This window comes from Rhinolophus sinicus, linkage group LG16 (assembly GCF_036562045.2).
Source record: "Rhinolophus sinicus isolate RSC01 linkage group LG16, ASM3656204v1, whole genome shotgun sequence".
NCBI classification, from domain to species: domain Eukaryota; kingdom Metazoa; phylum Chordata; class Mammalia; order Chiroptera; family Rhinolophidae; genus Rhinolophus; species Rhinolophus sinicus.
The window spans coordinates 20,255,082-20,391,434 of NC_133765.1; the positions used below are offsets into that span (position 1 = coordinate 20,255,082).

Below are 136,353 nucleotides of genomic sequence, written 5' to 3' on the forward strand. Positions count from 1 at the left end.
GAGTAAAATATCTGCCCTCGTGGAACTTAGTGTATGGGGGGTCGGGGGCATGCCCAGAGTGTGGAGAGGTGAGGGGGCCAGATAAGAAGCAGGGCTTGGGGGTATGTGGATGTAGGAGGGGCAGACATCAGCAAGGGTCTCTGAGCGGAAGGGTAGGGGGAGGTATTCTGAGATCCTTGAGCTCGGGATGCTCCGTGGGAACTTGGAAGGGGGCATCTTTCTCCTTTTGGGGCCTCGGCACCCTTAGTGTTGAACAAGTCTAGAACATCTGCCAGGGTAAGGTCAGACTGTGGACGAAAAGTACCTCTGAAGGTTGAAGAGCCACAAGTGAGGGTTATGGGAAGGAGGTGGATAAGAAGCCCTCTTTTCAGGCCCCTCTGGTTCCAGCCGCAGCCCTGCTCCGCTGCCCAGAATACAGGATGGCAACCCCTCTGTTCCCTCACTCTTTGTTCTCCCCGCTGCCTTCCCGTCCTCCCCCACCCCAGTGAGGAGACCAGGGGTCTTTAGGGACTTCGGTCTAGTAGGTGGCAGCCTGAGTTTCCCATGACTTCTGTTGTAGCTTCTTGGCACCCACCCCCCACTGCTCCCCCTGCACTAACACTGTGAGAGCAGCGGAAGCAGTCCTGGGCCAGGAATGGGGGTGGGGGTGGGAGACCTGGAGCCAAACCCCAGTTCCTTCGGGGGGGGGGGGGGGAAGTCACCTGCTTTCTCTGGGTGCCAGTAACCTGGGGACAAATGTAATCTTTGCCTCTTTCCCAAGGCTGCTGTGAGAATTCCAAGTGGAAAAATGGCTGGTAAAGCTATGGGTGCACAAATGTGAGGGATTATTCATACTATTATGTGTTATTTCTGAAGACACAACAGAATGTGAGAAACTGAGCCCCGTTGGGCTCCTCCTTAGGAGCCGGTTTCCTCCTCACTTCCGCAGTCCACCCTGGCTTTGTGAAGACATAAATCCTCTCCCCACCCCACTTCCCACACCTAACCCCCCCTAATTAAGTCCCTTACCTTCCCAGATATCATTGCCTAATCCCTAAGCCCTTTCTCACAAGTCTCTAGTTGTCTCCCGGAGTCAAATCCCTTTAGAATGAGGTGGCCCAGTTAGCAGTGAACCCAGAGGCTGGGGGCAGGGAGCTGGGACTTCAGGACTCCCCCGGAGGGGAAGGGAGGAGAGGGTAGGGGGGTGCTGGAGACCATGCCCTGGCTCTGGCACTAGCTGACACGAGCCTTCCCTTGGAAAGAGAGAGGGGGTTGTCATTTCTAACCCCTACCCCCTGCATTCAAGATAGAATCCAGATTTTATAGCCAGACTTTTTCATTCTGTGCCAGTGCCTTTGAGAAGCAGAATGGCATGGGGTGAGCCCACCGACTCTGCAGCAAACTACCTGGGTTCTCTCACCTACCAAGGTTACTTGACCCCTGTACCTCAGTTTCCCTTCTGTAAAATGGCAATGAAAATTTTACTACCTCACAAGGTTGTGATGAGGTTAAATGAGCCAATTCATGCAAAGGACCTAGACCAGTGCTTGGAACATAGTAAATGTATCAGCTGTTTTTACCTGAACTGTCTGATTTCTTCCGCAATATTCTTGCCAGCCAAGTCTCCACACCAGCTCTCCGAGTGGCCTTCCTTCTCTTGGTACTGGAGCTGAAGCAGCCCCCGGCCCCCAGTCATTCTCTAAAGTCATTTTATCTCCTTCACATGGCACTTACCATGGTCTGAAATGGTCTTGCTTATGGATGTGGTTATCGTTGACTATTCTAAAGTGCAGGGGCCGTTGCTTGTCATGGTCACGGTTCCATGCCAAGTGCCTGGAACCCTGCAGACAATCAACATCCATTTGTGGGCATGACCCAACATTTGCTCTGCCCCCTCAGGGCTGAACCCAGGGAAGGAGCAGGCCTCTGGCTGCCCGGCCACTCTGCAGCCTTTCCTTTCCCACACACGGCAAACCTCTGCTACTACTCTGCACCTAGTCTGTGGGATCTTGGGCAAGTCATTGTCCCTCTCTGGCTTCTGGGTGAGTGGAGGGAGGTGATGATGGAACTAGGCAACCAAGGGACGGTCTATGATGTTTTTTAAGACGTGTTCTATATCCTGGGGCTCATGCCTATACAATGAAGGGATCTCAAGATCCCAAGTTCTGTAAATACAGCCCTCCAGCCTAGCCCTCTCTTGTTGTCACTGGGCCTGAAGTTCTGGGGGTAGCGGGGTGTACATTCTTGTGAGCTAGGCATTGCCTTCCTCAAGTCCCTTTGTAAAACCAGAAACTACTGCTGGGCTCCTATGTGGACTAGCCTGCCACCTGGTGGCCACTTAATTGTATATATTGGCCCCTCCCGTCACAGAGGGGACCAAGGTTCAATCACTACAGCAGACATCTAGTCTGAATATGGATTTGCCTACCTTTACATCCTACTGCCAGCACCGCCATCCGTGTACTCATGGAACGCCTCATCCACGTTTATGGCACCACACTGAAGAACTCATGTCACAGCAGAGAAAGAGCAGCTGTGGGCTGTGTCCAGGGAATTCACCGGCCTTATCATGCATCCCGTTCTTGGTACTGAGTCTAAAACATTTCACCACCCCTATCGTGTTCCCACTTGGGATAATACACCCCATACCTCACACTTTTGTTAACAGCTTCATTTTTTTCCTAGGTTGCCCTACAACTTCAGGGTGTGAAGAGAGATGGGGGCAGTTCACACACAGTTCACAGTCCAGCTCAGGGCCAGAAAACCTTGTATTTCAAGACACAAGCCACCTGGAATCACAGTATGTCTATTGAAAGTCTTTTTGTCCAACTCCCATTTTACAGTTGGGGACACAGGCCAAGAAAAGGGAGTGGCTTGCCTGGAGGCACATGGTGAGAGAGTGACAGCCCTGTCCCTGACAGCTCCCTACTCAGCCCCAGGCGTGAAGTAAGCTGGGACCTGGCTCAGTGTTCTGTCTGTCCATCCCTGAGAGCTGGGTGGCCAAAGGGTCAGCACCACGCCCGATAGCCTCCCTCCTCTCCCAGCTAGGATCCCTTCCCTCCCTCTGGGTCCTCCAGTCTCCTCCTCTTCAGATGCTCTCCTCCCAAACAGGGCTTTGCCCAGCACTCATCTCCCTGCAGTCAATCTCTGGTCCTTTGCTGCTCTGTTCCTGGGCTTATACTCCCTCCAGTGGCAACTCCGACCTTTACTGCTCCTCCACCCACACCCACTCCCACTCCAGCAACAGCAGAAGGCCCCGGGCTGGGCTGGGCTGGGCTACACCCTCCCACATTGTCTCTTCCAGGATAACCAAGGGTTACCCCACGGGAGGTAATCACAGGGTAACTCTTCTTACTCACCAAATTCACAGGGCGCTCCAGCTCCCGCTGATGGAAGGCTAGGATGTGGATATTTGTGGGGAAGCAGAAATGTGTTCTAGGTTGGGGACAGGTGTGAGTAAGGATCTGTGTCTGGTGGGTGCAGTGAGGACCCCCTGCCTGGGTGAGTGGGGTGGCGGGCAGGGAGTAATTAGTAGGATTAGGTATAGGCAGAAGTGAAGCCAACAGCCTGGCTAATTACAGGGTGTGTCCTTGCAACCTTGTCATTGGGGCTGACAGATGGGCTGAGACATTCACCGAATCGGAAAACCAAGGGGTCTCAAGAATGATTTCATACCTACAAAGGAATGTTAGTAACCTACAAGAATAAAGATACCACAATTTATCCCTTCCAGTGATGGAGAGTTGGGCTGTTTTCAATTTTTTACTATTTAAATAGGGCTGTTCAACACATGCCCGGGAAATGGTTCTCAGCCAGGTCTGCACATTAGAGTTACTTGGTGTGCACATTTTTAACCATTATCAGCAACAAATTCTCACCTCCAGAAACAACAATTCAGTTGATTTAGAATAGGGGATGCACATCAGTATTTTATAGACGATCCTTAGATGATTCTAATATTATCTGTATCAAGAACCACTGTTCTAGAGTATAGACCCAGGAGTGGAATGCCTGAGAACGTGCATATGGTTTTATTTGATATAAAATAGTTTCCAACGTGGCTGTGCTGTACCAGTACAACCAGGCTGGTCAGCCATTAGCGGTGTGTAGATTCCATTGTGCCACACCCCTACCAACACTCGGTATTATCAGACGCTTACATTTTTACCGGTTGATCTCTCAAATGATTTTAATTTGTATTTCACTGGTTAATGATGAGATTGAGCATCTTTTCATATTTATTGACCATTCTTGTTTCCTCTTTGGCCAAATGCCTATTTGCATCTTGTAGCCCATATTTAGGTATTTGTATATTCTGCAGATGAATCATTTAGTTACATATACCTTCTCCCAGTTTGTAGCTTTCCCTGCCACTTTCCTCTAATGTTTTCATTAACAATCGTTTCATTGTGGATGAATTTTTTTCAATCTTTTCTTTTACAATCTGCTTTTACACATTAAGAAATCTCTCTCGATCTTGAAATAATCAAGATATTGTTTCTTTCTAAGAATGTTTAAGGTATGACTTTTCATATTTAGGAATTTAATCCACAGGGAATTGATAGTTTGTGTATGATGTCCAATTTTGTTTCTTTTCCCTATTGCTAACTCATTTTCTTAGCACAGTTTATCAAACAGTCCATCATACTTCCTCCTCCCCTCCCCCAACTGTATTGTTTCCTCGGGCATAGCCATGTTTATGTGTGTGGGTCTGTTTCTGGCTTCTCTGTTTGATGTCCCATTTGTCTGTCTCTGGGCTGATATCAGGCTGTCTTATTTTTTCCATCTTTTTCTTCTGGAGCATCTTGATAATTCAGTGTTGGTGGTTATACGGGTGTTCACTGTAAAAGTCTTTCCATTTTTCTGTATGTTTGATATTTTTCATAATAAAATATTAGGGAAATGAGTGTCATGACTCATCTGGCCTTTTATCACAGTGTAATTTTTAAAAGGCTTTCAGACTGAGCCGGCTCCCAGTAGCTGCAACCCTTGGAGAAAGGATGAGTTTGAGGACAGTTCGTGGAACTTGGACTTTCCGGCAGGCATCAGAGATTACTTGTTGGGGACTCGGCAGGGCTGGTCTCATATTGTGCCCACTTCACATCACAGAGAATTGACTTCCCTGAGGACCCGGCCTCTCCACCCCACTGCGGAGTTGTGTCTGGCCTGCTCCATTGAACCAAGCATCCCCAGACCCTCTCTGTCACTCCAGGACCCTTGCCTCAATCTCCCCCAGCTGACTCCCACACCAATCTCTGGTTCTCTGCCTCCTGGAGTTTGGTCCAGGGGAGAAATTGAGGCCCAAGGAAGAGAGGGGTGCAATCTGACCCAGGCCACACCGTGGGACCATCAGGCCACTCCAGCCTCCAGGCCCCCAGATATCCCTCGTTCCTACCCTTCTGTGTCCCTCATCGTGTCTCCGCCTCCCCAAGTCGTCCTTTCCAACAATGTCTCTCTCTCTCTCTCTGCCCCAGTCTCCGCTTCTGACAACCCAGCAAGCTGTGAGCACCTTCTCTCTGACTTCCCGCCTCTACACGGTGATGTATCTAGGTTCCGCTCTAGCCTCCCCGGCCGTCGGCGCCAGAGCTCTCCATGGCCACCAGGGGGCGCGCGCGGCCTGGCCTGGGCGCCCGAGCCGCGGAGAGCCCACCCCCCTCGCGGCTCCCCGCCCCGTCCGGCCACAGCCCCGCCCTCTCCCGGCGCCCCGCCCCGTCCGGCCGCGGCCTCCCTCGCTCCGCTACTCCGGCGCCCGCGACCCCCGGTGTTCCTGTCTCATCTGTTTGCTGGGTCCGACCATGGGCCCCACCGCTCGCCCCGCGCTGAGGTCGCCGCCGTCGCCGCCGCCTCCTCCGCCGCCATCGCCGCTGTTGCTGCTGCTGCCCCTGCTGCCGCTTTGGCTGGGCCTGGCGGGACCCGGGGCCGCTGCCGACGGCAGCGAGCCCGTGGCAGTGGCAGGGGCGGGGCGGGGCGGGGCCCGTGCGGTGCGGGTGGACGTGAGGCTACCGCGGCAGGACGCTCTGGTCCTGGAGGGCGTCAGGATTGGCCCTGAGGCCGCCCCGGCGCCGCGGCTGGGCGGCCGCCTGCTGCTGGTGAGCGCTGCGGAGCCATCTGTTTCTGGCCCTGGCCCCAGTGTAGACCCCGCACCCGGATCCGGCCTTCACCTGGACCACCCCCTGGCAGTCCAGCATCTCCTCCCAGGCCCCCAGCATTCCGGTTTCCAGAACCTGAGGCCCAGATGCCCTCTGCTCCAATTTCGTTCCTAAGCTCTGGCCTTGCACCCCCTGTGTGCCTGATCGCCTCCTCCCCTAACTCTGCCTATGGCCCCTCGCCCCACAGATGGATCTCGTGGATGCTGAGCAGGAGGTGCCCACGGAAGGCTGGATTGCAGTGGCGTATGTGGGCAGGGAGCAGTTCCACCAGGAGAGCCAGGGCAATGGGCCGCAGGCTTATCCCAAGGCCCTGATCCAGCAGGTGCAGGGGGTGTATGTGGGGAAGGGGCTGGAGGAGGGGTTTTCAAGGCATTTTCTAGAGCCAGACTATTAGGGGGGGACCTTAAGGAGCTTCCAGAAAATTCCTGGGCCTGGGTGGGGTTTAATGGTGGTGTGGAAGCAGAGATGGGGGAGGCCTGTGAGGGTCAGTGAGAATATCCAGTGGGGAGTTCCTGCTGGGGGTCAGTGGGCAGGCCTGCCCTGCTAGGACCAGGGAAAGCAGAGCATTGTTTGAGTCCCACAAGCATCTCAGGGGAAGGCAGGAGGAATAAGGGTTTCTGTCCTTGACCTCAAGGAGCCTATAGCCAGTCTGTCCAGAGGAAACGCTCACTGCAGTGCCAGGAGCTAAGAACAACTCTGGCAACAGGTGTGTGAGCAGGGCCTGGGTAGGATGTGGGCTAGCTTCTCCCTCTGTCCTGCAGATGCGGAGGGCGCTCTTCCTGGGAGCCTCTGCCCTGCTCCTCCTCATCTTGAACCACAACGTGGTCCGAGAGGTAAACTTGTTCAGGTTTTGGGGGCACACAGACTGGGTAATGGGGGAACAAAGCCAGCTGACCCTCTCTTTCCCTACAGCTAGACATATCCCAGCTTCTGCTCAGGCCGGTGATCGTCCTCCATTATTCTTCAAATGTCACCAAGCTATTGGAGGCACTGCTACAGTGAGTTGGAGTTTGGGCTCCACAGGGCTGGGCCTGGGACCCTGGGTGCTGTGGGTCCTTGACTCTGCCATGGGTTCAGGACCAGGTCTCGGGACCAGAACCTTTCCTCTTAGCCTTAAGGCTGTAGTCTCCTGGTCTGAAAAACGGGTGAGGAAACTGGAAGGATGTGCCAGGGCCTGGAGTAAGGACGTGGCTCTGTAGGCAGAGGGGATTGGTGCCAGCAATGAGGAAGCCAGATTCCTGATTGACAGGCTCTTCCCTGAGCTTTTGGGCCTCCCTGGCCTGGCTGGTATGAGAACTGGAAAAACCAACAGCCGGGAAAGGCCTGAGGGCCAAAGCAGAAGGGCTGCAGGGTGATAGTTGGGGGTATCCTCTTCCCACAAGGCTGGGGTGGAGGGGTGTGGACCTCCCCTCCCAAGAGCCCTTCTGCCTGGCTCCTTGGTTCCTTTCTCTCCCAGGAGGACCCAGGCCACAGCTGAGATCACCAGCGGAGAGTCCCTGTCAGCCAACATCGAGTGGAAGCTGACCCTGTGGACCACCTGTGGCCTCTCCAAGGATGGCTACGGAGGATGGCAGGACCTGGTGTGCCTGGGAGGCAGTCGGGCCCAGGAGCAGGTGGGTGCCCTGGGAGAGGAGGCTCAGGTGGGACCACACACATGCCTTGTCTCAAATCCTGTGGCCTCTCCCCACCTGGGTGGCAAGGACCACCACTTCCATCTCTCAGGGCTATTGTGAGTGTTCAGTGACTTGGGTCAATACACAATGAGTGTTAGCTGCTGTTATCATGTCATTGTCTTGCTCAAAAGCTTTCTTTGGCTCCCCATTGCCTGCAGAGTAAAATTCAGACTCCTTAACCCGGCTTTCACAGCTTTCCTGATCACTCACTTACCCCACTTGTCCTGTTTTTTTCCTAGTCTTCTTATACTCTGCCATCCTGTGCCATTTACTGGCCTTCACACATGCCCTGGTCTCCTGCCATTAAGCCTTAGCCATGCTTGGCTGCAGGTATGGACACCACTTTCTCTGTCTCTGTATGTTCCAGTCCAGCCAGCGCCCTCACAGCTCATCCTGCCTGCCTTCTTTGGAAAGCCTCCCTCATACCCTCAGCTCCCAGGCCTCCGTCTCTCAGGCCCTTCATGGGCCCTTAGGACAGCCCATCCTACTATGTAAGTGTTGGAGAGCATGACTTTGTCTCTGAAGGTCAGGGCTGTGTCTTACTTGTCTCTGGATTTCCCAGTGCTCAACATTGAGAGGGTTCAAAGGTGTCCTGTCTGCAAACATTTCTCAAAGTACCTACTCTGTGCAAGGCGGGCGTGCCCCAGTCTCCTGGTATGCAGCCTCCAGCACATGTCGGAGGACGTGGGCTGTGCGAGGCAGCTTCGTGCAGGCAGACTTGGGGTCAAAATCTGGCTCTGAAACCTTAGCTGAGTGATCTCAGGCCGGGTGCTTCACCTTTCTGGTCTTATAGTTCTCATTTGTGAACAGGGACAGCACATGGCCATAGGGATTGTGTATATAAGCTCATGGCGGGCACTGAGCAAATGGGCAGCTGCTACTACTCTGAATATCTTTATTGATGTAAGTGCTTGAATAAGCGGTCACCAAATAACTTTTGAGATCCTAGGACATTTGAGGCTATGGCTGGTACAAAAGGCTATGAGACCTGGACTCTGCCCTCGAAAGGTTCAAAGACAAGCAGGGAAGAGGAACTCTTGGCAGTTCAGCCTAGACAGCATGTGCTAAGTCCTATGAGCAACACAAGCCACAGTGCAGTGGAGGGAGCAGGCACTGAGGCTGGGGGATTGGAAGGGCTTTCTGGAAGAGAAGAGAGCCTCACTGTCTCTCCCCCTGGAGGGCAGCCCACACAGACCTGGGTGGGACAGGAATTTGGTGAGGGGGCTGTCAGATGAGAGGCTGGGAGCAGGTGCGGGCAGAAAGGCTTGAGCTAGGAGAGGAGCAGGCTGGGAGAGGGCCTGACAGGCTTTGAGGCGGGAATAACAGTCTGTAGGCCGGTCTGGCTGGTACAGAGGGCAAAGCTGAACAACCATACTGCTGGCCGGGGTGGGCCGTGCACGTGTTGGGTGGCCATCGTACCTGAAGTGTCTGAAGGATGGCCGAGGCCAGCACTCAGCCCTGACCCCAGGGCTCGGTCATCACCCCTCAGCCTCTGGTAATCCAGAGTAGCAGCACTGGTGTACCAGAAAGATCCAATGAACCACGGCCTTACTGTTCTGATGGACAAGTCCCAACCCTGCCTTCCCTCCTCACCTGGGGGTCCCCAAGATGCACTGAGCCTGGGAAGGCTGGGTCTCAGGCCTACAGGAGAGCTTCAGGCTGGCCACGCCCTCAGCCTACCCAGTGGTCACTGGTCCCTCCAGCGCACAGAACTCCAGGTTCTGCCCTGCAGAGCTTACGCTGTAAAGGCCACTCTGAGTCCAGCCAGGTGTCAGCCAACTCAGCATGGCAGGGGTCACAAAGACAGGGCAACTCCAGCCCTGGGCTCACGGAGCCCCATCTGGAGAGGAGATAGGCCAGAGAGACACTGTCACTGCTGGGGTGAGCGCTGAGCTGGCGGTGGGCATGGCCCTCGGGGGCAGAGTAGAGTGAAGGCACCTGAGCTTAGGGGTGCGCAGAGCTTCCTGGAGCAGGTGCCACCATCCTACCAGGAATGAAGGGATGATGGGGACACAGAAAGCAGCGGAGGGAGGGTGGGAAGGAGTGGGGAGCTGGAACTCACAGACATCTCTCAGTAGTGGCCCCCAGAGTACCTCTGCCCTGAGCAGAAGCAGTATCATGACACTAGCAGCACCCAACTTTGTCCCGAGTGGCGGCCTCGGTTAACATCAAATAATTTCTCGGCCCCTCTCCCCTCACATGATGGCAGTTGAACTCAGCATTGGCAGGGGAAGAACATGATGACAAAAAGCTACTAGGAATGCAGAAAGCTTTGAAGTGGATGTGTTTATTAGTCATAAAACACCCACGGACCCTGTGAAACAGGCCTGTGTGGGTGAGGTGTGCCTATGCTGGAGCGGGCCGGGTTTTGCTTTCAGTGCCACGTCATTTCCTCAGCCAGCTGTTTAGTAGTCACAGCCTAGCTGCCACACTGCGTATGGTGGGAGTTAAGTCAGTGCAGCCCCTCAGGGGTCTCTCCAAGACTAAGTGAGGCACGTCAGACAGAGCTTCCTCCCTCTAATGGGACCAGCAAGGGCAGCAGCAAGGAAACGCAGGTTTAGAGTAGGTGTGAGGAGGGCTGAGCATGGGAGGCAAGGGCGGAGCATGTGCCCAGCACTCGGGGTCAGGGAGAGCTTCCAGAGCAAGGGGCATCCAAAGGCATGAGCCAAGGGAAGGGGCGAGGAAGAAGAGAGTTCCCAATAGGGGAACAGTGTGTGGGAAGGCACAGACGTGGGAGGGGGTAAGGAACAAGGGAGGCTGAGAGGAAGGCAGGCAGGCTGGAGTTTGGGTATTCTCCCGAAGGTGGGGGCAGGTGTGGGGGAGGAAGTGTCACAGGGAAGGATGTCAGGCAGGGGCGCTGCCTGATAAAGTCTGCGAGGTGAGATGCCGGGGGCTGTGGTGGGTGAGTTTAGAGCAGGGGCCCAAAAAACGGTAGAGGAGTGGGCTGGAGAGGAGGGACATGAGACCCCAGGAAAGCGAGGCAACAGGGTCTGGGCACTGGCGCCCTCAGCCTGGATGGAGGTGGGTGGGTGATGGGGACTGGGAAGCAGACCGGAAGTACAGGTTAGGGATGGGGTGGGAGGTGGCAGGGTCCTGGGCTGGGGAGTGTGTAAGGCTGCCAGATAGACACTTCCATGGGTGCCAAGACAACGGGTCGGTTGCCTAGGAGAGGCCTGGGCTGGGGACAGATGTGGGCTGCCTCACTGTGTAGGGTGGAGTGAAGACAGCTATGCAGCCCCTGGGACGGAGGCTTCAGAAGAGGAAGCTGGGAGCCTCGTGCCGATGGACCTGCCCTGCCTGGTCCTTAGAGTAGATTTACTGGGGGAGGAGAATGGGGTGGCCCAGCATCCCTGACGCCCTGCTCCCCTCCCCAGAAGCCCCTGCAGCAGCTGTGGAACGCCATCCTGCTGGTGGCCATGCTTCTGTGCACCGGCCTCATGGTCCAAGCCCAGCGGCAGGCATCAAGACAGAGCCAGCGGGAGCCAGGAGGCCAGGTGGGAGCCAGCCCGAGGGAGTCCGGTGCCGTCAGCCCTCAGGCCTGCCAAACTGTCCCTGTCCTCCCCCCACAGGTGGACCTGCTCAAGCGCCGTGTGGTGCGGAGACTGGCATCCCTTAAGACCCGGCGCTGCCGGCTGGGCAGAGCGGCACAGGGTCCCCCGGAGCCTGGTGCCGAGACCTGTGCTGTGTGTCTGGACTACTTCTGCAACAAGCAGGTGAGTGCCCTGGGCAGAGGCCAGGTATTGGCTGCCATGTGATGAACCACGCCCCCTCCTGAAAAAGCTCGGAACCACCCCCAACCAGCACTACAGAAAGCAGAATGGCGGGGCGTGGGGGCAGGTCACAGTGGTTTTAGTTTCCCAGCTCAGATGAGGACATGGGGCCAGGCACCCCCACCTGGAGGCCTGCCACTGTGGCCTGAGTCCTTCCTCCCTGCCCCGCAGTGGCTCCGGGTGCTGCCCTGTAAGCATGAGTTTCACCGAGACTGCGTGGACCCCTGGCTGATGCTCCAGCAAACCTGCCCGTTATGCAAATTCAATGTCCTAGGTGAGCACCAAGGGTGGGGGCCGTTGGCTGGCTCTACCTGGTCCCCACCTGATGCCTCCCTCCCTGTTCTTTTTCCTCCTCCCCGCAGGGAACCGCTACTCAGATGATTAGCTGCCCCATCTGGATCTCTGCACACGTGATGGGACCCCTCCCGCCTGCACCCTGGCCTTGGCCTGGGCTCTTGGAGGGACAGCGGATGGTCAGGAGAGAAAGCCCTGTGGGTGAGGAGTAAAGTGCCCCACCCACCACATCCACACTGGGAAGGAGGGGTGACAACTCCCCGGCTGAGGATGCAGGACCTGGACCTGCTGGGATGAGAGGAAGACAGGCCCCTTTGGGGCCCTTCTGTGCAATCGTGGGGTGTCTGTGTCTGCCCTCCTCGCAGGCAGCTCCCAGGACCTGGGGCAGGGGCCTGGGGAAAGAGGGTGTGCGGCAGTGCAGCTGTTCCCAGGTCTCTGTGAGCTCTCTGGCCTGCTTGTCAGGACATTCCAGGAGCTGAGGCTGCAGTGGCCAGATTTTGTGCTTATTTATTAGGGGGGTGGGTCAGGTGAGGAACTGTTTGGCCTCGGGGCACCTTGGCCTGACCATCTTTCAGGACATGTCTTGGTCGGGCAGTGATGTTAAACCCAGAGGCCTGCTGCCCTCGGTGTTTGGGCACTGGGAGCCACGGGTCCCACTGTCTGTCTAGCTGGGCTCCCTTCCTGGGCCTGGCTGGGACCAGAGGCCTTAGAAACCATCCAGTCCTGTGCTTGGTGGGGCTCTGGATCGCTGACCAGGATACTTGAAGCCACAGGATAAATGTTATGCATCTTCCAGGGACAATTTTTTTTTTTTTAAAGATTTGGGGCAGAGGAGGTTTAATATTAAAATAAACATGGATATATTTTAACATAAGTAAAATTTGTGTGGATGTTTTAAGATTCCAAAGACAAGTCACCTTGGTCTCTACTGTCTGTGGGAAGTGGATTCTACAACGGCCCTCAAGATTTCCCCCAGACCCCATGAACGTGCCTTGTATAATACTGGAATTGTGACTCTAATGGATTTGACTCCCGTGATTACGTTATGTTATATAACACAGTGGACCTTGAAAGGGAAAGTATTCAAGTGGACCTAACCAAACCACATGAGAAATTCTGAGGATGGAGGACTTGAGGATGGAGGTGGCAAGGAAGGTGGACAGTCTGAGAGCTAAGAGTGACCCCTGGCTGACAGCGGCCAGCGAGGAAACAGACAACCTACAGCACCAAGAATCAGAATTCTGCCAACAACCAGAATGAGCCTGGGTTCTTCCACAGAGCCATCAGAACGGAAGGCAACCTGGCAGATACTATGATGTCAGCTTTCTAAGACTCTGAGCAGGGAGTCCAGCCACACAGGGCCTGGACTTCTGACCTAACTGTGAGATAATAAAAGGATGCAGAGAGGAGCTGAGCGGTGACAGGTCCTTCCCCTGCTTTTGGGCCCTGGCCTCTTGCCTCAGGGAGCCCCCAGCCTCAGGCTGCCTCTCACCTGTGAGGGGCAGGGCCAGAGCATCGCAGCCTTCCTCAGGAACCCCTGGCTCCACAGGAGCGAGAGTTGGGCCGATGCTGGCCGTGCCGGTTCAGCTGCACACCTGGCCCCTCCTGACCTTTCTCTCTAAACTGGGGCACTCTACCTGGCCTCCTCACCAGGGGAAAATGTCATAGGAAGCTGGGAGCGCCCACCCTGAGAAGTCCTCAACAAGGTCTTAGGGCTGTCCCTCACAGGCAAGGTGACTCAGGGCAGGCTGGAACCTTCCTGAGGAAACGACTGCTATGGGTCTGGTGTGGCAGGTGGCATCAGGGCCTGGGCCCCAAGGAACAGGCCTGGGAAAGCCAAGGCTAGCTAGGGTGTCCCGCCCTCTGGTTGGGTGAGGCCTTGCCCTGCCTTCAGTGGTCTCCTGGAGATCCAACCTCCTGGAGTTAGAGAAATCCTTCATGACTCACATTTTCTGAAGGTGAAGAGTTCCTCAGTGAAAGGAAAGCTGACTTCCTTGGGTCCTTAATGTCCCCATCCCCAGGTTCAGAGCCAGGGTGGGAGGCCCCAGCTTTGGACCTGGGGCTGGGGACGGTACTGCTGCCCTCTGCCTGTCTCCAGGAGCCCAGAGCCAGGACCTGTCTCTGACTCCTTTCTTGCCTTAGATACCCTCACGGGGCCTACCTTGAGCTGCCCTCATTCTGCTGCACACCCCCTACACCGACCCTACCCTTTGTTGGTGGGGTGTCGGAGTCCGTGCTACCCTTTGGCCCTTGCTATGGGGATTGAAAGGCTGCCTTTTACCTGGCCCAGGTGTTAGGAGCTTCTTTCTGCCCTCGGTGTGTGCCCTCTTCTCCCATTGCCCCTGTCAGGAAGCTTCCATTTACTGAGGATGCACCATGTGCCAGGCCTCTGCTGCTGTATAACCTGCATGGCTGGGGACTCAGTGGTCCCTGCCCAGGACAGGGAAGGAAGGACTCTGCCCCGGGCTCAGCCAGTGCTGTGAGGCCAAGGTCACTGTAGGCAGACGGCCAGGGCTTTATTACATTGGGTGGGTTGCCAGCCACCTGCCCCCCAGCCCCACCCCACTACAGGCTACATGGGCCGTTCCTGGGGCTGGTGTGTAGGTCCGGCCTGGCCCCGGCTTGGTGACAGTCTCCTCCTCAGCCTGGCCAAGGCCCGCATGGGGTTCTGGGCACAGGTGGTCGACTGGGTCACATCCTCTAGGGAGGACTTGCTGGGCCGGCCACAGGGCTGCCGAGGTGGGGATGTCCGGGGCTGGCCAGGCAGGGTCCTGCCTGCACTGGCCATCCTGCTGCCAGGTAGGTACCGCCTACCCAGGGGCCTGTGGGAAGACCAGATGACAAGAGCCCCTGTAAGTGAGGGAACCAGCCCAGCCCCTGTCTGCCCCACCTCTGGCAAAGCCTCACTTACCCTGGGGATGCTCTCTGGGCCTGGGCTGGGGGCACTGCTCCCTGGATTCCCTGGCCGGGAGGGGTGCAGAGCTGGTCCTGCGGGATCAGCTGCAAAGAAACCCAAGCTCAGGGGCGGCCGGTTGGCTCAGTGGTTAGAGCGCAGTGCTCATAACACCAAGGTCGCCAGTTCAATTCCCACGTGGGCCAGTGAGCTGCGCCCTCCACAACTAGATTGAAAACGACCTGACTTGGGGCTGATGGGTCCTGGAAAAACACAGTGTTCCCAGTATTCCCCAATAAAAATTAAAAAAAAAAAAAAAACAAGCTCCGAAAGTCCCAGGAATCCCCTTCCCACTGTTCAGAGAGGGTGTCACAGCCAGGGAGGGGGAGGGAGGGCCTGAACCTGTCCCAATGGCCCCTTCTTCTAAGAGGCAGGGTTTGGGAAGCCTTCCAGGGCCGCCTCAGCTGCAGTAAGTGTGGGAAGGTTTGCTTTCTGACAAGGCTCCTGGTTGCACTGGGAATGAAAGTACAAAGGGCCAGAGCTAGGGTTGGAGCTAGGAGGTACTGTACCATCTTCACACCTTTTTAACAGGGAAGATGTTTCAGGACAGCGCAGCCTAAAGCCACATCCCACGAGGCAGGCTCTTAATAGGTTCCCACAGTGGGGTCTGAAGACCTCTGCTGGGTCAGGGGCCTCCTCCAAGTCCCCACCAGCAGAGGCCTCCTCCAAGTCCCCAAGGGCCAGCCACCTCAGGTGAGGGAGCCAGGCTGCCTACCTTGAGGCCCCCCTGCTGGGCTACCTCCTGAATTTTGGATAGCATCGACCGGAGCCGCCCATTCTCCTCCTGCAGGACCCGGATGCGGATGTCGTTGGCCTGTACCTGCCTCTCCATGTCATCCGTGACATTGCCGGAGCCTGTGAGGACACACTATTTGGCACCTCACCCCACCAGGCCTGCCTCTTGTGCCCAATGGGACAAGACCTGAGGGCAAGCATGACAGCTGGGGAGTGCTTTGGGTTGGTGGCCCAGCAGGCACAGGGGAGCTGGCAGCGTCCTTGCACCGGGCCTCGCCTCTCATCTTCCTTCTCCTGAGGCCTGTCCCACTCCCAGTCCCCCTACCTGCTGGAAGGTGACCACAGCATTATAGAATTTGAGAGCTGGGAGGGACCTAGAGCTCAGTGAAGACTTAGCAAATAGGCAAGAGAGTGACTCTCTTCCAAGGCCAGCTGTTTTCAGAGGGCCAGAGAGACAGCGAGTTGTCCAGTCCCGCTGCCACTCTTGGGTAGGAGTCAGGAATATAGCAAGGACGTTCTTTCTCACCACTCGGGGGATGGATGCTTCCTTCCTGCCCTGATCCTGTTTCCGGGTTTGTAAAAAGAGGCTGCTACCTGCCTAGCAGGGCAGTTGAGAGGGCAACAGAAGTGCCTGGCACATAGTCAGCCCTCAGGAGTGATGACTTATCATGACCAGTTACATTGCGGGGGATCTTCCTGACGGCTCCACGGATGGATGAGTGCTTTAGAGGACGGGGGGCTGAGATGAGAACCTAGGTGGCTTGGCCTCCAGTCCTCTGTCGAGACTGGTCCCTAGCGCTCCAGTGCCATGTGGTCCAGGACACTGGATAGTTGGGGTTGTGCCCCTAGAGCTGGCCGCATGGTGTGGTTTGGAGAGACACCAGGATGGGATAGAGGGAAGGCGAGCAAGGACTGGCATGTGACGTGGTGATGAGTACGAGCTGCAGAGGCAGCCAGACCTGTCTGGATTCAGCTACGTGACGGTGCGCAGTCACCTTACGGCTGGGCTTCCGTGTCTCCCTCCACACAGAGGAGTGGGTAACACATGAAGTCCCTGCCTGTTGTAGGGAACCTATAGGGGCCACACTGCCATCTGGCCTGGCTCCACCACTCCCACTGCAGGCTGGGGAGCTGCAGACGCTAGTGTCCTGCCTGGCCCAGGCCCCAGCATTTCCTCTGTACCAACCCAGGGCCCTTACTTTGGATCTGGGCCTCGACAGGTCTGTGCAGGTCTGGGAAGGTCACCAGCAGCCGCTCCCGCTCCTTCAGCTCCACGAGCTCCAGTTCCAGCTCCGAGATGGTCAACCGCAGATCTGTCGTCGCCTGCTCCAGGCCTTGCTTTTCCCCCTGCAGGCTCTGCAGCAGCTCCTGGGACGGAGAGAGGCTCAGACCTGGCCCAAGGAACAGCTCCTGGCTCCCCTGAGGACACCCCACCCCTCCACTCCTCAGACATGGGACAGGCCCGCAGGCACTCAGCTGGCTGGAGGCTCCTCTGGTGAAAAGGAAGTCTCCCTTGCACCCTCCCACTGCCCCCTCCTACCTGCTGGGCCCGGAGCTGGCACTGCCCCTGCTCCCTCTCACTCTGCACACTCTGCAGCTGCTCCTCCACGTGGGCCCGCTGGGCCTCGGCCTCATCCAGACTGCCCCGAAGCTCCTCGCGCTCCTGGTCCAGGCTGTCCAGCTGCTGTAGCAGGGCTCGCTGTTTGGCCTGCAGGGACTGAGCCGGGATGGGCAGGCAGGGAGGCCATGAGGCCCACGGGGCTAGGCCCAGCCACCTGGGACTAAGGAGGCTATAGTATCTGTAACCCCGCCCTCCCTTTTGTGCTGCATCTGTCTGTGTAGGGGGAGGCTGTACTATACACATGTGGAGGGCAAGGGGCAGAGGGAAGAAGGCAGCAGGGAGACACACACCCCATCCTGGTCAAGTCCAGGCCCCCCAGCTTGCAGACTCTGCCCCCTTAGAAAGCAGTTAGCTGACTCTATCAGCCTCACCCCCACTTCTCCACTCGGAGAGGAATTCTAGGAAATGTGCTTTTCATCTCTTCCTTAGGTCTCCAGTGTCCCATGAGCCGCTGTCACTTGGAACACACCACTCCTGACACTCACTGAGCGCAAAGCAAAAAGAACCAGCCCAGGTCATCTCTGGGTCCTGGATCCACCTCTGGCTAGCTGTGTGGCCTTGGGCAATTTCCTTAATCTCACTGAGTCTCAGTTTCCTTATCCATAAAGTGGGGATGACAAGAGTATCTGCCTCCTACTGTAGTGGTGAGGAGGAATGAGAGGGTTGCAGAGGCTGAGCCCAGTGCCTGGCTCACAGAAGCCACCTGATGTGTGCTGATTGTGACTATTTGCAGGGCACTGAGAAAAGCACCCACTTGGGGTTGATAGACTTTCCCATCCTGGGCCATGCCTGACCCTGAGGGCTTCTACCTGGGGTCGTGGCCCCCCGCCCAGCCGGGATAGCCTGCAGACCTGCCCCCTCTCTAGGTGACAGGTGTGACAGGTCATTCACTCCCTCAGCCCCATTGGGGACTCCTGCAAGGCCCCATTGCCCAGGACACAACTGTATCCTGGGTCCCTGCTCACCCTCTGCCCTTTCTATCCTTCCTCTTTCTGATGGAGTAATCACCAGCCATTGGCCACCTCCTCCCAGAAGCCTTCGTGGATTCCCACAAGCAGATGTGACTGTCCCTCCCTGGACCCCTGCAGCATTTTCCCTGCCTCTCTTAGCCATCCGGCAGGAGAGATGTGGTTGGCACAACTGCTTGCCCTTGCCAGGTGGGGAGCTCCTCCAGCACAAGGCCTCATTTGGCCCTATCTGTCCCTGGGTCCCCATGCCCTCAGTGTCTGGATCAGAGGAGGGCTCAGACCCTCCACAAAGGTGAATCAAAACAAAACCTGGGTGTGTGTTGGGGAGCAGGTGCCTTACACAGATAATCCCCCCCCCCCCCCGCCAGAGCCATCTTTCCCTGCAGCCTACGTTGCAGGTGCCTGGGACAGTGGCAAGGCCCCGGGTCTCACCTCCTGATGGCGGACCATGCTGTCAACGCGGGCCTTCTCCTTGTCCAGCTCCGTGCTGGCCCAGCGGATCTGCTGGCTGGCCCCGTCCAGCCGCCCTGCCAGCAGCTGCACCTGCTCCTCTAGCTGCTGCACCTGCCTCTCGGCCTCTGCCCTGCGCTCAGCCTCCTCCTGCAGCTGCTGGGCCTTTGTCTCTGCAGGATTGAGCAGGCGCGGGAAGGAATAAGGCAGGGGAGCCCTGGAGGCGAGTCCCTGCACTGCCTCTGACCCAGGGTGGGACGGGGTGGGAGGAGGGTGTCACAGCACGTCTCTGGACCTCAGTGTCATCAGCCACAAAACGGGGCTCGGAACCCCACCCCAGGTGGGTTCTGAAAATAGAAGGTGGTAGCCCAACTCGGGTCATTACCCAACAATGTGGCTGCTTACCCTCCTTTGTGGTTCCCTTTGTCTTTGCCCCCGAAGCCCAGGGCACAGAGATAGAGGGCACTCGTCTGGCCATACCACCGAATACAGGGCACGTGGTATGGGGCTGTATGACAGGGCTCCTCACCCACGGCCTGCGTGGTCTCCTGCTGTTGCTTCAGCTCCCTCTCCAGGGTGGCCACCTTCATCTTGAGGTCACTTGTTTCTGTGCAGCCAAGAGAAAGTCCCTTCAGAGGTTTCCTTGGGCCTGGCCGGTGGCCTTTCTGCCCAGTGGTGGCAGCCATCACCATGTGGAGGGGCCACCTGTGCTTGTGGGTAAACTCTGCAGCGGTGTCAGGAAGCCTAGGCCCCCATCCACCTTGCTTCCTGTTGGCTGGCTGCCATGTCTGTATACCTCTGTGGGCCTCAGTGTCCGCCACAGAAGTGACAGTGAGGCTCAGAAGGGCAGGGACTTGCCCAAAGCCCTCCGACCTCACATCAGTGGGCACTGGCTGACTTCTACGTAGTGCCAGTGGCTGCATCTCTTTGTCTAACGGCTTTCACCAAAGCCAAAGAGGCCACTCTACTGGCTGGAGGTACCAGGGGAGCGGACTCCCCCAGGAGTCACCTTTAGCGACTGACAGGAACGAGTGGATGAATCCCCCGGCTCTCTCGCCCCTCTAAGGAGATAACAGAGGCTCGTGTTCTACACCGGCTCGTCTTCCCGATGGGCTGAAGCTCCAGTTGCTGGATGGCTAGATAAGTGTACCCCTTTTTGCTGCCTTCCTTTCCCTGCGTCTCTGGCCCACTCCCCAGCCCTGGTTTCTTCCACACCAACTACTTGTACTGCAGCCTGCCGTGGGGCCTGCTTGTGGGAGAGCCCACACTAAAGCTGTCGCGGAGCCCCGGGCACTAAGGGCCCGGCTTCCGGGGCACAGACCTGTGAGCAGCTGCTGCTTGTCGTGCTCCCATTTGGCCCGGCGCTGCTGGGTCTCATCCGCCTGCCGCTGCCGCTCCCCCTGCTCCTGCTGCAGTATCTGCTCCAGCTCGCTCACCTGCTTCCTCAGTGCATCCTTCTGCCCATCGGCCTCCTCCAGCTGGGCCCTGAGGGGCCCAACAAGCTGAGTGAGGGCCCCCACATGCTTACTGAGGCGTGTCAGGTCTTTGCTCTGCTCTGCTGCCCAGTGGCCCACAGTGGCGGCTGGCAGTGGCCTGAGCCCCATGCTGTCCTGCACCAGCTGCTGAAACTGGCCCAAGGATGAGGGCAAGTTCTGGCTCTGACACAGGCTAATGACTACCTTGCCCACTTCCCGCAGGCTGCCCTGGACACTGGTGCATGCATCACAGGGCACCAGGGCTGTCTCCACAGTCTGGGATTGGATACTCCTGGTGTTCTCAGTGGTCCTGGCTCGAGACTGCAGGGAGACGATGATGGGGACGCTGTCCGGCTCTTGGCAGGGCTGGGCCAAGCCTGGCCGTGGGGAGGGGGACTTGAACTTGGCAGTCAGAACTTCAGGGCTCCTGGCTGGCTCGCCTTTGGCTGTGGGCTTGGAGGTGGGGCTCTCCCCTTGGGTTGCCCTTTTCTGTGGTCAGGAAAAGAAAGGGAAAGCAGGTGAGGGAGATGGGCCTTGGAGGTGACCACTTCCCTGGGGAGTTCTGTGACAGCCTTCCCTGATGCTCAGTCTTTCAGATGTTATCTAACACCCATAGCAATGAGAGCGAACCCTCTCTTTTCTTTCCACTGCCTCCAGTTACCAAACCCAGGCCTCCTCTCTGCTGCCCCTGCCCCACCCCCCACCCCCAGCTCAATGCATTCACATACATGGGTGGGAAAGTAACAGTGACAGACCCAGTTGCCGGTTACTGGGCTCTTGTTTAGTGGACTTGCCTGCTCTCGTGTCACTGTGGTCACTCTCAGTTTTAGTTTGCTCCCCATCATGGTGATGGCGGTCCTTCCCACTAGGTGGTTGTGAGGATTATGGGCTAACACATAACAAATGATGCTCATACTAACACTATTACCTAACAATGCCCTGAGAGGTAAGGACTGGCATTACTCCCATTGTACAGATGAACACACTGAGGTTCAGAGTAGGTAGGATTTTTCCAAAGTCCCACAGTGCAAACAGCAGAGCCCAGTAGCCCAGACCTATGTGCCGTGGCCTAGGTGGCTAACTGCCAAGCTGCACGGGCCTTGACTGGGAGGCTCTAGCATTGACACCTTCCTGGGGGGGGGTGGTGGATGCGGTGCACACCTGGTGCGCTAGGAAGCTGGGGTGGGGAGGGGGGACTGGTGTGAGGGTGATCACAGCTGGGAAACAGGGGTTAGATGACCCACCTGAGGGGGAGCCTGCTGGTACAGCATGCCCAGCTTCAGCAGGCTATTCCAGAAGCGCCGTACTGTGAGCCCCACAGACATGCAGGGCCCTGCAACCTGGGCAAGGGGCACTGTCTGCTCCGAACCGAGGTTCTCCAAGTAGCTCCCACAGCTCTGAAGCAGCAGCAGGAGCCTGCGGGCAGAAACAGCAGGGTCAGCTGGAGCAGAGCCCAGTGCCAGTGTGCCCGCATGCCCTAGAACCGGCGGCCTCTGGCTCTGGGGAACTGGCCCAGGCATCAGGGACTTGGAGCATCTTAGAATATGCTCTGCCAGGCCAGCTTCAAACCCAACCTAAGAGCCACTTCTTCCAGGAAGCCCTCCCTCAGAGCTGAGCTTGGGGGCCTCTTCTGGGTGACAGCACTCCGGCCTGGCTGTTCCCCAGCAGACCAGGGTGCTCTGGGAGGCTTGACCTTGCCTCATTGCACCCTGAGTGCTCAGAAAGTGCTGGGTGAGTGGCTGCCTTACGTCATGTGGCTCAGAGCCTTCACCTTACCGAAGACAGAGCCGAGACCCAAGACGGGAGGAGCTTGCCCACAGCCTCAGGGTGCGTGTGCAGGGCAGGGGCGCCCTGCAGTTTCCTGATTCTAGTCAGGGGCTTCTCCTGCAGGGTGCTTCTGTGGCATCGGACACGTGGAGTGACTCTTCACTAGGTCTCTATCCTGACCGTGGAGTTCCAAATGAGAGTCAGGGCCTAATTCTAAGGCAATGGGCTGTTGAAAAGGTAAGTTTACATTTGCATGGGAACCAGGCTATTTGAAAGGAAGAAATACTGTGTTTATAAAACAACCCCGGCAGATAAGTGACCTCTTGTTTCACGTGCAGGGGGGTCATCCTAAAACCACTGGGTCTTAGGCAGAGAGGTCCTGGGGGAAAAAGTGCCAACCACCTCCAGGACCTGCCCCTCTCTGGGCCATACTGTCCTCCTCCGTAAATGGAGACAGCTGAGCAACACTGGGGGGCGGAAAAGCACCTGGAAAAAGGACAAAGCGTGGCCTTGACAGAGCAGTCTGTATGCTCATACAGTGGGAGACTGCTGTGCTGCCTGCGTTACTTTCATCCTTAGTCATACGTGTATAATCCTGTCCCTGACATGAACTGAGCACCTCCTCCAAATGCTTCATCCTGAGCCGGTGACCATGGCCCTGCCCTCCAGGGTTTCCAGGCTGCTCTAGGTCTCAGACCCAGCGGTCTCTGGGGAGGCTCCAACAAACTCAGCCACAGGTGGGCAGAGGGGGCCAGCGAGGGGGGGAGAATATATGTCAGCAACAGCTTCAGAGAAGGGGGATGGGTAAACTGGGCCTTGACACATGAATGGGGCTTGGCCAGACCAGGAAGGGGTGGGCAGGGCACTCCTAGCAAAGGGCACGGCATGTGCAAAGCCAGGAGGAAGGAAGCGGTATTCTGTGCTTACATGTTCGGCCCCTCATGGGTTCCAAATGGTGCTTTTACACCGAGGGCTCCTCTAGGCCTCTAAGTGGTTACCCTGGCTTCTCTGTCCCCAAGCAGGTCATCCCCAAGCTGCTGGGGTCCCTGTCTGTCAGGTCCCCACGACTTCATTAGTGTGTAAGGTTTTGGAGCACAGGAAACCTGGGTTGGGGTCCCAGGAAGTGGAAGGCTAACGGCTATGTCAACATTAATGATAACGTAGAAATAGTGGGGGTGCAGGGGCATCCACTGGCCTCTTCCCAGCAGGACCAGGATCTGGAAAAACACATCCCGTGTCTGGCCCCATGACATGCAGTGGGAACAGCACAGCCCACAAGACGCCAGGAAAAAAAGCCTGGGATGGAAACTCTGAACAGCAGCTGTGGTGTCTCCAACACACAGAAACCCTGAGGAGAAGCTGGCAGCAGCCGGAGAGGCAGCAGTCAGAGCTGGGGTGCCACAGGAGTAATATGGTGGCCAGCAACTCCCTGAGGGAGGAGAGCAGAGGAGAGGAGAGGAGAGGATAGCGCAGCACACACACAAGGTGAGATCCTGTGAGGGCCCTGAGCTGACCTGGCCCCCGACAGTACTCAGTCAAAGGTGATAATTGTTACCAAAATCATCACCACTGCTGGAGGGGGATCCCGAGGCTGCTCCTGGGCTAAGGGGTGGGGGCCGGTCTCTCCAGATCACCAGATTTGGTCAAGGCCCTTACCTGTCGATGACCAGTTCCAACAGCACAGCATGGGACAGCTGTGTGAACTCGGGGTCACCTGGCACATGGTCATAGCGTTCTAGCAGGGCCACCATGTCCAGGTCACAGGCCACGCGGTCAGGAAACTTCCAGGAGGGAAAGCGCACGGGTCCGGCACGGGAAAAGACATCTACGATGGTGCCCTGCAGGTCGGTGAGGTCCTTGCGCAGGCTGTCCATGCAGGCCTGGCTGCCCAGCAGGTGAGCCATCCTCAAGGCTCCTAGGTGGGCAGAGAGGACCCCCGTTAGCCAGAGCCCTGTGGCGGCTGCTGGAGGAAACTTCCCAGGACCCCTACCTTCCCAGATGCTCCTAGGCTCAAGTCCATCTGAGACGCTGGGGAGAAGTCTGCTTATCGGCCCCAGGTCACCAGGCTCTTTGGAAGCTGGTTGTGGTGACTTTGCCAGCCTCCCTCTCACCCACCCTGCCCCACACCTACACTGCTGATTCCATTGTCCCACAGGTACTTCCAGGCACTTGTGTATGCCAGGCCCCTGCTAAATGCTGGGTGGATACATCCGAATAAGACTGTACCTACCATCCTTCCCTCTCAGAGCAAACCATTGAACAGGCAACTGACAACGAAAAGAGTTATAACTACAGCGTGTCTGGGAGTGCTGGGGCTGTACCAGGCCACCGTCATCTGTCTACATCACTGCAGCAGCTTCAGCTGGGCCACAGGACTGCCTGCTCCAATCTCATCCACTTCAGCTCCACAGGTCTGGGCCAAACCTTACCTGATCACTTCACACTGGCCAACAACCCCTCAGGACTCCCTGTGGCGCTTGGGAGAAAGACCTCCTCTGACTACGTCCCTCCCCCTCTTTGCCCCATACTCACCACTCCAACCACCGTCAGCTACAGAGCAGCTCATTCATAGACCCTCATTTCCGAATCTATTCCCGCCTGTCCTCTCTATCTGAATTATGCTTCCCCCATCCAATTCCCATCACCTAGTTAACTCCTCTTCTCCTTCAGGGTTCCGGAATATCACCTTCTACAGGGAGCTTTTCCTGAGCACCCTTCAGGCTGGGTTAGATCACCCCTCTGGGCTTCCCCATTTCGGCCCTGGTCACTCGGCTGGAACAGCCTCCCCTCTCCAGGCCAGGTCCTCAGTCCACCTGAGTCACTGTGGTAGGCCCAGTATGGCCAGCCTGGGACCTGGCTCACGGTACCTGCTCACTGGCAAGTGCGTGACTGAGTAATTGAATGGAGAAAAGAAAAAAATGCACAAAGAAATTTAAAAATACATGGATTTGGGGGAGGGGGGAACAAGTCGTAAGGTACAAGAGAGGAAAACCTGAAACTCTGTAATGACATCTATCCTACAGGGGGCCCGTTATACATTGATACAGAGAGCCCAGTCCTGCCCTTCCTGGCTCTGTGGCCTTGGGCAAGTCAGTGCACCCCTCTGAGCCCCAGCTGCCTCAGTTGTAAGATGGAGACATCCTTCCCAACCAGGCTGGGTGGTTGTGAGGCCTTGAAAGTGTCCCCAAGTCAAGTGCTTGGTCCAGGGCAAGGCATCAGTCAAAGTTCTCCAGCAGGAGTGACTATTATTATTGTGACGACTATTACTAGCAGCTACGACAGCAAAGGTCACCCTTGTCTGGAGCCACGGCTTTCTGTACTTCCCCTTTTCCCCTGCGGGCCATGCAGCCTGTTTCTTGTCCATCTTTAGAGTCTATGGACATCTGAAGACAGTGATTTGGATGAACCATCCATGGCCCCTGACTCAGAAGGTGGAGAAGTGACACTGTCCCAGCCCGTCCTATGGCTCATTGCACGCCTCAGGGGTTCTGCTCTCCGGCACCTGCCGTCAGAGCCAGCACTCTCTTCAGAGCTGGGCAGCCCTGTGCACGCTGAGTACTGGTCCCTCCCCACCCTGTGCATTTCTCAGCATCAGAAAGTGCTTCCTTGCACCACAGCCCCTCCCGGCAAGGGCTATCGGGCAATATTTAGACCATGGCCCCTTGGGCCCACAGGAAGTCCAGGCCTAACCATGACACCTCTCTTCCTCCAACCTGTTTCTACCCCCCAATCTCTCTCATCTCAGAAAATGGCACCCCCACTGAGCACACCTGGGCACTTCCTTGACTCCCCTTCCTTTACTTCCACATCCAGTACCAAGTGCTACCAATCCTATGTCCAAACCATGCTGAGAACCCAGCACTTCTGTCCATCAACACTGCTCCACACTCACCATCTCCCCAGACCACTACCACAGCCTCCGAGGGGTCACCCTCTTCCCTTTGCCCAGCACCACCTCTCCCATTCTATATATGACAGCCAGAGTGATTATTTTAAAAGGCAACTCCTACCCCAGCTAGAACCCCTGAATGGCTTCCTACAACATAAAGATTGGACTACTTCCCTAGGCTCTAGCCCTGGATGGCCTGCCCTGACCTCAGCTTCTCCCCACCTACAATGTGCCCCCCCCCATACTTCCTCTAGATAAGATACCTCCCTCAGGTCCCCAGGCCAGGTAAAGTCCCCTGTTACACATTCTCAGAGTATCCTGTTCTTTTCCATCCCAGCACTCACCACACCAGCACTGAATCATTATTTGAGTAATTATTTGTGAGTAGCAGTCTGTCTCCTTGCAAGCGCATGAACTGTCTTTTGAGTTCACTGGGGTATCACCTGGCCACCTGGGCCAAGGGGCCCGAGGGCCAGCCTGTGCCCACAGGTGCTGGGACGCTCGGAGGTACCCAGGGGTAGTTCCTGAGGGCTAAGCTGGCCTCTCTGGCCTCCCAGAGTACTGTGCCCTGTTCTCACCTCTGTGCAGGTGACTGCCTATGGAGCTGGATTCCTGCACGGGCGCCTGCCCAACTCTCGGACCAGCCTAAGGCTCAGGGTCAGAGGCTCCTCCAGGTACCTGGCTTCCTGTCTCCAGTGCAGGGCTGGCCCCAAACAGCTCTTCAGTCCCTGGGAATGGATGAAGGCAAAAGTGAGTGAGCAGTCACTCAGGGAGAGCTTATCGGAGGACAGGGAGGAGGCTGTCCCAGAAGAAGGAGAGTGTTCCAGGCTGGATGAATGAGGGGAGGGAAAAGGCAGGTGGGGTCACCTGAGTTGAAACTGCTCATAGACAGCATGCTTCAACCGTGCTAGTTCTGACCACAGGACCTACTGTGTACCACTTCCCTACTGTGTACCACTGTCTTTATACAGATGAGGAAACTGAGGCTCTGGAAAGTTAGGAGGTTAGCCTAAGTTCACTCAGGGAGCTGGGATTCTTGAGTCCAACATCTCTGTTGTCCTCAGGCCATGCTGCTGCTGGAGCAGCACTGGCCAAAGGAAATATAATGAAGCCACATATGGGATTTCCAGTTTTCTCCTGGCCACATTAAAAAAGTAAAAAAGAAAAAACCAGCTAAATTAATTTTAATATTTTATTTAAATATTATCATTTCAACATGAAATCAATATAAAGTCATTAAGGGGATTAAAAAAAATTTTTTTAACTTTTTATTTTGTTTTGCATTGAGTCTCAAAATTCAGTGTCCATTTGACACTTACAGCACATCTGAGTTTGGATCAGCCACCGTTTTCAAATGTCCCACCACATGAGCTGGTGGCCACGGTATTGCACAGTGCAGGTGTAGAGGGCCAGATCCTGTGTGTTCATTCAGCAAACGGTGACTGAGTACCTACTATATGCTGGGCACTGTGTCAAGAATAGGGACAGAGCAAGGCACACGGAGCCCTGTCCACAAGGAACCACCATCTATATCTGAGGGTCTCTTCAGAGAGCGAGTCTTGGGTGTGTCAGCTCTATCAGTCTCACCCACAGGGCCCTGAGTATCTACTCCACAACACACACACACACACGCACACACACAGGCCCATATCCCATACATATATGTTGCCTTGGTGACTGCCTCTAGTGAGATATTGCCACCCATGAGATTTTATGTCCCCAAGAAATGAGGCAGAAACAGACAGAAAAAAAAACAGACGGAAACATCCTGGTTTTCCTTTTTGGAAAGGGAGGATGGGAATAAATAAAGCAAGCAAGAAACCCTGCCCTGGAAGGAGGCGCTGGAACTCAGGAGCTCGCTTATGAAGACACCAAGAAACACTGACCTGTTCACCCTCAAATAACTATAGCTGCCATCTGGGGCCATCTAAGATACCAGCTCCTGTTAGATTCCAGTTCTGATAAGCACCAGCAAATGCCAAAGAAGCACGAGTATACAAGACGAAACTGCGACATTGAAAAATAGCCAAGTTTACCTATGTCAATTCTTCTGAACTTTGGGGGTTTGCAGATATCAGCATGGTTTGAGAACCACTTAGGTGTGTGTCAAGTGTAGGGGCATTTGACATCGGCTTTCTAATTCCTGGGTCTTGAGTGAAACTCTCAGTCTGAAGCTGCCAGCCCTGCACAGTTCCTGAGGTCACATAGGTGATGGTACTAATTGAGCTGACACTGCCCTGCGGTAGGAGGGGCAGCTAACTTTGCCTCTCCTCAGTTCCCTTAAGCTCAAGGTGGGCTTCTCATTCACAGAGAAGGGAGGGAGCCTTTCCTCCATTCCCATTCAGCATTCGAGCCTCTTCCCTCTCTGAGCCCTAGGACCCTACCCCTCTGGTAAAGATTATGCCTACCTCTCCCCAAGTGCGCCTGCTGAGATTCAAGGTCACCACCATGAAAACACTCTGGCAACTCTAAAACCATGTATATGGCAATTGTCAGTCTCTGACTCAGGACTGTGAATTGCCTGGATCCCTGGGGAGACTGAAAAAATCGTGTGAAGACAAAGGAATAAGTAACTGTACTAGTAAAGGAGTAAGAATGGCCTGGGTTTGGGTTCCCGCTCCACCAACTGAGATTCATTGTCCTCCTCTGCAAAGAAGTTGCTATAAGAAATAACTGTTGTAATGCGTGCAGTGTTTGGCACAGGGTTTGGCTCATGGTAAATGTTCAATACATTCTAGATATCATTACGATTCTACATGAATAATAAACAACAATGACATAAAACAGCTATGGGGTGTGTGTGAGAGACAGAGCGTGAGAGACAGGAAGGAGACTTGGGAGGGCATCTCTTCCTATCATGCCCCCATTTCACAGGTGAGGTAACTGAAGTCCAGACAAGGCCTCAGAGCTGGCCCGCATTCAGGAGTTGGAAAGGAGGGGCGAGGGTACAGGGAGGAGAGAAAGCAAAAAGGGCGGGATTCAAGTAGTGCCTCAGGGAAGGGAGGAAAGTAGCCTGCAGGGAGGTATAAGTGGGAGCGAGGGGGTGAAATCTGAAGCAGCTGCCCCGATTTGAGACAGTCCATGGGACTTGAGGGCCGGAAGGCAGGGAGTGAATCTAGAAAAGGCAGATCCACGGGAAAAGGGACCAGAGATAGTTACAGCTTGGGACGTGGGAAGGCGCCCTGGGGGAGGTGGGCCTGAAGCGAAAGAAGGGGATAAGGCAGAAAGGAGCTGGGGCTTTGAAGAGGAGGGCCCGAGGGGGTTGTCCAAAGTGAGAGACCAATTGGAGGGAGCTGGGGCGGAGGAAGCGAGGAAATGGCCAGTGGAGTAAATGGGGAGGCGTCCAGCAGGTGATGTAGATAGAACATCTCACCAGTCTCCGGCGTCGCAGCCTCAGCCCCTGTGTCTGGTCGGCTCATGGAACTGACTGGCACGCCAGCCGCTCCTGTGAAGCCCAGCAAACCCTAGCCAGGTGCCCCGACCGCTGCCATGGCAACGGCGTCTCGCGGGGCGGCTCCCATGGAAATTACGTCACGGCGAGGGGGCGTGTCCGGACGTGCGTCAGCCTTGTCTCCTCGGCGGCGACTCTCTCGGCCGCCGCCATCTTGCGGGGTCGTCTTCCTAGCGCTGCGGGCAAACTGTTTTGACGCAGCGCTGCTCACCTACACCGAGGCGGACTGGCAGCCCTGAGCGTCGCAGTCATGCCGGCTGGACCTGTGCAGGCGGTGCCCCCGCCGCCGCCTGTGGTCACCGAGCCCAAACAGGTACGGTGCCCCCTTCACCTCAACCGCCAGCCCGAGCCTAGGCCTGGGCGCTCCTCACTTTTGCAGGAAGAAGCGGCCGCCTAGGAGGGCTTCGAGGGACTGCAAGTCCCAGGAGGCAACGCGCTGCCCTCCAGTAGCGAGCCCAGCTCTGGAACAGTGATTCTCAAAGTGTGGTCCGCGGACCAGCAGCGTCAGCGTCACCTGGGAGTTTATTAGAAATGCGGAGTCTCCACCCCGGGTCTTTTAATAGGAATCTTCATTTTAACAAGATCCCAAGGCGATTCATTAAAAGTTGAGAAACATTGTTCCAGCCCATCCACCGGTTTTCTGTGGCAATTGGACCCACCGGCTCCCAGCCTTTGCCCAGTTATCCCCGATTTCCCAGCCTGCAGGGTACAGCTTTGAATGTTAATTCTCAGCATCTACTCGGTGCTTCGCCTAAACCAGACACCGTGCCAGGCTCCCAGTTACGGGAATGAATGAGGCACAACTCCTCCCTTAGGGAGCTCACAGGCTGGTGGGGATACAGATGTACTTAATTAACTCAACAAACGGTTATTGCCCCATCACTGTAAATAACAGAGTGGAACTTAAAAAAGATCTCAGCCAAGGAAGAAAGACGTACATAAACAATTGCATTATGTTGTGATTTGCCCTATAACAAATTTCAGGTACAAAAGAGACAGTAATCTAGTCACCATTGCTTTGATGGGGTGGAGGGGCGATGAAAGTAGGTGAAGCCCACAGGAGTGAGAGGTAAATTGCTTTTAGAAGAACGAATAGGAGTTCAGCAGGTAGGTGATTGGGGAAGGGAAGTGGCATTATTTATTCATTCAGCAAACATTTGTTGAGCACGTATTGTATGCTGACCACTGCTTTGGGTTCAGACTACAGTGGGGAACATGACAGAAGAGGTCCATACCCTTTTTTTTTTTTCACATTTAATTTTTTAAAATTAAAGTTTATTGGGGTGACAATGGTTAGTAAAATTACATAGGTTTCAAGTGTAAAATTCTGTAATTAATACATCATCTCTATATCACTTTGTGTGTTCACCACCCAGAGTCAGTTCTCCTTCCATCACCATATATTTGATAGGTCCATACCCTTTCCCCAAATATTTAGGCACCTGTGTGCCCTGGCATTTTCCCAGTCGCTGGGGAAAAATAAACAAAGTAATACCAGATAAGTGCAAAGACAGCAAGATAGGAATTAGATGGTGCCTCTGGTGAAAGGTAAATAAGTGTGGTTGAAGCACAGTGTTGGGGAAGTGGTGGCAGGAGATGCGGTTCTGAGGATTTGAACTTCAAGTAGACAGTGGGGAGAAAAGGATTTTAAGCAGGATAATGACACATTCATGTTTCAGAAATTCAGGTATATAAGCAGTGATACGAAGAACTTCGCAAGGAGGATGGAGGATTCGTCATTTTAATTAAAAAAATGCTGAGGGCCTGGCTACATTGGGGGTGAGCGGAGGGCCTGGCAAGCTCATGTCACAAAATGGCTGGGAGCACAGGGTCTCCAGCCGAAGTGGTATGTTGGAAATATGGTTCTGCTGCCATTTGGGCCAGTTAAGCTCTCCATTCCTCAGTTTTGTCATCTGTAAAATGGAGATAATTAAAGTATTTACTTCATAGGGTTCTCATAAGGGTTATAAGAGTTAATATAGCTAAAGTGCTTAGCAAAGTATATGGCACCTACTCTGCTCGATAAATGTTACTGTCACTGAAGGTGGAGGTTGAAGAAGGGGTAGGAGGCCCAAGTTTCTGGCCTGGTTGACCAGGCGCCTGCTTGGCCATTCATGAGGAAGGAGGATAGAGTTGAAAGTACCTAGGAGCCAACTGGATCTAAAGCTCTAGCACACAAAGTGATTCGGGACATTCATTTGGGCGGGATTGTTCAGCCTAGAGGTGGTAGGGGAAATGGAGGATGTGGTTGTGAGTTCTGGCCTGAGGACAGTGTGAATACTGTGAAGAGAATCAAGAACAGAATTTTGGGGGTGCCCATTATAGCGCAGGAGGTGAATCAGAAACCAGGGAGGACTGGGATGGAATGCTGAGTGAGCAAGAAGGACAGACAGGTGAGAACAGGGCTTGGGAGTTGAGTGGAGAGTTTTGTGAAGGAGTGGTCATTGATCACGTGGTGGGGATCAAATGGGAGGTGAGGAAGTGGGAACAGCAAGGCTGAGAAAACTCAGGATGTTTAGCTAGCAGAGGAAGGGGGGGAGAAGGCCGCAGCAGAAAGGAACATGAGGTCAGGGGAGAAACTATTTTTCTGAGAGACTTGACACTTTGTTTACTAAAGGAAGACTGGTGAGGAAAGAATATTAGAATGTATTGATAGTGAATGTTGAGCATTCCAGTGGAGTTTCACAAAACATTTGAGCATTGAGTGGTGAAGACTATGGGTGGATACAGAGGAGAGGGCATTCAGTGCAGAAGGAGCAGCCAGCAAGGAGTGTCCTGTTTCTTTATTGGGCAAACAATCACTATATAGCCGTCCCTTGGTGTGGGACTGTCTAGATTCTGGAACATGGTTTCTCAGAATGTGGTCAGAGCCCTCTGCACCTGAACCACCTGGGCTCTTGGTAATAATCCAGATTCCCAGTGTTACTGAGATGGTCTAGCTAGGGGAGCCAGGGAAGCTGCTTTTTATTACTAGTTCCCCAGGAGGGTCCCATGTAAGCACAATGCAGTTAAGAGAACCACTCTTCTGAAGAAGAGGGTTCTAACCCAAAGGAAGTCTGCAGGAGAAGGTCTCATGCTCTCAGAAATATGCTAGAAGGGTTTAACCTGGGGGGAGGGAGAAGGGAGGGGGTGGTCCAGCCTCAAATCATGAACTTTGAGACCTCATTTCCTTTTTTGTTTTTCACAGCCCACGGAGGAAGAAGCATCTTCAAAGGAGGATTCTACCCCTTCCAAGCCAGTGGTGGGGATTATTTACCCTCCTCCAGAAGTCAGGAATATCGTTGACAAGACTGCTAGCTTTGTGGCCAGGTAACATAGCTACTTCTGCTCATGTGGCTCACGCGTGGATTTTAGCACCAAGAGCTCCTGAATTCGTACAGGGCAACACTGGGTTTTTAGAGAGCCATTGTTGGCATAGACCCATTAGCTCATCCAAAACCGCAACATGGAGCTGAGGTAGGCAGCTGGCAAGCCTGACATCTCTAACACAGGGCAGCAGTGGCACATTGTGAGTCACACCCAGTCCCAGAGTCATCTGGAACCTGTGCTTCCAAAATGGGCCGGAGGAAATGCCTGGAAAGCTGCTTTGTCATGGATAGTATGTGTATCTATTTCTGAACCGCCGGCCTGAGGAAGACAAAAAAGAAAGGTGATCATTCTCATTGTGCAAGGACTGTTCCTCAGAGCCTCGAATGACCCATGTGTGAAAGGGAACAAAATACCACCTCTGGGTGATTGTGAGGCAGGAGTGAGGTAATGGGACTGAACATAATTCAGGTATATTATGCAGGTGTTAGCTATCTTCTCAAATGGTGTGGAAATCAGTTCGAGTTCCCCTTGTCCCTCCCCATCATACTTACACTCACTCAGATGTCCTCAGATGGAAGCTTCTTGATGGCCGCTTGACTCCTAGGGTCAGCACATCACATCCCCTCGTTTAGGATATTTATTTCTTTGGCAGCCAGAAGGCCACATCCAACCTACACATTTTTTGTTTGTACTCGCAATATTTTTTTTTTTTAACTCATTTCCCACTTTTTCAAAATGAGGAGATTATGCAATGTGTCTGGATCTCTGGCTTCTCTTGATGAACTGGACAGCTCCTTGCATGGAAGCAGTAGCTGCCCTGAGCAGACTGCTGCTCTCAGGGAGCGTTTGCTCTCCAGGGGGCCACGCTTTGACCCCTGAGGCAGCATCACCATCATCATATGTTATTTAATAGATGCTCCTGCCTTTCCCAACCTAATAAAATGAAACAGAGAAAGAGATTCCTCTGGTTGATGTCTTTCACTGTGTCAGGTGCCAGGCAGATTCATCTCATCACATTTCAAGGGCTTTGATTAACCTGGGTATTGGGTTAAAACTGTCCTGTGCTTGCTTGAACAGTACAAGCCCATGTCAGATTGAGGGCAGCAGGTGTTGTATTAAATGCTTAATGTCTCATAGCAACGTTCACACTTCTCCTTTTCCCCTGATATTTTAAAAACCGAATAAATAGGAAAAGGGTGTTGGAGGAAGAATCCCCATGATCTCACTACCGGAATAGTTTTGGCCGGCTGTTTTCACTTTTTCCTGTTTCCTTCTGGCCCTCGGCATCCTTTTTAAGTCCTTGTAATCCTAGCAGAGATACTTTCACATCCTGCTTTTCCCTTTTGCGCTGTGTTGTAAGCATTTCCCCGTGTTTCTTTGTGGTCTAATGCTGTACTGTCCTCGCTGGAGAGGCTGTACCATATTGAGGCGATGGGCATTAACTTGGGCCATCTCCTCTATCTTTTCATTGAGGTTTCCAGCTTTTCAGTTTGGCAAATGATGCTGTGGGGAAGTTTCTGAGCAGTTGCTTTCCCTTTTAGATCATTTCTTTAGAAGAAAATTCTTTGTGGCACATTACTGGCTGACAGAGCATTTTCAAAGATTTCTTAAATTTTGCCAAGTAGCTTTCCAATAATTTTGTGCCAACCTCTGCTGCCACAGAAATAGGAGTTTATCCAAGTTCCCTTAAAAATAAATCTATACATCCACATCTTTAGATCTGTTTTTGGCGATGATGATTGCCTTGTAGGCGTTTCTAAAATCTGTGAACTTGCTTTTGTTTACCTTGCAATAAAGGGACAGATCAGCATCTCACTCTGGGATAAAACAAACGTGCAGGACCCTCTGCTTCATTTCTGCTGGGTTTACACATTAATGGAGCATACAGTAAAAATCACCGAGTATGGTTTTCCAAAAGAAGTTTTTTTCTCTGTAGGTTAGGTTTTCCTTTCACTGCATTTTCCTGTCAAGAAACCGAAGTGGAAATTACCCTTAAAAGTCCCACCAGCTGGGTTGAGTCAGAGTCTTGTCTTTTCCTGTTGAGATCTATGCCTTGTGTTAGAGAATACAATTCTAAAATTAACTTTAAGCTAATTTAAAGCAACAGAAGAACTGGGAATGAACATGGCTGCCTTCTTGTTGTTTTAATTTCTCAGATTGTTCCCAGATGTGGTGAGGTTATGGCTTAGGCAGCAGAGATAGAGGAGACAACCAGAGCCCCTCTTTCTAGTAACCCTTTCCCCTGGGCATTTGCTGGGTATGGTGGCCGAATTTAGCAGTATTTAACTGTGCATTCACTCTCCTCCTTGTATGTGGTTTGCATTGTTTAAGAAGGGGGACGAATGATTCTTCCCCAAGCGTGAGGTTCCAGTCCTAATGCATTGTCACATTGAGACCTTATGGTGTTAGTCACATGACAGAGTGTAACCAGAATTTGTGGAGTAGCTAGCCTGGGTGTTGATGACCCACCACGATGGCCCAGGTTGTTACAGTGGTTAATCTGGGCCACAGCGTTGCCTGCCCCTGTCTCCCACTCTCTCTTCAACTGACAGGGCCAGGTGGTGAAAGTCTAGAGAGAGTGGAGCAGCCTTGCTGCCCGCCAGCCCCTGGAGCTGTCCCTTGGTGTGTTTGGGGCGCCTCTGAGTGCTGGATTCTGACTGGAGGGGCGCTGGAAGGCCCACAGTCATCTCCTAATACCCAGATCATCTCTAATGTTTATGAATTGATCCCTTCTAACTTTTATAGGAGTGACAGCCCTCACTTTTGCAGGCCACTGTAAGAATCAAAAAGACTTTGGCATCTCCTTAACTAATTTGATCTTCTCAGTACTTCAAGGTAGAGAGAGATGGTGGTGTTAGCACATTTTACACATGGGAGACCGAGTCACAGAGAAATTCGGTACCTTGGTGAGTAGGTAGTGAACCCAAGACTTGAACGTGTCCATATCTTGTGTCTTTAAGTTTAGTGCACTTTCTGACTGACACAGGTTATATATGTGTGACTCCTTGAAATATTACTATTGGGACTCTTAAAAAATTAGGGGTTCCCTAAACCTTATGAGAGATACTTTTTTTTCATACTGAGGTTTTAAAGGCATGTGAACTGGGCACATGGGGTTTCTATGGGAAACTGTCCCAGATACCGAGAGACAGTGGAGACCTCCTCGCCGATTTTACTGCTCCCCTGTTGTCTGAACGTGCCTTACACAGCACCACAAGTCCAGGTCCCTGAGCAGTGTTTCCTGCGGGGCTCACCCGTAGTAAGTTAGGTGATTTTAGGCAGCACTTGGACAAGGCATTAAATCTCATTGTCTACATTTTCATGTTTTTTTCCAATCCTTTTCGTTACCCAAAGGACAAAGTCTCAGTTTGGTGCTAGTATATCTGTAACATCTCTCCAGCTCTCAGTAAGCCCCCTTTTAACTATGAGAACTGGTCTTAGGTGCAGTGAACTTCAAGCTAAACTTTTAACAATGTTACTTTGTTTTCATTGTATTTAATTTTAGGGCTGTCTTTTGTTAGTAAAGCCCTGCTGACTTTTACTTGAAGTAGTAATATATGCCTTCCTTTGTAAGTACATTTTTTTTTTAGAAGTAAATACATCTCATAAATAGAAAAAAGCAATAGTCCAGATAGTTTTTGGAAATGGCCAGACTGGCTGAGGAACTGCAGGAAAGTGAAGGTCGGGGAGACCCCGTGGGAGAGGAGGGGCCAGGCTGAAGGAGGCAGGAGGCCGCCGGCCTGGCCGCAGGGGTCTCGAGGAGGACCTCTGCTCTGCTGAGAGACCGGCGAGTTTGAGTGATACGTGGGGGCAGGAAGAGGGCTCGAACGGGTGGCATTCTGCGTCTCAGCCGTTGCAAGGGTTGTGGTGGTGAATCTTTTTCTCTCCTTCTAGAAATGGACCTGAATTTGAAGCTAGGATACGACAGAACGAGATCAACAACCCCAAGTTCAACTTTCTGAACCCCAATGATCCTTACCATGCTTACTACCGCCACAAGGTCAGCGAGTTCAAGGAGGGGAAGGCTCAGGAGCCCTCGGCCGCCATCCCCAAGGTCATGCAGCAGCAGCAGCAGGCCACCCAGCAGCAGCTGCCCCAGAAGGTTAGAGCCAGCCCCTGCCCTCACTTCCCCAGGGCTGAGAGGGACCAGGACGGGGAGGGGAGGACAATGAACTCTGCTGTCCAAACCGCACAGCCACCCAGGGAGAGACGTGAGCTTTTTTATCCTCCTCTTACACCGGCAGATGCTGAGGCTCAGACAGCAAAGTCCTACTGACAGTTGGCATTTCCTCAGCGCTGCTTGTCAAGCTCTGTGCTCTGCTTTAGGGGCCTTGTCTCATTGGCACCTCACAGGGACTGCATGAGGAGGCCAGCAAAGGGACCATTTTACAGATGAGGAATCTGAGGCGTGGGGAGGTGTGAATTACCCAAGGCCACAGAGTCAGGACTCCATATATAAAGTCCATGCACTCAGCTACTTGTCTTTGCCGTGACCGTGGCATGGTGGCAGTGCTGCGATGTGGCTTATGGGCCCCTTCTTGTGCCATCTTCTCGTGTGTCTCACCTTCCAGGGCCTCTCTGTCTGGCCTTCCCTAGTACCCCCCTCAACACTAGGCCCAGCAGTAGGCACAATTACAGTTACCAATGAGGACAGGAAGGGCTGGCGCATTTTGCCTCCTTGGTAGACCTGGAGTCGTCCCTTCTCTTCGTCCCACTCCTGAACCATGGTGGCAAAGGCTGTTCCCTTTTTTTTTTTTTTTAGTGAAAAATCAGTTTATTAGAAGAGATCAAAGAAATACTAGTGGTCCCAAGCAGGAAGCTGTGGCTCAAGGGCCATTATGGAAAGGGATAGTATACTCCAAAAGAGTATGGAGCGGGCTGAAGAGGCTCAAAACGCAAAAAGGTACAAAGGGCCAAGGGTGTTCCTTGTTTTACAGTGGGAAGTAAGGGTTGGAGTAGGTTGTGAGACCTTGCATTGCACTTTACTAGTCTTAGAGCCACAGGCTACCTCAGTTTCCTCATCTATAAAAAGGATTCATGGTACCTGTTCTCTGTCCTCATGGTTCGTGTGGAAGCCAGATGAGGTAGCAAACTTGGATGAAATCCTTTGTCCAGTGGGGTCCTCTGCACACATGTAGGGCCTATTGCGTCCTCTGTCTGCCTCGCTTGGGATTTATGAGCCATGTTCTTGTCGGATCTTCTGCCCCCCAGTTTTGGCCTTCAATTTCAGGGCAGCAGCAGACGTACTGAGGGTCATGGATCTCACTCAAAGCCATTCAGGTTGTTGAGGCCACAGTTGGCCAAGAAATTGGTGCTTTTGTGAGTTAGGATCGTCTCACACCATGTGCCAGTGGTGTGCACATCATTAATACAAGTGTAGAGCCCCCTCTCTCGAGCCAGTTCACCCCTGTGCCTCTTGCCTCACACTCCCTCTGCATCTTAGGTCCAAGCCCAGGTGATCCAAGAGACCATCGTGCCCAAAGAACCCCCTCCCGAGTTTGAGTTCATTGCGGACCCCCCGTCCATCTCAGCCTTCGACCTGGACGTCGTGAAGCTGACGGCTCAGTTTGTGGCCAGGAACGGGCGCCAGTTTCTGACCCAGCTGATGCAAAAGGAGCAGCGCAACTACCAGTTCGACTTCCTCCGCCCACAGCACAGCCTCTTCAACTACTTCACAAAGCTGGTGGAACAGTATACCAAGGTACCTGGGCAGGGCGGGGCCAGGGTGCTGGGCCCAGGGAAGGAGGGCATTTACCATTAGGAGGACTCTCTCCACTGCCTGTCTGTGGCGACAGTGCTCCTTTGTGGGGCACCTGGGCAGATGTTAAAAACTCCAGGTCATTGGGAGGAAATTCTGATTTCTATTTCGTTTTTCCTCTTAAATGCGATATCTCTAAAGTGAAATGAAACACATGCTTGGTAACTGTCATTAGGTGAGTGCCGGCTGTGTGACAAGGCCGAGTGGTACTAGCTGCTTTTAAGGACCTTTACATTTTCAGGGGCCTAGCACAGGGCCTGAGAAAGAAACAAGTCCTTAATAAATGTCTATTACCTTATTTAATCCTCATAAGAACCCATGAGGTAAGCATTTTTCCGAAAAAGCAGAAACAGGCTCAGAGAGGGGAAGTCACTTACTTATGGTTCCTCTGTAAATAAGTATCTACAATGAGATTTAATCCAACATTTGACTCTAAAACCTATGTTTTCACTCTAAAAAGTACTTGAATTAGAAATATCATTTAAATAGGCATAGGGAAACAGTTAAACGTAAATATAGTTAGTATTTGAGTACTTACATGTGCAGTGTCATCTTATTTAACCCCTGATGACCGACAAGGTAGCTAGTGTTATACTCACTTTACAGAAGAGGAAACTGAGGCACAGAGAAGTTAACTTGGCCAGGGTCACATAGCCATGGGGTTGAAGAGCTGGGACTTCAGCTCTGGCATTTTTACTCCAGACCCTAGGATCTTAGTTATGCTACATTATTGCAATCAAGAATTTGAGCAAGTCATTACTGGTATTTAAAATAATCCAATCATTAACTTATTGCAAAGTATACATATAGATGTGCCTGTGGTACGTTTTTCTTGCTACATGTGTAGTGGAGATTGTCTTCCTCTTAGTGGCATGATCTACACATCTATTCTTGATATGTAGAAACAGTACGTTAAAGTTCTGACTTGAGGGGTGGCCGGTTAGCTCATTTGGGGAGAGCATGGTGCTAATAATATCAAGGTTGCTGGTTCGATACCCTCATGGGCCACTGTGAGCTGCACCCTCCTTAAAAAAAAGGGGGGGGAGGTTCTGACTTAAAAGGACTCATAAGTATATAAGTAGAAAGAATTATAAAAATATGTGTATTTAAAAAATGACCAAATTCAGCAGAAGCCCATAGCTGAAATAACAATCATTGAAGGCCCAACGCCAAAGGGTTACTGTAAGTACACAGTATCAATTTTAAGTGAGTCCTAGGTTAATTTCTCCCAGTGGACTGCTTCTGGGGTTAAAGGTGCCCAGGTTTCTTTCTGTTCTGTTACTTGCCTGGTCCTCTCCCTCAGAACTTGGGTGTTGATATTTAGTACTCTAACTTGAGAGCGCTGGTGTCTGTCTCTAGCCATGGCAACTCTAGGAGCAGGTGGATTCCAGGGATAGAAGTACAGGGAGGATGTGGTGGCGCTGGGCCTCTTTGCTTGTGACTTAGATACTGGGGGACAGTTGCAGTGACTGGCTGTTTTGAACAAAGCCAGCATTCGTTCTTTCAGCAAATATACATTGAGTGTCAGACACTATTCCAGGTGCTGGAATACAGTGCAAAAAAAAAGATAAATCCCTGTTTTTGTGGAGTTTCTGGCCTTGTGAGAGGATGGCAAACAAATGCAATGTCAATATATGTCAGGTGGTGATAAATATTATGGAGAAAAAGAGAGACAGAAAGGAGGGAAGTGAGGCCAGTCTTTGTTCTAGAAAATTTTTATAAGTTTATTTGAGTCAAACTGACAACATATGCCAGGTAGCAAGATCTCCAATGCTCCCTCGCTGCAGTCTTAACTAGGATAGTCGGGAGGCCTGGTAGCATGTGCGAAAGGATCGGAGCAGATCCATCCCCTGAAAGCAGCCATCGCGTACTGACCGGGTGCTGGGTAGTCTGCCCGTGGTTCTGCATACCTTCCTGCTAATCCTTGCAGCAATCTTTTTCGTTGATGGCACCAACTTTTAAGTGGTGGTGTCACCATTTTATAGACGGAAACGAAATTACAGAGGTTAAACAACTTGTCCAAAGTCACACAGCCAAGTATAGCTGGGATTGGGATCCAAAATCCCACTCTCCTTTCCATGGACCCAGGAAGGCCACTTCTTTTTCCCACGTTGTCTGCCCTGACAGTTGCTTTAATAATTCTTCTGTGTTTCAGATCTTGATTCCGCCCAAAGGCTTATTTACAAAGCTCAAGAAAGAGGCCGAGAACCCCCGAGAGGTTTTGGACCAGGTAAATTCAAGTTCTTACTAAAAACAGTTACTGATGGGGCAAGTTATATTGTGTGGATTCTCTTTCACGTTTGAAAGTAGTCTCTGAGGCAGTACCTTCTGTTCAGGCACAGGAGTGGTGGGAAGAAAGGCCTTGTGGCTACAAAGGCCAAAGAAACCTAGATTCTGTGTTCCCCAATTTTCTGCTTTGCCTTTGGCTTCACTAGGTCTCCCTGTTTTTACTCTCAGTAGAAGCCCACTCCTAAACAGGTCTCCGGTGACAGATGCCTTATGAAGCCCCAGGTTGTCAGAGTCAAGGGAAGAAGGTATATTGGTGCTGGCTGTTTTGGGTGGCCACATGAAGTCTTTTGTTTCTCAGGCTCGCAGGCTGCCGCTTCTCTCTGGGCACTGGGTTGTCATGCAGATATCCTGTCAGGGAGTCAGCTACTCTCTGAACACAGAGCCCCTCGTTAACTCAAGCAGAAAACTGAGGTTATAAATCATTGCCCTTGGTGTCCAGACAGAAGGTTTCTGTGGCATTTAGGATTTTCATTCTGTGCAAACTCTAGGCCTGGCTGAAACCAGATATAAATACCGTAGTTTGCTGCATGCAGTTCCCCTGGTGGGCAGAGCAGCCTCCTGTTCTGAAGGAGACGTTGGCTTTGGTGAAGGCCCTGGAGGTGACACCCTCGTCGAAAGCAGACCCTGATTCAGCTCAGCACCCTGTTGTTTCCCGTCAATTCAGGTGTGTTACCGAGTGGAGTGGGCCAAGTTCCAGGAGCGTGAGCGGAAGAAGGAGGAGGAGGAGAAGGAGAAGGAGCGGGTGGCCTATGCGCAGATCGACTGGCACGATTTTGTGGTGGTAGAAACGGTGGACTTCCAACCCAATGAGCAAGGTAGGTCTGTGACTCCAGATGGGGAGCCAGAACTCAGAGCCATCCCGGGGCAGCTCATGCAGCTGTTCCCAGAGAGCAGCAGACTCCCTCAGGGGGGCTTTACCAGTGTCTGTTTCATCTCTGCTCCCAGAAGACTTCACTTCTACCACATTGCCCCAGTTAAACCTAATTCAACAAATACTGTATCGGCGTCTGGGTAGGCCTCTGGAGATAGAGAAATCAGACAGCCTTGGAGAGCTCAGGGAGGAGAGAGAGCAGGTAGATGGGCCTTTGATAAGGGACACCTGTGGAGGCCACCCTTTGACTCTGGCTCACCCTCTCCCAGGGAACTTTCCTCCCCCCACCACCCCGGAGGAGCTGGGCGCCAGAATCCTCATTCAGGAGCGTTACGAGAAGTTTGGAGAGAGTGAGGAGGTGGAGATGGAGGTCGAGTCTGATGAAGAGGACGAGAAGCAGGAGAAGACAGAGGAGCCTCCTTCCCAGCTGGACCAGGATACCCAAGTGCAAGACATGGATGAGGTATGCCCCCGGGAAGGCCTGCAGGGTGACCTTTTCCCCTGGAGCCCAAGGGGCGGGGGTGCTCGCCACCACAGTCAGATCCAGCTCCCTGGTGAACCACGAATGGAGGAGTGGGTCCTGAATAAGGCATCCTGGCTGAGCAGCTACCCAAGCCCAGACAGCACAGAGCCTCTTTCCAGCTGGGGCAACAAAGGTTCCTTCACAGGCAAGGATCTGAAGGCCGTGCAGGTCGTGTTCTGGGACCTTCCCCCTTCGCCCAGAGGCCCTGCTCCCCGCCAGCCCCGTGCCAGCTCTCGGAACACTCTACACCATGAGCTTTGATGCATTGGAGCTGACGCCAAATGATCAGCAGTTCCCAGTGCTTTTCTAATTGTAGCCCGTGCTTCCTTTCGGCCACCTCTACCCGCTTTGAACCAGGCCTTCCAAGCAGGCATAGAGACTCTGGTGCCAAGCTGCCCTCCTCCCCTCGGAAAGAATTTGTGTGCAGCCTGAGAAGAAAGGCCCCTGTGTCTGTGGGAATTGACTTTTTCTTTCCCTCCCAGCATTGCTTCATGAGCAGCTACCATTGAGTGCTGACTTGCCCCCCCGCACCCTCCCCGGCATGTTAAGTGCCCTTAGCCTCCTGGGACTGTCTGGTGCCAGCTGCTGGAAATGCCTGGGCGGAGTGTTAGCACCACGGCCCCCAGCGCTCCCATTCATGCTGTGAGGAAGCAGCTTGGCTGCCTGCCGGCTGGCCTCAACTGCCTGGGGAGGCTTAGCACATGGGTGCTGACTGGCAGGGGCCTAGGCTCCTTGCCACCCTGAGAGCCACCAGGCCTCGGCTGCAGAGAGGTATCTTCTCGGTCCCTCTCTTGAGTCCTACCACTGCTTTGCTTTTCAGGGTTCAGATGATGAAGACGAAGGGCAGAAAGTGCCCCCACCGCCAGAGACACCCATGCCACCTCCTCTGCCCCCGACTCCAGACCAGGTCATTGTCCGGAAGGACTACGACCCCAAGGGTAGGGCCTGCTTTCCTGTCCGTGTGTGTTCTGTTTCTAGGATGGCTTGTTTCTACATGGGTGGCTTGTAAAGGCATTGGTAGCCCCTCTGTCCTAGGCCTCGCGGTGGGGAACAGGGCTTAGTCATCTCTAGTGCCCTGGCGACTTGCATTGCTCCAGTACCGTGTGGCACTGAATGGATGTGTCTTGAGTGAATGATGCATGAATGAAACAGCACCCTCTTAACCCAGGCTGCCACCCAGTAGTCTCACTCAAGCACCTCTGTTTCCTTTTAGCTTCTAAGCCCCTGCCTCCAGCCCCTGCTCCAGATGAATACCTTGTGTCCCCCATCACGGGGGAGAAGATCCCTGCCAGTAAAATGCAGGAGCACATGCGCATCGGGCTTCTTGACCCCCGCTGGCTGGAGCAGCGCGATCGCTCCATCCGTGAGAAGCAGAGTGACGACGAGGTGTACGCTCCAGGTGAGGTGGGGGTTCCCCCACCCAGTCCACACCCCTTCTCTGACTCAACCCTGACTCATTTTGATCCCTGGGAATCTCTTAAACAGCTTGTTTTAAGCAAACATAAAAAGCAGCAATTGAAGTAAAAAGCTTTCAAGGATATGTGCAACCTGTGATGCTACAAAAGAACTCCCAATTTTCCAGAATAACTCTCCATAGGACTCCTCCAAAGTCAGGCACCTGACGTGGATGGCATATGCCCATTGACATCCCAGAGCAAGAGCTGACTATAGCTGTGAGGGGTGCTCATTCTTGGGGGTGTCTTAGAATGAGGGCTCTGATGATGGAGTACCCTGAGCACCTGGAAATGAGGCATAGGGTCCCGTGACTACTGTGTACGAAGCAGCTAAGAAGGAAACTGCCCCAAAAGTAGACCAGGCTTTTAGTCCTGACTCTGCTACATGCTACTTGTGTAATCCCGTCCTCTCATTTTCATGCATAAGTCAAGGAGTTGGACAAGTTCTGGTTATAGCCTTATTTAGTGCTGACTGGGCAGCCTTCCCAGGCTCAGAGGGCGGGAGTGCTGGGTTAGGACCCAGAGTCAGCCTCGTCCCATAGGACCAGCCTCCACCCTGTACCAGGAGAGCTGCTGCCTTGTCAGAAGGGCACCTGGTTTAGTTTCCCTTTGTCACATCTCCATACTCTGACTCTCTAGGTCTGGATATCGAGAGCAGCTTGAAACAGTTGGCCGAGCGGCGTACCGACATCTTCGGTGTAGAGGAAACGGCCATTGGTAAGAAGATTGGTGAGGAAGAGATCCAGAAACCAGAGGAAAAGGTACAATTCAGATGGATCCTACTGCCTTCCTCGCCCTCAGACTCCCACATTGGACTCAGTTCTTACAAGCTGTGGCTTTGCTTTCCCTTGCAGGTGACCTGGGACGGCCACTCAGGCAGCATGGCCCGGACCCAGCAGGCTGCCCAGGCCAATATCACCCTGCAGGAGCAGATTGAGGCTATTCACAAGGCCAAGGGCCTGGTGCCAGAAGACGATACCAAAGAGAAGATTGGCCCCAGCAAGCCCAATGAAATCCCCCAGCAGCCACCACCTCCATCTTCAGCCACCAATATCCCCAGTTCGGCCCCACCGATCACCTCAGTGCCCCGGCCACCCGCAGTAAGCCAGCAGCCACCTTGTCACTGATCTTTTAGAGCTGGGTTCTTGGGTTGGACACTACTGGCTGAAAAGGGCAGCTATGGCGCCCGAGCGCCAACTGGGTCAGGTAGAGAGAAAGGACCTTTAATTGGAATTGAGAACCTCTAGCCTGACCTTCTGTCTGTGTGGGAGGATCGGAACAGGAGGGAGGCAAGAGGCAGATGTGAGAAACAGGCTGGGGGTAGAAAAGGGCTGCAGGACTTAATGGGTGTTGAGGACTGCTGGCTCATCTCCAGGAGGCTAAGTTGAGGTCAGCCTCTTCAGTGCTCTCTCAGTGTCTGCCACGAGCAGCTGGTTGAGTCCCAAGTGGAAGGAGTGTTGCCCTGGGCCTCGGCATAGTTCCTGTCAGAGCCTGAGGTGAGGCTGTAATCTCTTAGCCCCAGGGCGCCGAGTCAGCTGTCCAGCCCCAGCCCTAAAGGCTGCAGGTGACCAGTTGCCAGCTGTGTGGACCCTGGGAGTCCAGCCTTGGTTTCCTGTGATGTACGCGTCCCTTCTCCCCCACAGATGCCACCTCCCGTCCGGACCACAGTTGTGTCTGCAGTACCCGTCATGCCCCGGCCCCCGATGGCGTCTGTCGTCCGGCTACCCCCAGGCTCGGTGATTGCTCCCATGCCGCCCATCATCCATGCGCCCAGGATCAACGTGGTGCCCATGCCTCCCTCGGCCCCTCCGATCATGGCACCCCGCCCACCCCCCATGATTGTGCCAACAGGTCAGTGTCTCGGATCGCTTTCCAGGCCATTGACTCAGGACTACAGGCCAAGCACTGTGAGCAGAGCAGTGGCTGATGGCAGTGCCAGCTGTTCTAGCTGGGGGTCTAGCCCAGAGGAGAGCCATGGCTTCCCCATGTGAGAGATCCCTGAGCTGGGAGCTGGGGAGCCACAACTCTTGGGGCAGATAAGCTGAAGTGGCAGAGCTGGGCTTTGTGTACCCAGAGGGAGGGGTCCGGCCCTGGACAGGTGGAGGGCTGACAGTGCCTGCTGCCGGTAGGCACCCACTGCGTCCATCAGTCCTGCCCTTCCTCCAGTCCCCTGCTGCCCAATCTGGGCATCCTCCCAGGTCCCCTTGCCAGGCAACCAGCGGGCTGCCAGACTCAGCAAGGAGTAGCCCTTCACACCTCTGACTGGAAGAAAGAGGAAACCTTTGCAGCCTCTCCTCTCATTTCTCACCAGCCCTGAGTCCTGGGCCCCTTCCCCTTACTCACACAGCTACTTGCTCCTGTCCTTGCAGCCTTTGTACCCGCTCCACCTGTAGCACCCGTCCCAGCTCCAGCCCCAATGCCCCCTGTCCACCCTCCGCCTCCCATGGAAGATGAACCTGCCTCTAAGAAACTGAAGACAGAGGACAGCCTCATGCCCGAGGAGGAATTCCTTCGCAGAAACAAGGTATATGATCCCACAGGGCTGCCTGTGGCCTGGAGTGTCTAGCTGGGGGCGTCTAGTCCCACCCCAGTGACACACTCCCTGGCCCACCCTATTCTGCTCCGATAGTTCGGCTTCCGGCGCCTAGGTTAGCCATTGGCGGCCTGTGAGCGCTTCTGAGCACACACTGTATGTGGGGTCAGCAGTCAGAGGAACAGATACCATCTGTGGTCCCTGGTGTGAACAATTGTAGAGGTCAGCAGGGAGACACAGCTCTACATTAAGTAAGACTCGGGTGTGACAGGGGGCCTGGCCCCGAGAGAAAATCCTGGGTGCAGTTCTTCATTTCTTTATGGCCTGCTCCAGTTTCAGCCCTTAGGAGGCCTGCCTGCTGTGGGGACCCTGTTAGGGCGCCAGAAACAAGGAGCGGTCAGAACCTTGGTGTAGCTGGTCCCTCGGGAAGCTGTTAGGCTCCAGCGAGGAAGCAGAGACAGCCCCAACCCCTCTCCCGATACATTTGACCAGATCTTTTACTTTCTTTCTGGTAGTGTTTCCCATCTCTTGGGTACTTAAGTGCCAAGATAGAGTTACACGTTTTACGGACACTTGTCCTTTAGTGCTCACAACAGTACCGGGCAGTGGGTGTCAGCAGCCGCCTTCCATACCAGACACAGAGGCTCAGGAAGATCTCGTTAGCAGGGTGGCTGAGTTGGGAACCCAGGTCCTCTGACCTCACAGTTCATATTCTTTTCTCTGGTGGTACTTTGTGGGGTTTGAAGAGCATTTCCATGTCACTTTTTCAGCTCCAGACTCCCTAGGAAACAGGGTAGAGATCATTTTAAAGAAGAGAAACCAAATTTTGAAAAGAGCAGTGACTTGTGCCCTGTCACAAGTGGCATCGTTAGTAGTGAACCAGGGGCCAGAGTCCAGGAGCCCAGATGGAGAGGTTACACGATCTCGACTGGCCCAGGAATAGGAGAGCATCGTTCCTGATTGGCTCAGGGCTCCTGGGCATAATGACCACCTTCTATTTGCAGGGTCCAGTATCCATCAAAGTCCAGGTGCCCAACATGCAGGATAAGACCGAATGGAAACTGAACGGACAGGTGCTGGTCTTCACCCTCCCACTCACAGACCAGGTATGAATTGCTGCAGGGGAACCAAGGGCTTGGGGCAGCTTCCTCCAGCTGACCTTAGTAAGGGGATGCATGACCTTTCCTTGGTCCCACAGGTCTCTGTCATCAAGGTGAAGATTCACGAAGCCACGGGCATGCCTGCAGGGAAGCAGAAGCTGCAGTATGAGGTGAGTTGAGTGTCTGGTCCTGCCTCTTGGGACCCAACTCCTGTATTGTCCTAGAAACCAAATCCCCTGTGGAACCAAAGGAGTGGGGAGACACCTGGGTGTGGCCATCTCAGTCCATCCTAGAAGTGATGACGCTGGCTGGGAGTGCCGGGACAGCTTAATCTGACAGGGTGACGCTCTGACAGGGTCACAGTATAGTCTCGTGTGGGGTTTGAAAAAACCCTCTGCCTCAACCACTGGTATAGATATCCGGGTACAAGACTTGGGAGTGCTCTGGTGGCTTTCTGGCCCAGTGGTAGAGCCAACCCAGCCAGTGTGGCCTCAGGTAGCCTGGCTTTGCGCATGGACACAGAAGTGATAGTCCATTTCAGCTTAGTGCCACCAGGTCACACGGAGCTGCTGTGTTCTTCCTCTTTTAGAGTTTAACAAATCCTCGCTGTAGGCCTCAGTTTCCCGCTCTGTGAAGGAGGGCTGTTGGACTAGTTGATCTCTAAAGTTCTTGTGATTTGAGAGTCAAAATTCTGTGGGGTTGGTCAGGGCCAGCTATTTGGGGAGTCGGCTAAAGGGAAGAGCATGGCTTTGTAGGAAGAAGGAAAAGCATTCTGGGAGGAACCAGAGACTTTTAATCCTGCCTTGCGCCTGCACCCCTCCCTTGCCCCCCACCTTCCTTCAAGCCTCTGTATTTGCTAAGTTCAGAGTGTGAACGGACACTGCCATTTGTGAGACTGAGCGATGTGCTCAAGGCCAGATTGCCCCGTGCTAATGCACACTATCTGTTTTCCAGGGCATCTTCATCAAGGATTCCAACTCTCTGGCTTATTACAACATGGCCAATGGCGCCATCATCCACCTGGCCCTCAAGGAGAGAGGAGGGAGGAAGAAGTAGAAGAGAGAAACCTGCTGTCAGGTCCCAGCCACTACCGTTTTGCCTCTCCTGTCCCCCACCCTCTGCCCCACACCCACGAGACCCTGCCTAGTACATTTGTTTCCCTCTTACTAAGTTTGGAAATTCAAATTGTCTGACAGTTTTCTCCCCCAACCCCCTCCCACATTGATAAGAGAGGGTTTTGTGTGCCACTCTTCTCCCCAGTGGTCTTTGGAATTCCTTTGTGTTTGGGTCTTGATTTGAGGGGATTCATTTCTTCAGGCAGCCCATTAGGAAATGTGAACCTAATGTGAACCATGTTTAAGAGTATACATACTAGTATATAGAATTTTTAGAAGTTAACTTTTTTTAAATGCAAGGATGTTCTGTGGAATAGTGTCATAGTGCCAAGTGGCACTTGGCTGATAGAATATGCTTATTGTCATTAATCATTTTGTGTCTTGCTATGAGCTGTCTAATAAACCTCTTGGACCCTTCTTGTGAAATCAGTGTTTTAAGACTTGTCCCTTGGCCACCTGCACCTGTCCAGACTCAAAGCACAGGGAGCATGGTACGGTGCCTTGTGGCTCATGCTGCTCTAAGGAATGCTGGGCTTTTGACTGACTTCTTACCACCGTCAAGTCTTTCATGGGTCTTAAGAAAGTATATTTTAATTGCCCTTTGAAAATGTTTGGACTCTCCCAAGGCATAGCCCCATGTGTTTAGCAGACCAGTACAGATGTCTTCAACGTGTCAGGACCACAGAACAAGGAGGGATGAGATGCAGTTCCTGGGTCAGTGGGCAGCGGAGAGACACACGCAGATGAGACTCAAAGGTAGCGGTTTCCCGCAGGACTGTAATCACTCATCATCTGATTGGCCCTGTGACCTTGGGCAGGTGGCTCACCCTGAGTGAGCATGGGACATGATTAGTTGTTTTGTTTGTTTGTTTGGTTGTTTGTTTGTTTAAGAATACTTAATTATGCCAAGGCCATGAACTATTCTAAGGACTATAAAGTTGAACCAATTTACTTGCCCCTTATTGTCTTAAGCACTTTATCAATTTTAACTCATTTAATCCTGCTGTTGAGTATTCCTATTTTACATGTAAATAAACTGAGGCACAGAGGGTGAGTCCTGTACCCACAGTCACACAGTAAGATGAGGTGAGAATGTGTGCAAAACACTTATCACAGTCCTTGCCCCTTAGTAAGGGCCAGATGCAGGTTGTTATTTTTGGAATTGTGCTAGCACATGGAAGTGGGAGCTGCTGTAGGTGTTTTGAGGGAGGAAAGTGAGAGTCTGTTGATAACCGTTTCCTGGTTTTAAACCTAAAGCTGATTTCATTCTGAAGATTTCATGTTTATTTTCCCCCAGAGTTCCCAGTGCGAGTTCCCAATGCCTTTTCTTTGCAGTTCCTCCATTTGATCCTCCTAGCTGCCCCATGAGGTCATCTCCAAGCCTCAGAGTGGTGTGACCATTCCCAAGGTCACAAAACCAGTATTCTAGTTACCACCCTCCCCTCCCCCAGCCCCTGCCAAGCTCACAGCTTGCAACTCCAGACCCACGGCTCAGGTGGCCCTTCTACAGCACCATTCGTGTGGCTCCATTACACACTGCTGGACCAAGGTTTTTGTGGGGTCTTTTTGTTTTGTTTTTTAAGATTTTTTTTTTATTGGGGGAGGGGAACAGGACTTTATTAGGGAACAGTGTGTACTTCCAGGCCTTTTTTCCAAGTCAAGTTGTTGTCCTTTCAATCTTAGTTGTGGAGGGCGCAGCTCAGCTCCAGGTCCAGTTGCCGTTGTTAGTTGCAGGGGGCACAGCCCACCATCCCTTGCGGGAGTCGAACCGCAACCTTGTGGTTGAAAGGACGCACTCCAACCAACTGAGCCATCTGGGAGCTCAGCGGCAGCTCAGCTCAAGGTGCCATGTTCAATTTTAGTTGCAGGGGGCGCTGCCCACCATCCCTTGCGGGAGTCGAGGAATTGAACTGGCAACCTTGTGGTTGAGAGCCCGCACTCCAGCCAACTGAGCCATCCGGGAGGCAGCTCAGCTCAAGGTGCCGTGTTCAATCTTAGTTGCAGGGGGCAGAGCCCACCATCCCTTGCGGGACTCGAGGGATTGAACTGGCAACCTTGTGGTTGAGAGCCAGCTGGCCCATGTGGGAATCGAACCGGGAGCCTTTGGAGTTAGGAGCATGGAGCTCTAACCGCCTGAGCCACTGGGCCCTGGACCAAGTTTTTAACTTGGTCAGTGAATGTTATTCCTCATCTTTTTTAACATTTGCCCCTTCCTGGTTGCTGGAAGTTTCCTGCAGGGACCAGGGTTGAAATTTGGCTTCCTGAAGTAGGCTCCATGGTTTGGGTGCCAAAAGTTGAGCCACTGCTAATTCTCCATGGCCAACACCAAAAATCCCCCTGAACAGCTCCTGGGTCTCATTCCAAAAGGGGAGGGATCAGGAGACCTGGGAGAGACTCAGTCCCAGCTCTCCTTTCTTCCTGGGATTGGCTCTGGATATGGGAGACAGGGCACTCTGCATAGATTGGCAGATCCTTCAGGCTTTCTGTGACAGGCTGTGACTAGAGGCCAGGAATGCTGCTGGGTGGAATGTGAGTGAATGAGTTCTTTGAGCTGCCCTTTGGGGCCTGAACCCAGTCTCCCAGAGCTCCTGATTGAACATATGTCCTGGCTCGCTCAGTCGCAGAATGCCCATTGACTGCAAGGCGGCCTTGGGACCGTCGGTGGCCACAGGCCCAGCGTGTAGCCCAGCACTCTGCCTTTCTTGTTTGGGGTCTGCCGCATGGAGGCAGCACCTTGCGTGCACAGCTTTTCTGATGCTCACTGCCATCCTCTGAGGATTATCTGCCTCACTGTTTAGATGAGGTGGATGCCCAAGGTCATGTAGCCAGTGAGGGCTCTGGAAGTCAAAGCAGCTCTTCTGTTCTTGGTGACCACACTGTCCTCACCATTTCAGCAGAGCGGGCTATGAAATGGGGAGAAATATTCCTGTTGTGGCACTGCTGGCAAAACGGGGCACAACTTGATGCTTTCAGAGTCCCTATAATTTTAAAGACGTGCTCGAAAGGAGTCGTAGACATTAAGGAATTTCACTTTCAATTCTACCAGCTGCTTGAAATGAGCCCAGAGGAGGCCACTCATGATTAGCCCCATTTCACTTTTTAAAATTATATATTGTATTAGAGAATATATATAAAGATTATATTAGGTTATGTTAGGATATATACTTGAATGGAAATATGTGGTATACTGTAATTATAGCAATCCTTATACGTATTTCATTTATCCCTATAATTCAAAAATCAAAGTACAATATAGTTCATGTTTAAGAGTATACATACTAGTATATACGATTTTTAGAAGTTTACTTTTTTAAAATGAAAGTAAAATGTAAAATCTTGAAGTTAAGATTATTAACTCTGATTTGGGGATTTGCTCTTAACTATTCTACATTGTTACATTAAAAAAAAAAAAAAGTAATTCTAGGTATCTCTGAGCAACACAATCCATGAAGCAAGACAAGATACATTCCTGTTCTTTATCATATCAGAGAAGGTACTATTGTTCTAAGCTGAGTTCAGTTATGTCAGTCTGTTCCTTACCCCTGGGCTATTGTGATTAGATTAGGGCTAGGCACCTGTGTTGTGTAAACAGGTGATACACAAAGGAATGCAGCCTCCTCACCATTACGCAGAAACTACCAGAAGAGTCATTTGTTGTATGGATGTGTGGAGGAAGGGTGTGAGCCTGGAGCTGCTGCCATGACGGGCTCTAGCTTGAGGATGAAGCAACCACAGGAAGGAGTACAAAGAGAAAAGGAGAAAAAAGGAAAATGAGGCTGATATCCCTGGTGATAACCTCTGGATCAAAATGCCCCTGAAGCTTATATACCTTTGAAATTGTTTAAGGTATGGAATCCACTAAATGCAGTTTTGAGTTAAGCCCATTCGAGTTGTGTTCTCTGCCCCTTGGACCAAAACATTCTTAATGGTCATCAGTGTAGGGATAAAGAAGCTTTGTAGTTTGCCTAGTTGGCATGGGCTGGTGGGCACCAGCTGCCTCCCTTCTGAACCAGTGCTCTCATTACGAGCAAAGGCTAAGACATCTGGATATCTGCTCGTGGCCAGTGCTAACAGATTTTCTGAGTATATGCAAGCTCCAAATACCAGGATCCAGGAGGGGACTGAGTGGGGGGGAGTGGCTATGTGAGCACCTCCAGCTAAACTTTCTGGGGAATGACCCCAGTGATGAGACTCCAGGTTATCAATATATTCCTGTAGCGCTGGCCAAGCATCTCATCCTCAAAAGAACATCTGCAACAATCAGCCTACCAGGATGCTTCACAGCATTGCCAAAGGCCTCTCATTTGTATCCCCAGTGAGCTACGTGATTCTGTGGGGCATTCCTTTGGATCATTCATTCATTCACTCCTGCTATCTCACTCCAGTCTAACCACGCCATCTGAACCTGCTTCTCTTTCAAGGGCTCTGCACTTGCTACCCTGCTTCCCACACTCTAATTCTCCCAGGTCCCCACAGAAAGGCTTCCTCATTTCCATCTACTGCCCCTTCCCAGGCCCCATCTTGGCTCCCAGCATTCTCTATCCCTTACCCTGCTTGTTTTCCTTTTCACATTATCTGACAAATGTTCTAAGCTTGTTCATGTTCTCTCTCCTCCCCTGGAATATAAACTTTTCCGGGCCAGGACTTCATCTCTTGTTCACACTCAATATCAAATAAAGAGCTCTGGAGTCATAAGTAAAGAAACCTAACGTTTATTGAGTGTCTACTATGGGCTGGAAGCTTCAGAGACATAGCTTGTTGACTTCACCAAGTAATTTTTGACATTCCTGGTTTTCAGAAGAGGAAATGGGTTCTGAGAAGTTAACAATTTTGCACAAGAACATCCAGTTATTGAGGGGGCACAGACATGAAATGAGGACTCCCAAGCCATTAGTTAAATTAGGTGAACTTCTCTGCTGCAACCACAGGCTGTGGTGGGAAACACACAAGATGATAATGAATTTGCAAGTGCTTTGCAAACTACAAATGCCACCACCCCTGGCTTCTGTTTACTGGGTATCTCCATGTACCAGATGCTTAGCCACATTATCAAACACAAGTCTCAGAACAACTCCTCCAAAGGGGTATTTTTTCAGTATTTCTATTTTGCAGATGAGGGAATGGCCTCAGAGAAAAGTGATTTGTTCACTGTCACACAGTGACAGAGCAGAGATTTGAATCCTGGGTGGTCTTATGTAAGAAAATTAAAAGCCAGGGGGCATCAAGGCCTTAACTTGAGAAACAGCTACCTGGTGTCCCAAAAAAGGTCCCCCTACCCTTCTCCCAACCCCACCCCAAATATCCCGGGGTGAACATCGCTGTACATGTGCCCTTACAGAGTTGAATGTGTTTGGGATATGACCCTATGACCAGAATTATGGAGTCAAAGGATGTGGATACTTTGCCAGGCTTGGGGCTTCATATCTGCTCCAGGTGTGTCTGGCTCCTGGAGCTCCTTTCCTTGGGATAGGCCTACACCTTGATGTGAAGGCCACTCTGCCCTTCCTGGAAGCTGGGACTAAGAGCCCACTACGATGTCTGGAGCCACTAGAGAGGAGGAATGCCCTCCCAGACTGAGAGTTTCCGACCAAAATAGCCTGTGCCCACTCTCATGTCCGTCGTTTGCCCTGTTTATGGAAAACCAGAAGCCAATGGAATGTGAAGACTGCACAGCAAAGTCTTCAAGAATGTCTAGGCCATGTGGCTGGTAAAATCACTGAAATCTTAAAACCAACTTCTTGGGGCTTGCTTTGGGATCCTTAGAAACCTGTCCCAGGCCCTGCAGCTCAGGCCTGGCTTTTTCAGTCCCTTCCCTTCTCTGGGCCTGTCTCCCCCACAGGTCTACAAGAGAGTGTCACATGACAAGATGGTTGTGACTTGTAAACTCTAAAGCACTGGACTTAAGTGAGGAACTATCATATGGCTCCAAGTATTGATCATCTCTGGGGTCAGAAGTAGGCTACTGGGAGCTGAGTCTGTGTAGATGCAATTGGCCTGTGCCTCCCAATATAAGCTGTTGGTAAGAGCTAGATTCAAATCCCGGCTCTGCCATAAGCTAGTTCTGGGATCCTAGGCACCGGACTTCACTTCCCTGTACCTCACTTTCCTTAACTATACAATCAGGCTAGTAATAGTATCTACCTTGTTGTGCTAAAAGGTTACAAGAGATGGTATGACCAATTTGGAAAACAGTTTGCCAGTTCCTCAAAAGGTTTAAAGAGTTACCATATGACCCAGAAATTCCCACTCCTAGGTATTTACACAAGAGAAATGAAAATATATGTCCACACAAATGCTTGTACCTGAACGTTCATAGCAGCATTGGCTGCCATGTGGAAATGGCCCCAAAGTAGAAACAACCCAAAGTGGAAACAACCCAAATGACTATCTCTGACAAATGGATAAATAAAATGTGGTCTATACATACAATGGAATATTATTCAATCATAAAAAGGAATGAAGTATTGATATCTGCTACAACATGAATGAACCTTGAAAACACTGCTAATTGAAATAAGCCAGACACACAAAGGCCACATAGCATATGGTTCCTTTTACATGAAATGTCCAGAAAAGGCAAACTGTAGAGACAGAAAGCAGATTAGTGGTTGCCAGGGACGGGGAGGAATGTTGGTGAGTGACTGCTAATGGACAGGAATTTCTTTTTGGGTGATGAGAATGTTCCAAAATTAGATTATGGTGATGGTTGCACCACTCTATAAATATGCTTAAAACCACTGAATTACAAACTTTAAACGTGTGATTTTTATGGTATGTTGATTATATTTCAAACCTGTTGGGAGGAAAAAGATTACAAAAAGTAGGTAGAACTTGGGGCAGTGCATAGCTCAATAAACGTTGGTTATTATTCTTATTAATTAGGTCTCCCACGAGCTAACTTAAAGCCCCAGAAGCAGTAAGCGGGAGTGGGGGGTGGGGGTAAGGGGGTGAGGGGGAAGGTATGAGGAACTTCTAGGTCAGCCTGCGTCTTTAAGCCTCTGTTCCTGGGCGAATCCCCGAACCATCCGGAGTCTCCTCAGAGCTCCTCATAAGTGAATGGATGAAATAATCCCCACCAACGTTCTTGGGGTCTCGCGAGGAGCGGCTCAGGAGGAAGATGCGGAATCTCCGGCGGACGCCTCCGCCTCTGCCTGCTGGCGTTGCAGGTGACAGGCCCAGCTCGAGGTAACCCGGAAAGGCCAGAGGAGCTCTTTCAGGTGAGCTCTCGTGATTGGCAGCCCTGTGGGGAAGGGCTCCGGGTGACGTTTGCCCCGCCCCCTCACGTCGGGCCAGTTGGCGCCATCCTGAGGAAGGTGGGAGGGCCCCTGGGTCCGCGGCGCCCATTGGGCGTAGGGGGGAGCTCCCGGGAGGGCCTAGGGTCCCGCCCCCAGTCTTGCGGCTGCCAATGGGCACGGCGAGTGGGCGGGGCGTCGGCGGCGTCGGCGGTGGCTGGGCGGCTGAGGCGGCTGAGGTGGCTGAGGTGGCCGCTGAAGCTGAGGCGGCGGGCGCGGCCGGGATGGCGAAGAGCCCTGGAGAGAACGGGCCTCGCGCGCCCGCGGCCGGGGGAAGCCTGTCTGGGACCCGGGAGAGCCTGGCCCCGGGTCCGGACGCCGCAACCGCCGACGAGGTCAGCTCTCTAGGCTCCGACTCAGAGGCCAACGGCTTCGCCGATCGCCGCATCGACAAGTTCGGCTTCATCGTGGGCTCGCAGGGCGCGGAGGGCGCGTGAGTAGCACCGAGGCTCGGGGCCCTGGGCCGGGGCCGGGCGTGGGACCCGCGGGGGGAGGGCTCGACGTGGACAGCGCCCTCAGGACGGACAGACATGCCCCCAGCCCAACCACAGACAACCGACCCCTTCTCTCCCCTGCCCCCCCATCTCCCCCAGACAGACTGACCTGCCCCTCACCCGCGAGCCTACTTCCGAGCAAGGGACAGACAGGCCAAATCCAGCTTCCTTCTGCCCTCACCATCCACCCAGTAGTGGCCCCCCCAGGAAAGGCCGACCGACAATGCCCTCCTCCCAGCTGTGGGACAGACACTTGTTCCAACATCATTGCTGCCACCCTGGCATTAGGGCTGATTGACTTTGCCACCTCCTGACAGGCTCACAGATGGCTGCCCCTCCCCCAACAGACAGATATTCTCTATACCCCCCCCCCCAAGACCCACAGACGCCCTTGTCTTATTAACCCCACTACCCCCACACCAGGGGACACCTTAGGCAGGCTTCAAAGGGACAGACTACCCTGTGCCCACCCCACTCCAGGACAGGCTGACCCTTACCTCAAGACACACCTCTGGATGGACGGATATTGGTCAACTAAAGTATGGACACCCCCCTGGGACACACAGTCCCTTCCCCACATAGAAGGATCAGAGCGTGCTTCCCTCCCCCTTCAAAGGCAGATTTCTCCCTGTCACTGGCAACAGGTGGACAGACACTCCCCCTTCCCAGTGTCCACAAGGCGAGAGTGCCTCACCTCCAGGACAGGCTGTTTCTATGTATATGCTCTGGAAATGTGGACTTCTTCCCAAAACACAGACTGGAGAGGAGGGGCCGGCGGGGAGACAGCAGGGTTGAAATCGCCTACCCCCAGAGCCCCCAGGCACTCAGCAGGCAGAGAAATGTGAGCAGGGGCATGGCACCTTCCCTCCACGCTGGGGAAGCGGGCAGCCATACTCTGAGCCCAGTCCTCGCAGAGATCATATGTGTGGGCTGGTGGTCCCCTCAGGAAAGAGGGACTCCAGACCCCACTCCCACCCCAGCTGTCCTGTCACAGGAGACCAGTGCTCTGCACAGAACCGAATGGGCCTCCACTTCAACAGAGATAGCCCCCCACAGTCACCTGGGGGACCCCACAGTACTCAGCCATGACCCTTCTCCAGAGGGTCCTTCCTCCCCTTCTCTGACCAGTTGTAACTGCCCAAGGCTCCTCCAGCCTCTTCTGACTTAGGGAAGTGTAAGAGTCCCAGCCCACACGAGCAGCCCCATCAAGGTCACTTCCGGGATTTTCCCCAGTCTCAAAGTTTCATATTCACCAGGCCTCCTCCTCCTTTGGAGAAATGCAGGCCCCTTCCTTAAGGAGAGTTCATTCCTACTGGATCTGTGTCCTCTGACCTCTTCCCACTTGCTCACGACCGCTAAGCCTAGTCCAGTCCAGCACTCAGAGAGCACCTCTTACTCTGATCCCTCATCCTGACTTGACGCATTGTCAAATTCCCTAGAGATTAGCTTGTGAGAACCCAAAGGGGATTTAAGGTATATTTGTGAATTGAGGAGTAGTCTCCAGGGACCAGAACCCTGGGAGGGATCGGGTGTTGAGAAGTGGGAAAGGAGTTCCCAGTTGCATTTGTGGGTTCTTGGAAGGAAGAGCTCAGATTTGTTGGTGAATTCTAGGAGGTAAGAATTCCTACTACATGTTTATAAGGCAGTTAACTAGATCTTGGGGTACAGAGCAGTGTGATATAGTGGAAGAAGTCTAGATGTAGGAAGAACTCACACTTGCTGGCTGTGTGACCTTGGGCAAGATGCTGAATCTCTGAGCCTGTTTATTCACTTTAAAGGGAAATAATAACACCTATTCCCAAGATTACTGTGGAGATTACATGAGATCAGGTATGCAAAGATGCCTCACACAGTGCTTGGCACAAGTAGTAGCCCAGAAAACATTAGTTTCCTTTCTTTTCCTTCTAAGGGTCTGAAAATTGAGGAGAAAAATGAGGGCGTACCTCTGGTATTTGTGGACAGAGAGAGGCCCCAGTGGGAGCACCTCCCTTAGGCTGTAGTCCCCAGCCAGGCCGCCAGACATCTGTCTTCCCCACCCTCCAACCACAAAGGCCGTGGACACCCTCTGCATCACTGGTGTCCATAGCGCTGGGGCTGAGGTGGGGTCCCAGGTCCCCTTCTCACTCCCTGCCTCATTTTCTTGACCCTGTTGGTCAACCTAAAATCTCTGGTGTCTGAAAGCATTGTTGTCTCCTGCTTAGTTTATATTGTGGTTCCAAAAAAACCAAAAGTAAGTCCCTGCCCATGACCATGAGAGGGGAAGTTATGGGAAGTTTCAGGGTGACTGCCCTGAACTCAGTCTCGTGGTCGCAGTCTAGGAGTCCATGTGCTAGCCCAGAGAAGTGAAACATTAGCACTGATGGTTGCAGTGGAGATGGCAGGGACTCTGGCTCCAGATGAAAGGTCCATTTCAGCCATACTGGGCCAAAGATTGTCTCAAGACTGTCATTTTTGGCAGTTGCCAAGGGCTGGGGGGATGGGGAACAAAGCAGGACAGAGGCTAACCGCTCAGGTGACTGTTAGGTGCCTGGCATGAGTAGATCGTAAAATCAAAGACTGAGCTGAGCTGGAAGAGATCTTAAGAGATTGATCAGCTTAGCCCTTATGAGGAAACTGAGGCCCAGAGAGGAGAATAACTTGCTTAAGATCACACAGCATATTAGTAGCAGAATCAACACTTGAACCCAGGGTTTCTGACTCCCAGGTCAGGACAGTTTCCACTGCCTTCATCATTCATTAACATGGCCTATGGTCCCAGCAGAAAATCAGGTGCTGGACAGTAGGACAGAAGGTTTCCTAACAGGAAGCTGCCCAGCCTCACCTTCCCTGGCTTAGCTCAGCACTTTTCACTCCCTCAGAAGTAGAGGAGTCTCACAGGGAGGGCCCAGCAGGGGTAAGAGTGTGTCGTCATTGCCAGTTCATCAGATTGATCAGCTTCAGGGCTGGGGCCAGACTTGTTCACCTTTTCTCCTCAGGCCTACAGCAAAGTAAATGCTCAATTAATACTTATTTACTGAATGACATTTACTGACAGACATTTCAAATCAGAAAGCTCAAAGTGACCTTAGTGGCCGTCATCTTACAGATAGGTAAACTGAGACCTGAGAGAAGTGATTAGCCTTACCTCTTCAGTCTATTAGGAGCAATGTCAGGAATTGAACCCAGAACTCCTGATTGCCAGCCCTAGGCCCTTTCTGCTTCTTCACCTTGTCTGTCTTTCGAGCCTGCTCTGCAGGGAACCTTTGGTGGGACTGAGATGGTCACTCCCTGCTCTTGAGCATTAGCCAGTAAGTGGGAAAAGGCAAGAAAGCAGCCAGCCAGCAAAGGACCCTGTGGGTGACATGGGCACAGACAAGGATGCTGGCCATGCTAGTTCCTTTGGCTTAGCTGAGAACTGAGCTGGTTGTTGAAGCCCAGGAAGGACCAGAGGAGGAGAAAAAAGTGTCCTGAGCAGGAAAAGGTACAAGGAGAGATGTTACCATTCCTATCGCTGTGGGGGTAGGAAGAGCAAACCTGTTTGGGGCAGCACAGAGGAGGTGGTCAGGAAGGGAAAGAAGTTAGATACCAGTTAGATACCAAGTCTCCTGGCCCGAGAGAGGTGGACCCTGACCTCCCTCTCCAGTTCCCATGTGATTGCCAGGCCTGGCCTGAGCTGCAGCTTCCCGCCCAGCTTCAGCCTGCTCAGTGTGGCAGGCCATGTGAGGTGAGGAGCTATGCTCCCTGGGATCCTGTGGGTGTTGGCTTCCTGTCGGGGGAGAGAGGGATCTGCGTTGGGCCTCGGGAGAAACATCTGGAACAGTAGTATTGTCTTCTGCTGATTCAGTTTCCCTGTCCCCTGGGCCCTCCACTCCTCCTAGCCAACTATGGCAGCCCTATGACTTTGGAAACCGTAGAACTGGCTTAATTGGCATCCTCAGAGTTTGGTCTATGCCAGTTTTTACTGGGGTAGGGCCAGGGCCCTCCTGGCAGGCCAGAGCCTGCCTCCTTGCCTTCCCACCACCTCCAGTTTATAAGCTCAGAGCATCCTCTTTTCTTGAACGATTAGTTCCCAAAAGCACATGGAGCTGGCAGTGTAGTGGTCCCTGGGTGGCCCATCTGGAAGGAGGCAGCTGCACATGTGGGGCCCTGGTCTGTGACTAGACCACAGGCCCTCCATTTTCTCTCCTCCTTCTCTTCCTCCAGCTTCAAAGGTAAATCCGGTTTGGTGGCCCTGGGGGTGTTCTAGTGCCTCAGACAAGACTTGACTTGGTGAAGGAGGGGGCCAGCTCACCAGCTGCTGCCCTGGGAAGGTGCCTGTGTGTCCGCCTGTTAAGAAATCCTAAGCTGTGGGAAAGTGATAAGATTGTGGGGCCTGCTTGATGTTTTGTCCTCCCAGCATCTGCATCTGAAACAGGACCTCCAGAGGGCCCGTGAGGCCTGGCTCTAGTCCAGCCACCCTGTCCGTTTACACTGAGATGGAGGAAAGAAGGTGCTGTGTGCTTGTGCCTCACACAAGCTCTGCAGCCCAGTGGTCTGTATGACCTTGGACATGTTGCTTCGCTTTTCTGAGCCTGTTTCTCACTATGAAAGGGTTATGATAATACTGACTTTGCAGGGTTGTTGTGAGGTTTAAATGAGCTGATATTTGAAAAGAGCCTGGCACATAGTAGGTGCCCAATGAATGTTCTTCACCGTCTTAAAGACGAGTAGCTAGTGGTCCTGTCTTTTCATTTTCTACTTCCCATCTCTGGCTGTGATGATGAGTGTCAGTGAGGTCCATCCCCGGAGGGCAGCAGTGACCTCTAACCAGTGGTGAACCCTCCCTTTCCTCTGAAAGGTGTGGTTATCCCCATTCTTTAGATGACCATTCTGAAGATCGGAGAAGAAAGTACCTGAGGTTTGCTGGCTAGTAAATGGCAGCACTGGGACTAGAACCTGTTTCTCCATGCTGAATCCAGTGACTAAGCTTTGCTAAGGTGGAAGCAGGCAGGGTGCCAGGTGCTCGCCAGTCCCTGAGGCCCCCACACCCAGAGCAGGAGTTAGCAGGAACCTGGCTGCCTCCCCATCCCAGTATGGAGGGCAAGGCAGGTCTCAGTACAGTGAAAGTCCATGGATAACCAAGTCCAAGAAGACCCTGTGAAGGAAGATCCTTGGGGTGACCCTGGAAGCATGTCCAGCTCAGGCCTGGTCTAGCCCTCCTATAGCCAGAGTCCATACCGCATTGCTCTTGATCCCAAATTACTGCTTAATGGCCGTGGGACTTTGATATCTATTGGAAGAAGTGTTTCTGTATAGGTAGGGGAGGGATTTTGCTCTGTGTACAGATGAGGAATCCAAGGTGTGAAGAAGCCTCACAGTTAGTTAACAATGGAGCCAGGTTAGGGAGGGAAGGAGGGAAAGAGAGAGAGATAGAAAGAGAGAGAGAGAGAGAGAGAGAGAGATCCCAGATCTGCTGACTCAGCCCCTTGCTACTTCAGCTATATGGCACAGCCCATCCTCTTCCTCATTCCAAGCCAACTGAGTCTCCAGGCCAGGATGTGTTGCCCACCAGAGCAGAACCCTGCCAATGTCCGCCTATTGCCAGTGCCCTAGCTGCTCACTTTCTTTATCCTGCAGGCCCCACACCTGGGGGGAGGAGGCCTCCTTTAGCTGATTTGTCTGCCCCTGGCAAATCTGTTGCTATCCTAGGCTGAGGACTCTCCCTGGCAGGGAGCAAACTGTCCTGGCTGCTCCACTAACAAACCAATGCTCCTGATGTTCCATCTTCTTAGAAGCCCCCTCTCCAGGATTTCAGGGCCGCTGCCAACTTGAACTTGCTTTATTTCATCTTTCTCTTTCCCTTCGCTATCCCACCCGACCCTGCTCCATTCCATGTCCTGTCCAGCTCCTCAGGCTGTCACAGTATAGCTCTTTGCTGCTTTTCAGGTAAGAAGTAGACAGCAGACTCAGGAGCCTGGGAGAGAAAGCCAAGGCTTACTTTTGCCAGTTTATCCATCTATAGTGACCTTATTTACCAAACATTTATTGAGCACCTACGCTGCCAGCCCCTGTGATTGGAACAAAGGATACAGAAGTGAACAAGACATCTGTGTCTTTTTGCCCTCAAGGGGTTCCTAGGCTGGCTGGAAACCAGAACCACACACAAATCATTACAATGTTGAGCAACAAAGGCTATAATTGATATGTGTGGTTGCCCTGGGAATATATAGGATGAAGCAGCCAGCTCCACTTATAGGACCCCAGAAAAAAGAAGTGGCATTTGATCTAGGCCTCAGAAGGAGCACGGAAAGGCATTCCACTGGATGGGAGGGAACCCACGTGCAAAGTCCCCCCAGAAACCAGCTGTTTGAGAAATGGGGTATGCAGAGGTGACAAGAGGAACAGGAGGCAGGAGGGTGATATGAAGCAAGGGGTAGGCTGGGCAGACTCTGCCTGGCTTTGAATTCACACTGAGGCCTTCTGTGTTTCGTCAAGGTCAGTCTGGTGATGGCGTGGAAAATGGCCTAAAGAGGAGCCAGACAGCAGGCGTGAGACTAGCAGGAAGAGTTCGGGATAGCCCAAAATGGCAATGGAGAGGCCTGGAGGAGGTCTGGAGCTATGAGGGTGAAGAGGCCAGCAAATCAGTAGGGCGTGGTGCCTGACTGGCTGCGTGGACTGACAGCAAGTTGGGAAGGCTTGGGACAGGCTGAAGTGGCCCGGGAGTCTCACAGAAACCATCCCGGGGCCTTCTGACCACAGGGAGAGAAGGCCAGCTGTGGCCTTCCTCTGAAGTAGACAGTGGGCTGCTGCTGACTCTGCTTTGTCACAGCCCTGGGCTCCCCAAGGTGCCTGGCATGGCTGGCATGCCTAGGGCACATCAACGGGTTCTTTGTCTCTTTTCAGTAGGAGAGCGAGTTAGCTGGCCTGGTTGGGAGGGGGTGGGGTGAGTGGTACTGAGCTTTGTGGTCTCTGCCCAGTAAACGAATTGGATGGCAAGGAAGACTGCAAGAAAAGAGCAGTAAGGTCTTAGGGCGTGGAACACCTACCATAGGGTGGTGTGCAGCTGGGGAGGGTAGGTCTGGGGCTTTGGGCACAGCATTCGCTGATCTGGGGGAGCAGATGGTAGCTGAGGGCTGGCCTGAGTCTTTATTCTGTTCCTGAAGCTGGTGCCTCAGCTGCGATGGGTGGAAGCAAGTCCAATGCTTATGAGAAGGCGAACTCCTCAGCACTTAGGGGCACCACCAACTGTTTCTCAGAGATGAGAGATTCTAGCTGGAAATGTGAATTTAGGCTCGTCGTGGTGAAGTGCTCTGAACGAGGAGCAGGGGTGGCAGCTCCACCGCTGACTTTTATGGTGTGTAACTTAGGCACATCCCCTCACCTGACCTTAGGGCTAAGGCCCCCTGTTTTTCATCCAGCACTTACTATGTGTGCAGCTGCATGCGAGGCTCGGGTAGACCTGGGCCTGCCCGCCCAGAACTTAGAGCCTAGCAGGGAAGTCGGACATTCTACAAACAGGTAAAGGCATGGCCTGTGTATAAAAGGATTGTGAGGATCAAATGAGATAACTGGATTAGGAGCTTCGTGTAAACAGACCGCTGAACGGGGTCAGGGGCCCTGAGTCCTGGGCCTCCCTGGGCCCCTAACGTGCTGTGTGACCTTGAGAAAGTTGCTTAGTCTTTCTAAGCTGTAGTTTCCCCCAGATGGAAACTGTGGCAGTTTTAATGGGATGGTGTTGAAGAGCTCATCTGCATCTAACATTCTGAGACCGACCTTGGAGTCTATGAAAAGTGCTTTGAGGAGTTTTTTTATGAGGTGCAAGGAGTCGTCCTGGCACAGCCACTTAAGGCCAGTGCCTCCAGCACTCTCCCTTCTTGTGATGACCACTCTGTGCAGGACAGTGGCCCTCGTGGCTTTGGGAGTGTAATCAAATCAAAGGAGGCTGTGATTTGTATAGCTCTTGGGTCTGCAAAGTGCTTTCATTCCCATTGCCTTGCAGTCACCCTTCCAGGAGCAATGGCAAGTCAGTAGGGTAAGTTTTATTTTACCCTCTTTGTAAACAAGGGTACCGAGGCTGAGCAAGTGAAAGAACTGGGCCTGGAAGCCAGGACTCCTTCCCAATTTTCCCTTCTACCAAAGCTGGTGGCTACCGTGCTGGCCTCTCCTCCCCTCCCTGTCCCAGCCTTCGGGCTTCAGCTCAGCCCCAGACGTCTACACTTGTCTAAGTAGGCTTCTTGAGTTTTGTTGTTGTTGAGTTATTATGATGGGTGACACACTTTCTGTCCCAGTTCTCCGCACACAACCCTTCACATGTACCCCAAGGCAAGGCAGAAGAAGGTAGGTAGTGAGGGGGCTTGGGAACATAGTGTGGAGAACACTTGTTCCTCCTTAGTGCACTCTGGCCCTGGACTCTGTGTGTTCAGGAGCAGTCCTTCTTGGCAGCCACTTTGGGAGGATGCTGCTTCTTTCCCTTCCCTTCCTGTCTTGGTTTTACAAAAAAAAAAAACTAAATCTGGGCCTGGGAGAGCCTGGGTTCAAGACACCAGCAGACTGGTCTTCAAGTCCTGGCTCTGTCACTTTCTAGCCATGTGACCTCTCTGAGTCTGTAAAAGGCTAGATGGTGGCATGGGGAGAGGGGGTGTTACGAGGATTAAGGGAGGTGATATTGGTAAAGCAGCCCGCACAGTGTCTGCCTCAAAGTAAGGGCTCCATGGTACATGGTGGCTCTTATAATTTGAGTGAATTGAGTATAATTTGAGTGAATTATACTCTGAGGTTCACCTCAGGCCTTTGGCCTAATGGTGGGAGAACCCGGCAACATGGATGTGAAGATCCAGACTACCTCATGGGCGCTGCTGCCTACCCACCCGCGGGTCTGGGGGTGAGACAGGAGCCACACCGCTCAGCTTGCAGTCTGGAGCTTTCTGGCCTGCCAGGGCAGGTTGGGGAGCCCCCCAGCAGTTAGTTCCTCATTGAGTCATTTGGAACAGTCTTCAGGTGACCCTGACTCTGAAGGCCCTGATCTGCCTTCTCCCTCATCTGTGAAGATAAAGCAGAAGTGAAAACAGAGGTGGGTCTCCTGAAAGATACAATCCAAAGCACATAAGCACAGGGCTACCTGGGGCCTCTGCCCTCCTGGGTGGTGGCAGTCACTTGGGGAAGGAGTCAGTCTGCTTTATAATTACCCCATTCTCCTGTGTTCCTTGTAGACTTTCATCCTAGGCTTCCTGTCCTGCCTCTGAGTGAGCCCTCCAGCGTAGTCACATGGGGGTGCCATTTCACAGAAGAGCCTGCACGTGGACCAGGCTTTCACTGACACCACCTCATTTAATTCTGTGCCTCGCGGGTATCATTGTAATCCCCATTTCACAGAGGCTGACCCCAAGCCCCAGAAAGGTGAAAGTTGCCAAGCATCACACAGTTTGTGGCTCGAGTTCACTAAGCTCCGAGCTCTCCAAAGCTTATGCCCACCCAGCCTGGTGGGCAGCATTCAGTGCTGGAGTCAAGTGGCAGAGTGGGAGCAGAGCAGGGCCTGGGTTCACCTGCCAAAGCTGTCCTCTGCTCGCCCCGGACCTCGGATAGTTACTGGCTGGCTGAAAACCTGAGTTTCTTCATCTGCAGAAGGAGAGTGATAATTAGAGGATCTAGCTCATGGGCCTGTTGTCAGGATTAAATGAAATAATGTAAGTTAAGTGCTGAGCTCCATGTCTGGTGCATAGCAAGTGCCTGGTAAGTGTCATAACAGACATCCAGTTATGTTAATTGAATATTGGAATTATAATGTTGTAAAAGGTCATCATAAAGCACATCTATGCTCAGCCCTGTGCTGGGCTTCCAGGACGATCCAGAGCTGGTCTCAGGCCAGAGAGGGCGTGCCCTTAACAAGCACTTCCTGTGCTTTGCCCACCTGATCGTCAGGTTGAGGACAGTATTCCCAGCCCCCTCAGGGGAAGACTGAAACTCAGAGTACCTGAGGTCACAAAGCTAATGGATCAAGTCAACACACATTTATTGAGCGCCAGCTAGGTTCCAGGTTCTGTTCTAGGCCAGGACACACTGCAGAGAATGAGCTAGGCAGAGCCCCTGACTTTGTAGAATGCTGCCTCGGCCGAGTGGACAGTCAGATGGAGAAGCTTTACTTGCTCCACTGGACAGGTCACATTCCCCAAACAAGCCAGGCCCTTTTCTGTTAACTTGTGCTTGCTCAGACTGGGTCTTCCGCCTGGTGTACCCTTTCTCCTTTCTCACCCTGGCCACTTCCTGTCACTCTTAAAAACCATTTCAAAAGTCAGCTCCCCTTTAAAGCTTTCCTTCAACACCCCTGCTCCCACCCTGGGGGCTTCCTGCAGTCTGCTAGCGCCTTCTCCATGCTTCTGTGATAGCACTTCTGTGTATGCTGGGTATTTACTCATCCAACTGTCTCCTCTGCCAGATCGACCTCCTCAAGGGCAGGGACTATATGTTTTCATTTTTGTAGACGCAGGGCCTGGAACACAGGCTCTAGAGAGATGTGTACGGAATACAATGAGGTGTTGATTGTGTTCTGTCCCTGGAGTAGTTAGGAAAGGCTTTGTCAAGCTGAGAGGGAATTCTGAATGAGGACTTGGAAGGCGAGTGGGGTTAGGGGTGAGGGAGGGCAGCTAAGCAAGAGGGCCCCCTGGAGATAGGGCTGAGGAAAAAAGGGACGTTTAGAGGGAACAGGAGGGCCTGAGGTTTCTGTTGGACACGGAGGGTGGTAGGGAGCCTTGAAGGAGTCTGGGCAGAAGAGGGCCCTTATGTAAGCAGTGAGTCAAGACTAATGTGATAAGATCTATCAATAAGATCTAGCAGTGTGGTAAGGCTATGTGAGGGGGCCATGCGCGAGTCAGGGTGACCGTGAGTGCCCACAGTGAGATTCTGAGCTGAGGACCCAGTTGCCGGTGGGGTAATGGCAAGCATTACTCTTTCTGGTAGGGGTGGGGGCTTGGGGAAGGGATATCTTTGGTTGAGAATAGTCTCCATACCTTTCTGCAGTAGTCAGGGAGAGTTGTCTTGGGGGCTTCTGCTGTGGTTGGTGCCTCTCCCCAGCTGTGGGGAAGGGGCATTCCTTGCTTTTTGGAGCCAGCATGGCTGGTGCCGAAAGGAACCATTTCTTCCATTTGAATCTCCGGGGTGGAGCTGAGCAGAGTGGAGAGCTGGGCAGAGGCCAGGGTACCGAGGCCAGTGAAGGGTGGAGAGAACCTGTTTACCATTGTTTACTGACCCAGGGCTGGAAGGAGCAAAGCCAGGGAACTCCTTATGGGAAGGGAGGCCGGCCCAGAACTAGCTGGCATGGGAGTCGGGGAGAGAGAAGCCAGCAGATGTCTCACCCCCAGGGAGCCTGGACACTGCCCTACCTCCAGCCAGGGGCTGCCAGCCGCAGGAGGGAGCGCCAGGCTGCTGCAGAGCAGCTGCCTTTTCCATCCCGGCTCACAGTGTGGCTGCGGGCAGATCAGTTACCCTCTGGGCTGCCGGCCTCCCTGGCTGTGGTGGGGGGCTCACTGGTGATCTCACAGGCCTCCCAGCCCTGACCGGTGGCCGTGTGCTCACCACCAGCCCACCCTCTCTTGCATTCTCTGGCATAAGAGCTATTTATACTTTCAGTCATTACCACCTCTTAGGTTAATGAACTCCAGAAGTTGTTACCCAGTGTGCAAAGTAGGTCAGCTTTTTGTTTATCCTCACTTCTTTTTCCAGCTCTGGGCGGGAGAGGGGAGCTCCCCCACTCTGCTGTCCCTGGATCTGTGATGGGCCGTGTTCTCTCTGCACATCCACTTCCCAATTTTCCACATTTTCATGTTGCTCGCTCCTGCTCTTCTCAGCACAGAGGGAGGTGGTTCTCTACTGGGTGGTGAAGAAGAGGGAAGGGAATGTGACAGGTGCTGAGGTGGTGTTACACGTGGGGCAATTGCCCTTTATTGGATAATCTGGTGCTGAAGGGGCAGTTTCCATTCCAGGCTGTGTAACCTGGAGCAGATTACTCAACCATGCTGAGCTTTAGTTTTCTTGTCTATTAAATGGAGATAATAAAAGCTGCTTCCTTGGGAAATTGTGTGCCTATGCAGTGCTTGGCAGAGCTGGTACGCGACCAGTGCTGGAAATGTATTGCCTCGTGTGATCTTTACCGCTGCCCTCTGAGGAGGTGGCATTGCCTCCATATTACGGGTGGGGAACTGGAGGCTAAGAGAGTGGGGCAGCTTGCCCCTCTCACATGGCCGTAAAGTGCTAGAGCTGGGATCTGAAGCCAGGAGTCGCAGTCGGGGGGCCATTGAGTAAATTACTAACCTCTGGGGGCCTCAAATGCTTTGTGGGTAAATTGGGGGTAATCCTGCCCTGCCTCATGTGTATGTGGACCAGTGAGATGAGAAAACGGGTGTGAAAGTGCGAGGTCAGCTGCACATACCCTTTGCTGGCCACCCAGCAGACTGAACCCTTATATTCATTAATTCCTCACTGCAGCCCTATAAAATGTGAGGTGTGTGTTATGGTCCCACGTAAAGACGAAGTTAGTGGACACTTAAGGAGGGCAAGTATTTTGCCCATGGTCTTCCAGGTGGAGGATCTAGAATGGAAAGCTAGGTTGGCAGGCTTCAGGGTCCCCACTCAGTTCGCTGTCCCCCACACCTCACCTGGCCTCCGCATTGGGTGAGATGAGAAGGTTCAATCCTGTGGTTTGTGACCTTGGGCTTTCTACTAGGGCTTTTTCTCTTCCTTTGGGCTGGTTTGGAGCATGAAGCTTGGAAAAGGGTCTTAGGCTGGTTCCTTGGGGCTGAGGTTTACCTTCCACCATCATGTCGTGGGCACGGGACCTTACCTGACTGAGGTGTGTTGAGCAGAAAGCAGACAGCCGGAAGGACAAGGAGAGCGAGAGCCCCAACCGGCCGTCTCAGAAGCCTTGGGAAACAGTCTTGTTCCTTTGAGCTCTTGGCAGCCCGCAGCCCCTGGGTCTGGAGAGAAGACTAGGAAACTGGGAGCCTACAGAGCTTGGAGTCAGTGGCATGTCGCTGCTGCCTTGGGTCGTGGCGTGACACAGCACAGCTAAGCCTAGCTCAGCCCGAGAGCCCGGCAGAATCTGGGATCAGGGGCTCCCTGGCTGCCCACCTTTGTCTCCCTCAGGAGGGGGCGCTGCCAAATGGCACATTTCCCAGGCTTGCTGTCTCTAACTGAGGTTGTGCTTGCAAACTGTGCTTGTTCAGCATATGGGTCTCACTGAGCATTGCTAGGTATGGGCAGGTCACTCATTGAGTCAGTCAGAAGACTGGAGGAGGAGGCGGCTAGACAGTCTCTAGGGGCTTGGAGCCAGAGATAGAGCCCGATGGCATCATCTTAGAACAGCCTGATTTCCCCACAGCCTTCCCAGGGGAGCCAGAAGCAACACATGAGTCACTGGGGCAGAGGGGAAGCCCTGTCTGCCATTTATTTGCTTTGCGACTTTGCCCAAGTCATACAACCTCTCAAATTGGGTCAAATTTCTCATGGGCCAAATGGAAATAGTAATTCATCTCTGAGGGATTCACCTTACTAGGCTATCAGGGTCACAAATAAAATTGCTATAGATAGCAGTGCCTTATACCCCTCAATGCAATGCAGATGAAAGTAATGTCGTGGCGAAAACCAGGCAGGCACCTGTTGAACATCTGTGGGGTGCATGGTAACCCCCACAGTGGGTGTTACAGAAGTTCAAGACCCAATCCAGTGAGGGAGGGGCAGTGCTGAGCAATATGAGCAAGTTGCAACGAGTGTTCGATTTCAGACTTCATGCCTTGATTCATTCATGAATTAGTGCTAAAATCAATTTTAAGGGGTTGTGACCAGCATTAAAAAAAAAAAGAAGAAGAAATAGGATAGAATAATATACAATTGAACTGAAAAGATCCAAGTGCATGAAATCATATAAGAGTAAATTATTTTATAAAATATGTTTTGGTTACGTGTGTGTTGGCGCACGTGTGTGTGCATGTGTAAAATCTCAGTATAAGGTATTTTCTTACTGTGGGTCTCCTAAAAACTTTGAGAAATGGTGTTCTATGTCAGGATGAAGGTCTTCAGGTTTGAAGCCAGTTAATGAGATCTGGGCAGGTGTAGCGGCTAAGGGCGTGACCTGTAGGGGCCGTGGGCTGACCTGGAGCGTGGGCTGTGGACTCAGGCAGGCCTGGGTTTGAGTCCCAGCTCTGTCACTTACTGCTGTCTCCATGGCCTGGAATGAGACACTTACCCTAAGTCTTACATTCTACTTCTATAAAATAGAGAGAATGATGTGATACTGTGGTAGGGTTATGAAATGTATGTGAGATAGTATATATAAGCATCTAGAAAGAAATTGGCAGATAGTAAATGATATACCAATGGTAACTACTATTGCTGCTGTTATTGTGGAAGTCGTGGGTTTGATTGTTATATTGGGCCCTGAAAGAGTCACTATGACTGGAGAGGAGAGAAGAAGGGGCAATCCAGCTAGGATGGATGGGTGACAAGGGATAAATAAGCATGTGGATGCCTGGTATGAGGCTGGTCTGGCTGAGACTTGTGCAGCCTTACTAGGGAGTGTAAGAAGTTACAAGGAAAATTTTGGCATTACATGGGGAAGAAAGTTTTTTAACTGTAAGAAATTTCAACAATAGGGCGGCTTCCTCTGGAGATAATGAGGCCTGTTCTCTGGAGACTATTCTGCTTAGGTTCTTTTGGTTGCAGAGACTCCCTGAGGCCACCGTAAGGAAAGAGGGGTTTTGTGAAGGGTGAGTGAAGCCTTTAGACCTGAAACATCCCCCATGGGCCATTTGGTTCCTGAAACTGGCCTTTTTTGTCACCTTCCTTGTCACTAGAAACTGGCTGGTACTCTCCTTCCACTGTCAGGGCCTCTACACCATCGTGCTGTTTGCAGAGACACCCGACCTCAGCTTCATCTCACGACTCCTTTCTGGGCGTTCTTTGAGGGTCAATTCACAATGCAGGCCATCCAATCCTATCGGGAAACTGAGGCTCAGAGAGGGAACGGGACTTACCTGTTGTAGAAGGGATTCCTGTATCAGATAGCAGTCTGATCAGATGCCTTCTGAGGTCCTGACTGACTAGTCTGAAGGAGACATGAACCTTCTGAGTTTTACAAAATGGGTAACCTACAACGCTTCAGGAGCACATCCTGTGCGTAAAGAAAAGTCTACCCGAAAGCATGTGATTGGCTCAGTGCTGGTACATCCAGACCTCCGTGTCTTCCTTCCACCATCTCCAGGGGGTGAAACTCCACTGCTGTTGGAGGGAGAAGCCATTCAAATGACCTTACTTCCTCAAAATGTTCCTAGTTTAAGGCTTTAAAAATCAAAACAGAATCTTTCAGTTGACATGTACATTTAAAGTAGTGGTAGATTTTTTGTATGTTTCTGAGAAGATCTTGCCAAATCGATGGTGTAACTTAAAATCAGTAGCGTCTTAGAATCCAGGAAATATGGTAGTTTGTTTTGTACCCAACTGAAATTCCGGTTTGAGGTTTGATGTTGGGACTTTGAAACTGCCAAAGCTGTTATCGCATCAGTTTTAAAAAAAGAAAGAAAGAAAAACCCACTACACTTGAATGTGTTTCCCTGTGTATCTGCCTTTGGGAGAATGGCTGTCTCTGAGGCCCTACAATCAGATCTTATCAACAAAGACCAGACCTGAGGTGGAGGTGTCAAATGGGCACGTTAATAACAAGGGAATTCTTTATTTAATAACAAGGGAATTCTTTATTTAATAACAAGGGAATTCTTTGGAAACTCAGGCAAAAGCCTTGCCCTCTGTGAGCCTTAGTTTTCTCACCTGCTCAGTGGGGGGATTGGATCCGATAGGATCCACATCCATAGCTGCCAGAACTTCCTGTTGACTCAGTGTGGGAACTCCCTTTCATTTAGTTCACAAGAAGCCTCATCTCCTAACGTGTATCATCAAGTGCTTTGTAGGTGGTAGAAAGCAGCATGGCCTGTGATTCCTGGTTCTTGGGTTTCCATTCCCCGGATGTTTGGGGGTTGCCTGGAGATACATGTCCTTTTGTAAATTACCTGATCTAACAGTGTGGTCTCTGCTTTTCTCCTTTCACAGAGGGACAGGGAGTGTCCCCAATCCGTGGTTAGGCCTCTAGGTAGTGAGAGGGTCAGAAGTTCAAGACCAGAGTGGGTGTGTCCAGGGGACCAGGTTGGCCCCAGGCTGTCTTCCCTCAGCTGTTCAGCTCTGAGGCTGCTTTCAGGCTGCTTTCAGGCTTGTGCAGTTCTCCAGATAAATTGCACAGAAGAGGACCTGCCCTTTTGTGTCTCTGAGGCCTCACAGAGGCCTCCACTCTGCCAGGGCCCCTCCCTCTGCTCTTCCAACCAGTAAAAGTCACAGCAGTGTGTTTCCTTCCGGCACAGAGAGAATCAGAACTGAGGCCTGGGCCAAGCCCTCGGCCCACCACGTCCTGTCCCTGAGCGCCTCCTCCCAGCCGCCGCAGTGCCTTTGACCCTGTGCTCCTCTCTGGGAGGTCAGGCGGCACTGAGTGCGGCTCTTGGCTCGGAGCAGACATGGATTTGAGTCTGGCTTTTTCCACTGATTTGCTGTTTGAATAAGATACCCTCTCTGGATAGCCTACCTCTTAGTACCATCAAACACTTTTTAAAACGGAAAACAAAACAAAAGAAGTACAAAAAAAGAAATTTAAAAGATCCATAATCCACTACTTTCAAAATAATGTTTTAAAGAGAGAGAGTGTGTGGGGAGAGGTACACATGCCTTTTGTTGTTGTTTACCAGTTTTGCTCTGTAGGCTAAATAGGAAAGCGTATGTAAATACCCAGCCGACAAATGCTAGTCTCCTCCTTCTCTTTGCCCCTCAGAGTTAGATGAACTCATGAATTCTTGGGGACTCACTCCTCAGAGGAAGCCCACTCACGGAAGGGCCCTCTGTGAGCCAGGGGTGCTCCCCCCGCCTGCCGCAGCGGCCTGCCTGGGGTGCGTCTCCCTTCTGAGTTGTTCGCGTTCGGGGCTGGTAGAACGTTAACGCCTCAGGGCCAGGACTTGGTTCAGTCCCAGGCGTGCTTCCCCACAGCCTGCCCGGAGGCCCTGGCCCTGGCACAATGCTGACCCCGCTGGGATAGCTGCTCAGTTACTACCCATAACGAGCGGTGTTTGATGGGGCTTTGATGTGTGTGTGGGATTTTGATAGGTGGAGAAAACTCGGAGAACGTGCCGGCAAAGGGACTGGCATGAGCACAGTTTGAAAGGTGGGAAAGGGCCAGGGGGTGATTGCGGAAACTATGAGTAACTAGTTTTGCTGGAGTGAAGAGGTGAGCATGTTATTTCTGTACTTGTTTGACTAGTTTTTTCGTCCAACTCTGCACCTTGCACGTAGGCCCTCTGAAGAGGTTTATTTCTCAAGACAGACCCAGGACAGGAATGCTTTGCTTTGGCGCACAGATGCAGGCACTCGGGCCTCTGCCCCGGAGCGGCATGGTGACTTTTAGCCCCTTGACACATTGAGCGAGGCAGTGAGCACTTGCCTGGGTTGTTCCTCTGGCCTGTGCCTTTCAGGGAGGGCCAGAGCTTCCTCTCGTCTGTGTTAGGGTGTTCACGAGTTAACAGCCCCAAAGGGAATGGCGGGCATGGAGGGCAGGGGGAAGAAAGGAGGCCTGACCAGATGGGTGACTGAGGCCTAAGCCAGGGCCTTTGCTTCTCTTGGCACCTCTGATGGGCCCTGCCTTCTGCTCCTCAGGCTAGAGGAAGTCCCGCTGGAGGTGCTGAGGCAGAGGGAATCCAAGTGGCTGGACATGCTCAACAACTGGGACAAGTGGATGGCCAAGAAGCACAAAAAGGTGAGGGGCCTGACCTTGGGCCTGGGCTGGGCGTTGGTCACTGGGAGGAAGAGGAAGAGGGAGGAAGTGCCTCAGCTTGGAGGAGCAGGGCCTTCTCCAGCTGCCAGTTGCCGTAGGTGTGTCCCACCAGCTCTGAAGTGGGGACAGAAGCTGTTGGGAGGGCAGGGCCAGCTTTCACCTGGTCCTCTCCGATGACTTCAGACTCGTGCAAACTTTGTCCTGGACTCAAACTTCAAAGCTGCTCTTCGCCGAAAGTCCTCCTGGGCAGCTTTCCTCCCCCCTCCTCGGAGAAGTCCTTATTGCTGCTTATCGCCTACCAGGGAGGACTTTATAATACTAATAGCTGACATGTCTTGAACATTTGCCATGTCCTGTGCTGGGCACTGGACTTGGATAATCCTTCGAGTCCCCCAGTGAGGTTGGCAGTGGTAGTATCCCCACTTCACAGATGACCTGCCCAATCAAAATTTGAATCCAAGTGTCTAATTTTAGTGCCTATACTCTTTACCACTACAGTAAGGGGACTTTTCACCCTCTAGATTAATTTGATGAGTTTCCTCTTGCCTCTTGGCCAAAGCAAAAAGAAATAAAAGTAACCTCATACTTGAATAGTCATAACAATGAAAATAGCCAGTGGGCCTTGCTGGTTGGGCTATCATAAGGCACCAACCCTATAGCCCGGAGGAATGTCCTTGCCCCCCACTCGTGTGTGTGTGGATGCCCTTGTCCACCTTGGCAGGGTCTAGGTACCCCTGGCCTCATGAAAGCTGGCTCAGACCCTCGCAGCTGGGATCTCTCTGCACAAGTTCCCAATGCAGAGAGCAAACCTGCTGGCTCACTGTCATCAGCTGACACGCTGGTGTGGTCCCCGCTGGCACAGCCAGCTGCAGGGCCTAGCAGAAAGGTCAAGATCACAGGTCAGGTATGGGCCTGGGCCTAGCCCCCTCCTTCCTCTCCTCACGCCCGTGGCTCGCTGTGTGACTGTGTGACAGTGAGTTCACCCTTACAGCCTCAGTTTCCCTGGTCAAGTGGGACTGACCATCCTGTTGTAAGGCTCCCACGAGATGGTGACCGTAAAGCCCGGTGCCCGTGGGAAGAGCGGTGCACCTTGCCTGGGCTCTTTCTCGCTGTTCTGTGTGGGCTGGAGGGCAATCGTTTTTCGCTTATTAGAAAGTCTTCCTCTCTCCTCTTCTTTCTTTCTTTTTTTCTTTTTCTTTCTTTTTTTATTTATTTAAGGCAGCCCTTCCTCAAGTGCCTCCTGTCTGACTCTGGGGTCTGTTTTCCTGCCTACTTACCCTTCAGGCTCTTACCCTGAGCTGCAGCTCCTTCTCCACGGTCCGTCGTGGTGACTCGTGGCTCTGGCCTTGCCGCGCGCTCCCTTGCAAATGGGGATTCCAGAAGGGATCCTTGGGAAGCTCCTGTCAGCAGAGCAGCCAGCACCACTTCCTCTTCCCCTTTGCTTCCTTGGTGCTGTGGTTAGAGGCTGAGGGCTACCCCAGCCCAGCAGGGGCCACCACAGGAGGCTGCACCCCACCCTACCCAGAGGCCCTAGCCCTCTGCTGTCCTCTGCAACCTCAGCTGTGGCCACACTGGCCCTGGGAGCGTTTCCTGCCTGGCTGCACAGGCTTGGGCTCGCCCTGTGGTGAGGAAGTCATGGCACAGGAAGGACAATACCTGTTTCAGGAAGTGTTTCCAGATCCAACACTTCTCCTAGACTCATCCTGAGTCCCCAGGAGGGGTACCGAACCCTGTGGCTGGAGCGCTGTCTTCCCCCAGAGGGCTCTGCTCAGGCTGCGTCCCTCCAGAGTTCAGCAGGCAGGGTGGGGCCTCTCTCAGCAGTCACAGAGACCTGCTTTTTCACGCCTTGCTTCAGAGAATGATAACCCTTTGTGCTTTCTGTTTGCCTGAGCAGTTACTCTTGCTTTATCCTACTGACCCCCACCTCTGCCTCCCGCCTAAAGCAGGCAGGTGGAGTTGCCTTCTTTAGCACTTCTGCGCTGAGGAGGATTCTAGACGCCAGAGTGGGCAAGGCTAGCTGAACTGCATCTCACTCCCCAGCCCTGGGACTGAGGGAGAACCTTGTGGACTGAAGGTGTTCCTGGGCTCCCCTGAGGCAGGCCAAGCAGGACAGGGCTGTGATGAGGCAGAGGCTGGCTCTGCTGAGCTAGGCCCTGGGCAGAGCCTGAAGGGCCTGTGACTCTGGGCCTCACTGCATCCCTTGGTCAAAACCTGCCCAAACCAAGTGTCCCTTAAGTATAGAGACCCTTGTCCCACAGCGGCAGGAAACTCTTCCCAGAGCCTGGGGCAGTTCCCTTCCGCTCCCTTTTTCTCCCCACTTTGCTGGCAGTCCCAGAGCTTAAGTTTGGCTCCTGTGACCAGACATTCGGCTCTTCCCCCACTGCCTTCAGCCTGTCTCCTTCCTGGTTCTTGACTCTCTCTGACCCTTGGAAAGTTTTCTCTTGTTTGCACTAGTCATCAGGAAGGCCTGGCCTTCTGTGTTCCCTCCTTTGAGAGTTTTTAACGGTACTGTTTGAGGGGGTTTCCAGGTAAGGGGAAGTTAGGTGATAGCTCAAAGCCCTGGGGCGCCTGTGTCAGCACCCTCCTGGGACAGAGGGGTAGAGAGGAAGCCATCGTTTATTGAAGACATTCTGCTGGGCATGGGTTTTTTCCCATTCTAGTAGAATCCTAGGTATTATCATTCTGATCTTACTAGTAATGAGAAGTGATTGGCTCAAGGTCAGTGCTGGATTCAAACCCAGATCTAGGTGCTCTTCCCCTGCCCTGAGCTCCCATCTCCTTTAACCCAGACACGGCTGCTTAGTGCAGGGGTTGAGGGGAGTGTCAGTCCCCCACCCCCATTCTGGAGGAGGGTACCTCTCTACCTTTGCTCTCACCCGTCTTGACATTTGGCCTTGAAGTCACGGGAGGGCGATCAGGGCAGCTGCCTCAGAGCCTCGCTCAGCCCCCAGCACAGGGGAGCTTGCCTCCCCGCCCAGCTCTATGAGGCCAGGGAAGTGAAAAGTGCATGGGGCTGGGTCCCTCCAGCCTGTATGGACTCCAGCCTGTAGCGGGGTCCTCTACAGTGTGGTCACCTCTGATGTTGTGACCTTAATATGTTCCCCACTCTTTGCCTCAGTTTTCCCATGTGTAAGAGACGCGATAGGTTTTCAGACTGGGTTTTGGCAGTGGAAGCCTTTTTCTGATAAAAGTAGCTGGCATATGAATTGAGTACTAGCTCTGGGTCGTGAGCTACCCCAAAACACTTCCGTCCTCACCTCTCCCATGCCTTGAGTGGTGGGCAGACCTGTGCCACTTTAGCGCCAAGGCCAGCTGCCCCTGCTTGCAGCGGAGATCGTGGGAGTTCAGGGTCGGGAGAGCAGAAGAGGGGATTCGTGACCAAAACAAAGAGGAAGCCATTCTGATCAGCCCCCATCTTCTGAGTTGTGCTGAGGTCTCCCCGCTCTAGGCTGCCTCTGTCCTGCTACCCGGCTGCTTAAACCAACACCCCCACAAAGGTGCCCCAGCCACAGTCTGGGGTATTGCATGAGCTGCCCTCCCTGTGGCTGTGGCTGTGCCCCTCACTGCACATGCCTTCCTGTGACGTCTCGTGAGGCTCCTCCAACTTGTGTGCTTCCATTTTGATTCAGAAAGTGGTGTTAGGGATTCAGAATTCTGGGGTAGACCTCGGGAATACCTGTGTTGTCCCTGGAGCAGGGGCTGTGGGGACTCTGCTATCACCTGGTGGCAGCACCTTAAACTGCAGTCGCACAAGCCCCAGTCGCTGGATCTGCCTTGGTAGCAGTAGTAGGGAAGTCCTCTTTTCTCCCCGTTTCTGCTCCTGCTGAAAGCAGGGCTGGGCTGGCATGCAGCCTCTGGGGGAGTTGCCCAGGTGGACGCGTTGGCACAGCCTCCCTTTTGACTTTCAGATCCGTCTGCGGTGCCAGAAGGGCATCCCACCTTCTCTGCGGGGTCGTGCTTGGCAGTACCTGTCAGGAGGCAAGGTGAAGCTACAGCAGAACCCTGGAAAGTTTGACGTGAGTTGCCCGTCCTTCACCCTGTCCTTCCTCCCACATCTCTTAGCATCCTCCCCATGGCAGTGACCCTCCATGCGCTCAGCTGGACCCAGCAGTATGAGTGGTGGACGGAGCCCCCCATCAAGTAATGTACCCCCTGCCCTTTCCAGCTTTCTCTTCACAACCACTCAGGTCTGCTTTCTTAGGCTCAGTGGGCCTCCTCCCAGCTCTTGTTCATCAGAAGGGGACACTCAGACCACTTCCCCGACTGCCTTGGGCCTTGTGCTCAGGACATTTGGGGGCCTGCCCAGTGGAGCCACTGAACCCTCAACACTTCCTGGCTTCGCATTCTCTACTCTTTCTCCTGCCTCATCCAAGTCCGGCCAGACGCGGTTCACCTGTGTTGCTTGTAGGTTGTCAGGCCCAGGAGTGGCAGAGACAAACTAATATCCTTAGGTGTCAGAAGCCAGTTAGTGGCCAGAGAGGGTGCCCTCCGCACCCATGCTTTTCCCTCCTCACCTCTACCTGCTGTCCCCTTCCTCATGGCTGCCAGGGTAAGAACACTCTTCCATTCCTGGGGCTTCTTGGGGCCCGTGTGGGCTGGGCAGCTCGTCCAGTCTGCTCCCTTAGGGAACTGGGGGAGGCAGTTGGCTTCCTTGGGGTTGCCCTAGCTTACCTGCCTGGCCTGGCCGCAGGCATTAGGGTTTCTCCCAGGCTCTTGGGACTGGGGACAGGAAGACAGTGAGAGAGCTGCAAGCCACCAGCTCTTTGTTGACATATTTCATCTTCACTGAACACTCCTGTCCCCTCAAACCCATTCCTAGAGAAGGGTGGGTGAGGCAGGGCAGCCTAAAGTTTGTGCTGTTGACCTGGAGCGGGGGAGAGCTGTTTGCTGGTAGCCCTTGGCATTGGAGGTCAGGGAGGCTGCCTTGTGGAGTGTCTGGCTGGGGGCAGCTCTGAATTAGGGCAGTTGCACTGGACACCAATACCAGGCCTCTCAGTTCGAGTCTTGCTCCCAGTGGCTATATCTCTTCCATGTCAGGGGACCGCATCCTGGGCGGAGGGGGAGGCTCGGGCGAGAGCCCCACCTAAGTCCATAGCTTACCTCCAGCTGCCAGAGCACAGCAGAGAGCTGAGAGCTCGGGTGGCGTGGCCAGCCTTCTGTCAGCAGGGGTGAGTGCAGCCTGCGTGAGCAGCAGAGCACGGAGCCATATGTGCGTTACGTGTGTGTCGAGGAGTGGAGTGTCTGGATAGGAATGGGCCACCCCTAAGGGGCCTTGAAGGTTGCTTGTGGGAGGAGGTAGATTTGCCAAGAAAGGCCTTGAGGATGCCGTGAAGCAGAATGGTAGGTCCCTGAGGCAGTCCTGGGGGCTGGCAGAGTGGTTTGTGAGCACAGCTGGAATGACTTTGCCTGTGAGTGACATACAGGAAATGGAGAGAGATGAGAAACTCTTTCTGGCTGCTGTGGGCACATGAGCCCAAAGCAGAGGTACAGTGAAGGGGCTGCTGGTGGCATCACGTACCTGTACTCCCAGGCAGACCCAAGTGGCCAACCCCAACTTCAGCTGTCAGGGCAGGTTCTCCAGTCCCTGGTGGCTCTGTTTTCTTTTCTACTTGCTAGTCCTTCCTCTTTCCGTGCGCAGGGCAGAGGAGGACCTGCCATCCGTTTGTTACCTGCTTTTCTTCTCTGGCTTCACCTCATGAGGTGCCTTCTGGTTCTCACGGAGGCTGTGGTAGCAGCAGCATCTGCAGCGGCGCAGGCCTGCCTTTCACGCCCAATGCCCTTTCTCTCCATAGGCTTTTTAGCTACATCGTTTCTGTTTTCACCCACTCATGCACTGTTGAGCACCTTGGGCTGCTGAGGTACTAGGCAAGAACATCCTAGGAACTGACTTTTTGGGTCCTGAGGTCCCTACCTCATAGGAACCCTCAGAAGAATTTGTGGGACCCTCCTGTCCTTTCCAACAAAAGCACTGTACTCAGTCCCCAATCCTGGGCCTGAGTTGGTGGTGCATCGGAGACACGCAGGCCCCCATCTTGAGGGCATGGAGGGCCCTAGAGATCGAACACCCACTTCTTCAGCTGTGTGCCTGCTCCAGGGCCTTCCTGGAAGCTCCCGGCCCCTCCCACCACTTTCCAGCCTTGACCACTCCATCAGCTCGTTCTCTAGTGCTTGCTCTCACATGTCAAGTTACCTGGTACCCAGGTTCTTTAGTTTAGTGCTAGAATCCCCCCACCGAGGTAAAGGGGCTTGTATGATGTCACCAGCTGGTCAGGACCGAGCCTGGGCCTGTGCCCACTTGGTGTATTTGCCAAGGACTCATCCTTCCTCCTGGGGCCTCCCCTGATGCCTCCCTCGTCCTGCAGGCAACGTGTACTTAGTCTGCTTCCCTGCTCTGGGTTTCCTTTTTTTGATTTTTCTTCTTTCTTCTTTTAAAGTTGAGATACGAATTTACACAGAGTAAAATGCACAGATCTTAAGTATGCAGTTCAGTGAGTGATGAAAATAATACACATCCATGTAACCAACATGCAAATTGAGATATAGAACATTTCAGATGCCCAAGAAATGATTTTTTTGTGTGTAGTACAGTTGAGCCTTGAACAACACAGGGCTTAGGGGTGCTGACCCCCCGATGCAGTTAAAAATCCACATATAACTTCAGTCGGTCCTCTGCATACATGGATTCCTAGCTTTGGATTGAAAATACAGTTGACCCTTGAACAACATAGGTTTGAACTCTGTGTGTCCACTTATATGAAGATTTTAAAAATCTGCGTATATTGAAAACACAGATTTGAAAAGATATATGCACTTGGATGGTCATTGAAGCATTATTTACAGTAGCCAAGATTTGGAAGCAATCTGGGCACCCATCGATAGATAAAAGAATAAAGAGGCGGTGGTACATATATACAATAGAATATTACTCAGCCATAAAAAGAGTGAAATCTTGCCATTTGTGACAATGTGGATGGACCTAGAGAGTATTGTGTTAAGTGAAATAAGTAGGACAGAGAAAGACAAATACCATATGATTTCACTTATATGTGGAATCTAAAAAAACAAAACAAACAAACAAAACAAACTCATAAAGAGAACAAACTGATGGTTGCCAAATGGGAGGGGTTGGGCGGATGGGTGAAAAAGGTGAAAGGATTAAGAAGTACAAATTGGAATAGTCACCAGGACACAAAGTACAGCATAGGGAATATAGTCAATAATATTGCAATAACTATATGGTATCTGATTGGTACTAGACTTATCCAGTGATAACTTCATGAGGTATATAAATGTCTAATCGCTATGTTGTATACCTGAAATGAATATAATATTGTGTATCAATTATAATTTAAAAGTAAATTTTTAAAAATCCACGTGGAAGTGGACCTATGCAGTTCAAACCTGTGCTGTTCGAAGGTCAACTGTACTTTGTTTTTATAACTGGTACTCAAGCTTAAAATGTTCACAGAAGTTCAAAGAAGAGTTAAACTTTATTGAAACCTCAGCGCTCAGAGATGGTTTGAGGTTAGTGGTTTGACAAATATCAAATTCTTCAAGACAGCACTGTGTATAGAACACACACACACACACGCACACTGTGTGACACACACACACACTGTGTGACACATACACCCCTTCCTGAATAGGCGGCTCCACTTGCACAGGGAAACAGGTAGCAGAGGAATTGGGATTGACGGCTCTGAGTCAACCTAGTCTCCCGGCCCAACCCCACCAATTTTCTAATACTGAGGCCTTGGGCAAATGACTTTCCTCTGAGCCTCATCTGTGAACAGTGTAATGATAGGACCTGTGTTTTAGGGTGGAGAAAAAGAGTCAGTAAGGCCCACAGGTGGCTCAGAGCGGTGCTACATAACAGGTGGTAGCTATTGTTTTGATGGTAGCCTTCCATCTTACGGATATGACATAAAGTGTTTGAGTCCTGCATGAAATACCTAGAAGTGACTTCCAGCTACAGATATGGTGGACAGTCTTACCCACATGGGTCTTCCTGGAGCCAGGATCACCTCTCAGGGTTTCCAGGGCCCTTCACTGCCCTTGCCTTTTTGCCTCTGCCCAGGCTGCCTTACCTAGGTTTCCTGTCCAAAGGAAGACACAGTCCCTAATGGGATTGGTGGGCATTGCCCGGGTGTGGGGTGCCTCCAATACCTGGGACAGTTGTATCCTCCTAGCCATCCTTCATGCCTAATATATGCCCTTGACCTTGCTTCCAGGAGCTGGACATGTCTCCTGGGGACCCCAAATGGCTGGATGTGATTGAACGTGACCTGCACCGACAGTTCCCTTTCCACGAGATGTTTGTGTCCCGGGGGGGCCACGGGTGAGCAGGCTGGGTGTGGTCGTCTGGTGGTGGTGTTAGGCCCTGTCCCTCAGGAGTGAGAGGAGGTAAAATGAGTTTGGGGGCACCTAGGAGGCCCAGAAGCTGTGGGCCCCAAACTCCATTTTTAGAGTTTCCCTTCTTTGGTTTGAGTCTGATGGGTCCTCTTAGCGTCTCTTCTTACCTCTGGGGCAACTTTCATCATTTACTCCCCAGAGTATTCCCCTCTTCTGGCAACAGGTTTTGGTGGAGAGAAAGAGGGTTAGATAGTTGGGTCAGCAGAGGGTATGTAGGAAGGGAGACATGTGGTGGGCCAAGGGACCAGGACAGATATCTGCGACCACAGCTTCTGGGTGAGGGGCCCGTACTTCCAGCCCCCAACACGTCCTTCCCCTCTATCTGGCATCCTGCCCTGGCCTTGCCCCCTATTTTCTCTTTGAGGCTCTGCTCTCACCTGTCAAAGGAGGGGCCCCTCCCTGCCTCCATCCTCTGGTAAGGTGAGAATCCGTGTGCCGCAGTGGGAGACTGACCCCTTGGTGACCGCATTTGGTCATGTTCCCTCTCCAGAGAAGTACACATTCTGAGATAGGTCTGGTCTAGTGGGGCATAGGTGAGGGAAGTAGGTGACAGAGGCACCTGTCATCCCTGCCACGCTTGGCCTCTCCACAGCCAGCAGGATCTGTTCCGTGTGCTGAAGGCCTACACGCTCTACCGACCTGAGGAGGGCTACTGCCAGGCCCAGGCACCCATTGCTGCTGTCCTGCTCATGCACATGCCCGCTGAGGTACCACCAGGCCCTGGGCGGGCAAGGGGGCGGGCGGGCGAGGAACACCCAGCAGCAAGACCTTACATCTCTCTCGCCCACAGCAAGCCTTTTGGTGCCTGGTGCAGATCTGTGAGAAGTACCTGCCCGGCTACTACAGTGAGAAACTGGTGAGTGCTTGCTGGGCCCCGGACCCAGCCTGGGACCTCCCCCAGGCTGGAAACTGTTTGCGGCCTCTCCAGTCCTTTCGCTCCACAGGTAGTCCTGCTCTCACTGGAAACCTTCCCAGCCTCCTGTTGCGTTCAGGCTGAAGTCCCCACACCTGCCAGGGTCAGGTTGCCCAGGCTCCAGCGTCATCAGTTCTGCACTTGCCTCCATCTCAGCCTCCAGCCATCTGGCCATTCGGAAGCTCTCCGTTCCTCCAGAACTCCCAGATCCTCCCTGCCCGGGCCTTGGCATAGGCTTACACCTCTGCCCCTGTCCTTCCCTTCCTTCCTCTGATAGCTCCTGCTTTCCCTCATCTTTCTGCCCTCACGCAGCTTCCCTTGACCCTGACAGGTGGAATCTCCGGCATGTGCTCATCCAGTGCTCCTGTTCCTGCCATGTTCTGGGCACTTAGTTCCCCCCACCGCCACCCCCAGTCTTTTTGCTTCTGTGACTCATGTCTGTCCGCCCCTTTTCACTACATGCTCACGAGGAGGACAGGCTGTCTGCTCATCATTGTATCCCAGCGCCCAGCACAAGGCCGGCTGCCTGCCTGGTGCTGGGGGCCAGGGCGTACGTAGCCCCTCCCCTGGCTGCTGCTGGCCCGTGGTCATGGCCTCACTGTCCCCCCAGGAGGCGATCCAGCTGGATGGGGAGATCCTCTTCTCGCTGCTGCAGAAGGTGTCCCCCGTAGCCCACAAGCACCTCAGCTGGCAGAAGATTGACCCGCTGCTCTACATGACAGAGTGGTTCATGTGTGCATTCACCCGCACCCTGCCCTGGAGCTCCGTGCTGCGTGTCTGGGACATGTTCTTCTGCGAAGGTACCGGGCTGAGCTCAGGGAGCACCCCTGCCCCAAGCCCAGCCCACAGGAGCAACTCCCTAAAGGCCCCCTTGCGCTCCCTCCCCATGCAGGAGTCAAGATCATCTTCCGGGTGGGGTTGGTGCTGCTGAAGCACGCGCTGGGCTCCCCTGAGAAGCTCAAGGCCTGCCAGGGCCAGTACGAGACTATCGAGCGGCTGCGGAGCCTCAGCCCCAAGATCATGCAGGAGGCTTTCCTGGTCCAGGAGGTGCGGCCCACCCCTTCCCCTCAGCACCCGGAGGGAGGGGGGATGTGGGGGCCCTTTGGAGGGGAGCCTGGTAACCCTCTGCCCCTGAGCGGGAGTCGCTGGTGCCAGGCCCCAGTGCTCAGCAGCCCAGAATGGTGGGGGCAGACATCCCGCTGTGAATAAGAGGGGGCATAGAGAGGCCTAAGTTTGTGGGGCCTTCCCTGTTCTGAACCACTTGGGAATGAGAGGGAGCTGCAGCCAGTCACCCCCTCTTCCTCCCTGGTACCACATCCACAGCCTTGGCTTTATTTTCCCTTTTTTCTTTCTTTTGTGGATTTTTGTCTCTCAGGGGCTGTAATAAGGTAACACATCGTTAGGCAAGCGGAGCCGTGCGTCACGGGCAGCTTGCTCCTCTGAGGCAGTGGGTCTCAGGGCCTGGCTCACCTGTACTCGGCTCTGGCCCTATGACCACCTCAGGGACCAGACCTTCATTCAACCTTTAGTAACAGGATGGGGGAGCCTGAGGCAGAGCAGGGGCCCTGGCTGGGAGGCGGAGGGGGAGGTTCTTCCTTGTGCCCACCTGTCTGTCGTCGACCCACAGGTGATAGAGCTGCCAGTGACAGAGCGCCAGATTGAGCGTGAGCACCTCATCCAGCTGCGGCGCTGGCAGGAGACCCGGGGTGAGCTGCAGTGCCGCTCCCCGCCCAGGCTGCATGGCGCGAAGGCCATCCTGGAGGCAGAGCCAGGCCCCCGGCCCACCCTGCAACCTTCACCGTCCATCCGCCTGCCCCCAGAGGCCCCCCTCCCTGGCTCCAAAGGCAAACCCAAGCCACCCAAGGAGATCCAGAAGAAGAAGCAGAAGCAGGCGAAGGCGAGTGGGCAGCTGGACAAAACTCCAACCCCAAGTCAAGCCAAGGTGGTGCCCGCTGCGGGAGATGCATATCCCCCACAGGATGTGCCCCCAAAGGACCCAGTCCACCAGGACCCAGCCCCCCAGGACTCAGCTCCCCAGGATTCAGCCCACCACCACTCCCAGGAGAGCCTGACATCCCAGGAGAGTGAGGACACCTACTTGTAACCCCGGCAGCTCAGGCCTCCAGGGTGGGGTCTCAACATACACATGATTCACAGACTGACATTCCAGGGCCTGCCTACCCTCGGGGGGCCTGGCTGCCTCGCCACTGGGCATAGAGTCTGGCGGGCCCAGCACAGATTCTGCCTGAGCCTCCTTATTTATTATCTCCAGAATGGAGCTTGGGCCTGCCCAGCGGGGGCAGGCAGAAGTGAGGGCCTCACTCAGGCCCCTCCTCCTGGGGAGATGCTCCCCAGGGCTAGGGCACTGACATGAGGGGAGAGGGTGGGGTAAAGGGTGGGGTGCTCTTTGTGTAAATAGAAACATGGTTTTGTACAGAAATAAACAGGCTTGTGTAGAGAGCTGGTGTGCAGCTAGGAACTGGGATGGGAGTGCCACCCCGGGTGCTTGGCATTTCTTCTCCAGGCCCTACAGAGCCCCCATCCTGGCCCCAGCCCAGCACCAGAGCCTCTCTGAGAAGTATCCTTGCCAGGGGGGATGTCAAGTCCAGGGCCAGCCCCTGTTCCTGACCCCCATTTCCCCTCACTCCATCCCTCTGCCCCATGCCCACCATCTGCCATGGGTGAGGGTCCCCAGGGCTGGAGCCCAGTGCTGGGGCAAAGCAGGGTCTTCACCAGAGGCAGCCTTGATCCCACTCGTCACTGACGGGGAGGGGCTCTTTAAGAGTCTTCCTCCTCAAGGCCTGGCCTGGATGCCACTTTGGACCCCAGTAAGGTTCTGAGTGTTCATTCTGGGTTGGGTGCTGGTGCCAGTGTGCGGAGACCATGAATGCTCTCACATGTTCAGCCCCGGAGAAGCATGAGGGGAGAAGTCCGGGTCTTTGATAGAAGGCCGCCTGTCATTTACTGAGCACTTAACATGTGCCACGCGGGACTGGTTGTGTCACCAGCTGATTGGCTATGCTCTGTTATCCCCATTTGTCAGATGAAGAAACTGGTGCTGAGTGGGAAAGGTGAAGCTGGTGCAAATTTGCACCCAGAGCCCCTCAGCTACCTCTCCCGACCAGGGTGCCAGGTGAACTGACTGTCCTTGAGGGTCCAGGCAGGCTCTATGGTCACAACCTAATGACTGGCGAGGGTACGGACAGAGTGTCCCTGGGAGAGGACCCCTCCCTTCTGCTGAGGAAGCAGCTTTTCCAGTCAAACAATAGCTGCTGTTCCTGGCAGGCCACCAAGCTGGGCTGTGCCATAGGGGGAGGGGACAGGAGAGGGAGGAGTGAAGTCTCCCTAGGAATTTTCAGGCATCCCAAAGGCTTCGGCCTGGGACAACTTGTCCTGGTACAGCTGGGGATACTGAGGCCTGAGGAGGTCAAAGTTCACATAAGCCTGTCCAGGCCATCCACTTCCTACCTCCCAGCTCTCCCTCCTGTGGTTTCCCATCCCAACTGTATCATCGATAATTGAGGGGCTCAGCCTTTGACGGTCCCCTCCCCCTGACCCTCCAGGGAACAGGCCAGGATGTGGCAGCTGCACAGTGTTCCACATGAACCCTCTGAGCCGGAGTCCAGTGGGGGAAGGCACTGCCCTGTATCCACCCACCTACAGTGGAGGCAGGAGCCTTAGGAAAGCAGGCAGGAGGCCTGTGCAGGCCTGCTTTAACCTGCTCCGTTCAAAGCCGCAGATCTGAAGCCTGAGGATGTGTTGCCCAGACAAGTGTCCCCCAGAGCATGCTGGGTCTTGCTATAGGGGCAGCCTAGGTGTGCAGATGGCTGCTCAGCCTTGGGGTCTTCGACCTGAGGAGGCCTGAGCAGGACCCAGTCCCCACGTTGAAACGAGCCCAAGTTGGTCCTAACAAGCCTCAGATCTGGGGCATCTGCCAGCGCTGGGGGCCTCCTTGGGCATGAAGCAAGTTTAGATGTGTTCAGGCCGACTGGGTTCTACTAATGACTGCAGGCTTTGGGAGGCCTCAGCAGGGCTCAACTCTCAGGTCTGAGATCTGAGTACCCTGAAGTCTGAGCTTTGGGCATTCCTGGCCCAAGCACTTAGTTTTGAGGGGCCGCCTTAGGCCTGACCACCTTCAGCGCCCTACCCAACAGTATGTTGCTCAGACAGAGGTGGATGGGGCCCTTCCTACCTCTGTGATCCTAGTGGGGAGTCTTCTATGAGAGGAAGGAGAAAGGCACCAGGATACTTTATTGGAAGAGAATCACAGGGATGCCAGGGCTGCAGAGCGGACCCCCACCCCTACCCCTCCATGCTGCAGCGGTTTGGGGGCAACACTCTGGTTCCAGCTGAGCCCCGGTTCACCTCATGGCCCTTCCAAAGCCTCAACGACCTCAATCATAAGGCCCATATGGGGGCCCAAAGGACATAATCGACCCCACATTTCACGCAAGCCTCCCATCCCAGCCTCGACCGGCGGAATGGGCGGAGCCCGGAGAGGGGGCGCAGCCTGGCGGGGGTCTGGAGGACTCGACGGGGGTGGGGTCAGCTGGTGAGTCCCTAAACTAAACCAATGTTAAAGGGGCGGAGTCATCCGGGGCGGGGCTCGGTGGACTAGAGCTGGGTGAGGCTCTGGCGTAGAAGGAGGCGTGGCCACCCCGGATAGGCCGCGCGTCCCTCAGGGCGTGGCCGTCAGGGAGCAGGACGCGGCGAAGGGCTGGGCGGGTTCGGGGCGTAGCGAGTGGCGTGGAAGCGGCCGCGGAGCGGCTCCTTTAAGCCTCCGGCACCGCCTCCCCCGCCCCGCCCCCGGCGAGGCCTGGGTCTGGTTGGCGGCGGGGTCCGGTCCGTGCCGACCGCGATGGAGCTGCACATCCTAGAGCACCGGGTGCGGGTGCTGAGCCTCGCCCGCCCCGGTCTTTGGCTGTACACGCACCCGCTTATCAAGCTGCTATTCCTGCCCCGCCGAAGCCGGTGCGCGCCCGGGTTCCGGGGCACAGATTGGGGTGGGCTCCACTCTCGCTTCGGTACGGGGTCGGGAGATTATAGAGTCGCCACGAGGCGAGCTGGGGCAAGCGGGAGCGGGCGGGGAGGGCTTTTCCACCCCACCCCCCGGCCGCCATCCGGCCTGTGCTTACGCTCCCTGGGACCGCCGCCTATCCGGGGCCAGTTAAGGCGCAAACAGCCGGGGGTGTGCAATGCTTAATTTCGAGGGGTGTCAAATGGGGGTATTCCTTCCTGGCGACTGCGAAGAGTTTCTTCCAGACGCCTCCCTCGGGTCAGAGGGGCCGGTCTAGGGGACCCAAGGTCCGACGCCCCGGGGCTATCGCTGCGGGTGAACCTCTCCTCCCTCCTGGAATGGAGGGGCGGGGGGCTCCTGCGAAGTTCAGGAGGCGGAAAACAGTTCGCTGTTCAGAAGTTGGGGCCCAGACCACAAGACCAATGGGAGAAATTTGAAGCTTGAGGGGGCTGGGAGGAGCCCGGCGTGGGTCTTTAGGGGCGGATGGAGCGAAGTCTACCTGCCCCCTCTGCCCAACCTAGACTGAAGATTCCCCCCACCCCCAACCAGGTGCAAGTTCTTCAGTTTGACGGAGACTCCCGAGGATTACACGCTCATGGTGGACGAGGAGGGCTTCAAAGGTGGGGGCTGGGCTAGGGAGGGATGTCGCGCTCCCCTCTTTGGGGGATTCTCACCAGATGCTGGGGTCCAGTGTTCCAGGAGCTGAAGCCTCGAAGGCAGATTGATCTGGGTTCATACCTGACTCCGCTACTCACTGGCTGTGTGCCCTTGAGCAAGTCACTTCCCCTCTCTGAGCTGTTGTTTCCTCTTATGTACAATGGGTTCTGATTTAATAGGGTCCCATAATGGCTTTGTAAATGGGCTGTGTGTGAGGGCCACTTAGCAGCCCCAGACCAGCAGTAGGCCCTCAGTTATGCTTGTTGGCAACAATCAGGGGTTCCTGTGGCTGTTATATCTCCCTGGCCATTATTTCCCCCTGGACTTCCCTCCCTGGTACTGGTCATTCCCTCCGGGGCTGGTCTGGGAACTCCAGGAGTCTTAGGGTTGGGGAAGGAATGCAGGAGCAGGCAGCCAGCTCAGGGCAGGGTCCTGAGGGGCTTATGTTTGAGCAATTAGCAGCCACCTTGGCCCAGGTCCCTTGTTCTGGAGGTCAGCCTGGTCCTTCTGGCCCCCCAGAGCTGACATCTGGCTCCCACTCCTTCCAGCCTGACCCATCTTCACAGGCCTGGAGTCTCAGGCCAGCCACCTGGGGCTTGGTCCATCACCCACTGCACTGCTTCAGGCCTTAGTTTCCCTGTTTGCACTGCAGCCAAGTTTGGTTTAGTTAAGGGGGAAGGGCATCCCCCAGCCAATCCATTCTGCTGGCGCCCCCTCGTGGTGTCACTTGGTATAAAGCTTCTGTTAACCCACAGAACACTGAGATGAGGTACATACAGCCATCCCATTTTACAGATGAGGAAACAGACTAAATCATTTGCACCAGGTCAATAGCAAGTAAAAGGTGAAGCTGGGATTTGAACTCAGGTCTGTCTGAATCTGGAGCTCAGATCTCAACTGGAAGGTTTCAATCCCTGGCAGGCCAGAATCTGGAGCACATCTCAGTCCTTGCATGCATGCAGGTGTCGAGAGCACAACTTGTAGACGGGAGATAGCCCCAGTCTTCAGACCTGACCTTACCTTGGTAGAGCACTTCAAGGCTCAGGTAGGGAAACGGGCAGGGGCCAGCCCTGCAGGCTTTGACTGGTCATGTGCCCTGTGCCCACAGAGCTGCCCCCATCCGAGTTCCTGCAAGTGGCTGAGGCCACATGGCTGGTGATGAACGTATCATCCCATAGCGGCACAGCAGTGCAAGCTGCTGGGGTCACCAAGATCGCCCGCTCCGTCATTGCACCGCTGGCCGAGCACCACGTATCTGTGCTGATGTTGTCCACTTACCAGACGGACTTCATCCTGGTGAGTTTCCCACAGGGGCCGGTGTCAGGCAGGGTGGGCATGGGTGCCTGGGGACTCATGTGATATGCCATCTCCCTGTGGCCCAGGTACGGGAGCAGGACCTGTCCGTGGTGATTCACACCCTGGCCCAGGAGTTCGACATTTATCGAGAGGTGGGCGGGGAGCCTGTGCCTGTTGCCAGGGATGATTCCAGCAATGGCTTTCCCCGAGCTCAGCATGGTGAGGGTGCCCTCTGACACCAAGACCTGGGTGGGGAGTGGGGGCTCCGGTTCTCACTGGGGCCCTTTGCTTGTGTGGGTGAGTCTGTGTGTAGGGGGAGACTAGCTGACAATGATTGCTTCACCAGACAGGGAGGTGAGGCTGGGAAAATCAAGGCAGGTTCCTGTAGAGGACTGTACACCCAGCCCAGGCCCCTCCCTGGCCGGCCACCAGGGGGCACCCCAGCCCACAGTCCTTTTTTCACCCTCCACCTCCTGATTCCTCCCTAGCAGGGCCCAGCCCCACAGTGCATCCCATTCAGAGCCCGCAAAACCGTTTTTGTGTCCTTACGCTGGACCCTGAGACGCTACCAGCCATTGCCACCACCCTCATCGATGTCCTCTTCTACTCCCACAGGTGGGCCTCGTTTGTACTTAGTCTTGTCCACGTTATTGTTCCCTATGGCCTGTCCCACCACCTTCTACCTGTCCCTTGGTTCTGCAACTCTGCGCCCTGTTCTGTGTCCTGGGTTCCCAGCAGCCTGTGATGCCCACATGCCCTTCACTGATGTTCAGGAAAAGTCCCAATGCTGCAGCTGGAGCCCTCTCCTGGAGTGTGGGCAAAGCCACCCCCAAGCCATGACCTGGTCAGGCCCCCTGGCCCTGGGGTCCTGCATCTTTAGCACAGGCAGCATTCATTGTCCTTCCCCCCCATCCCTACCCACTGCCATCAGGAAATCAGGGCCCTCAGACAGGGAAGGAAAGTGGCCCCGAGACGGGAGGCCTGTGCTGCTGCTCCCTGACTGGGAGGAGATGGAGTGGGCTGGGTGTCTGCGGAGTACGTGACCCTCCTGTCCCTCCCCAGTGCCCCCAAAGAGGCAGGCCCTGGCGATCCTGGACCCAGCTCCATCACGTTCTTTGCCTTCTCCCTCATTGAGGGCTACATCTCCATCGTCATGGATGCCGAGACTCAGAAAAAGTATGTGACCCCTGACCCCAGGTGGGCCAAGACCCTAAGCCAGGCCCAGGGAGGAAGGAGGTGGAGCGTCAGACTCTGAGGTCACCAGGGCCGCCTGCCTCCCACAGGTTCCCCAGTGACCTCCTGCTGACCAGCTCCTCAGGAGAGCTGTGGAGGATGGTGCGCATTGGAGGACAGCCGCTGGGTTTTGGTGAGAGCCGCTTCCTGTGTGTTGGGGGCTCGGGAAGGGCCTGTGGGGAGACCAGGGTGATCCACATGGCCCCCTCCTCCACCTGTAGATGAATGTGGGATCGTGGCGCAGATCGCAGGTCCCCTGGCTGCAGCCGACATTTCTGCCTACTACATCAGCACCTTCAACTTTGACCACGCCCTGGTGAGCGCCGTGGGCTGTGGTGGGGGCTCCTGGAGGGACACTGAGTCCAGAAGGGCGGGGGCAGGAAGTCGGGGCAGCCCTGACCCTGCCCTCCCCCCACCTGTCTACAGGTGCCTGAGGACGGCATCGGCAGCGTCATCGAGGTCCTCCAGCGACGGCAGGAGGGCCTGGGCTTATGAGGCCTAAGGGGAACAGCGGCCTCTGTGCTCCCCCTCATCCCCAGGCTTCCAGAGACTTCTCTAAGCTATTTCCTCAAGCTCTGGGATGAGCCCACTTTCCTCTCCTTCCTCCTGCATTTGTGCAGGGGGACCCTGCAGAAGGAGGGGCCTTCTGCTCTATGTATGTAAGCTGCGTGCAAGCACCGGCTCTCACGTGGACACACGTGTCTGCCCACAAGGGAACACGGTGCTCGGGGCTTCCAGTAGGAAGCCCTCAACCCATCACTCCCTGGCAGCCTCGGCGTTTGCACATTCCCTGCCTGAGGCCCAAGCCGTCTCCCCTTAGTGCCCTGGGAGAGCTGCTCCCTAATCTCCGTTCTGCCTCTGGCTGGGTTGCCTTCCCCTGCCAGGTGAGTTCTGACAGTGCCTCCCCCTCCCGGGGCCTCGAAGAAAAGTATTTTTACGTCTCTCTCTCTCTCTCTCTCTTTTTTTTTTTTTTTTATCAACTTGTTAATAAAGGGCTTGTAGTGACCAGGCTGGGCTGTGGTCTTTGGGGGTTGTCTGAAGCTAGGCCCCTCTGCCTGAGATCCTGGTCTCCCCGTGTAGCTGGCTCAGACCAGGCTCGCCTCACCTCACTCAGTTCTCATTGCAAGAACCATAAGTGAGCCATCACCGTTTTCCAGATGAGAAACCAAAGCTTTGAGAGGTGCGGTGACTTAGCCATCCACAGCCCTGGCTCTGAAGTCTGGGCTCTTAATTCCTTCCTTGTGGCTTCTGGTATAGTCCAGAAGGTTTTGAACATGAGCAGACTCCCAGACCCTCCTGCTTGGGGATCCCCCAGCTTTCCCTGCCACCTTAGATATGGCTGACCTGTTACAAAACTGCCTCAAGGAGGGCCCAGGAGCACCTTCTAGGCTTTTGCCTGCTTTCTTTTGGACCAAGCCTGAGTGGCTGTCCTTCACAGGAGTCCTTGCTGGCCAAGAGATCGCTCAGTTCATGCACCAGGGCTCTCCTAAGGAGTGGTGGGAGGGGGCCAGCCACAGTAGGTACCTGGGAGTCCACACACTGGGCTTCCCGTGGCCAGGAGGATAGGACAGGGCCTGGAGGCCACCTGGAACCCGTTCTCTCAGTGGCTACACGCCTGGGCCAGAGGCTCAGTCAGCACATCTGGGCCCAGGTTTCCCATCACGGAGGGGCCACCTCCTTACTCTGAGGCTGGGATTCCACTGTGGCCGGATGGGCCCCACAGATGCGCCCGGTCGGTTATCAGGTGCCTTCAGCCCAGGCCCGCCCACGCTCAGGAAGGGCAGAAGGGTGTGACTTCGGTGTACTCGGCGTGCTGTGGCTCCTCAGAAAAGTCAGAACGCGGGCCAGGCCTCTGGCAGGGCGCCCGCCCTGCCCCTGGACCTGGGGGCTGCAGATCAGAGGAACGGAGTGCATCCTGGCCCGGTGAGTGAGCAGTTGGGGACCCTGGGCCAGAACCTTCCCCTTGGCCTCAGTTTCCCCATGTGCATGGAAACCTAGGAGGTCCTTCAAGGCGCTATGCCCCTTGACCCTGGGAGGGGACCTTTCTTTAGTTTGTCTTTCATGGCGGTGTGGGGGGTTCTGGTTATTCCTATAGGGCCTGCCCTGGACCCTGATTCAAGGGATAGCCTGGGCTGAGGCGGGGGCTTTAGAACCAGAATTCTTGGGACTGTCTGACTTACAGCTAGAGAGCTGGTCACACATCCAGCTCTGAGGGTTTGTCCATCTGTCTGTCTCCGAGTCTCTACCTGATTTGGGTATTTTTGTCCTCTTGGCTTTCCAAGGGCATTAGGCCTCGCCTGGTCCCTCAAACCAGATCCTAACCCAGCATCGATTAGTTCTTGGGGCTGCCCATGGGACCGGTCTGGGGAAGGGGGCCACAGGAATGCCTAGTGGGCTGGTCTCACTGGGACCCAGGCCTAGAGGTCAGTGTTCCCTTGTGTGTCTGCCACGTGAGTGTGTCTGTGTGGAGGGGTTTTAGCTCCCAGAGTATCCATGGGGGTCACTGGGCCAGCTCTCGGCCTTCAGTGGGTTACAAAAAGGGACACGTGCTTTGGCAGCGCCAGGGAGACTGAGACCCACTAGAGTCAGGGGAATTGGGTTTGGGAGGTGCCTGGGGACACTCAGCTAAGAAGGGGTGCCTTCTAGGGCTGTGACCCTGGGCCTCACCTGCGCTTGAAGCTCTCTGCATGCCATCAGCAGACAGGCCTTGAGCTGTTCCAGGCTGAGGTGGGGACTTGCGGAACCACCTCACCCACCCACCCCAGGCCCCCGGAGGGTCCTAGGGCGAATGAAGGCAGCCTGTCAGCTCAGGCCTGGAGCTGGGCTCAGCTTGGGTCCCTCAGAAGCAGGGTTGGGGGAGTCCCCGGCGTGTAGCCTGTGTCCTTGTCGTCCCAGCCCTGGGAGCCCCAGTTCACCTGTCCACATCAGCATAGCCCCTCCTGAGTGTGAGGGTCCAGGCTCCAGACCTGAGAGCTCGTTCTCATAAAGCCGGCAGCCTGGGCCTGGGAGGGCCCTGCCCACGGCTCCTCAGGGCCTGGGAAGGTGCTCTCGGCCCTAAGACCGCCGGCCTGGTGTCCACCATCTGCCGGGAGGATGTGGACCTGGGTGGCGGACTCGGGTGGGTGGGGACGGGAGATGAGGAAACCTCATGCCCATACAGAGGAAGTGACCTCTTAAGTCCCCCTTGAAGACATTAAAGCAGAAATTCAGGGTTTAAAGTCATCACCCCCATCCCTGTGCCAGGCAGGGCCATGCTGGCTGATTGTTCCAAAGCTGGCTTCTTGGTCCTATGTAGAGAGAAGAATAAACGACACACCTTCTCGATGTTCCACCAGGCCCCAGGATCCCACTGGGTGGGAAGGGACTAGGCAGGAGCCAGGAGGGGGAGCCTAGTCTGTGGCCAGCTGACTTGAGCATGGGGAAGCTGCTTCCCCCATCGCTATGTGGGAGAGGGGGAGGGGTGCCCCGTTAATTTATGTATTCAACACACGCTCTTTATCCCCGTTTACACGGGGAAATGAAGCACAGAGAGCTCAAGTGACTTGCTCAAGGTCACACAGCTGGGCATGGCAGTATTGGAATTCAAAAAGAAGGTTCACCGTGCCCACAGGAGCCTGGGAAGGTTCCCTGGGGGAAGGGACACTTTAGCTGAACCCTGAGGGATGGAATGATTTTGCAAGATCCCTTGCAATCCCAGCTGTCTGCGTTGGTGGCTGGTGTCTGCTGCCGCTGGCAACGAGTGCGTGGGCAGGCACGCGAGGCCTGGCCCTGGCTCCTCCCTGACCCTGGGCCAGGCCGGATGGATGTATTGGGCAATGGCCGCGGTTTGTGTCTCACTTTCCCAGGCGGACCCTAGTGCTGGGGTTGCTGAGCCAAGGCTGCCTCATATGGGGCTGCCCAGAGCTTCCTTCCCAGGGGGTTGGCCATGGCTCCAAGTGGATGGGTGAGCCGCTTGGGTGTCCGTGTGCTACATGGGTATGTATTTGCAGGGCTATATTTGCAGTCAGTGCTGGCCATGTGCAGCTGTACAAATGAGTCTTTCGGCGGAAAGTGTGTGTGTCCATTTACATGTCTGTATCCGTGTATCCGGGTGTGTACTTGTATCTCGGTTGGAGGTCTGTGTGTCTGTGGCTGTACATGCATCCCGTTATGTATGAGTGTCAGCTGTGTGCTTGGCTCCCTCTCTGCACGTGTCCTGTGTTGCTGGAGGGTGCATCTATGCCTGTGTGTGCACATGTGAGCCTATGTACTTCGTGTTTCTGTGTGTCTGTTTTTGACTGCAGCTAGGGGACTGTTTTATGTCCGTGTGTACACACATGTGCATCTTTTGTGTTTTCCTGTTCACACATGTACCCATATGTACCCGCTTGTTCACTTTCCTTCCCTGGACCCATATCCCCTCAGGCCCTCCTGCCTCTCCCTGATCTCTGAAGGCCCAGCTCCCTGTAGTCACCAGGGGAGTGGAGGGCTGTTCTGTGTGTGTCCCCCCACCGCCATCCACGTGCTGCCCTCGCCCCCGGCTGCCTCAGCCTCATCCTCCCTGGTCTCCCCCCTACCTCACCTCCCACTCCATCTCTGTCTGCTTCCCAGAGCAAGCCTGGCCCTGCTTTCTGCCCCACTGCACAAGCCCCTTGGCCTGGGCCCTCCACCGTGACACCCACACTTCCAAGGTCCCTGATTCAGCCCATGGTTGTCCACCTGTGTTGCTGCCTCAGACTTCCTGCTGGTCTCCCTGCCTTGGTCTCCCCCTCATCTGGCTGCACAAGCACATTTTCCCCAGCACAACCCTAGCGTGTCCTGTCATTCCCTGGTCTTCAGCCTTCGGCAGCTCCCTCCTCAGGAAGTCTGGCTTTGAGACCTTCCAGCCTGCACCAGCTCTCCTGGCTGCCCTGCCATTCGGTGCCTCACCCTAGACTTGTTCTCTCCCAAAGCCGGAAACCTCCCCTCCCGGAAGCTGCATGCCCTGGCCTTTCAGTTGAGGTGAGTCTTTTCTAAGTGGACAAACGAGGCCTTGCACAGGTGCGAACCAGGCAGTAACACAGGAGAGGCTGTGGGAGGCGCTCTGACGCTCCTGCCCCTGTGCAGCCAACTGTCTGCTTTCTAGCCCCTTGGTTTTCCTGAGGTTGCTGTGTTCTTAAGCTCAGCCTTGTTTTAAACAAAGGTTTTCAATTGATGTGTAATTCACACAATATGAAATTAACCACTTTAAAGTGAATAACTCAGTGGCATTTAGCACATTCACAAAATTGTACAACCTTCACTTCTATCTAGTTCCAATACATGTGCATCACCTCAAAAGGAAACCCCGTACCCGTTTGCTGTCATGCCCCATTCCCCCTCCCCTCTGCCCCTGGCAACCAGTCTGCATTCTGTCTCTCTGGATTTCCCTGTCCATGACATTTCACATAAATGGACTTGTATAATATGTGACTTGGCTTCTAGCCTCTTACACTCAGCATAATGTTTTTAAGGTGCATCTGGGTGGTATCATACGTCAGCACTTCATTCTTTTTTATGGCCGAGTAATATTCCCTTGTGTGAACATACCACATTTTTAAACCATTACCTGTTGATGGACATTTGACTTACTCTTACCTTTTGGGTATTAAGATCTGCCTTCTTGACTGTGGGGGTGGACAGCGTTTTTGTTTACTGCCATGTTGTCTTCTTCTCTACCTTATGTACCTGATCTGTGGACAGGGTGTCCTGGACCCCTTACCCCATGAATGGCCACCCACAGGCCCTTGGACAGAGCAAGCTTTGATGGCCTTTTCTCCCCTTGGAGCTGCAGGATTTGTTTCTTTTCTGTTTAAGATCAAGATAAACGCCCAGAGTTTCCTTGATGTCTCCCCAAGAACAAGAGTGAGAAGAAGGCAGGTCTTCCTGGCACCTGCCCCAGGTCTAGTCAGTATCCCTGCAAGTGAGTCCCACCTCTGTGTCCTGGGCTTCCCCTTGGGACCAGGGCTGTCATTTGTAGACAGCCCCACGGGGACGCTGGCCAGTTCCCCCATCTGTCTCCAGTTGCTGTCTCTGTTGAGCAAAGTTTCTGAGCTTTTGCTTCACTTACTGTGCTGGTGCAGCTGGCACCAAGAGAATGCTCCGCGCCCATCCCACTTCCTCCCTCCATGTCTTCCACCCCTCCTGCCCCCATCCTCATGCTTGTGGCTAGACTAAGGACTCCCCCCTGCAAGTGCCAGGAAACCAGTCAACCAGCAGAAAAGAGACCGCCATCGTGTCCTGTGTAGCTGGGACACACTGTGTGGTTGGTCTGGGCTTCAAGCAGGGACCAGGGGCTCAGAGAAATCGCTCAGCCTCCCTGAGCGTGCTGGCCACATTCTCACCTGCTTGGCAGGACCCCACCCCCACTCTATGGGGTTGAGGAAGATGGCTTTCCACAGTGTAAGGTCAGGGACATCCTGGCTCAGAAACCCCACCCACAAGAGGGAGGCACGTCTCCTGGGTCTGACATTAGTCCTGGGAAGGATTCAGGATGCAGGTGTATTGTTAGACCCAGGAATACCACCAAGGCCCGGGCTGGGTGGGATCCTCTCCTGTGGCCAGAAATAGGCAGCCTGACCAATGGGTCTTCCAGGCCCCTTCCAGGCTGAATCTTGGTGTGTGTGTGTTTATTCACCATTCAGAACTCAGATATAAAAAGGCATTTATAATAATTTCACCCATAAGCCTTGTCTTTCTTGCCAGGCATTTTATCTCCTATACCAATACTGGTGCCTGGCATGTACTTAAATATAAGCTGAATGAAGCACTAAAAAGCCACCATGATTTGTCTGGTTTTCAAAATATAGAATTGTCTCTTCATGTGAAGATTGGTCCCTCTCTATGAGGCTGTTAGGTGCCGCTTATGTGGAATTTGTTGTGAAGTGAGTTCTTTAAAGGAAGCAGGAGGAATGCCTTGCCTTTTTCTTTTTCAGTTCGTTTTCCAGGAAAGTGTTGACATCTGCACAGAGTGAAAGAATAGATTTTGAATTTGCTTTAGAAAAATTATCATAAAGGAAAAAGTCAGCATCTTTGACATTGAGGCTTCCCCAAAAAGGGATCATGTGCTTCGGTGTATTGTGAGTGACATGATTCTGATTTCCTTGGGGAGAGGCGACCAGGAGAGGGCATGCCAAAGACTCCGAGAGAACCTGCTCCTGCCTGGCAGTGAGGTGGACCTGCGCTTTTAGAGGCCTGGCTGCAGGGGCACTAGATGTGGGACGGGGACATGTCTGGATCCTGCACCCTAGAGACCACAGAAGACCTTCTACAGATGGCCACATCTATACACCCATGCATTCATCTATTCATTAAGGATTTATTGAGCACCTATTACATTTGGGGCCGGTGCTGTGTTCTGGAGAGGGGCCATGGGGAGTCACCGCACAGTGGACACCCTCGAAATTTACAGTCTGGCTAAGGCGACAACCCCACAGTTGTAAAAGTTTACAACACTGAAGAGTGCTACAAAGAGGGGTGCATGGAACTCTGGGGGGGGTCACGGAAGCAGGGGCAGGGCCAAGCCCGGGGGGAGAAAGGTTAGGGAGGCCTTCCCTGAAGAGGTGAAGCTTGGACTGGACCTTGATGTCCAGGTGGCAGTTGAGTAGGTGGCGTGTTCAGGAAGTGAGGACAGCACGTGCAAAGGCCCTGTGCTGAGCATTTGGCTCCCCTGAGGACCTGAGGAGGGTCAGGAAGGTGGCAGGCTACAGAGGTGTGAGTGAGGTGGGTAGATGAATAGGGCCTGGTGGCTATGGTAATGACTGGCCTTCCCTGAAGGGCAATGGGAAGCGAGGGGAGCAGGGGAGCGGGCTGTGTTGTACAAGACCCGCCAGATCGCTAAAATGGCAGCAAAGCTATTTTGCAAGTGGCTCTGTTTCCTCCTCCCTCCTTGCCTTCCTCTCTGGTCCTATGGGGTCCTGTTTGCATGTGGCCTCATGCAGTTATCTCCTAGATGTAGCAGCTTTTTCTCTGCATTCTGCATTCAAAGAAAATGTTATCTTTCCAGACCTACAGAAATACTGCCAGGCCCTCCTCCTTGTCTCTGGCAGCTGCCTCCTAAGGGAGTGTATCTCCCATCTCCTCACTTTGAGAGCCTGTTGTTTTCATGTTGGTTGAGCCTGTGCTCCCTCCCAGCTGTGTGACCTTCCACCAAGTACCCCACCTCTCAGGCCTCAGTTTCCCCATCTGTAGGATGGAGACAACGCTTTCTGCCTCATAAGGTGGTTGCAAGGATTCAAGGAGCTCACCCATGTGAAACGCTCAGAACTGGGCCCAGCGCACAGAAGGCTCCAGAAAGGTGCCAGTTATCACCACTGGGTACGTGCCTGGACCCCAAAACATTTTTGGCAAGAATGTGATGTTTCAAAATTGGCATTGTATGTTGCCATCACGACAAAAGTCAGGACTCATTGGACTTCCTGATCCTTGGTGAATGCTTGGGGTTATTTTATTTACCGTGACTTCTCAGTGCTTAGAGCTGCTAAGGGACTCCGTGGGGCTTCTGGGGTTATGGGCCCTCTGTAGGCTCTGTGGTCATCTCACCTCTCCCCTCACCTCACAGAGAGGCCCCAGGGCTCAGGGAGGGTGGCCAGATGGTGGTGAGGAGGTGGGATTCCAGGCCAGTCAGAGAGCAGACAGCAGGGCAGCCCCTCGTCTTCTGGTCATTCTACCACAGAGGAGACTCATTGGCTGCCACCTGCCTTCTTGACTTGGGGATTCCTGGCAGAGGGGCCCAGTCTAGGGTGAGGCAGATAGTAATAGGTTCCTGCACAGAAGTGAGTTCTCTCTCTCTCTCTCTCTCTCTCTCTCTCTCTCTCTCTCTCTCTCTCCCTCCCTCCCTCCCTGCAGCATTTCTCTGAATAGAAGTTCAGGTCTTCTTGGAAGGTGGATCAGTTATCCAATTTGAGGTGGGACGTGGCTTTCCACACCTGGGACACACCAGGTCCCAGAAGAACTGTGTAGCAGGTCTCCAGCCAAAGATCCCCCAGTCCATGGTGACCTTGCTGACCTGATGGGTAGAGTCTTGCTCACCCTGGGCTTATGTAATGATGTCTTTCCCAACCATCACTAAAGCCACCCTGTGACATAAACAAACTTCATCTGCCCCAGTGGCTGGTGGGTAAGAGTTTACTAAGCACCTGCTAAGGGACACGCACTTTTGGGCACGATCTCACTGAATTATGCTAATCATCCTGGAAGGCAGCATTTGCCACTGCATTTTTAAAAATCAAGGTACAATTCCCATCATATGCATCATTTTAAAGTGTACAGTCAGTGGTTTTTAGTGTATTCACAAGAATGGACTACCATCACCACAGCTTAATTCCAAAACATTTTATCACTGCAAAAGGAACCCTGCACCCATCAGCTATCACTCCCCATCCCAAGACCCCCAGACCCTGGCAACCACTAATCCACTTTCTGTCTCTATAGATTTACTATTCTGGACATTTCATATAAAGGGAATCATAAAATATGTGGTCTTTTGTGACTGGCTACTTTTTTTTTTTTTTTTTAATTGGGGAATGTTGGGGAACACCTTGTTTCTCCAGGGCCCATCAGCTCCAAGTCAAGTTGTTGTCCTTCAATCTAGTTGTGGAGGGTGCAGCTCAGCTCCAAGTTCAGTCGCCATTTCCAATCTAGTGGCAGGTGGCACAGCCCACCATCCCATGCAAGAATTGAACCTGCAAAGACCTCGCGCTCTAACCAGCTGAGCCATCTGGCCGCCCCTGTGACTGGCTACTTTCACTTAACATTTTTGAAGTTCACCCCTACTGTAGAATGCATCAGTACTTCATTCCTTTTCATGGCTGAATAATATTCTCTTGTATGGATAGACCTTTTTTTTTTTTTTTTTTTTCTGTGTGTGTGACTTAAGGCAAAACGTTTATCTTGTACTTCTAGAGGCCAGAAATTCAAAATAACATTTACTAGGCTAAAATCAAGGTATATGAAGGGCTGGGTTCCTTCCAGAAGTGCTAAAGACCAGAGTTTTTTTTTAATCCATTTTCTGTTGGAGATTTGGGTTGCTTCCACTTTTTGGCTATTATGAATAAACGCTTTTACGAACATTTGTGTGCAAATTTTTGTGTAAACATACATTTTCAGTTCTCTTGGGTATGTATGTAGGTGTGGGACAGTTGGGTGACTGATATTTCTATGTTTAACCATGTGAGGAGCTGCCAGACTATCTTCTAAAGTGGCTGCACCTTTGTATTTCCCACCAACAGTTTACTAGGGCTCAGATTTCTCCATATTCTCTCCATGTTATTGTCTGTCTTTGATGACAGCCATCCTAGTGGGTGTGAAGTGGTATCTCATTGTGGTTTTGATTTGCATTTCCCTTTTGGCTAAAGCTGTTGAGCATCTTTTCATGTACTTATTGGCCACTTGTCTCTCAGTTTTGGAGAAATGTCTATTCACATCCTTTGCCCATTTTTGAATTGGGTTGTTTGTCTCTTGATTGTTAAGTTGTACTACTGTGGTCTACAGAGGGGAAACAGGCTCAGAAAGGGGATGTGACTGGGCCAAGAACACTGGGCTCACAAGCAGATTGGTTTCCTCCTTTCACCCAGCAGGTTAGGGGCCACTGTCTTTCCACCCCATGGACCAGAGGAGCGGCCTGCAATTTTGACCTGTCCCCCAGACCACCCCAGGTTCTGTCCTTGCATTTAAAGTCCCTGTAGCCAGAGGGTGGGCAGGAAAGTGAGGAAGAAGCAGTTCTGAGGAACCAAGCCGATCCTCTCTTCCCCTCCAAATCACGCGGAACTGGCTGACGTGGCCCCAGGAAGAGGGGACAGCCCGGGCCCTGTGGTTGGGGAGCCTATTTATGCTGGCTGGGCTGTGTTGCAAGCTTTTCCTGCTGGCGAGAGGGACGTCACTGGGTGCTGACCTCACCAGAAACGCTGACGCATCTTCGCTTCACGCTTTGATCGAATGGGCAGCCAGGCCTCCTCACCTTGGGGCCATTCCCTGTCCTCCTGCCCATCACTGGCCCCTCCCCCCTAGCTCGGGAGTCTTCTCCAGTGTCCACATTTCCTGCAGCCCTCCAACCACACCCTCTTCTTGTAAGCTGTTATGGGCCGAATGGCGTTCCTCTAATTCACACACTGGTGAAAGTACAAACGTCCACTACCCCAGAATGTATTTGGAGATGGGGCCTTTACAGAGGTGATTAAGGTAAAATGAGCTCATACAGGTGGGCCCTAATCCAATATGACTGGCATCTTTATAAAAAGAGATTAGGGCACAGACACACGCAGACCAAGGGAGGGCCATGTGAGGAGACAATGAGAAGACTCCGTCTGCAAACCAAGGAGACGGGCCTCAGGGTGAAATCGACCCTGCTGACACCTCGATCTCAGACTTCTAGCTCCAGGACTGTGAGAAAATACGTTTCTTTTATGTAAGCCACCCAGTCTGGTATTTTGGCACGGCCACTCGAGCAAACCAGTATCTTCGCCCTTGTCCCCGGGACCTGCTCGGGCACCTCAATGAGCCATGTGCTCAGAACATGGTCTTTCCGTTTCAACAGCCCTGGTTTGAGTGCCCCGCTGCTCTTCCTGACCCCACGCAGGGTGACCGCAGGCAAAGCAGCTTCATGTCTCTGGGCCTCAGAGGCTTCTTCCAACCAAGGAGACAATTGGCCTCCCTGGACTATGGGCAGGGGAGAACAAGGCAAAGCACATGGCTGTCCCCCGAGTGTGGAGGTCGGTCCGCAGTCGCCGAGAGGGGCAAGAAGCTCTCCGGCCGGACCTGATTCTCCCGCCTGGAACCAGGCCCTGAGCTTCTCTGAATTTCAGTTTCCTTATGAAAGGGAGCGGATGCCTCCTTGCCCAGCCATTCCCCCTCCCAGGGCTGTTGCTAGATGAGATCAGGGATGTGAAATGCAGAAGGCATGGGCACAGGAAGCGGCCTTGCGGGGGTGGGCACAGAGATGAGGAATTTAGCGGAAGCGACATGCTCAGGAGGAGAATCCAGAACTGACCTTTGGGGGTGGCGACGGTGGGGTGATTGGGCGTGGTGTAGTGAGCCCCGTGCTTGGGTGCTGGGAAGTGGGTAGAGGATGAGGAGCAGCGCCCTGGGCATGGGCGTGCGTCTGGCTTTGCCCACGGCTGATCCTCAGCACCTGGGAGTGGCTGGCATAGAGTAGGGGCAAATGAAAATTTATTGAATGAATAAATGATTGATGACGGGAATATCTAGAGAGGGAACAGCCTTAGTGGTCATGATGGGTCCCGGAGGGGGGGACAGACAGGAGGGCATCTGGCCCTGACCACCTTGGCTTTCCTAGTCCAGGCTTCACAGGCCCAATTCTCTCCCCAGCTGGAATAGCTCAGGTCTCCCTGGCAGCCCCTCACCCTGGCTCGCCAGCCTTCTGACACCCTCCTCCCTGCCAGGCTCCTGAGGGTGCAGACCAATGACCCTCTCTCAGGGTTGGTAGGTGTGCTGGGGCCACCAGGCCTGGCCTGGAGGCCTGGGCCAGCCCCTCCGCCTCTTGGTCTGCCCTCGCTTAGGCCTCAGTTTACCCCACTGTGAAGTAGCTGGTGGATGAAGGAGGCGTGGTCTCCAGGGCCTGTTCATTCTGATGTTCAGAGGTCTGTGAGACACAGAGGGCCAACCCATGATCACTATCTTTGAAAGTGAAACCTGGTCCCCAACCGTCACCACGGTGACTCCCCTCCCCGGCTTCCCCTCTGAGCTCACAGCTTCCCCATCTCCTCCACTCCCCATCTCACACCCCCAACAGCTAGTACTTGGAATTAGACTTTCGTATCTTTCCTTTCTCCTTCAAAGAACTTGCCTTTTATGTCCATGACTGGCAACAGCCATGTGAAGTGGGCCAGGCAACACTTTTCTCATTTTCATTTCACAGGTAGGGCCTCGAAGACCCAGAGCGATTAAGCAATTTGCCTCAGGTCACACAGCTTGGCAGTGGGCTTGAACCCTAATCTGTTTTTCTTGCTCCAAGAACCCTGTCTGTAGAGAAAGGGACTGGCTGTGGCAATGGGCCTAGGATGGGGAAGGCTGGTTGTGTGGAAGGTGCCTGGTGGGGGAAGGAGACAGCCTGGAGCCCCACTGGGGGATGCAGGTCCTGAGGCCAGAACCACAATCTCGGGGCTGCCAGCCTGGGTCTGGCTCTGTGCCCAGAGCCCGGTGGTTTCCGCTCACAGATGTCCCAACAGCCCCAGCAGGAGGGCGCGAAGGGCACTCAAGAAGGAAGATGTCTTACTCCCCTCAGCCCCAAACCACAGTGGCCTGGGAGGCTGATGGCTCCTGGGCTGAGAGTGACCTGCGGGCCATCAAGGGGCCTGGCTGGCAGACTCTTCTCTCTATTCCGGGCACAGCGCCCTGCAGATGGCATGGACCTCCTTGCTCCCTGTTCACTGCAGGAAGGCTGAGGCTGTCGTTTGCATCATCCTTGGGCGTGGGGGTGACCTCGAAGAACGAATTCGAAGAAAACAGGAGGAGGAGCAGGCATGCCACCGTACCCAGCACCCATTGGCCGCCCGTGGAAACTTTGGTTTTTGGGGTCATGTTCCCAGAAGGCCTGCCCTTCCCCCTCCCCCTCCCCACCCACCTCACGAGGTGTTGGCCAATCGCTCCGGCAGGCAATAAAGTGGCTGTCAGCCCGCAGGGCACCCAGCCTGGAGGTGTCATCCCCAGTGGGCAAGGGCTGGAGCTTGGACACCCAGCATGCGGGCACAGCTTCCTCGGAGGGTACTGCTCAGTAAGTATTTCCTTCCTCCCCACTAGCACCCACTTGCTCTGCCGACAGGTGCCAGTGGGGAGCACGGGTACCCTCTGTCCTCTGGGAGCTGGGAAGGTTGGGCACTGGGCAGAAGGATGCTGAGATGGAAAGAGAGCCAGGGTGTCAGGCAAAGCAAGGGGCTCACTGAGAACACAGCATCTTCACTGGGTAGAGGAGGGGGTATCCCCGGAGGGCTTCCAGGGGTAGGTGATGTAGAGGCAACTCTGGGAGCCAGGGAGTAAGGGAAGGGGACGGATTAGGGGAGAAGCTGGGGAAGCGGGATGGAGGTGGGAGTTGTGCTGCTCAGAGAAGGAAGCTGCAGAAACTGAGCAGAAAAATGGTGTAATGTCTGGAGGGGTCTCCTTCTCACCTCAATTCGCAGGGTCGGGGATGAATAGACACAGTTAGCCAGGCCTGGGGGCCCTAGAGCCCACACAATCACACAGCACACATAGCCACACCCACAGGGTGACACACACACAGAGCCACGTGACATCATTCAGAGCCCTCAATCTCATCTACTTGGGAACCCCCACATGCAGCCTGGAGTCCCCATGGTGGATGGGGCACAACTGCTTCCTCAAGCCTCACACAGACCTGGACACACAGCAGGCAGACACCCTGGTCCCACATGCACACTCACATGGGCAGCAGATACCTGAGGAGGTGGCGAGGGGTGCCCTGTTGTTGCTGTTCCTGGGCACCCAGCCCCTCTGCCCTCCCCGGCAGCGTCTTCCCCAAGGGCCCGAACGGTTCTTAGGAAGGGAACATGGTGTCACTGCCTTCCGGGCCATTGCACCACAGGCCCCTTCCGACCACGTGGCTGCTGGTGGGGGGTGGGGGCGGAGCGGGGGGAGGCAGGAGAGCGGTAACTGTGCCCAGCCCCTGGAACATTCTGACAGGCTCACAGCATCCCTGGGCCTGACAGAAGTGGTGAGAGGAGGGAGGCTCAAGGTCGGGGGACAGGCTGGCCTTGCATGACCTGGGCAAGTCTTTTTCAGTGCCTTGGTTTTCCTGTCAGTAAAATGGGGGCATGGACTGAGTACTCTCGCACCTCCTTCCCAGACAGAACATTTGGATGGTTCCTCAGACAGTTCAGGGCATCAGGCTGCCCACCCTGCAGCTCTCTCAAGCCCACATGCATGGAGGGCCAGGGACTGTCACAGGAAGCCCAGGGTTCTGTGGCAGTAGCTATCCTTTAGCCCAGAGTTCTTACAGACAGCAGCCCGACCTGGGCCACCCCATGTCAGCTCATGAGGTGGGCAGGATAGGCAGGCATAGGAGCCCCAGCCAGGCCCCCCAACCTCCCCTCAAAGGCCTACTTGGTGAATCACAGCCATTGTTTCCGGTGCTAGGCAATAACTCCCTGGACAGATGGCTGTGGCCCGAGCAGGTGCTCCTGGCATATGCGGTGCCCAGTCCCACCCTCCGCAGCACAAAGCCTGGGATGACGGGAGGCACCCCTCCGAGGCCCTCTCTACTGACCTCGCCTCTGAAAACCTCCCACTGTGGTTTCCTTCCCACGTCAGGTGACACCCCCTTTCTGTGCCCCAGGTCTGGTCCTCAGACTCCTGTTCCTGAAACCAGTGGTCACGGGCAGCTGCTCAGGTGATGACCAGGAGCTCCTCAGGCAGCTCCAGCATCAGGTGGACTTCATGAAGGACAGTAGCAGGCTGCTGGACCCCTATGTGAGTACCCGGCCCTGGTGGCATCTGAGTCTCAGGGAACTTGGGGGTTAGGGCAGGAGTAAACTCCAGAGAGGGTTAACCCACACCTGCCTAACTGCCACTCAACATGGGGGTTGGGATGGGGAAACTGAGTCCCCGTGTTATCCCAGGCCCACATCGAGTATCCCAGGCCCAACCCTGACACAATACAGCTTCCCAAGCTCAGTGGGCCTGAAGGGTGAACCCAAACCCCATTGCGTCATTTCTCTGTCCAGCATGCTTATTGCGCACCTAACATGTGCCGTGTTCTGGGCCCCAGAGATGCCGCAGTGAGCAAAAGTGAGTCCTGCTCTCCTGAAGCTCATGGTCACCTTCCCACTGACACTCCCCACACCACACTCTCCGCCTGTGTGGTCACCTCCACTAGTCCCTCTGCATCCCTCTGACCCAGCCTGCAGTGACGGTGTGTGAGGGGAGGATCCTTTCCCCTCCTGGGCCTCAGTTTCCAGATCTGTACAATGGGAGGATTGTATAGGGGTGGATGAGGTCGAGCGTTTTAAGGCTGAACAGAGCAAACGTGGCTGTGTGTGTGTGTGTGTGTGGTGGGGGCTCCAGCACTCACTGCTTGATTCTCCTTCCCACCCCTCACCCCCACCCCAGATGCACATCCAAGGCCTGGACGTGCCTGGACTGAAAGAACACTGCCAAGAGCGCCCCGGGGTCTTTCCCAGAGAGAATGCCCTGCATGAGCTCAGCAGGAGGGGCTTCCTGCAGACCCTCAACGCCAAGCTGGGCCACGTCCTACACAGACTGACCATTTTACAGCAGAACCTTCCTAAAGTCCAGGACTTTGGGACAGTGAAGAGGTATATATATGGGATCAGGAACAACATTTACTGCCTGGCCCAGCTGCTTCCAGGCTCCTCAGAGACAGCTGAACCCACTCAGGCAGGCACAGAAGACTCGCCGCCACCTCCCCCTGCGTCAGACACCTTTCAAAGCAAGTTACAGGGCTGCCAGTTCTTGCGTGGCTACCACCGCTTCATGCACTCAGTAGGACGGGTCTTCCACAAGTGGAGGGAGAGTCCCAGCCGGAGCCGGAGCCGGAGACACAGCCCCCACCGGGCCCTGCGGAAGGGGGCTCACAGGATGCAACCCTCCATGAGGGGCAAGAGACTCATGCCAAGGGGGCAGCTGTCCCAGTAGCCTTAGGGGGCGCCCCAGTGGCGCTTAGGATGACGCAGCCTCCCCTGTGCCTTTTAAGCCTGCTCCCTTGACTTCCCCACCTCTCAGAAGTGCACTTTAAGGGGTGAGGGCCGGGCTGGCTCCTCTACCTTCTCCTAGGCTGGGGGGATTGGATCAGGCCATTGTTCCCCCCAGCCCTGAGTTCCCCAGACCCAGTGGGGTGGCTGGGTCAGGCCACGCGGGGCCAACTTTCCATTGATTCAGGGGTCTGATGACACAGGCTGACTCATGGTGAGACTGACCGCCCCCCCTGCTCTGCTCCCCGGAGGCCTGCCGGCCCTTCCCTCCCATGACTTGCAGAGCTGTTGCCCCCAGACTTCCTCCTTTCCATGGCGGCATGGTTCCGAGGGGGTGGTCAAGGCCTGAGCTGGCCTCCTATGCCTTATTGCCAGTCCCAGGCCAGACACCTGGACGTCTGGGTGACCTCATTTTAAGCAGCTGTGACAGGGGCAGAGTGTCCTAGAAGAAGCACTGTCTGGGTGGGAGGGGGGCGGGGGTGGGTTGGTGTCCAAAGAACAGGGCTCAACTCCCAGCTTGGCCCCTAATTCACTGTGTGGCCTCAGGCAGGCCACTTTACCTCTCTGGACTTCAGCTTTCTTTTTGTGAATCGAGGGAGTTAGGGACCGTGTAAAGCCCTCTCTGCCTGCCAGTTACTGGGACTCCGTGACACAGGGGAGATTTCAAATTCTTTCCATATATTGGGACACGCAATGCAAGTGGACCAGGGTGCAGACTGAGTTTTTTGCAGACCTTCCAGCGCCAGGAGGCCCGTGGTCTTGGGCTCTGGCTGCTGACTGCTCCCCCTGGTGGTGGAATTTTCTCATGCTGAAACCACTGTCCTGGAGGGTTCCTAAAGTGGGCTGGGCCAATTCCTTGGAGGGACATGATTAATTTATCAATTTTTATCAGTTTTTGTCTGTTTTCTATTTATAAGGCTTATTTATGATGTGTATTTAATGTTAATATTGTGCCAACATATATTTAAAATTTGCCTGGTTTCTAAAGCCCCTGTGTCTCACTGTTACCTTGTGGGAGAGGATTTGGGGGAGGCTGGCCTCTTGAAAGTGTGTGTGGGGGGGTCCTGAGGTGGCAAGGCCACAAGTATCTACCACCTGAGGAGTGGGCTGAGGTCCTTGCCCTATCCAGGAAGGGAAGTCTCATCCCCCGGTCTGACTGTGGGGGCGTCTCAAACACAGACAAGGCATTTGTTGTGTCTGAATGGGTCTCCCTCGAGACACTGGGGTTTGGGAGCACGAGGGGAGGGATGCAGGCTGGAGTGTCTGGGTTGCTGTGGCCCCTGTGGGTGTGTGGCTTGGGTACGTGTGCTGATGTGCATTGCATGAAATGAAGCAGATAATAATAGAACCTGCCTCAGACATAGCCTGTGAATTGAAACTGCTCCCTGAAGGGGGTGTGGATTCCATCTGGCCCCCAGAAAACTGGGCTGTCTCTGTTGCTCAGGGACCCACATCAGGAGGGGGACCTATATGCCAGTGGATGATGTGCTGAGGCAGCAGCTATAAAGGAAGGGCTAACGGAAGCAGATGAACTTGACCTGGATGAGTCCCTGGCCACGCCCACTTCCTGGGATTGGGGGCCAACGCGGGCACAGGACATAACATTAGAGGTGGAGGAAAGCCCTATGAGGGACTCTCTGCAATATATATGATCCACTTGGCGGGTGAGCGACTGAGGCTCTGAGAATTTGAGTCACCTGGACATGTTCTCAGAGCAAATTTACTGCAGGTGAGCACATTTTAAATTAGGATCAGTTAGATGCCAAGACGGGAGTATCTTCCTGTTGCTCTTCAGCCTCTGTAACTGGGCCGACAATTTCATGAGTCCCTGATGGCACAGAGCTCCCAGCTGAGGGGGCAGACAGACAACACACAAGCAAAAGTACTAACAGGATCATCTGAGATTGCAGTACAAGCTTGGCAAAGTAGAAAGGGAGAGACTCAGTGTCATGCAGGGTCTCTAGTCCCGCTCCCCACATAAGAACGCAGGATATGGTGAGGCCAAAAAGGAACACCCACGGAGCCATAGATAGGGGAGTCATACTACTATAGTCTCACTGGCGGCTGGGTTGGAGATACAGGAAGCAGGAGCCACACTATCCGCAACCTGCTGTCCACTTCTCTGCAATCCGCAACTGGCACTTTGCCTTGCTCACTGCAATCCGCTCTTGCAGGCTCAGCCACCATCTTCTTGCTAGCCCCCATTTGCTGCTAGTGTAGCCACAGCAGTTATATTAGTGGCCAATGGCTCACTGCTTACAGCTGATGGCCAACCAATCATAGCTGATGGTCATTTACTACCCGAGCCAGCACCTTTCCACGTGAGGCCGAGAGCCTGGAAACTGCTCTCTGGGATTCTGCCCCCACACTTAGACAACATGGGTGGTCAGGATGGCATCTGGAAGAGGTGACATCCACTCTGTAGTCTGAAGGATGCAGGTGAAGAGTTGGTGGCACGCAGGGCAAAGGCTCCAAGCATTCAAGGATCAGAATTAACAAAAAGGCCCAGAGAGGGGAAGCGTCTTGCTCAAGGTCACAGAGCCAGTTAGCCACAGGGTTGTAGGCTGGGGCTAGAACTCTCAGCCCTTGTCTGCCAACCAGCAGTCTTCCTGACCATCAGCCCCAAGAATTCCAGGCTATTTACCAGGTATCTAGTAAGTGCTCTCCACTGCCCCCAACTGGGCTCTCCTTGCACTCCTGCTTCTGCCACACTGGCCACCTTTGTGTTTCCGAAATCCCAGGGCTCACTCCTCCTACAGCGCTTCCACCTATTCTGTTCCCTTTGTCTGGAATGCTGTTCCCTGTCATATTTGTGAGTGCATCCTCAACAATTCTTCCCCAGTGCCCATGGTCTAGGTGCAGCCACTTGGTTATTTGTTCTCTCAAAACTGCCCCATTGGGGGCCCTCACCGGTATGATGTTTGCATGACTGTCCGCCTCCCTCACTAGCCTAGAGCTACTGAGGAGGGAGAGCAAATCTGCTTCCCTCTGCTCTGTCCCAGTACACAGCACAGTGCCTGCATCCGGTATGCACTCAGTGAAGAGCAAGGCAGAAGGGGCCCTGGAGGAAGTCAAAGCACTGAGAAGCATGCCAGGCAGTCTGGCCCAGACAGGTGCCATCCAGGTGCTTCCAACAAGAAGGGGCCTCTTTTCTGCCCTGCCCCAGCATGGGGGTGGGGGGCTTTCCTTGAGCTGAGCTGCTGGGAAGCTGTGGGTGTGAGGTGGTAGACGCTGAAAGCCAGGCGAGCTCAGATTCTCAGAGCGGAAGGGGAGCTGGTGCTGTGGCGGCCGTGCGGTTGCCCACGGAGGGGCAGAGGTTGATCTGCGGAGGAAGAGCTGGGAAGCCCAGGGTGGCTGCTCCCCACCCCTGGCTGGGCCTCTTGCCATCCCCCTACTCTATGGATAAGCCCCAGGAGAGGGGTCTGGGGCTGGCTTTGAGCTGGAGCAGCACCCACCCTGCAGGAAGCAGACCAATAATCTCCAGACTCTGGGGCGAGGGCCTCAGGGGTCCCACCTGTGAGGATTTGTCACCTCCATGCTGTCCCCCAAACCACCATCTCCAGCCTGATCTTCTCCCAAGTCTAGATCCACAGACTCAGCTGCCAGGAACACCCACCCATGGGCACCTTAAGGCCAAACTCACCCCAACCCCACACCTTTCTGCTTCCTATATGCCCCCAATGAAGTCCCAGAACCCCAACCCATTCTGCTCGTCTTCCCGCAGCCTCTCCTCTCCCTGCTGATCACGAAGTCCTACTGCTTCTCTGGCTTAGGCCTCCTTCTCTCCCCACCAGCCAGGTTCTGGCTCCCTGGACGTGGTCTAAAATCTCACTGTCATGTCTTCTGCTCTCAAACCTCCAATGGTTCCCTCCTGTCCTACTGCCATGGCCTTCATTCCAAACTCTTCATCGCAGCATCCCAGGCTCCTGCTCTCAGGTCCAGACAACTCTGCCAGCTCATCTCTGCATGCTCAGCTGGCCCCCAACATATCCGGACAGCCTGACCTCCTTAATGCCTGCATTGTCCCCTCCCCCCTCCTCCCACGTCCCTCCCCCCTCCTCCCACGTCCCTCCCCTCCTCCCACGTCCCTCCCCTCCTCCCACGTCCCTCCCCCTCCTCCCACGTCCCTCCCCCTCCTCCCACGTCCCTCCCCCCCCAAGTCAGCTCAAATGCCCCCTCCTTCCTGATTCCCCCATTCGGAGGGGCTTGTGGGGCTTCCCTGGGGCTGCAGGGGGTCATATCTGGAGTCTGTATCTGTAGTCAGAGCGACCCCTCTCTGATCGCCCCATCCAGCCCACAGTACCCACTGCTGTGAGATTGGGGTTCCCATGACCATCGGCTGTGACAGGCAGCTGGGCAGCGACTCTAATCACAGCTTTTGTGCTGCAGAATGAGCTGATCCCCCACAAGGCACACTTTCCTCGGCACCCTTTCCTCGGAGTGGCAATACCCTGTGAGCCAGCAAATAGCATACGCTCCCCCCACGGGCTCATGTGAAGGGACAAAGCAGCCACGGGCCATGGGTGAGCTGACACAGGCCAGGAAGACAAAGGAGTCCTGTGCGAACGTGTTGCTGGAATCCACTCGAAGCCAGGTTTTCTTTTTCCTTTTCAAGTGTTCAGGGTGACAGGCACAGCGCCTGGTCACTGCTGCCTGTAACACAGGGATGGGGTGTTCTCTAGGGCAGGTGGCCTGGAGGGCAGGGAAACTGCAGGAAAAAGGCAGGGATGGGGTCCTGGCACTTGTCATCTATCTATAAAACAAACTCATGCCCTGCAAATGACAAAGCCAAGTCTTCTGCCTCCATGGCCTTTTCACCTTTGCTGTCCACCAGTGCTAATGTGATTCTTCCTTCTTTCTCACGGGATGAGAAAGTACTTGAGAGTTAAGCAAAATGAGTTCAAACTCTAGCCCCCCTGCCCGTAAGCTGTGTAACCTCCCAGAATGGGCCTCAGCTTTTCCTTCTGTGCAGTGGGCTAACTTGGTCCCCCTCCCAGGCTGCACCAGATTTCTTGGAGGACAACACACACACACAAGTGCTATGTCACTGCCATCATAGGCTGTCAAGCTGTCCCTGAGCAGGTACACGAACAACGTTCTCTTTATTTTCCCTTTTACTTGGTTTTCTTTCTTCACAGTTCTTTGTCCCCGTCCTCCCTCCACCCCCGCCCCCCCTGCTCCCCCCCAAGCCTGGGACCTGGAATACCCACAGAACCCCTTTTCCACACTGAGGGAAGGGTCACAGTCCATGGTCAGAGTGGGGAGGCCCTCGGCAAGGCCAGCCCCACTCCCTGCTTCCTGGGGCGTCCCCGAGGGCTGGGCTCGGGGAGGGGCGAAGGTCTCCGAGGGAGGGGGTTGGGCAGGTGAGGCCCTGGAGCCTGTGGAGGAGGGCAGACGAGAAAGCCAGGTGGCTCCAGGGTTCTGAGGTGGGTGCCAGGGCAGGGAGTGGTAGCTTGGGAGGGGACTGTGTCCAGGGAGATGTCTACAGCCCTGTGACTCTTCTGGGGACAGAGACAAGGGAGCATGGCCCTGGTGCACACGGCCTGTGGCAGGTCTGAGTCAAAATACCTAAGGCCGACCCTGGCAGGTCATGTGGAGGGCTGCCCAGTCATCGCCTTATGCCGGCCTGGGTCACCCAGAAGGGCTGGGCGCGGCCCAGTCAGCTGTGACTCAGGTCCCAGCAGCCTAGCCACGCAGCACTGGGCAGGGGCACGGGGCACAGGGACGCCCCCTCCCCACCCCTGGCCCCCACTTTTCCCCTCGGCCACCCTGAAGACCCTGCTCCACCTGTGTCAGGTACGGTCTGGCCAGGAATTTGGGGTTCTCTGCCCCTATTGCCCCCAGCCCTTCAGCTGGGGGGTGGGGTGGAAGTGGGGGGAGCCTCAGCCACACGGCCCTTGACGGGAAGTCAAGTTGGGGGTGGGGTGAGGAGTCGTCTCCAGAGAAGATTCAGCAGGAGAGGGAAGCAGAGGGGGCCCTGGCCCCGAAGACAACGGTATCCCACTGAAGACCCGGCACATACCCTGCAAGACGTTGGCGGGTCCTGTGCAGGCGCTGACCACGGTAGGCTTTCCTGATGGGGTGGGGATGAGGGGTAGGTACCAGTCCCCAAATTTATCCTCAGCTGGGCGAACATCACACCTTCTCTTGTGTGTCGGGGGGGAATCTGGTAGCCCACACAGTTCTCTAGGCCTCAGTCCCCCCATCTGTGTACCGGGCATGGTAAGACGTGAGCATCTCTCTGAGGATGTTGAGGTAAGGAAGAAAGACCAGATGTGAAAGTGTCAGGTGGACACGTGAGGGGTTAAAGATCATCTTAGGGTTAAAGGCGAGGAGAGAGCACAGATGGGGAGGACAGAATCTTGGCTTTGTGTGATCCCAGAGAAGTCACTCCTCTGGGGGTCTTGATTCCTGGATTCCCAAGGGCCCCTCAAGTTCCCTTTTCCCCAGAGCAGTGGAGGGTTCTGAGCCCCTGGAGGCCTAGATTTCCCATAGATGGAGATACGGCAGGCAGAGGGTCCCTGTCCTTCCAGAAGGGGCTGTGGTGGGTCATGGGATGGACCCTGCCTGCCTCTGCTTTGGGGAGAAGGGTGAGGGTCTTTGCCAGAGTGAAGTCCTTCATGGGATGATCTAGAGTATGTGGTCAGTCAAGGTCATGTTCCCTACGCTTTTGACCTTGGGCCAGTGCAGAATTCCACCACTCTGTGCTTTACTTACTCTGTAAGATGTACCTAATTGTGGGAACACCAGCTCAGGGGCCATGGTGGGGGAGGAGGAAAAATACAAGCAAAGTCTACACAGAGCTTGGCACCTGAGGGGTGGCGCGCCTTAGTACAAATGGCCCTCCAAGGGGCTCACCCCAATCTTATCATTAACTGTTCCTGATAACTGGGGAGAGGATTCTGAGAGGGCGGGGACACTGTCCCGTGACCTGTCCTGGGTGGGGACTAGGTGGTCCTGGGGCCTGAAGTGAGTGAGAAGGGGCAGCGGTGTCCCTCCTCCGTCTCCTTCCAGAGCTCCAGCTGGACCAAGGCAGCGTCCCCCACCCCAAGCCCACTGCTCGTGGCCCTGGCGTCCCCTAGTGGCCGGTCTTTAAGGGTTTCCCCCCAGGAAGTGCTGGACTGGACAGAGAACCCCTCAGCCTATCTCCTTCCTCCCTGCCTTGGCCAAGAACCTCTGCCCACCCTCCATTCTCAGCCTCAGGCATCCCTGCCCACTTCCTCAATCCCCAAAGCCTGCCCTACGGAGCTCTGGAAGAGGCACTGGCGGAGACAGGCCGGCCTGGGGCTTATGGCGCCTGTTGTCCGCTGGGCGGTGGGGGGCGCTGCAGTCCACAGCTTGGAGCCGACCTAAGCTGCTGGGCGTTGTAGCACGCCTGCGGGACAGTGAGCCTGGACCTGTCCCTCACTCCTGCTGGGCCCAGCTTTTCAGGGTGTCCGTGAGGCGTTCTCTATTCCCCACAACCCATCCTATAGTTGATGCTTTGAAGAGCTTTTTCTAACTCCTTCAAGGCTGATGGCCTTCTCTAGGCCTGTTTTACAGATGGGGAAACTGAGACTCCAAGAAGCTTCTTTCTGGAATTCTCACAGCAAATCAGGGCTGAAACCCAGGGTTCCTTACTTCCTGTCTGGGAGTCCTCATGAGGCAAGCAGCCCACACGCTGTTTGTGATGTGCAACTAATTTGCTGTGTGGCCTTGGAAAAATGATACTCCCTCTCTGTGCCCCACCTGTGAAGTTTCAACAGCTAAGATAATAATATCAGTAACTCAGGCACATCTTCAGTGCCTGCCAGGGTTTTCCAGAGGGCATTACTAACCTCACATGTTGAAGACATTGCGTCCCACTTTGTAGACATTGGAACTGTGGCCTGAGCGATGAGGTCACCTGTCTGAGGTCCACAGTTCATAAATGGTAGGGCTAGGACCGGACCTGAAGCCTGGCTGATTGCAGAGCCCACCTAGTATCCCCTGCCCCCACCCCCAGCCTCATCTTTCCAACCTTTTTTCTTTACAAGTGGGGACACTGAGGCCAGCAGAGGCCAGGATGGTCTCTAAGTTCTCCCAGGCTGACATTATTTCAGGAGGTAGGTGAGATTTGGGGGGAAGTCCCGAGGGTAGAGAACTATAGGCTACTGGCCTCCCGCTATGAGAGTCCCCTGCTGCCAGCCCACTGGCCAGAGTAGACTAGGGGGAGATATGGCCGCTGAGGGGCTGCAGGGATGCCGGCTCTCCAGACAGCCTTGTGATCCCGGGGCAGCTGGTCCCACCCAGGAAGGGAGGAAGCGGAAACGGGGTCCAGGGTGGGGCAGGGTGGAGGAGGCCAGCTGGGCAGGAGATCAGAGCAGGATTGTGTCATGGAGTCCTGTGGCTGATAAGCAGCTGAGCGGCTGGCCCAGGCAGAAGGAGGGGCTCCCCCAGGGACAAGTCACCTTCAGGACCCCCATGGCCCCCTGCTGTCAGTGAGCCCTGCCAGGCTGCCCAAACCACTTGGCCTCTTGGCTCTTGATTTTGGGAGGCTGGCTCTATCACACCTTGTGAGACCTTAGGCAAACCATTTCACTCTCTGAGCCTCAGTTTCCATGCTTGTAAAACCAGGATTAAAATGCCTCCCTTGAAGATGGGGGTTAGGACTGAAGATAATAGCTCTAATGAGCAGTTTGTAATGGTTTGCTTTGGGGACATGGGTAGGAAAGAAGCTCATAAAGGCTTTGGGCGTGCCATCCACGTGTCCCTGAAAGGGCGGGAAGCAGGCTGGAGTGGCCCAAGGTTGCAGAGACGGGTATCCTACTCAGGTGGCCTGCAGGACGCAGTGGGTGGCCTGGCCCTCGCCTCCCAGATCCCCTACTGATCCCATACTTCTCTGACTTCAGGGAGTTCATCTTCTCTTCCCAGGGAAGAGGATAGTCCAACCTCCACTGTGCCTCACCGCCTCCATCCTCCCACCCACTGGGACGGGGCCATTCTACTCTTTCCATCTTATCACCTCCCATCCACCATCCTCAGAACATTTCCTTAGTTCCTGTGAGCACTGAGGGACAGTTTGGGGAGAGGGCCCGGCTGCCTCCCTGACGTCATCTCTGGGGTTGAGTCGGGGTGGCCCCAGTGAGCTTGAGACCAGGTGGGGCACAGGGGAGGGAGGCGGGCCCCACATTGGTGCTGGCCAGTTTCAGGCTGAGTGGGTCCGTGGGGCTGCTTCCTGTTCTGTTTATTGCCTCTGAGTTCAGGAAATCATTGAGTGAAACATCCTCCCCTACCTCCCGCCCCGAGATTATTTAATAGGAGCTGAGCTGTGGTCTCTCTCTTTTGGAAAATCCAGTGGGAGAAGGAAGCTGTCAGCTCAGCTCTGACATCAGCTCTGTCCCTGCGCCAAGAGTCAGGGTGGCCAGGGCGGGGGGGTCTGGGGTGGGGTGGGGAGGAAACCAGCTGCTGGTGGCCCCTGTGACGTGAGGCTGCCACATGGTTCCCAGGGGCGGGGCTGGAGGGTGAGGAGCAGGGATGGTTGGAGACGCATGCGGGGGCACCGTGTGCACACACACACAGGGTCATACCTCCCCACTTGTGCTCAGAGACCCCGCCATGCACAAACTCACACAAACACAGGGTCAGACACACATTCTTATGGGATTCATGCACGAGGTTGCACACACATTCACAGTCACACAGAAGGCTCACAAAGGCAGCCAGAGGTGTGCATGCTCCAGCTCTCTCCCAGCCACACACGGGTGAACAGATCAGCACAGACACTCGTGTACAGACTCACAGGGCCAGCCCCAGCCCTGTGACAGAGCACTGACATGCAGACACACGAAGGCCCTCACTATACACGCAGACACATACGAATGCCCACTCAGGCCCAGACGGACAGACAGACCCATGGGGAGCCTGGTGGGTGCTCCTAGACACAGCCTACCCTGGAGGAAGGACGGCGGCCACTTCTTCCCAATGCCCGCTGTGAGATTGAAGGGCTCCTGTGTGTGGCAGAGTGAGGAAAGGCCTGTGATTACCCTGGGCCCCACCCGGGGTGGGGAGGGCGGGAGGGGATCCCAGGAGTCTGAGGCTGCGGAAAGGAGTGGACAGTGAGAGGCTGGCCCCTGGCACAGGGTGTTGCCAGGTCTCCGCTCCCCACCATGAACACCTGCCTGCCCCACCCCACCCGCAGCAGCTTCTGCCCACTCCTGAGCTGCCAGGGATGGAGGCTGAGGTGGGAGTCAGGAGCCCCATGCTGCCAACGGCTGAGTGGCCTGAGGCAAGTCACTCCTCAGCCCCTCCAAGCCTGGCTTTCATCATCGATACCAGCGGCTTACAAAGGTTTTTGACCACGACCCACGGTTAGAAACACATTGCACCTTGCAACCAGAGGATGGTGCATGTGGTGACACATACAGACAATGGAAAGAAAAACTTTCGTGGGGCAGTGCTTGCCCTCGCTCCGGGCTACGCTGGGTGATTTTGCTATTCCATTTCCTTTCTGAAAGTGCTGGCGGCAACCATGTAAATTGGATCCATGACCCACTAAGAGGAAATAGTGTGAAAATATCTTTGTCTATATCTGCCTGCAATGGTCTTGGGCTATTTCGAGATTCAGGGAGAGCCTGGAGGGGGTCAAAGTGCTTGCAGAGGCAAAAATGCCACATTCCCTAAGTGCTGATGAGTGAATGGGGAGAACAACCCATTCCACAGATGGAGACGCTGAAGGCAGAGCACGAGCAGCGTGGCCCTTGGAGCTAGGCCTCTGGCCATACCAGTGACTGGGGCTCTCCAGGCTGCTGCTTCACTTGCAATTTCTATCAGAATTACTGAAAAATGCAGTCACTCTGATTCACCTCCAGGGGGTTGATTCCTGACGCAGAACCAGTGGGAAAATGCCAGGGTGATGTTTGGAGCAGTTGGCGGGAGGCCAGGATGGCTTCTGGGACTTCCTTGGCCCCAAGGGGGTGTAACTGGTCCCTGCCAGAGATTTGATGGGGTGAGAGTGAGAAGGGGCAGACAATAGGCCCAGAACCTGGGTCTGAAGAGACCCAAAGGCAGCTGGGCTCTCCAGAGCCCCGAGGTGGGAAATATTGCTTATCTCCCTGCTGAGACTGTAAGGGGCTGCCGGTTCCCCCAGAACCCACACCACACTGAGAGGACCCAGGAGCCCTCCCTGGCCTGTCTCAGACTACAGGTGGTGCACTGACCCCTGAGCCCAGGCCTGACCCAAGGCCCTTCTGTGGCAACCGAGCCCTGGTTAGAACAGATGCTATGTTTAGGCACTTTATCTGCATTTCCCACTTAATATCCTCATGACAGCCTCATGAAGCTGGCACTATAGCAATCCCCACTTTCAGAAGGGAAATCGAAGCTCAGAGAGAGGAAGTTGGTTGCTCCAGGTCACACTATTGGTAAATGGTGTGGGCAGAATTTGAACCCAGGTTTGCCTGGCTCTAACCCACGGGCCCCATCGCCAGCCTAGCCCCAGACCTCCCAAAGTTGACTTGCAAAGCTGAGCCAGAGGCCACAGGAAAGTCCATGAGAGTGCATGGATGGTTCTGTGGTGCGGCAGGGTGGAGGCGAGGGGCCACAGGTGTTGTTACACCCTCATTTCGCAAATGCTGAATGATGAGGTGCTTTTGCCTTTTTGGACAGGGCACCCAACTGCCAGGGCTGTGCCAAGAATTCCTGAGCTTCTCTTGTCTCCTCTGGCTGCCCCTCATCAGCCCCAGTCCTGGCCCCCAACTTTCTCCCCTGGGGCCATCTGACTTCCCTGTGCTCATTTCCCAGGTGAGAACATCAAGGTAGGGGATGGGCTTGAGCTGATGGCTGAGAGCAGCTGCTGGTTGGGTTTTCAGAGAACTGAGAGCTTAGCTGGGCACAGGGGAGGGGGATGGTGAAGGAAGGAGGGGGACAGGCTGGGCAGTGGGGCTTGCCCAGAGTGTTCAGTTTCTGGGTCACTGGTCTTGGGGAATTCCCCAATGCCCAGGGAGCTGCTTACCTGGTGACTAACTACTGTTGGCTGCCCACACAGGATGCCTGGCTGTCAGGGTACCTCCCTGTCACCTTTCTGTCAATGGCCACTGCCACTCTCCCCTCTCCCCTGAGTGCCCTGGGGTGCAGGAAAGAGACAGACAGACAGGCAGGGGGCTAGCCACCGCCCCCACACCCCCTGGGGCTCCACAGGGGGTGGCTGGTGATTCAAGCCCCTCTGAGCTGAGCTATGTCTCCTTCCTTCTCAGATGGGGCCTGGGTGGGGGGTGAATCAGCTCCTGGGGGCGGTGAGGTCAGGTCAGCCACTGTCCTCAGCTCAGTCCTGGGGTGGGGGTGGTCAGGGGCCAGGATGGGACGTGGGAAGAGTGAGTGCACTACCATGCCAGCCCTCATACAACCTGTCTGATTTTCTGGGGCACCCCTAAAGCTGGAGGCCAAAAGGGTATCTTGCCTCCATTATCCATCAGAAGAGGGTAGACAGGTCCCTCTCCTGCCCAGCTTCCCCCACTCAGCCCTGGAGTGTACCCAAGTTTCCTCATCTGTTAAATGGGGCCAAGGACCCCTATTTCATGGGGAGGTGGTGAGGACCAATGCTGATGTGTAGAGGGCTTGCTGGGTGCTCAGAACTGTGCTGAGTCCTGAGCCTTCACAGCAAACCCGTGGTGTAAGCACCATAATTCCCATTTTACAGATGAAGAAACTGAGACCAGGAGGTGATCCCTTCCCCAAAGTCACCCAGCTCAAAACTGGCAGAGCCAAACCTCCAACCCGGCTCTAACTGAGGCCAAAGTCCACATTTCAAACCACCAGACTCCACACCTTCTCTCCACGACAGATTTGGCCCAGACAGCTTTTGGACATTGTAAAATGCTTTTTAAAAATACTTAGCATCTGCCCTGGTGTAACGATGAGCCAGGTGCTGTCAAGAGTATGAATGGGTATCAGACCCTACCCAGGTCCTCAAAGACTGGAGAATAAGACCCGTCTCTATTTGAAAGGACAGTGGGCAGCACTAGGTTAACTGCCCATCTGGGCCGCGGGAGGCAGCCTGGAAGGGGCCGTAGTACCCCTCGCTGCTCTCATAGCGTGAGGTGCTGCTGGCATCACTGTGGCCTGCAAGCCAGAGACTTTATTCTATTGTTAACCCTCTGTGCAGTCCAGGGCAAGTGCTTTACCCCTTTGAGCCTCAGTTTCCCCTCCTGAAAAGTAAAACATCTGTATACTCTAGGAGAGGTTTGTGGATGAGAAGCAGCAGAAAAGGAGAGACTGGGTGGTGGCATGTGCTAAAGTGTGCAGGAGAAAGGGCCCGAAGGGGCCATGAGAAGGCCCCAGGCTAGCTCATGGGCTCACTTCCTGGAGAGGGGAGATGAGCAAGTGGATGGCACGGCCACCTAAAGACAACACCCTGGAGCCCTGGCCTGGCAACCCCCTGCTCAGCTGGTGTGGGGACATGAGGGCCTCCATTGTCCCCCTCACCCTGAGGCCAGTCAAATCCCCAACAGGCCCAGTGTGCAGGAGCAGGACAGGCTGGGGATGAAGTCACAGCTGGAAGGGGCCGGGTTGGGGCTGCCACTCCAGGGTGGGGCCTGGGGTCGTGACCCTGGGAGCAGGCAGCCAAGAAGGGAGGATGCCTTCTGTGAGGAAGCTGGAGAAAACACACACACACAGCAGCGTAGGGAGGGAGGGAAGAAAACAAACTCCAGGAGACCAAAGCTGGCCTGGAGCTCGGCCTGGGCGGCTGATTCCTGGGGACCAACGCCACGTTGCAGGCAGCTCACGGCCTGACAGCTCTGAGACCCTGCCCGGCCTTCCCCCCAGAGGCCCAGTGCAGGTGGTGCCTGGACATGGACAGGAGAGGGAGGCTGGGCCTGGGGTGCCGAGGGGCCCACAGCACTTGGGGAGCACGGACCAAGTCAGGTACCGTGAGAGGGTAAACTGAGGCACGGGAGGGGGCTAGCCAGGGTGGGGGTTAAGTGTATCTTAGACTCTGCCCCCATTTCCTGTTTCCTGTGGGGTGGGGCTGAGATTATGTGGCAATTGGGGGTGATTATAGGGCTGATGTGGGATTCGGGGAGCTAGAGGGCAATGCAAGGCCCTAGAAGTCCATTCGGAAGGATATAGGGAGAGATGGGCCAGGAGTTTGTCGGGACAGGGTGGTGGGCGACCCCAGGAGAATTGGGGCACCTAGTGAGAGACTTGGGAAGGGGAAAAGGGGGATCCCTAGATGGGGACACAGGGGGGCCCTAGTCAAATGGATTTGGGGTCCATGTCGGAAGAGCCAGGCTGAGTCCGGTGATGGGGTCCAGGAGATGGGGGGGTGGGACTGGAGGAGGATCCAGAGGTCATGTGCTCTGGCCCTTGTGCAGGAGAGGCTGGAGGGGAGGACTGAGAAGAAGGAGGTGAGCTGGGATGTCCTGGGCGTGGGGTTGCCTGAGCCAGGCTGGGATGGGTGGGTCTCCGGGGGGTGTACACCGACGTCAGAGTAGGTGTAATGGAGGGGCAAGTGGCAGGTGGGGCATTCTATGGCCCCTCAAAGAAGAGACAAGGTGTGGGGGTCAGGGAAGAGGAAGGAGAGTCAGCCTGGGCTTTGCCAGCCTCCTCCCTGCTGCCAGGTGGGATGGGCAGTTTTATCACCACATATCCCAGGCCCCCAGAGCATGCGGAAAGTGAGCCTGGATGGGGCAGGGTGTGTGTGGCAGGGAGGGGGACAGCAATAGGTACTAAGGCCCATCCATCCTGGCACGATGAGGGAGGAATGCCTGGCTGGGCAGATCTGAGATGTGGCAAGAGGCAGGAGCTGTGGGCATGCATAGAGGATTGGGGAGAGCGTTGGCAGGGGGTATTTAGGGCTAGGGAAAAGCTCCCTGGTTCTCCCTGGCCTTAGAAAACCAACTCTCCTGGCTTGTGTTCTGGTCAGGGTCAGGCCAGAGGGTTGGGGTGGGGTCCTGAGGGGAATGAGACATCTCTTGGGGTAGTGGGTGCGCCTGGCAACTTGTAGGACAGTGTGGCCCCGGATATCTGTTCTCTTGTCAGCACTCTCCCACCCCATTTAAAAAATGCTTTTTATAGGGGAGGAGTCTCTGCTCATTTTGTCCTAGTCCCCACCATTCCTTCCTGCCCCCTTCTCACTGGTTTATGAATCTACCAGACACCAGAATTTGTGACCCTGCCTTAGCGACTCTAGAAGCACCTTTTGGGGGCCCCCATCATTCTCTGAGGCTCCCAAGGGGCTTCCAAGGCAGGTCTGGGAGGGGCAAGCTATTTCTGTTCTCCCCAGCCATCCCTCTGCATCCTGAGGAGGAAACCTGGCTCTGATTTGCTAAGCCCCTCAAGGTTTCTGCCTCAGGTGGAGCAGAAAGGAAATGCTGGGCTACCTTCCCCTGAAGGGGGAGGTGGGGTTGCAAAGAGTTTAGGTAAACCCCAGACACATGACATCTTCCCAGAAGCTCCTCCCCAGGCTGTCCCCAGATAACCCAGTCACAACAAGCCCCTACTCCCAGCCTCACAGGTACTTCTGACGGCAGTCAGGAGGCCTGGCCCTGGGCAACCGTTCCCTGTGGAGACCCACTTTGCCCAGTGGCAATGGGCAGGTTGGAGAAGGCTACCTATGAGGTGGCTTCCAGCACCCACGTTCAGTTCCGCTTTATTACTGTCTAAAGTCCACACCGGGCCCCAGCCCCTCTTCCTGGAGCCTCCTTCTCAGCCAAGCCCCAGCCTGCCTCCTGCCCACTGTCCCCCAAAACCCCCAATCAGGGAGCCACAGGTGCCAGCCTCCATCTGCTTGCCTAGTCTCAAGCCACCTCCCCAAACCCAGGTGAGTCAGGGCTGTCTGGGGCACCCACTGCCAGGGGACCCTGATGACTCGGCCTGGGGTCCCTCCTCCCCCTCCTCATACTTCAGGGCAAGCCACTCAGGAAAACCACAGGGTGTTTTGTCGAAGAGTTCATTATAATTTTATCAATCAAATTCTTAGAAGAGGGAAAAAGTCTGCTCTCCCCACCCTCCCCCCTCACTGCCCCCCCTTCACTCTCACTTTCTTCCATTCATAATTTCCTATGATGCACCTCAAACAACTTCCTGGACGGGGATCCCTGCTAAATATAGCTGTTTCTCTCTCTGTCTTACAACACAGGCTCCAGTATATAAATCAGGCAAATTCCCCATTTGAGCATGAACCTCTGAAAACTGCCGGCATCTAAGGTCTCCTCCAAGGCCCTCTGGAGTCCAGCGCATAATGAAGGTCTTGGCAGCAGGTAAATCCACCCGACCGGCGCTGGCTTCCGCGCCCCGCTGCGAGCGCAGCGGCAACTTGGGGCACTTGGCGATCGCGAAAGGGACACCCACCCGCCGCAGATACACGGACACTTGGGGCGCCCGCGCAGCCAGCCCCGCCGCTGGAGGCGCTGGGTGGCGGCCGGGGGCGAGCGCAGGCACATGGTCCCAACACCGCGCACCCAGCCGGTCCGCCCCGGGGCCAGCAGGTTGGCCGGCAAGGGAGGGGGAGCCACAGCCTTCCTCCACCTTCTGCTCCCTCCTCTTCCTCCGCGATCCTGCCACTCTCCCGGGCTGCTCTTCCAGCTCCGCTTTCTCCTGGATTCACCCTCCCACTTTCTTTCTTTCTGTCTTTTCGCTTTCTCTTTTCCAACCGCGTCCCGGGCTGCTCCCTGGGAGGGGCGCCGGCAGCCCGAGCAGCTCGCAAACTCCGGCTGGGACGGGAGCAGGTGCCGACTCCATCTGCTAGTGCGTGAAAGCTGTGGTCTGTGCTAGGTGAGCTGGGGGTGGGGGTTAGGGGTCCCCCCAGCAATCCCGGGGACTCAGCACTTCCTGGAGATGCTGGGAGGAGCAGGGGACCCAGCAGAAGTGAACTTGAGGCTCCCACTGTCCCAGCAGGGAAGATCCTGGTGTAGGAAGCTGCCGCACCCCTCCCCCAGCCTTACCGGTCCCCCAGCCTTGCTGTTCTGCTGACCCCAGGCCCTGCTGCTTAGCCACCCGGAAAGGCCCCTCCTGAGGGTACCTAAGAGTAAAGCGGGGAAGCAGATATCCTGGGGGAGGGGTGATCCCGGACAGGCACCAACAGCTCCCAGCTCTCCTGTCACCTTTCACTTTCCTTCCTCCCCGCCCACCTGGCTGCCGGCGACCTTTTCCCTTTTCTCTCTTCTGGTTGCACCATTTCCTCTCCCTCCCCAAGGCTCTGGGGGCCTGTGGGACCCCTGGATTTTCCTTGTCCTAACCCAGGGCCTGGGGCAAGAACTAGTGGACAAAAGGGGGAGGGCATGGAGACGGGGAGCTGTGCAGAACTGGGGGACAGAAAGTTTTGAATGATAATTTGGGGATGGATAGGGGAACAGAATCACAGAATTGGGGTGACGTTGAGGGTCCTAGTAGAAGAATGGTCACATGTGGAGGATGTAGAAGAGATGGGGGAGGGGCGGAATTAGGGGACAAATGGCCCAGGGATCCAGAATCATGTGACAGGTTTGGGAGGGAGGAAAGGGTCAGCAGAGGATACCCCTCTCTGTCCACCTATGGTCCCCGTGGGAGACTGACCTGAGAGATTTGGGCTGCAATGGGCCAGTGAGCTGAAGTAATGCTGAGGAATCTGACCTATCCTGGGAGGTGGGAAGAAAGGTCTCAGGGGCCTTTCCTTTCCCCAAGAACCCTGAGCCTGGGCACTGTGCCTTCCAGTCAGAGGGCGAGGAGGCCTCAGGGGCTTTTGCTTTCCTGAGGAAAAGGGCTGGATGGCTGGTGTCACTCTGGACCCAACTTCCAACTGGTGGGAATAGTTCATTTCTCGTTCCTTCTCTCAGGAGAAAGCAGGGAGCGATAAGAAGGTGGAGAGAAGCAGAGATAAAGATTTAGAGATCAGGAGGAGATAGAGAAACAGAGGTAGTGATGTGGTGAAAAGTAAGAGCCAGACCATGGGAAGATAGAGCTAGAGGCTGAGAGGGGACATTGGTGTCTGTCCCAGGACAGATGATGAGCACCGTCGGCCACGAGTCCCTTGCCTGCCTCCCCCTCCCTGCTAATGGCTTCTTCTTGCCTATTCCCAGGAGTCGTGCCCCTGCTGCTGGTTCTGCACTGGAAACACGGGGCGGGGAGCCCCCTTCCCATCACCCCTGTCAACGCCACTTGTGTCACGCGCCACCCATGTCACAGCAACCTCATGAACCAGATCAAGAACCAATTGGTGCAGCTCAACAGCAGTGCCAACGCCCTCTTCATTCTCTATGTAAGTCACCCCCCAGGTCCTGAGGAAGGAGAGAAAGTGGAGCTGGGATGGCTGCACTGACCTGGGCTGGCGGGACTGGTGAGGGAAGGGACGCTTTTGGAACTGGACAGAAAGAAAGGGAAAAGGGCTCAGTTCAACCACACCAGACTCCCACAGCTTCCGCCGTAGCCCAGGCCCAGGCTTGGAGACTGGAAGCCACTTTCCCAGGGTGCCCAGTTAGGCAGGGCAGAGTTGGAGGGAGATGGGAATCCTCCACATGGAACAAGAGGCCATGAGAGACAAAGGAGAAAGAGGTGGTGAGGTGGACGGGAAGGCACAGTGGGGAGAGACAGTGGCTGTGGGTGTCTGTGGGTGCAGTGCCTCCAAGGGTGAGTGCAGTAGGTAAAAGGGCAAGTGTGGGGTGTACCTGCTCTAGCTAAGACATTGCGTTTTCCTTTCTGTCCTTTTATGGTCCTCATGAGAATGATGATGATGGTACAACTTTTGTGGTATAGGCCTTGATTCTTTATCAAGTGCATTCACACTCATGATTACTTCTGGCTCTCATGACAATCCTGAGATGCCTACAGGGCAAGGAGTTGGGTCCCTATGCCATAGATGGGAAACTGAGACCTGAGAGCTTGCCCAGAGGGTGTGACAGGGCTGGAACACCCATCCGCGACTCCCACGTCACCTTCCCTTTGTCCCTCTGCTCCTCAGTACACGGCCCAGGGGGAGCCATTCCCCAACAACCTGGACAAGCTGTGCAGCCCCAACGTGACAGACTTCCCACCTTTCCACGCCAATGGCACGGAGAAGGCCCGGCTGGTGGAGCTGTACCGCATCATTGCGTACCTTGGTGCCTCCCTGGGCAACATCACACGGGACCAGAAGATCCTCAATCCCAACGCCCTCAGCCTCCACAGCAAGCTCAACGCCACCGCGGACATCATGCGGGGCCTTCTCAGCAACGTGCTGTGCCGCCTGTGCAGCAAGTACCACGTGGGCCACGTGGAGGTGGCCTATGGCCCTGACACGTCTGGCAAGGACGTCTTCCAGAAGAAGAAGCTGGGCTGTCAGCTCCTAGGGAAGTATAAGCAAGTCATCGCTGTGCTGGCCCAGGCCTTCTAGACGGGAGGTCTTGAAGCTTGTAGCGATCCGAGATCTCAGACTCGGGTGGCTCTCAAACTGTGGCGGGGCCCAAAACACCGACAAACCCACGTGCGGGCTGCTGGCAGACCCTGAGGGGTTCCTGGCCAGTCCACTCTCGTCCAGCGTGGACTGCGATGAAACCGAGCAGAGTTCAAACTCCCATAGGCAGGGCCTATATACAGCGCTAACTAGAGAAAGGCGCCCCTTCTCCTTCTCCAGGGAGACTGCAGCCAGGCACTGGGGTGTCAGGCTGGCGAGGGGAGTGGGGGCTGGACTTCTGCCCCCACTTGTCCCCTCAGCTGGGCTTTGTGAGCAAAGTGAACAAGTTGTCTGGGGCGACCCTGACCGCAAGGCAAGACAGCAAGGGTTGGGGGAATTACCAGGCCCCCAGCAGATTGATGGTCATCAGTGCCTTTGCTGCCCCTTAGGCAGACTTCAGAAAGTTTGGTTGGGACTTGGGCAGGCCAGAGGGGCTGGGATCCCAAAGGACTCCTTGGTCCCTGTAAGTGTAGTGAGTAGAAGTTACAGAAGGGAGCTCTGGTGTGAGATGCTGTCTTCTCTGGAGCGTGATTGGAGATCTCAGGCTTACAGACTGTTAGACAGAAGGTTCCAGAAGGAGGTCACTGGTGTCCAGGCTCCTGGGGAAGCAGAGAAGCCACCTTCATGCCTGGGAAGGAAGACAACGGAAGGGAGTCCCTGAAAACCTGGGCTCTCCTTCCCCTTCCCTGCAGCTTTTCCTGCAGTCCAAGGTGGCCAGGGGTGGTGGCTGGACCTGGAAGAGGGTTATGTGGAGGTGGGCAGGTGGCAAAGTCAGGTGAGGAGGTTCTGAGGGAACCCAGAGTCTTCCTTCTGGGCAAGGGTCTGTAAGGAAGGGGGTGGACCAGGTAGTTCAGAGTGGCAGCTCACATCTGAGGCCCAAGGAGAGGCCCTGTGAGGTCACACAAAGGTACTTGAGGGGACAGAGGCCATCTCTGGTCCCCAGAGCAAGGGGACAGCAGAACTTGAGGTCAGGGTCTCAGGGAAGCCTGAGGTCCAAGAGTGCTGTGTGTCTGACCCAGCACAATCGTCTATTTATTATGATGCCCTATTTATATTAACTTATTGGTGCTTTAAATGGCAAAGTTAATTCCTTGTTCCCTACCCAACAGAAATAATATGATGGCTACTTCTACAGGAGCCAGCGCCAGGCCTTAGCAGAGCTTGGTCTGGAAGTCAAAGATGTTACAAGTAGGATAAACCCAGAGAAGGGCCAGGATCAAAGAGAACTGGTCAGCCTGAGGGGAAGGGGGTGCAGGAGACACAGCTCCATCCTTCCACCCCAACTGTGACTTGCTTGGGAATGCCAGGATCCTGGCTGCAAGGCAGGATGGGCCAGTTTGTGGAGTGGCCATAGGATGGGGGTGGCCTTTTCCTAGGGCTGCTGTGTTGCTTGGCTCCAGGGGAATCATTCAACACTGTCTTCTCTGGTGCCCCCGGAATTGTGCTTCAAGGGACAGTGGGCAAGGCAACCATGGTGGCCCGCCCTGCTATTGTTTCCTTGTTCGCATGCTGCCTGCCTCTAGACTAGCAGTCAGGGGCCCTGGAACAGTCCTAACCCAGCACCCAGCATGCTCGCACACAGCGGGGAAGCTCCTTCTCTGATGACCGAACATCCACAGAGGGCGAGGGGGGCCTGGCTGGACCTCAGGAAGCCGGGGCAGTGAGGGAGGAGCCCCCTGCTTTGCAGAGGAGGACAGGGAGGCCCTGGGACATGGACCAGGAAGCTGTGGTCCCTCCTGCCCCACCTCCCCCCATGCCCCCACCCATGTCTGGGCTCCCAGGCAGGGAACCTGATCTTTTCCTTTGTGCTGGGGCCAGGCTAGTGGAGAAACGCCCTCCAGTCTGGGAGCTGGGGAGGAGGGCGGGAGCTGGGGCAGCTGCTAGGAGCAGCGTTCTGGCTTCTTCTCAAACCCTGAGTGGGCTGTGGTCCGAGCAGTTCAGCCAATACGATTATGGTACTTTGCACTCACTTTGCACCTCTCTCTGTCTTCTCTAAGCACTTTACCCACACCCACTCCATGGCAGGTGAGCAGGCAGCAGGCAGGCCCTGAGGCCTGTGGTGGGGGTGGGGGGTGGAGTTGGGAGCTGTCTGTCTCATTGGCGAGACTGCGATGTGGGGTGGGGGTTGGGGGGGTGGAGGAGACCGTGGCAGTTACATGTTTTCTGATGCTGTCTTAATGTGGGTCCAGATCTCAGCCTGCTGCTCCCCCCCACCCCCTGCACCCCCTCCCTCGGTCTCCCCCACCCCTTATTGCTCTGTTCCTTTAGTGAACCTGGCTCAGAAGGCTTGAGGTTGGCTGGGTTTCCCATCATCTCTTCACCCTGTGCTCTGTGCTGAGCACCGCCTGGGCAGCCTCTGAGCCTGGGAGACCCAGAAAATCTCCTCCCCTGGGCCCCACATAGGCCCTGGCTCCCTGAGTTCCCACCACCCACTCCTCAGCCCATCTCCCTCTGCCCCTCAGCACCTATGCTCTTTCTAGAACCAGTCTGGCTGATTGGCACCCACTTTGCCCAGCATCCCTGATGTATGGATTCTATGTGGGGAAAAAGCTTTGCAAGGGCAGGAAGCTGTCCTGTCCCTCATATTTTTATTGCTGATGTTGACCCTTCCTGGCATCCTGGGTCACGGGCTGGGGACCCAAGGAGGAGGAAGACGCCATCAGCGGAGGAGGGGGTAGGACAGTCATTTTGCAGTTTATTGAGAGAAGAGTATTGGGGACCTTATTTATTGAAAATGTTTGCAAACCAAAAAGCACCGCTAGTTTATTTGTCGCTCCTGTTGTGGCCCTCCTCCTTCTGGTTCCCTCTCTGGGGACGTCCCCCTGACAGAAGCAGTCAGCTCTGCCTGGCTGGCTCTCCAGAATAGACGCAGCGTGTGGGGGTGGAGCCCTCAATCCAATGAGAAGTGCGTTTCTCTTCAGATGGTACAGATGTTCTCACCTTCGGATCGCCCCCAGTCCCCCCCAAATCCTCGTGCCTGGGTGTCTCTCTCACCCACATTACTAGTTCCATGCTCTGTATTTCCCTCCTTCCTTTCTACTGGAAAGGACTTGGCCTTGGGGGACAAATTCCTCTTTGATGAATGTACCCTGTGGGAATGTTTCATACTGACAGATTATTTTTATTTATTCAATGTCATATTTAAAATATTTATTTTTTTATACTGAAGGAATCTTTTTTTTTAAGAAAAAAAAGAAATTAATAAAGAATCTGCTCTTGGCAAGCTCTCCAGAGTGTACTGATGTGGGGGGATGGGGTTGGAAGGGCTGGGAAGGTCTCTGTCCTGGACGCCCAGTCCAGTGGGGATCTGTCTGGCACAGGGCAGGGCGGTAGGAAGATGGGGTGCTTCCACTGGGCAAGGGCGCCAGATTGGGTAGCGGTGGGATGGGCAGAACTTGAGCACAGCCGAACAAGGTGGGTGGGGTTCCAGATCACGGGGTGCCACAGGAAAGGGATGGGCCGCCCAAAAGTGGGGAGAACTATTAGTTAATGTCTTCGCTCCTTCAGTCTCAGCCCCTCACTTCTCACTGTAGTCCCATGAGTCACCCAGAATAATCATCCCCATTAAACAGAGGGGGAAACTGAGTCTCAGAGAGATGAAGCCACTCGCCCAAGGTGACGCCAGCAGGGTGTTTAGGTCCAACCCTCTAGCTCCAAATCTCATGATCTTTCCTCTGGATGGAACGTCAGGGGCCTAGAAGATACCAGGTGCTGAGACCTCTGTCCTCAGGGAATGGTCCATTGACCACCTGAGGGGAAGTAACAGGAACAGGTTTGAATGACTATGGAGTACGAAGTTCAAGGGTCCTGTCCGAAATCACACAGGATGCTGGGGCCAGAATCAGGGTTTTTCTTTCAGGCTCTTCTGGGCCTGAGAACTCTCTACAGTGGACACTGCCATCCCTTCTCCTTCACACCTGGGGACCCCCTTCCACTGCAACCTTCTTCCCAGCCTCCTGGGACTCCTTCCTTGGGGAACAAGAGAGGTTGAAACCAGATGGTCACAGACACGGGGGCTCTGGAGCAGCCCCAAATGTCTCCACTGTACTTCGCTCTGGGGTTTGGGTCTGGGCTCCCCTAGCTGAGATTCATTTGGGGACCTGGGCAGTTTGTCTGAGAGTCACCTACGTACTTGTTCATGAATGCTTATAAGTGTCAGTTCCCGTGTTGGGTTCCAAAGGTGAATAGGATACTGGCTGTGTCTTCTGGAAGCTCCCAGGCTAATGGGGACAATGAATGAACGCATCCGGGAGTATGTGAGTGATGGAAGAGGCACACAGAAGGTGCCCAGGCCAAGGTGGAGGGAACACTCACTGCTCTAGGTGTCAGCAGGGGGCTCGGATCATGCGCCTGTCTCCTTTCTGTGCAACGAAGGGGCTTGACCCACACCTGGCAACTTTGGCCTCACCTGGGAACTGATCAGGAATGCAGAATCTTGCCCCACACCCTACCCCAGACCTGCATGTTAAAGTCTCAGAAAGGCCACCCTGCACTCCTTCCCTCTCTTACGCCTCCTAAGTTTATTAAGACGCCAAGTGCAAATCACCAAGGGCAGTGCAGGCAGCTTCTTGGGAGGGAGAGGCTGGCTGGCCTCCTGGAGTCAGACCCACAGCTGTTTCGGATGGTCTCAGCCCCTCCCAGCCGGCTAAATCCTCTACTGGGCCACACCCCGCCATTGGCCCAGCCCCCAATCTTCCCCCTGCGCTCATGGGAGACAAGGTTGAAGCTTTTCAAAAGAAACCTTTACTAGGAAACAAAAGGAAAACAAAACAAATGTTAAGGCACATAAAAGGAAGTACAGGGATGTCAGATCCTAACTGCCTTCCTGTGGGGCTGGCTGGGGGGCCCTCAGGTTCTTCCCTGCTTCTGTCTGGGTTGCTCTCAGTCCCCGAGGACAGGGCAGGTGTTCTGTTCTCTGCCTTGCCCTGGCCAGAGAGAACAAAGGACTCTTACCTGGTTATTGGGTCACACTCCCAAGAAGAGGGGAAAACAATCAGTTGGTGGGAGGCAGGGAGGCCCCCTGCTCTGCTGAGACGCCCCCTCCCTCTACCCATTGAGGCCTGGGTACTCTGCTGGCTCTGTCACATGCAGTCCTGTGACCCTTCCAGGTGAGCTCAGCTCCCTTATCTGTGAAATTGCAAGAGGAATCGGTGATGAATGCTATTTTATCATCTTCACAAGGCTGCCAAAAGAAGCCCACGAGAATGCTGCGTGAATCGGGACGGGCGAGCCCATCCACAGGTGGAGATGGAGAAAGCAGAAGGAATGTCAAATACTGGTGCACTCTCTGCAAGGAAAAGGGGGTCCTCTCCCCCCAGTGAATGCAGAAGCGTGGGTCTGACAGCTCTGAGTCCAAAGCTGGGGGGCCAGCCTGATAAGGAAGGGGATCGTCAGGGTGAACAACCTACGGGCTAATTGCTGCTCTGACAGTACTGGAACCCAGGCCTAGAGGAGACCTGTGTTACAGGAAAAGAGGCTTCTTGACTTCACATAGGAAGGAATTCAACCATGAGCCAATATAGACTTTAAAGTAAAAGAAAGTTTATTTAGCAGCGAGTAACTAAGAAAATAAGACAGGGTGGTGGTCTCTGATCGCGAGTGGGAGAGAGACCCCCCTCTGCCTGTGGGGCTAGGGTTTCTATGTGTTTCTTGTTTCCATGGACAACCTCTTGGTATGAAAAACTTACGCAAGATACAAGAATAGGGACAGGTTTACCCTTTAACTTTTGTAAGGTATTGCCTGTGGCTTGTTTATAATAGGGTTAATTACAGGAATGGCCATAATGGAATCCTTGCTCAATAGGCTTCGGATGGTGTGTTCTGTGTGACTGATTAACATCTGCCTGAGTTCTGGGCCTTGGCGCACAGAGGTAGGTAGCAGGCTTGGAATCCAACCTCCTAGTTCCCTCTTCCGTAAGACTAGGCCTCACGCCCGTTCCCTATATTACTTGCACAGACGGATTTCCTCACCTCAGGGAGGTGGTGGAGCGAAGGGCAGCCCAGATACCCAGCTAAGCCACCTCCTGTCCTGGCTCTTGGGAGGGGGGACGGGGGACACCCACCCCAATAGGATGATGGCCAACAGCTATCTGGCTGGATGCACAAGCCCACGGGCTCTGTGATATCTCTGGACTTTACAGTTTACAAAGCATTTTCTTACCTGTCATCAGATCCTCCCAACCATTCTGAAGGTGGGACTAGAGGACTGTCTCCTCTGGGAGGCTAAGGGACTATCCTGACATCACTTGTGAGACACTTACTTATCTTTATCGTCTGTCACTCACCTGGTCAAGACCAGCAAGGGCCTCCGTGAGCCAGGCTTCATACTCAAGTTGCTCAAGGCTTAGAAATAGAAAAAAGAGAATTTCCCAGGTCACCTCTGCCCTGAATTCAGACGCTGTCTTCGGGAATTCACTTATCGTGTTAAACAACCACATTTTCAGCAATAAAATTAACATCCTAACGGAACCACTTACCTTATTTATGCAATACTCTTTGTTCTAAACAGCACACAAAACAGCTTACAACAGGAGGCACGTAATAAAAATACCGATACAATAGATAAAGTGAATCGGCATCAGAGACGATATCAACAGTGAGAAAACTAAGACCACAGAAAGAAAGAAAGTAAATGTTTCAGATCACGAGGGGCCACAAACTTACCATGGCTGAGCTTCAAAGTAAGCCCTGAGATTCCTGGCAGCTAAAGGAAAAGGGGAAATGTGATCTGCAACCAAGCAGTTCTCACAGACAGAGAGGAGGCCTCCTTGAACCTCAGGGAAAACAGAAACTGTCCTCGGACTGGGTTCTGAAGGGAATTTCTCCCTTGAGATCCATGGTGGGTAATGGGTGAAATGATAGGATCCGTCTACGGTGAATGGATTCCGAAGGTCCATTTCTGGAGAGATCTTTGCAAAAACGAATGATCAGCATCCAACGCAATCCAATGAAGGGGACTCTAGAAGAGCCCTGGGTGACACAGACTTCTGAGTCCTGAGGATGAGGTGGGGGTTGAATATGCCTCAGAAGACCCCTGTGTTCCCAGGTTTTTGAAAACATTTTTACTGATGTATATTCTACCTACAACATGGACATTAGATAACTTCCTGCCTCCTGGAAGATTCTGTGAGGCTGGAGTGACATTAGGAGGTGCACGAGGGGAGAGGTGAGAAGGATGGCAACTGGACGGGAGCAGGGATTTGGGGGTGGGTGGGCCTTGAGTCTCTGTCCCCACCTCGCTCCAAGGCCACTGGGGTCCTCTGGGGCCCAGCAGAAAACTTTCTGCTGGCCACTGGCTTCAGTATCCAGGACACTTCCCACACCCCCTCCTGCCAGAGCAGAGCCCAGCTTGAATCCTTCTTTTTGACTTGGGGGAAGCACCACCCTGCTTTGGCCTCACTTCAGGGGCCAAGTATTTCAATTATGAGGACGTGGTCAAGTCCTGCCCACTCCAGTCTCAATGATGAGGCGGTGAAGAGAGGGTGTCTCTGGGGGAAGAGGTGGGTGGCGTGCAGAGGGAGCCGCAGACGGCAGAGGGGATGGGGGGCTGAGTGGGGTTAACCAGCAGACAGGCCTTCTCTGCAGACTGAGAACAAAACCACCAGCCAGAGGAAAATATGTGCGAGGCATTTTTGTAATTCCAAGAGGCTCGGTCCAGCTCTTGCCTAGACGGTCAATGAATCAAAGCCGGGAAGGGCTCTACCTGTCAGCAGGCTTCCTCCTGGCCCTGCTCACCAAGGCCCCACCCCTCCGGCCAAGCAGGCCAGCTGGAAGCCGCCCAGTTCCCCAGAAGGATGGTTCTTTGGAGAAGAGTGTGCCACAGGCAAAGGCCAGACACGGGCAGCCCGTGGACAGAATTTTTGGCATCTTCCTTTGCCTGCTCTGCTCACGCTGTCTAGGAAAGGGGTGCAGCCTGCATCATTTGCTACAGTGGGTTAAATGGTGGCCCCTGGAAAGATAGATCCACATCCTAGTCCCTGGACCCTGTGAGTGTGTCCTTATTTGGAAAAAGAATCTTTGCAGATGTAATTAAGTTAAGGATCTCAAAGTGAGATCATCCTGGATTATCTGAATGAGCCCTAAACCCAAGGACAAGTGTCCTGATAAGAGACCCACAGAGAAAAGGAGAGAAGGCCACGTGAAGGCAGAGGCAGAAATTGGAGTGACGTGGCCACAAGCCAAGGAATGCCTAGAGACGTCAGAAGCTGGAAGAGGCAAGGAAGGATCCTCCCCTAGAGGCTTTGGAGGGAGCTCAGCCTTACCAACACCTTGGCTTTGGACTTCCAGACTCCACAACTATGAGAGAAGAAATGGCTGTTGTTTTAAGCCACCCAGTTTTGGTCAGGTGTTACAGCAGCCGGGGGACATTAATCCATCCACCCATCTACCCCCTCCAAAAGGCCATGCATTTTCATTTTGCAAATCATGCAGCTGGTCTTGCCCAACTCAACCTTCTCGGCTCACCTACCCACGTCCCGTACCCACGTCTCCTTTCCTCAAGCCACAGTGGTCTCTGAAATGTCACATCTTTTCACCTCTCCACACTTTTGCTTTGGCTCTTCCCTTTGTCTGGAATGCCCTTCCTCCTTTGCCATGCAGAAAATTCTTTCTGATCCTTCAAGACCCAGCTCAAATGTCACCTCTTCCATGAAGTCTTCCTTGACTCCTTCAGTTTGACTCTCCTAAGTCCACATGAGCTCCAATTATATGTTTGCACGGAGCTCTAGAATTCACCAAGCTCTTCCTTTATATGATCATATAAAGGACAATGGGACAATGTCCAGGGACAATGACACCTTCTGTTTATTGAGCACCTACTATGCACAGAGCATATTATAGGTACTTTACCAGGTAATAGAAATAATAGCTTATATTTACCGAAGGCCTGTGCCAGGCACATAACCATGTTACCTTATGCAAAACGAGTAGAGCCCAGACCGGCCACATCCACAGCCCTGAGAGCTGAGAAATTTAGTCCCACCTCAGACAGGCCAAACTGGAATCTGCCTTTCAGTGCAATTCTCAGGGGATTTTGTGCATTCGAGTCTGAGAAGGGCTGACCTATAGCA

General features: G+C 54.2%; 7 protein-coding genes and 1 long non-coding RNA gene across 20 annotated transcripts; 6 read left to right on the forward strand and 2 right to left on the reverse strand.

Annotated features, from left to right (window-relative positions):
• Positions 1-5,660: 5,660 nt before the first annotated feature.
• RNF215 (ring finger protein 215) lies at positions 5,661-13,279 on the forward strand. Of its 4 annotated transcripts, XM_019743071.2 has the most exons (9): positions 5,673-6,068; positions 6,316-6,450; positions 6,890-6,961; positions 7,041-7,126; positions 7,585-7,741; positions 11,176-11,295; positions 11,371-11,514; positions 11,743-11,845; positions 11,934-13,279. In XM_019743071.2, exons 1-9 carry the CDS (start codon positions 5,775-5,777, stop codon positions 11,954-11,956), a joined length of 1,134 nt encoding a protein of 377 aa, XP_019598630.2. In that variant the 5' UTR covers positions 5,673-5,774; the 3' UTR covers positions 11,957-13,279. The 4 variants fall into 4 exon arrangements, with proteins under 4 accessions (XP_074177657.1, XP_019598630.2, XP_074177656.1 ...); XM_074321555.1 differs by having other exon boundaries at positions 11,176-11,514; positions 11,934-12,096; XM_019743070.2 differs by having other exon boundaries at positions 11,743-12,096.
• A 1,077-nt stretch (positions 13,280-14,356) lies between these two features.
• CCDC157 (coiled-coil domain containing 157) lies at positions 14,357-29,235 on the reverse strand. 2 transcript variants are annotated; one of them, XM_074321554.1, is made up of 12 exons: positions 29,097-29,235; positions 26,302-26,451; positions 23,491-23,749; positions 21,312-21,483; positions 19,914-20,556; positions 19,122-19,199; positions 18,575-18,765; positions 17,094-17,270; positions 16,753-16,921; positions 15,534-15,673; positions 14,777-14,865; positions 14,357-14,687 (listed from the first exon to the last, which is right to left on the reverse strand). In XM_074321554.1, the coding sequence occupies exons 3-12, from the start codon at positions 23,736-23,738 to the stop codon at positions 14,438-14,440; spliced, it is 2,157 nt and encodes a 718-aa protein (XP_074177655.1). In that variant the 5' UTR covers positions 23,739-23,749; positions 26,302-26,451; positions 29,097-29,235; the 3' UTR covers positions 14,357-14,437. The 2 variants fall into 2 exon arrangements, with proteins under 2 accessions (XP_074177655.1, XP_019598628.2); XM_019743069.2 differs by lacking the exon at positions 26,302-26,451 and having other exon boundaries at positions 29,097-29,220.
• Positions 29,236-29,293: 58 nt separating this feature from the next.
• SF3A1 (splicing factor 3a subunit 1) lies at positions 29,294-48,552 on the forward strand. Its single transcript, XM_019743068.2, has 16 exons — positions 29,294-29,487; positions 32,362-32,483; positions 36,378-36,585; positions 37,927-38,184; positions 40,397-40,471; positions 41,195-41,345; positions 41,671-41,864; positions 42,745-42,862; positions 43,138-43,323; positions 44,018-44,139; positions 44,233-44,478; positions 45,022-45,229; positions 45,748-45,902; positions 46,916-47,017; positions 47,110-47,181; positions 47,966-48,552. Exons 1-16 carry the CDS (start codon positions 29,425-29,427, stop codon positions 48,065-48,067), a joined length of 2,382 nt encoding a protein of 793 aa, XP_019598627.1. The 5' UTR covers positions 29,294-29,424; the 3' UTR covers positions 48,068-48,552.
• Positions 48,553-55,269: 6,717 nt separating this feature from the next.
• Positions 55,270-85,501, forward strand: TBC1D10A (TBC1 domain family member 10A). Its single transcript, XM_019743103.2, has 9 exons — positions 55,270-55,851; positions 73,601-73,700; positions 77,627-77,734; positions 81,950-82,056; positions 82,723-82,837; positions 82,921-82,986; positions 83,654-83,843; positions 83,936-84,090; positions 84,671-85,501. Exons 1-9 carry the CDS (start codon positions 55,532-55,534, stop codon positions 85,145-85,147), a joined length of 1,638 nt encoding a protein of 545 aa, XP_019598662.2. The 5' UTR covers positions 55,270-55,531; the 3' UTR covers positions 85,148-85,501.
• A 2,272-nt stretch (positions 85,502-87,773) lies between these two features.
• Positions 87,774-92,252, forward strand: CASTOR1 (cytosolic arginine sensor for mTORC1 subunit 1). 3 transcript variants are annotated; one of them, XM_019743015.2, is made up of 9 exons: positions 87,777-88,014; positions 88,610-88,680; positions 89,826-90,013; positions 90,100-90,232; positions 90,502-90,628; positions 91,076-91,189; positions 91,297-91,379; positions 91,468-91,562; positions 91,673-91,891. In XM_019743015.2, exons 1-9 carry the CDS (start codon positions 87,902-87,904, stop codon positions 91,739-91,741), a joined length of 993 nt encoding a protein of 330 aa, XP_019598574.1. In that variant the 5' UTR covers positions 87,777-87,901; the 3' UTR covers positions 91,742-91,891. The 3 variants fall into 3 exon arrangements, with proteins under 3 accessions (XP_074177659.1, XP_019598574.1, XP_019598575.1); XM_019743016.2 differs by having other exon boundaries at positions 87,779-88,014; positions 90,505-90,628; positions 91,673-92,252; XM_074321558.1 differs by lacking the exon at positions 88,610-88,680 and having other exon boundaries at positions 87,774-88,067.
• A 5,788-nt stretch (positions 92,253-98,040) lies between these two features.
• LOC109453381 (uncharacterized) lies at positions 98,041-105,784 on the reverse strand. 6 transcript variants are annotated; one of them, XR_012492650.1, is made up of 5 exons: positions 105,652-105,776; positions 104,823-105,091; positions 104,046-104,221; positions 103,230-103,841; positions 98,041-98,204 (listed from the first exon to the last, which is right to left on the reverse strand). It is a non-coding gene; the product is annotated as an uncharacterized LOC109453381 (long non-coding RNA). The 6 variants fall into 6 exon arrangements; XR_012492649.1 differs by lacking the exon at positions 98,041-98,204 and having other exon boundaries at positions 101,111-103,380; positions 103,771-103,841; XR_012492648.1 differs by lacking the exon at positions 98,041-98,204 and adding an exon at positions 101,111-102,898.
• Positions 104,839-108,369, forward strand: OSM (oncostatin M). Its single transcript, XM_019743019.2, has 3 exons — positions 104,839-104,972; positions 106,548-106,681; positions 107,321-108,369. The coding sequence occupies exons 1-3, from the start codon at positions 104,939-104,941 to the stop codon at positions 107,864-107,866; spliced, it is 714 nt and encodes a 237-aa protein (XP_019598578.1). The 5' UTR covers positions 104,839-104,938; the 3' UTR covers positions 107,867-108,369.
• Positions 108,370-124,015: 15,646 nt separating this feature from the next.
• Positions 124,016-130,438, forward strand: LIF (LIF interleukin 6 family cytokine). 2 transcript variants are annotated; one of them, XM_019743023.2, is made up of 3 exons: positions 124,016-124,139; positions 125,937-126,115; positions 126,815-130,438. In XM_019743023.2, the coding sequence occupies exons 1-3, from the start codon at positions 124,121-124,123 to the stop codon at positions 127,223-127,225; spliced, it is 609 nt and encodes a 202-aa protein (XP_019598582.1). In that variant the 5' UTR covers positions 124,016-124,120; the 3' UTR covers positions 127,226-130,438. The 2 variants fall into 2 exon arrangements, with proteins under 2 accessions (XP_019598582.1, XP_074177606.1); XM_074321505.1 differs by lacking the exon at positions 124,016-124,139 and having other exon boundaries at positions 125,351-126,115.
• The last annotated feature ends 5,915 nt before the right edge of the window (positions 130,439-136,353 follow it).

Excerpts from the sequence above, each read along its gene's own strand:
- RNF215 (XM_074321556.1), top strand. The coding sequence starts at position 5,775 with ATGGGCCCCACCGCTCGCCCCGCGCTGAGGTCGCCGCCGTCGCCGCCG. Across the intron at positions 6,962-7,040 it reads ACCACAACGTGGTCCGAGAG|CTAGACATATCCCAGCTTCT; the intron begins GTAAACTTGTTC and ends CTTTCCCTACAG. Across the intron at positions 7,742-11,175 it reads GCAGTCGGGCCCAGGAGCAG|AAGCCCCTGCAGCAGCTGTG; the intron begins GTGGGTGCCCTG and ends TCCCCTCCCCAG.
- CCDC157 (XM_019743069.2), bottom strand. The coding sequence starts at position 29,142 with ATGAGCCGACCAGACACAGGGGCTGAGGCTGCGACGCCGGAGACTG. Across the intron at positions 15,674-16,752 it reads TGTCGAGGCCCAGATCCAAA|GCTCCGGCAATGTCACGGAT; the intron begins GTAAGGGCCCTG and ends GTGTCCTCACAG. Across the intron at positions 14,866-15,533 it reads CCCAGCAGGGGGGCCTCAAG|CTGATCCCGCAGGACCAGCT; the intron begins GTAGGCAGCCTG and ends GTTTCTTTGCAG.
- SF3A1 (XM_019743068.2), top strand. The coding sequence starts at position 29,425 with ATGCCGGCTGGACCTGTGCAGGCGGTGCCCCCGCCGCCGCCTGTGGTC. Across the intron at positions 40,472-41,194 it reads CCCGAGAGGTTTTGGACCAG|GTGTGTTACCGAGTGGAGTG; the intron begins GTAAATTCAAGT and ends CCGTCAATTCAG. Across the intron at positions 45,230-45,747 it reads CCCCATGATTGTGCCAACAG|CCTTTGTACCCGCTCCACCT; the intron begins GTCAGTGTCTCG and ends CTGTCCTTGCAG.
- TBC1D10A (XM_019743103.2), top strand. The coding sequence starts at position 55,532 with ATGGGCACGGCGAGTGGGCGGGGCGTCGGCGGCGTCGGCGGTGGCTGG. Across the intron at positions 82,838-82,920 it reads TCATGCACATGCCCGCTGAG|CAAGCCTTTTGGTGCCTGGT; the intron begins GTACCACCAGGC and ends TCTCGCCCACAG. Across the intron at positions 84,091-84,670 it reads AGGCTTTCCTGGTCCAGGAG|GTGATAGAGCTGCCAGTGAC; the intron begins GTGCGGCCCACC and ends GTCGACCCACAG.
- CASTOR1 (XM_019743015.2), top strand. The coding sequence starts at position 87,902 with ATGGAGCTGCACATCCTAGAGCACCGGGTGCGGGTGCTGAGCCTCGCC. Across the intron at positions 90,233-90,501 it reads CTTTCCCCGAGCTCAGCATG|CAGGGCCCAGCCCCACAGTG; the intron begins GTGAGGGTGCCC and ends ATTCCTCCCTAG. Across the intron at positions 91,190-91,296 it reads GATGCCGAGACTCAGAAAAA|GTTCCCCAGTGACCTCCTGC; the intron begins GTATGTGACCCC and ends TGCCTCCCACAG.
- OSM (XM_019743019.2), top strand. The coding sequence starts at position 104,939 with ATGCGGGCACAGCTTCCTCGGAGGGTACTGCTCA. Across the intron at positions 104,973-106,547 it reads TCCTCGGAGGGTACTGCTCA|GTCTGGTCCTCAGACTCCTG; the intron begins GTAAGTATTTCC and ends TCTGTGCCCCAG. Across the intron at positions 106,682-107,320 it reads GCAGGCTGCTGGACCCCTAT|ATGCACATCCAAGGCCTGGA; the intron begins GTGAGTACCCGG and ends CCCCCACCCCAG.
- LIF (XM_074321505.1), top strand. The coding sequence starts at position 125,912 with ATGGCTTCTTCTTGCCTATTCCCAGGAGTCGTGCCCCTGCTGCTGGTT. Across the intron at positions 126,116-126,814 it reads ACGCCCTCTTCATTCTCTAT|TACACGGCCCAGGGGGAGCC; the intron begins GTAAGTCACCCC and ends TCTGCTCCTCAG.